General features: G+C 44.0%; 4 protein-coding genes and 7 pseudogenes across 11 annotated transcripts; 6 read left to right on the forward strand and 5 right to left on the reverse strand.

Moving 5' to 3' along the window:
* Positions 1-6,245: 6,245 nt before the first annotated feature.
* Positions 6,246-12,093, reverse strand: LOC112615350 (annotated as a pseudogene).
* A 1,370-nt stretch (positions 12,094-13,463) lies between these two features.
* On the forward strand, positions 13,464-15,770 carry LOC112616316 (annotated as a pseudogene).
* Positions 15,771-29,792: 14,022 nt separating this feature from the next.
* On the forward strand, positions 29,793-30,111 carry LOC112615354 (annotated as a pseudogene).
* A 10,861-nt stretch (positions 30,112-40,972) lies between these two features.
* Positions 40,973-45,628, reverse strand: LOC112616319 (protein SSX5-like). The gene is made up of 6 exons (XM_025373307.1): positions 45,593-45,628; positions 44,574-44,714; positions 44,326-44,440; positions 43,568-43,663; positions 41,659-41,708; positions 40,973-41,023 (listed from the first exon to the last, which is right to left on the reverse strand). The coding sequence occupies exons 1-6, from the start codon at positions 45,626-45,628 to the stop codon at positions 40,973-40,975; spliced, it is 489 nt and encodes a 162-aa protein (XP_025229092.1).
* A 7,172-nt stretch (positions 45,629-52,800) lies between these two features.
* Positions 52,801-55,681, reverse strand: LOC112616321 (annotated as a pseudogene).
* LOC112615346 (protein SSX2) lies at positions 55,545-65,968 on the forward strand. 4 transcript variants are annotated; one of them, XM_025371928.1, is made up of 8 exons: positions 55,545-55,652; positions 57,022-57,110; positions 57,549-57,663; positions 58,230-58,325; positions 60,162-60,211; positions 62,190-62,325; positions 64,981-65,085; positions 65,876-65,968. In XM_025371928.1, exons 2-7 carry the CDS (start codon positions 57,042-57,044, stop codon positions 65,079-65,081), a joined length of 567 nt encoding a protein of 188 aa, XP_025227713.1. In that variant the 5' UTR covers positions 55,545-55,652; positions 57,022-57,041; the 3' UTR covers positions 65,082-65,085; positions 65,876-65,968. The 4 variants fall into 4 exon arrangements, with proteins under 4 accessions (XP_025227713.1, XP_025227712.1, XP_025227714.1 ...); XM_025371927.1 differs by lacking the exons at positions 55,545-55,652; positions 65,876-65,968 and adding an exon at positions 63,824-63,893 and having other exon boundaries at positions 57,028-57,110; positions 64,973-65,081; XM_025371926.1 differs by lacking the exons at positions 55,545-55,652; positions 65,876-65,968 and adding an exon at positions 57,271-57,393 and having other exon boundaries at positions 57,042-57,110; positions 64,981-65,081.
* A 15,456-nt stretch (positions 65,969-81,424) lies between these two features.
* LOC112616322 lies at positions 81,425-83,603 on the reverse strand (annotated as a pseudogene).
* A 1,909-nt stretch (positions 83,604-85,512) lies between these two features.
* Positions 85,513-95,903, forward strand: LOC112615349 (protein SSX3-like). Of its 4 annotated transcripts, none has more exons than XM_025371931.1 (7): positions 85,513-85,581; positions 85,742-85,864; positions 86,023-86,137; positions 86,665-86,760; positions 88,583-88,635; positions 93,285-93,426; positions 95,803-95,903. In XM_025371931.1, the coding sequence occupies exons 1-7, from the start codon at positions 85,513-85,515 to the stop codon at positions 95,901-95,903; spliced, it is 699 nt and encodes a 232-aa protein (XP_025227716.1). The 4 variants fall into 4 exon arrangements, with proteins under 4 accessions (XP_025227716.1, XP_025227717.1, XP_025227718.1 ...); XM_025371932.1 differs by lacking the exon at positions 85,742-85,864 and adding an exon at positions 94,959-95,028 and having other exon boundaries at positions 95,795-95,903; XM_025371933.1 differs by lacking the exon at positions 85,742-85,864.
* A 10,432-nt stretch (positions 95,904-106,335) lies between these two features.
* Positions 106,336-106,634, forward strand: LOC112616323 (annotated as a pseudogene).
* Positions 106,635-116,414: 9,780 nt separating this feature from the next.
* Positions 116,415-127,765, reverse strand: LOC112615351 (protein SSX8). 2 transcript variants are annotated; one of them, XM_025371935.1, is made up of 8 exons: positions 127,522-127,765; positions 125,364-125,452; positions 124,746-124,860; positions 123,946-124,041; positions 122,055-122,104; positions 119,964-120,099; positions 117,478-117,582; positions 116,415-117,015 (listed from the first exon to the last, which is right to left on the reverse strand). In XM_025371935.1, the coding sequence occupies exons 2-7, from the start codon at positions 125,430-125,432 to the stop codon at positions 117,482-117,484; spliced, it is 567 nt and encodes a 188-aa protein (XP_025227720.1). In that variant the 5' UTR covers positions 125,433-125,452; positions 127,522-127,765; the 3' UTR covers positions 116,415-117,015; positions 117,478-117,481. The 2 variants fall into 2 exon arrangements, 1 of the variants encoding a protein (XP_025227720.1); XR_003117331.1 differs by having other exon boundaries at positions 116,421-117,015; positions 117,422-117,582.
* A 12,353-nt stretch (positions 127,766-140,118) lies between these two features.
* The window catches only part of LOC112616324, a 5,915-nt pseudogene continuing 3,500 nt past the window's right edge, over positions 140,119-142,533 (forward strand).

A 142,533-nucleotide genomic window follows, 5' to 3' on the forward strand; every position in this document is an offset into this window, starting at 1 on the left:
TCCAAGCTGTAAGCACCTGCTTGTCATAGAGATATGAGTTTTATTTTTCCTTCAGATAAAGGCAATTAACTAACACAGATGGGTACTCTAATTACTCAGTGAACTTAGGACTTACATGGGAGTTTTCAGTTTTCACTCTTGGCTGGTGCTGTACAACCAGGCCAATTAACTACATACCTACCTGGACTTTCTGAAATCTGCTACCACTGTTGCGTTTGTTTGTTTGTTTTGTTTTGTTTTTGAGAGTGAGTCTCTCTCTGTCGTCCAGGCTGGAGTGTAATGGTGCGATCTCAGCTCAGTACAACCTCTGCCTCTCGGGATTAAGCGATTCTCCTACCTCAGCCTCCTGAGTAGCTGAGATTACAGGTGCACGCCACCATGCCCAGCTAAATTTGTACTTTTAGTAGAGACAGGGTTTCACCATGCTAGCCAGGCTGGTCTCGAACTCCTAACCTCATGATCCGCCTGCCTTGGCCTCCCAAAGCGCTGGAATTACAGGCGTGAGCCACCATGCCTGGCCTTTGCTACCACTTTTGGATTGTATGAAACACTACACTTCAAAGTGTGGGATCTGGCTTCCCAGACAGCTGCCAAGGGGGCAGATGATGCAATCTAGAAGTGTAGTGGAGCTAGTGCCTGTGGGTTGAATTTTGACCATTAAGAAAAGGAACCAGGAGTGAGAGCCAGGTACGTAAATTCCCTCTCCTCTCCTCTCTTCATGTACCATTGCAGGCATGGTTTCTCAGTATGGTCTATTCAGAGGTGTCCTCAATCATCCAAATTCTGTTTCTTTGGGAACCTGGGCTAAAACAATGGGCATTCAAACAGCCGAAGACAGTGTTAAGTGTTGTGGAGGACCTAGATCTGGGCAGAAGAAAATTATCCCAATAAGAAAATGGACAATTTGAGGATTTGGAATAGAGGGAAGGACTAGAAGAACCAGTAGTAGTATGGCATAGGGGAAATAATTTTGGAGAAAAAGGCAGTTCTGGTGATTTTCCCTGTGAACTGCTCAGCTCTGTAAAATATATACTTCTTTCTTTCCATCAGTCTCCCTTATGAAATCTTCCATAAATTATCCTTTTATAACTATCTATTGCCTGTGAAGTGAATTTTCTTTTTTTCTTTTTATTTAGAGATAGAATCTCTGTTGCCCAGGCTGGAGTGGAGTGGTGCCACCTCGGCTCACTGCAATCTCCTCCTCTCGAGTTCAAATGATCCTGCTGTCTCAGCTGCCCTAGTAACTGGGAATACAGGCGTGCACCACCAGGCCCGGCTAATTTTTTTTTTTTTTTTTTTTTTTGTATTTTTAGTAGAGATGGGGTTTCACCATCTTGGCCAGGCTGGTCTCAAACTCCTGACCTCAGATGATCCACACACTGCGGCTTACCAAAGTGCTGGGATTACAGGCATAAGCCACCGCACCCAGGCTGTCAGTTTTTTTGTTTGTTTGTTTTGAATAAAACAGATTGAGTCTTGTCCCAAAATGCAGGGGAAGCTGCACCCAGACAGGTAACAAAACATTATATACAGTAATACATAGGTTGTCTACATACCAATAATAACTATTTAGAAAACCAAATTGAGAAAAATTACACTTATATCCAGTGACAAATATACATAAAATATCTAAAACCAGATGATTGGAGCAAGATGGCAGATAGATCCCGTGCCCTACTCAACATTCCATTGAACTGGGAAGAAAATGTTTTCAAGGATCAATTCTTAACAGTGGAGGAAAATAGGAAAACGGATCGGTGGTCCACCAGAAATATTGAGGCATTCCTGGGAGATAGAATAGATGGGATCAGACTGATAGAGAAACCCAAGGAGACAAGACCAAAGCTCAAATCACTGTAGGAAAGAGATGCTGTTTGTTTTTTGAGACAGAGACTTACTCTGTCGCCCAGTGCAGTGGTGTGATCTCGGCTCACTGCACCCTCCGTCTCCCAGGTTCAAGTGATTCTCCCGCCTCACTCCCCGCAGTAACCGGAATTCACAGAGGCCAGCCACCACTACGGGTAATTTTTGTATTTTTAGTAGAGACGGGGTTTTTGCCATTTTGGCCAGGCTGGTCTCCAACTCCTGACCTCAAGTGATCTGCCTGCCTTGGCCTCCCAAAGTGCTGATATTACAGCGTGGGTCACCGCGCCCGCCCAGGAGATGCTCATTGTAGCAAAGCCTCTGAAAATCTCCAAACCCTGAATCAAACAAACAAACAAACAACAACAACAACAAAAAACAGAGCTGGAAAAGACCTTAGGATAGTCATCAGGTAGGTTAATTTAAAAGTTCATTTGAAATGTCTGAATCAGCCAGATTCCCCTCCAACACCACACTCAGATTGGCTGGCAGTAGCCACTTTTTTCTCTAAGATGAAACTCTGATAATTGTTCATTAAAGAAATGAAGGCCTGGCGAGGTGGCTCACGCTTGTCATCCCAGCACTTTGGGAGGCTGAGGCAGGATGATTGACTGAGGCCAGGAGATACAGACCAGCCTGGACAAAATAGTGGATGCCGTCTCTACCGAAAATACAAAAATTAGCTGGGTGTGGTGGCGTGTGCCTGTAGTCCCAGCTAGAATGGAAGCTGAAGTGGGAGAATCCCTTGAGCCTGGGAGATCGAGGCTGCAGTGAGCTGTAATTGCATCACTGCACTGCAGCCTGGGCGACAGAGTGCTATCCTGTCTCACAAAAACACTAAAAAACTAATGTATCGTTGGGCGAAGTGGCTCAGGCCTGTAATCCCAACACTTTGGGAGGCCCAGGTCAGCGGACCACGAGGTCAGGAGATTGAGATCATCATGGCTAACACAGTGAAACTCCGTCTCTACTAAAAATACAAAAAAATTAGCTGGGTGTGGCGGCACGTGCCTGGATTCCCAGCTAGTCAGGAGACTGAGGTGGGAGAATCACTTGAACCTGGTAGGCAGAGCTTGCAGTGAGCCAAGATCTAGCCACTGTGCTCCAGCCTGGACGACAGAGTGACATTCTGTCTCAAAATAATAATAATAATAATAATAATAATAATAATAATAAAGTAATGTATCAGAACTTGATGGAACTTCAGCCCTTCACAGCAATAGTGAAGGAGAGAAACACATTTGTGGAGAGGGGACCATGTTCACTCTTTACCCTTGATAGACAAATAATCAGGAGCTTTATATCCCCAAGGAACCTAAGGAAAAATGTTCCCTGTCACGACTCACAATCTTCCAGCCACCCTTCCTTGCACCTGTCTTGTAGGCTGGGGGACCCAACTTATGGATCCCATCTTCCCAGGGAGAAAGAAAAATCAAATCATGCTCTCTTCTATTTGCATGGAGGATAAGGCACTCAATATCTAGTATCGGAATGTTATATTTGTGTAATACAGAACCATGTTGGGATAAAATAGAATTTGTTTCCTCTGAGCCACAGGTAGAGGTACGTCCACACTGACCTGGTTGGAAGCCACCTCTTCCTGCAGTGCCAGGCAGGACATGCTCACAGATCTGGGGAACCTCTGCTGCTCCTGGAACTCCACAACCTCCTTCCTGACACCCTCTTCCTCTGGTGGTTGTGACAGCCCACACTTGGCCTTGGGTCACCCCTGCTTCTTTGCCTGACCCTCTTCTGCCCACCCTGCATATTTCTGTCTCCCACTGTCCTCACTATGACCATGATTGCCTCTCCCTCCCTGCACTCTCTCTGTCCGAGTGATCCTTGTCTTGGGAAAATGAACCCACAGCCTCTACCTTGTGACTGGGGACAGAACCCTGGGCTTGTTCAATTCTCCCTCCCTCCATCACACGCACCTGTCCTCCTTAATGTTTCTAGAGTCAGTGAGCTCTAAACTCAGCCCCTCCTGCACCTGCCAGCTGTAGGACCTGTGACAAGATGCCTACCATCTGTCTGGGACTCCATTTCTCATCTATTATATAGGCATAATGATGATAGTGTCCTCCTTCCAGGGCTGGGGAGAACCAGGAGGCCAAAGTGATGGGCCACGGGTGGTCAAACTGCTCCAATCCTGCCTCCACCCAGGTCTGGTGTTTCAAGTCCATTGTGTGTGAATGGAGCTTTGATGTCTCCATTCACACACAATGGTTTGTTCTAAAACAGACTCAGCTCTGCCCTTCCTTTCCCCACAACAGTTTCACCTCTGCACTGTGCAGTGGTACCTGTGAGAAAGAACTGTCCCATTCCCCAATCATCGTCCCCACCCCAGCCCCCAGGCCCTTGGTTGGTAAGACCCTTGATGGGCAGTCTCATGCTTCTGTCCAGGGGACTTTCCCACTGTTGATCCCCTGCATGGAGAGTAAGTGGACTCTTTATTCCCTGTCCATCACAGGGTCTACAGTGCACGCATCTTCCTCATTCCTCCACGTTCCCCAGATGATGATTTCATCTGTGTCTCCTCCCACATACTCCCAAATGGACGGTCCCAGATCTTCAACTTGAAAATTGTTCAGAGAGCGAAGGCCAAGATGCCCAACCACCTGCTGCAGAATCCTGCTCCAGGACTGAAGTGTATAGTCTCTATCAAAATAAAAACTGGAGGCCAGGCGCGGTGACTCACACCTGAATCCTAGCGCTTTAGGAGGCCATGATGGGAGGGTCGCTTGAGCCCAGGAGTTCAAGGCGGCATTGAGCTATGATCATGCCACTGCACTCCAACCTGGACAGAGCAAGACCCCATCTCTAGAAAAAACAAACAAACAACTGGAAACATCCTCCTCTGGAATGGTGGTCAGGAACATCTGTCTGCCTTGTTCCCTGATGTCTCTCCAGCACCTAGAACAGCGCTCAGCACAAGGATGCACTCATTAGGGTTTTGTTGAATAAATGACTCCTTTGACCCAGAAATTCCACTTCTAAAAATCTTTCCTAAAGAAATATTCACACATGTGCAGAGACCTGTGTCCAGAATAATGAGAGGAGCAAACAACTGGGGAACGTTTGCAAAGTTTTATTAACTGTTATTGACTGATACAGGGGAATCAGATGAGGGGAGTGCAAGAAGATGGGAGATGCTTATAGTGTTACTTGGTGTTTGTGTGGGTGTGTGTGTGGTGTGTAAATGCAGAGGAAAATATCTGAAATTAAACACTCAGAACTACCCTCAGTAGTCACATCTGGGGAGAGAGGAGGATAGTGCTGTTCTATGGAGAGAATACCTGACTGTGCTTGGTTTCTAAGGTAGGTGTATGGATACACAGACCGACATATGCATTAAGTATGTCTTGCTCATCAATGAAAATGCTAATATCTAACAGAATGGCACACTGCAAGAAAATACAATGGAAACGCTAACATCGAACTTTTGCCACACTAAAAAAAAATGACGCTCAACTTTTCACTGTTGTGAACACTTGCTTTCACTTGCTATACACCTGATGGCAAGGGGTCCACAGCCATGCCCATGTTCGTGAAGGTCACCGAGGTCTGCTTCTCATCACGGGCATGTGTTATATCCCTGAAGCTGAGGCAAGAAGAGAGAAGGAAAGTAAGTGGCAGTGAGTTCCCACCGCGTGACAACTCAATCTCAAGTCCTCCTGACATGCAGACCCTGCACACTCCGATTCTGCCCTACCTCAGGACCTGCACACGCCTTCCACGGTTCCTTGAAGTGAACCATCTGCTCATGCCACAGTGACTTCCTTGTCTACGTTATCAATTCCTAAGCTAGAGGAAGATGTGTCCCGCATATCAGGGCTGACCTGGCGTTTGGGAACCCACAGCATCCTGGTTAGGGAGCATCGCTGGATATACAGGGTAGGGAGTAGAAAGAGCATGGTAAATCGGCCGGGCGCAGAGGCTCACGCCTGTAAACCCAGCACTTTGGGAGACCAAGGCAGGTGGATCACGAGGTCAGGAGTTCGAGACCAGCCTGACCAACATGGTGAAAGTTCATCTCTACTAAAAATACAAAAATTAGCTGCGTTTGGGGGTGCACACATGTAATCCCACCTACTCAGGTTGCTGAGGCAAGAAAATCACTTGAACCCCGGATGTGGAAGTTGCAGTGAGGCAAAATCGCCCCACCACATCCAGCCTGGGCAACAGAGCAAGAATAATCCCTCCAGAAAAAAAAAAAAAAGAAAGAAAGAAAGAGAAAGGGGAGTTTCATCATTCAGCTTCAATGCTGTATCCTAGAAAAGGGAATGATTTGGGGAACAAGTGACAAGATGGGATACCGGTACCATAACAGAAGAGCACATCTGCAGGGATGTGAGGGATGAGCCGAAGGTTCACTTACGGAGTTACTCGTCATCTTCCTCAGCGTCGCTGATCTCTTCGTAAATCACCAGCTGCTTTCTCTCACGCAGTCTGTGGGTCCAGGCATGTTTCCCCCTTTTGGGTCCTATGATGGAGAAGAGTTGGAAAGTGAGGGTTGGGTAAGTTAGACAGTGTTAGGCTCTGTTTACTCAAAAACAGGAGATGCCTCCTTCCTCCCAAGTGCCCATGGGCCTTCTTTATCCAGTTTTTCACATCCTCTGGCTTAGAGAGGCTGAGACCTTAGACCCACACCAGTACACTGCAAATGCCAGTTAAAGTTTTAGCTTCTGGCTCCTTCCCTTGTTAGGTTTAGATTTCCAACCTCTTCACTTACGGGAACATTCACCCATACCTAGCTTCCATGCTGCACGTATTTGTTAAGGGCCTGCAGTCATACCTTGTTTTATGACACCTCATTTTTATACCGCTTCGCAGATACTGCAATTTTTTTTTGAAATTCTCACCAATTTTACACTTTTCCATTATTATTATATCTGTTATGGTGATCTGTTATCAGTGAGCTTTGATATTATGATTGCAATTGTTTTGTTGTTCTTTGGTGTTTTAAAATAATTTTTGTTTTTTAGTTTTGTGGGTACACAGTAAGTATATATTCTTATGGGGTACATGAGATGCTTTGATACCGGCATGCCATGGGTAATAATCACATGATGGAAAATAGGGTCTCCATCCCCTCAAACATTTATCCTTCTGTTACAAACAATCCGTTTACACTCTTTTAGTTTTTTAAAATGTACAATTAAGTTATTATGACTATAGACACCCCTTTGTGAGTAATTATTTTGGGGGTACCAGGAACTGCACCCATAGACGATGACAAACTTAATCGACCAATGTTGTGTGTGTTCTGACTGCTCCACCAATGAGCTGTTCCCTGTCTCTCCTCCTTTTTTTGGGCCTCCCTATTTCCTGAGACACAGCAACACTGAAATTATGACAGTTAAGAATCCTACAATGGCCACTAAGTGTTCAAATGAAAGGAAGAGTCACATGTCTCTCGCTTTAAATCACAAGCTAGAAATGGCTAAACCTAGTGAGGAAGGCATGCAGAAAGCCAAGATAGGCTGAAAGCTTGGCCTCTTCCACCGAACAGTCAAGCTGTGAATGCAAAGGAAAAGTTCTTGAAGGAAATAATAATACTAATACTCCAGTGAACACACAAATAAGAATGCAAAGCAGCCTTACTGCTGAAATAGAGAAAGATTGTGTGGTGAGGATAGAACATGAAACCAGTCACAACATTCCCTTAAGCCAAAGTCTAATTCAGAGCAAGACCAGAACGCTCTTCAAGTCCATGAAAGCTGAGAGAAGTGAAGGAGCTGCAGGAGAAACGTGTGAAGCTAGTAGAGGTTGGTTCGTGAGGTTTAAGGAAAGAAGCCGTCTCCACAGCATAAAAATGCAAGGTGAAGCAGCAAACCCTGATGGAGAAGCTGCAGCAAGTTATCCGGAAGATCTAGCTAAGATCACTGATGAAGGTGGCTCCACTAAACAACTGATTTTCAATGTAGATAAAATAGCTTTCTATTGGAAGGAGATGCCATCTAGGACTTTCATAGCTAGAGAGGACTGACTCCAACTTTGAGGAAGTTCTACTATGGGTAAAATGCTAACCAATAGCATCACATGCTACAGAGAAATCTTTCATGAAAGGGAGACCTAATCAATGCGGCAAATGTCATAGTTGTGTCCTTTTAAGAAACTTCCACAGCCCCTCCAGCCTTCAGCAACCACCACCTTGATCAGCCAGCAGCCATCAACACCGAGGCAAGACCCTCCACCAGCAAAAAGAGTGTGACTCACTGAAGGCTCAGAAGATTGTTAGCATTTTTTATCAATGAATTATTTTAAAATTAAGGTATGTACATTTTTAGACATAATGCTATTGCACACTTAATGACTACAGTATAGTGTAAACATAAAGTTTTTATGCACTGCAAAACGACAACAACAAAAAAAATGTGTGACTCACTTTATTGCAGTGGCCTGCAATATATCTGAAGTACACATGTATTTGGTATCAGGCATTGAGCTGCGTAAGATATGATCCCAGGTAATTACAGACAGAATTGCTTGAGCACCTTTCATGTCATCAGGCCTTCTAGATTTAATTTAATGCCTCCAAACAGTTTATGAACTCTGACTCTTTATTTCCATCTTATGGACTAGGAATCTGGAATTGAGAAAATTTGGAAGACTTGACCCAAGTCATGTGGTTTTTTTATATGGATGACAACTCCAGTCTGTGTCTCTGGAAGTCATGTCTAACATCTCATCTGGAGCTGGGCGAGCTCCTCAGCCCAGCCTGGACCCAGGCTTGTCTGGGATCCATGCCACACACCCAGTCCACACACCTGAACATAGCCAGGGAAGCCAGAGGGGTTGTTCCCGAATTGTTTCCTCTTACCAGATCTCTTGTTAATCTTCTCAGAGGTATTTGCTTTTCCCGGGGGGCACAGCTATTTCCCATCGTTTTGTGGGCCAGATGCTTCTGGCACTTCCTTCGAATCATTTCCTTCCTCTGCTGGCTTCTTGGGCATGATCTTTATAATGTGAAGGTCACAGATAAACAGTATCAGTGACATTTCTATAGTGCTTTAGAGCTTACAAAGCATCTTCACATGCGTTATCTTAGTCAATGTTCTCAGCAATGCTGGGAGAGTTACCCTCGCCTAAAGTAGGAGAAACCTGGGACATGGGGAGAAAAAGGCAGTGAGGGCATTTTTTTATATTCTCCCACTCTTACCAGTGTTCGCATCCATGGAGGGACAAAGGTTCTCTGGTTCTTTGGATTTGAGAGATACTCACCTTCAGGAAGATTCCCTGGAGCCTGCCGGAAGTCATCTGAGGACATTCAACTGAAAGAATACATCAGCATTTTTCTTTGTTGGTAAAGATTTCCAAACTCTAGAGAGACTTCTGTTGCATGAGTGCATTCTGCAGCAGAGGGTTATGAGTCCACTCATTGTTGAGGAGTTATTTGAGATTTGCTTCTGAATTATGTTTAGTCCTGGTTGATTCATTTATTGGTGGCATCAATTCAGAATTATCCATCTCATGGTGTATCAGATGGGGACTAAACCCCATCACAGTCTCATCTTATTTCATTACATATCTTTTACTTTTTCCCAAATAATTAAATTGATTGGTTGGGAATCTGAACTGTATCCACTCAAGATGTACAACAACTAAAAATCACTGTACACTTGAAATGGGTGAATCTTATAGTATGTCCATTAAGCTGTTAAATGTGTGATGAACCATGGATGATTTAGTCCAGTGGCTCTGAAATATTTTCAGTATAAAGATACTCCTTTAATGTCAAAAACTTGGCAGATACTCAAGCACTGGATTTTCAGACCTCTTATAGTGATTGTGGGAGACTGTAGAATCCGGCCTGTTTAGTTGGGGAGTAATAGGTCTACTGAAGACAGTTTAGACATTCTGACCTTGTTTTACAATTGTGTTGTCAGAGCAGATGAGCTCACATATGTCCCCTTTATATTCCTGAAATGCTCAAATCTCTCTACCTAAGAACCTGTCTTTTTTTCACCCTATGTTATCTCTCGTCACTGACAAGTGGGAAAGTTCTCTGTGTGTTGGATAAGGGATCACTGTTTTAAAATCTCTTCCAAGCTCATCACGGAGATTCAGTGTTGTTTGAAAATGAGAAGGCTATTTGGTTTTGATAAAATACAGAGAAACAGCAATCTTTGTTACATAATGTGTTCATCATCTTCTCTGTTAAGATACTTATGCAATACCTACATGGTGTTAATGAAACATACTCTGGAAGTTTTTTGCGGATCTGTGATTTTAATATTTTCTTTCACTTGTAACATTTTCTTAACTGTCCTTTGATTCATTAGCAGTGCTTAGCAAGAACAACATGTCATTTAAAAAAGAAATATTTCAAACACACAGAAAAGTATGGGGAATAATATTGAGTCCAGTCAGATCTCAACATCACCCCACAGCTATGTTAGATCTGATTTGTTTATTGAGAATATTAGAAATATTACAAACAGGGAGGGAGTGGGAGCTCATGCCTTTAATCCCAGCACTTCAGGAGGCTGAGGCAGGTGGATCACCTGCGGTCAGGAAGGTTGAGACCAGCCTGCCCAACATGGTGAAACCCCATCTCTACCAAAAATACAAAAATTAGCTGGGTGTGGTGGCGGGCGCCTGTACTCCCAGCTACTTGGGAGAATGAGCAAGAAGAATCGCTTGAATCTGGGAGGTGAAGGTTGCCTTGAGCTGAGATTGACCTATAGCACTGCAGACTGGGCGATAAGAGCAAAACTATCCAAAAAAAAAAAAAAAAAAAAAAAAAAAAAAAAAAAAGAAAAGGATCTCTCCCAGGTAGCTGAGCTGAAAAGCAGTTGGGCTAGAGAAGACCACCCTTTCCAGCCCCTTCCCATCTACTCACCCTGATTCCCATGGTTACAGCCATTATCAGAATCATTCCCCTGGAAATCTGCGGCCCGTTTATTACGCATGAAAGGTGGGAGGGTGACCTTGAAACCTAGAAAGAAGCAAAATGTTTATTCTTTAAGAGACAAGCTTAGGCCTGGCATGATGGCTCATGTTTGTAGTACCAGCACTTTGGGAGGCTGAGGATGCAGGAAAAGTTGAGGCCAGGAGCTCGAGACGAGTCTGGGCAACAGAGAGAGACCACCATATCTACAAAATATAAAATAATATAAGTTGGGCATGGTGGCACGTGCCTGTAGCCTCAGCTACTCCAGAAGCTGGGCAGGAGGATTGCTTGAGCCCAGGAGTTCGAGGTTGCAGTGAACTGTGATTGCACTACTACACTCTAGCCTAGGTGACAGAGTGAGACTCTGACTCAAAAAAAAAAAAAAAAAAAAAAAAAAGAGAGAGAGAGACAAGCCGAGGGAAGGAAGGTGCGGTCGGTGGCAGGGTGCCGAGATGCCACAGAGACAGTTGGGCTCATCAGAACAGACGCCTATGGGAGAGAAACGTGCAGGATCCAGGTATAAACTCCACTGTGGCTAGTCCCTGCTCTTAGCCCTGACAGGACACAAAAGAGCAGAACACTCAGAAGCTGCCTTGTGATTTTTCCCTGCACAAAAGGAAAATGTGGGGTACTTTCTGCAGCTAAGAAGTAGCCTAGGCAGGAAAAGGGATGCTCATGTGTCCCCAGACTTGTCTGTACCTAGAACTTTCTGTTACCTAGTTTAGTCATGGCCTCATACTTTCTCTTCATGTACACATAGATGATTTTCTCCGAGGCTTTCATCTTTTCCCACTCTTTCTTAGAGAATTATTTGGTAACATCATCAAAGGTCTAGAAAAAAAAAAAGAAATTTTGGCAGTGACTCAGCTAGGCATGTCTGCCATTCAGCTGGAGCTGCTTCTTGTGTGCTGGATCTGGGAAGTGGGGATGATAATCCATCCTGGTTGATGTCATGGCTAACTGAGACAACATCAGGGACCTACCCTGGCTTCTCCCCTGCCACACAGTAGAGCTTTGATGCTGCTGGCTGGCTCTCTTCCCACCTTCCTGAATGGAGTGAGAGTCACCAAATGTAGTGCACAGTCACAGACTTGTCTCCAGGGATGCTAGGTGATGACAGAGTGAGAGTGGGAGGCTCCCAAGGGTCCAGATCTCCCCGAGACCCTGCTCCTTGTCTCCAGCACCTCTGTCCTCCCCTCCTCAGAAACCTAGTCACCCCACACTGTCCCCTGGTCCACTACTCTGCCCCCTCCAGGTCACCTCACCTTTTGTATCTTTTCTGGCATTTTAGAAGCAACCCTGGGTCTCCTTGCAAAGGCGTCATCTCCATTCATGGCACCGGGACCAGTCTGACCTGCAAGAGAAACTGCCTGAGTCTTTGCAGCCGTAGGACCTTTGGTCCTGTGGAGGGAGAAATCAGTGAAGGCCGGCCACACTCAGTCACCTGGAATCAGGTGCTGCATTTCTCCATCCGGGGCTCATCTGTCCCTGAGTAAGGACATGGGGAGAAGTCAGATGTAAACAGGGAGCCAGGGGTCTCTGGGAGAAGTATTGATTGGGGATGACAGGTTTCCTATGGGCAACGCAACCTTGAGTCTTTGGGAGGGGGTTGGCTACTGTTGTTAGTAGTTTCCCTGTGGCTAGGCTTACCCTGAAAGATGTACAGACCCTTGTTGGGGAGGCAGGGACGTGACTTTGTAATTTTATTCGGTGGGGGCATTCTGACACCCCCACTCAATAAATAAAGGAAGGGAAGTGAGTTCCAGAGATAACATGGTCTCCCTGGTAATGGATCTGATCAGGCAGTGGGATAGGGGGTTCTGTTCTGTTGAAGAGAAATGAGCATCGCTAATATTAACAGATTTAGAGGCTATTACTGGGTGATTTGTAAATTATCAGGAGGAAGAAAGCTAGAATTTCTGAGACTACAAGAGCCTGCCATCACTTAGAGAGAACGTGGGGTTTTTCAAGATGCAGCAATCAGCCAGGCGCAATGGCTCACGCCTGTAATCCCAGTAGTTTGACAGGCCAAGGCGTGCAGATTGCTTGAGCCCAGGAGGTCGAGACGAGCTTGGGAAACACAGCAAACTCCCGTGTCTACAAAAAATACAAAAAATTAGCTGGGAGTGGTGGCACAGGCCTGTGATATTGCAGCACTTTGGGAGGCCAAGGTGGGCGGATCACTTGAGCCCAGGAGGTAGGAAGTTGAAACCAGCTTGGTCAATATAGCAAAACCGTGTCTACTAAACAAACAAAGAAACAAACAAACGAAAATTAGCAGGGGCCAGGTGGTGAGCACCTGTAGTCTCAAGGCTGAAGCGAGAGGATTGCTTGAGCCCAGGAGGAAGGATTTGAGTGAGCTTTATTTTTTTTTCCTTTTGAGACAGGGTCTCACTCTGTTGCCCAGGTTGGGGTGCAGTGACCTGATCTTGGCTCACTGCAACCTCTGCCTCCCGGGTTCAAGCGATCCACCACCTGTGGCGTCCAAAAGTGCAGGAATTACCCGCGTGAGCCACCTCTCCCGCCCCAAATTTCTTAAGTTACTACAGAGTTCCTAGGAAAAATCCCATACCTGAAAATGTTGGAAACTGACAGGAAGGATTTGAGATGGCGACCTGCCTCATATACACTCTTTATTAAAACTAGATAACAAATGCACCACTGGTGGAGGGGTGGGGGAGAGTTTCGGGGAGGGGTAGGAAGAATGGAAAGACAAAATCAGTGCATCCTTACTCTGATTTTGGAAGTATCGAAAAAGACAGAAAGTCAGAACATGCGTACTCTGAACTTAAAGTAGCTAATCCCAGGGGATGCTTTAGGTGGGAAAATCAGAGTCCCTGCCCTGGCTCCCCCCCCGCCCCGCCCCTTCCCGTTTGGGAAGGTTCTGTCCCTGGAGGCTGGACTGATAGACGCCACATCAGCTTCGCTTAGCCTGCCTACTGTTCTGACTTCTGATTGGCCCGATGGAGTTCACTAACTGCCTTGATTGGTCCATCATCCTTGGGCAGTGACATTGCAGAATATTGTCGCCACCTCAGCCACATTTTGTCATGGCGTTCATTCTTTAGTGGCTTCTACATGTTGCAACTGAAAAAACAGTCCAAGGCCCTCCAACCTCTGATTACATTTTTGAAAGGGAATCTAAGTATGGTGTGCACAATTACCATCCTTTACCTGGAGCCCTGGAGACAGGAAAATGTATTTACTTATGGGATGTGATTGTGGTGTTGGTTACATCCGCCTTGTCCAATCCTCCCGCCTCGATCCCCAAACTACATCCATGCACCACCCCGCTCCAACTAATTTTTTTTTTTTTTTTTTTTTTTTAGTAGAGCCTTCTTTGCTATGTTGGCCAGGCTGGTCTAGACCTCCTGTGCTCAAGCGACCCTCCCGCCTCAGCCTCAGGACTACAGGCATGCACCACCCTGCCCAGATTTTATTTATTTATTTATTTATTTATTTATTTAGTGGAAACTGGGTTTCACTATGTTAGCCAGGCTGGCCTTAACCTCTTAGGCTCAAGCAATCCTCCCGCCTTGGCCTCGGGACTACAGGCTCACACCACCCCGCTCCCACTGAAATTTTAAGTTTTCTAGTAGAGACAGTTTCGTTATGTTGTCAAGGCTGGTCTCGACCTCCTGGGCTCAAGCCATCCTCTTGCCTTGCCCTCTGGACTATAGGCCTGCACCACCCTGCCTATTGCTATGTTTCCCAGGCTGGTCTCAACCTCCTGGGCTCACTCAATGATTTGAACCCGGGAAGCAGAGTTTGCACTGAGCTGAGATCACACCACTGCACTCCAATCTGGGTGACAGAGCCAGACTGTCTCAAAAAAAAAAAAAAAAAAAAAAAAAGAAAAAAGAAAAAAGAGAAAGGAAAGAAAGAAGAGAAAAGAAAAGAAGAAAGAAAGATGGAAAGAAGAAAGGGAGGGAGGGAAGAAAGAAAGAAAGAAAAAGAACAAAAGAAAGAGAGAAGGTAGGAAGGGAAAGAAGGAAGGAAGGAAAGAAAGAAAAAGAAAGAAAGAAAAAAGGAAAGAAAGAAAGAGAAAAAACGAGCTGAATCTCTGTAAGAACAGTAAGCTTTGTGGCATTTTAACTTACACTCATCCCAGCTCATGCTCCCATCTTGGTTCCGTTCATTGCTGATGAAATACAGACAGGATTGGCCAGAACTGGTAGATGGCTGGTTGTTGATTATGAAAATGTCAGACCTGATACAGTCCTCCTTGGAAAGGCCCTTTCTGGGGGCTGATAATCTGTGTCTGCCATGCTGAGGAACAATGACATAATGCTGACCATTAAGGCAGGGGAACATGGGTCCACATACTGTGGCAATCCACTAGGCTGCGAAGTGGCCATTTCAGCCCTTGAGGTTTTAGAAGAAGAAAACCTTGCTGAAAATGCAGAAAAAATGGGTATTATCTTGAGAAATGAACCCATGAAGTTACCTTCTGATGTTGTAACTGCCATCAGAGGAAAATATTTATTTATTTATTTATTTATTTATTTATTTATTTATTTATTTCGAGTCAGAGGTTCACTCTGGTTGCCCAGGCTGGAGTGCAATGGCGCGATCTTGGCTCACCACAACCTCCATCTCTTCGGTTCAAGCAATTCTCCTGCCTCAGCCTCATGAGCAGCTGGGTTTACGGGCATGAGCCAGTATTCCTGGCTATTTTTGTACTTTTAGTAGAGATGGGGTTTCACCATGTTAGCCAGGCTGGTCTTGAACTCCTGACCTCAGGCTATCCACCCGCCTAGGCCTCCCAAAGTTTTGGGATTACAGGTGTGAGTCACCATGTCCGGTGAGGAAAAGAATTATTAGTCTCTAATGTTATTAAAGGAACCAAAGATTGTGCTGCTTGGAAGGTGTGTCTAAGACTTCGAGATAATGGATTTCTGGCCAAGCACACCCATGGTGACATCATCAGGTTTCTCCTCCACTGGTAGTCAAGGAGGATGAGAGTCGAGAATCCATAGAAATCATTAACAAGACCATCTTGTCTTTCTGAGGGTAGCAGCTATTTTCAGTGGACGCTGGGAGCCAGCTGGAGACAGGTGGTCCTGTAAAAGCTTGGCTCTTAATGAGGGCATATTCCACTTCCATGTGTCTTCAAAATCTTTTTGTGGAATATATGTTTTTTTTCAGTTGATACATAATAGAACAATGTTTATGAAGCTGCTGTTTGCTTTGCAATGTAAGAAAGGGAAAGTAATGGCATACTTTCTAAGGTGAAACGCATCTACGTATACAGACAGCCTTTAAATCATGTCCTTTAGTATACTTTATATATGTTTTTATAATTTCTTTGCTGGTATATATGTTTTGTATTTGAAAAAGTTATCTCTGGGGTATTAAATAAAAGGCTTCACCTTGTAAAGTCAAATCACTGTTAGCATTGAATTTCAGGAAGGATGAATGGTTAGTCATATGTAAAACACCAATATTAAGTAAACTTCATATTGGGCCAATGCCAGAATGTATTCTATGGATGTCATTACTTTGAATTAAGAATTAGTGTTTAAAATTCCTAAATTGTTTTGAGTGTTTGATTGTAATTTGTGAAAAAAATGTTTATTTTAAATATTTCTTTAAATTTAAAATAAAGCATGTATTTCAGAAGAAAAAAGATACAGAACATGGCAAGGTGCAGTGGTTCACGCCTGTAATCTCAGCACATTGGTAGGACAAGGTAGGCAGATCACTTGAGGTCAGGAGTTTGAGACCAGCCTGGCCAACATGGTGAAACCCTATCTCTACTAAAAATACAAAAATTAGCCAGGCGTGGTGGCACATGCCTGTAGTCCCAGCTACACGGGAGTCTGAGACAGGTGAATGGCTCAAACCTGGGAGGCAGAGGTTGCAGTGAGCTGAGATCCTGCCATTGCACTCCAGCCTGGGTGACAAAGTGAGACACCATCTTGGAATGAAAAAAAAAAAAAAAAGGTACAGACATTTCCGTCACCACAATGCTATCCCTTGTGCTACTTATTTTTAGTAATACCGACTCTCCTCCCATCCACCATCCCTAACCCGTGGCAACCACTAATCTGTTTTTCATTTCTACAATTTTATCTTTTCTAGAATGCTGTACAAATGAAATCTCATAGTACATAACATTTTAGAGGCTTATTTCACTCAGCATAATTCCCTAGAGATTCATCCAAGATATTAATATTTGTGTATCAATAGTTCATATTTTTGTTGCTGTTGTTGAGACAGAGTCTCACTATGTCGCCCAGGCTGGAGTGCAGTGGTGCGATCTTGCCTCACTGCAACCTCTGCCTCCCGGATTCAAGCGATTCAGGTGCCTCAGCCTCCTGAGTAGCTGGGACTACAGGTACACACCACCGGGCCCAGCTAATTTTTGTATTGTTAGTAGAGATGGGGTTTCACCATGTTGGCTATACTGGCCTTGAACTCCTGACCTCATGATCTGCCTGTCTTGGCCTCCCAAAGTACTGGGATTACAGGCGTGAGCCACCGTGCATGACCAATACTTCATTTTTATTACTGAGTAGTATTCCATGGGATGGATGTACCACAGCTTGACCATTCACTTATTGTAGGACATATGGATTATTTCCAGCTATTGGCTATTACAAGTAAAGCTACTATGAACAATTATGTACAAATTTCTGGATGGGGATAAATTTTAACTTCTCTGAAGTGTAATTGTTGAATTGTAAAGTCATTGCATGTTTAGTTGTATAAGAAACTACCAAACTGCTTTCCAGAGTGGCTGTAAGATTTTACCTTCCCAGCCGCATTTTACAAAATGTCCAGTTTCTCTGCATCCTTGTCACCATTTGGTGTTGTCAGTACATCTTTTATTTGAGCTGTTGTAATAAGGGTGTAGTGATACCTCATCGTGGTCTTAATTTGCATCTAGTGAAGCAAATGAATGTTGAACATCTTTTCATATACTTCTTTGCTTATTTCCTCTTCAGTGAAATGTATGTTCACATCTTTTCATAATTTTCTAATTGGATTATTTGTTTGTTTGCTTTTATCCATGTTTTGTTTTGTTTTTGAAACAGAGTCTCGTTGTGTTACCCAGGCTGGAATGCAATGGCATGATCTTGGCTCATTCCAACCTCTGCTTCCCAGGTTCAAGCGATTCTCATGCCTCAGCCTCCCGCATAGCTGGGATCACAGGCGCGACCCATCATGCCTGTTTAATTTTTGTGTTTTCAGTAGAGATGGGTTTTGCCATGTTGCCTGGGCTGGTCTCGAACTCCTGGCCTCAAGGGATCTACGCTTTGTCCACCTCGAACTCTAAAGTGCTGGGATTGCAAGCGTGAGCCACCACGCGCAGCCTACTGGTGAGTTTTGAGAGTACTATACATACCCGTTATATATTCTGGATGTGAGTCCTCTGTTGGATATGTGGTTTGCAAGCATTTTCTCCCAGTTTATACCCTGTTTTTTCATCCTTTTAACACAGTTTCTACAGAGCCAAAGTTTTAAATTGGATGAAATCTAATTTATTTTTTTTCCTTATGGATTATGTTGTTTGAACCGTTCGCTGTGCCCTAGATCTTAGACATTTCTCCTATGTTTTCTTGTGAAAGTTTTTTCAGTTTCATATTTTACATTTAAATCTATGATTCACTGGGTGTTGGGTTTTTTTTTTTTTTTCTGTATAAAGGTTTTTTCTTTCTTTCTTTCTTTCTTTTTTGCCTATGGATATGCAACTGCTCCAGCGCCACTTGTTAAGCAGGCGATCCTTCCTTCTTTTTGTCTCTTCGTAAAAAATCAGTGTGGGGCTATTTCTACGTTCTTTTCTAGGTTCTCTATTTTGTTCCAGTGATCTACGTGTCTATTCTTCTCACAATACTACAGTCTTGATTCCTGTAGCTGTATAAGAAGTATTCAAATATGGTAGAGCCATTCCTCCCACCTTATTCTTCTTTTTCAAAACTTGTCTTAGCTACATACATATATTTTGAGATGGAGTCTCACTGTAGTCGTCCAAGTTGGAGCTCAGTGGGGTGATCCCAGCTCACTTCTATCTCCGCCTCCTGTGTTCAAGGGATCCTCCTGTCTCAGCCTCCTGAGTAGCTGGGATTACAGGCGTGTGCCATCACACCCGGCTAATTTTTGTATTTTTAGTAGACACGGGGTTTCACCATGTTAGCCATGCTGGTCTCAAACTCCTGACCTCAAGCGGTCCGCCCATCTCAGCCTTCCAAAGCGGTGGGATTACAGGCATGAGCCACCGTGTCCAGCATTGTCTTAGCTATTGCCAATTTGTTACAGCAACAATACAAAACGAATACACATAGAAACAGATTAGTGAAACAAAATAGAAAATCAAGAAAGAGACTAATTTATGTGCAGACTTCAGCATGCATTTCCAAACAGTGGGCAAAAGGTGGGTTGTATAATAAATTATTGCTTGACAAGTGTCTATCCATTTGAAAAAATAAAGATTAAATCCTCACTTTAAACCACATAAAATAGTAAATTCTAAAAATTCAGTGTGGAAACATGAAATCATAAAGAACTAGATGAAAATTTAGGAAAATATTATAGTGTAAGACATCTTGAGTTGGCATAGGCACTTCCTGACATTACACCAAGGCTATAAACAATGAATCTGACATAAAGATGTAAAAGTTAAACTATCATCTGAGTCAAAAGACACCATAAACAACTGTTTAAAAAGGCAAATTTGGGGGAAAATGGTAAAGGATCCGCAATAAATTAAAAGTAACCATCTCTAATATACAACAGAGCTTTTGCATATCAGTAAGAGAAACTGGAACAACCCAGTGAAAAAAATGTGTTCAGACATGGCACTTCTTCACCGTATAGCAGAAAAGGACTATGCAAAAAAAGTACGAAAGAAAAATAATAAAGGAAATGGAGAATAGATCCCAGAAGTTTCAATGTTCATCCAATAGAAGTTCCAGAGATAGAGAATAGAAAGACCGGGCCAGGGGCAGTGGCTCACGCCTGTAATCCCAGCACTTTGGGAGGCAGGCACATCACCTGAGGTGAGGATTAGAGACCAGCCTGGCCAACATGGTGAAACCCCATCTCTACTGAAAATACAAAAATTGGCCCGGTGGGGTGGTAGGCGCCTGAAATCCCAGCTACTAGGGACACTGAGGCAGGAGAATCACATGAACTCCTGAGGCGGAGATTGCAGTGAGCTGAGGTTGTCCCACTGCACTCCAGCCTGGGTGACAGAGCAAAACTCCGTCAAAAAAAAAAAAAAAAAAAAAAAAAAAGAAAAGAAAAGAATAGAAAGACTGGAGAGAAGGCAGTACTTGAAGAAATAATGTTCTAGAATTTTCTCAACTAAACAAAGACATGAATCTTCACCTGAAAAGAGCCACCTAGTTCTGAGTGTGATTAACACACATGTGCACACACATACATGGGTGCACCCCCGCCCCCCCCACCCCCACACACCGTAGGAGTAAAATTTCTAGGAGAAAGATAAAATCCTGAAAGGTCCCGGAGAAAAAGAGAAGAGAAAATGCAATGGAGAAGTTTTTCAAGGAGCTGATTAAAGATAACTTTGGGCTGGGCGCAGTGGCTCATGCCTGTAGTACCAGCATTTGGGAGGCCGAGACGGGAGGATTGCTTGAGCTTAGGAGTTCGAGACCAGCCTGGCCAACAAGGCGAAACCCATCTCTACAAAAAATACAAGTAGCCAGATGTGGTGCCACATGCCTGTAGTCCCAGCTAATTGAGAGGTTCAGGCAGGAGAATCGCTTGAGTCCAGGAGGTGGAGATTGCAGTGAGCTGAGATGGTGCCACTGCATTCCAGCCTGGGTGACAGAGCCAGACACTGTCTCAAAACAAAACAAAACAAAAACAAACAAACACAAAAAGGTGAACCTAGATATCTGTATACAGCCAGGATAATCCAGAATGAGGGAAAAAATATTCAGAAAATTCACGACACATATACCCTTCAGAAATCATTATTGGTATACAGTTCTATCAGAAGGAAAAACTAAATTTAGGAGAAAGGAGGTGATTTCAATAAGCAATGGTGAGGAGAAAAATAGTAAAATGTATCGAAAAGTGTAAACTTTAGACTGTAAATTTAAAAAATTGCAGTCTTGAACTAAAATTCCCAGTATTATAAGCTTGGAAGATGGGAGGAGGGACAGGAAAGAAAAGAGAAGTTCTTTTGGTGTTCAAGGAACACCAACATGGCAAAACCCCATCTCTACTAAAAATATAAAATTAGTTGGGCGTGGTGGTGCACACCTGTAACCCCAGCTACTCAAGAGGCTGGGGCAGGAGAATCACATGAACCTGGGAGGCGGAGGTTGCAATAAGCTGAGATCACACCATTGCACTCCAGCCTGGGCAACAACAGTGAAACTCCGTCTAAAAATAAATAAATAAAAAAAGGCCGGAGGTTGGGGCTTATGCCTGTAATCCCAGCACTTTGGAAGGTCAAGGCAGGAGGATCACCTGAGGTCAGGAGTTCAAGAACAGCCTGGCCAATAAGAGTGAAATTCTGTCAAAAAAAAAAAAAAAAAAAAAAAAAAAAAAAAAAAAGGAAGGACAGGCACCGTGGCTCACGCCTATAATCCCAGCACTTTGGGAGTCTTAGGCGAGTGGATCACCTGAGGTCAGGAGTTCGAGACCAGCCTGCCAACATGGTGAAACCCTGTCTCTACTAAAAATACAAAAATTAGCCTGGCATAATGTCACAGGCCTGTGGTTCCAGCTATTCAAGGGGCTGAGGTAGGAGAATTGCTTGGACTTGGGAGACAGAGGTTCAGTAAGCCAAGATCATGCCACTGCACTCCAGCCTGGGCAACAGAGGAAGACTCTGTCTCAAATAAACGAATAAATGAATAAATAAATAAAAAGAAAACCTATTGGATATGAAAACATTAACTGCTCAAATAAATAATTCAGTGGAATAGTTGGATGTTAAAATTGATATAGTTGAAAAAGCAATTACTGAGCTAAGGAAATGCATCTAAAGAATTCATACAAGTAATCAGTAATGGATAAAGAAGAAGTAAATGAAGGAAAAGTTAATTAATAGGGAGGATAGAAGAACAAATGTCAGAACACATCTAATAGTAGCCTTATAACAAGAAAATATAGTCATTAAAAAGGAGAGTATATTTAAGTAATGAATGAAAATTTCTCAGATTTAGAAAAATGACTTAAGAATTAAAGGTGTTATAGTACACACACACAGGAACAGTGAAATGTAAAATTGTGAAAGACAAGGAAAAAATATTTTAAAAATGATCAGTGAGAAATAGCAGGTTACTTACAGAGGAAAAATAATTAAACTGACATTGGATCTCTCGAACACCACACTGGAGGCAAGGATACAATGGTGTAATAACTCCAAACTGTTGAAAGAAAGGATTTTTTTTTTTTTTTTTTTTTTTTCTGAGACAGAGTTTCGCTTTGTCACCAAGGCTGGAGTGCAGTGGCATGATCTTGGCTCACTGCAACCTATGCCTCCTGGGTTCAAGCAAATCTCCTGCCTCAGCCTCCTGAGTAGCTGGGGCTACAGGCACACACCACCACACCTGGCTAATTTTTATACTTTTAGTAGAGATGAGGTTTCGCCATGTTGGCCAGGCTGGTCTAGAATTCCTGACCTCAGGTGATCTGCCCACCTCGGCCTCCCAAAGTGCTGGGATTACATGCGTAAGCCACTGAACCAGACGACAGAAAGGAATTTTGATATCGGGTGGAGTAAAGACAGTATCAGGCATGTAAGACTTCAGGAGATTGAAGACACAGGGAAACGTTAAAGCAAACAAGTATTTATTGCCCTTATTAAAGACTGTAAGGAAGGGTCAACTGCAGGGCTAATGCCTATAATCCTAGCACATTGGGAGCCCGAAGCAAGAGGATTGGTTGAGCCCAGGAGTTCATGACCAGCGTGGGCAACATGGCGGAACCCCGTCTCTAGAAATAATACAAAAATTAGCCGGGCACATCAAGTTCCTGGGTCTGTAGAGAATTAAACAACAACAACAACAACAACAACAACAACAAAAATAGCTGGATTTGGTGGTGGGTACCTGTAGTCCCAGCTAGTCGGGAGGCTGTGGCAGGAAGTTTGCTTGGGCCTGGAGTTTGAGGCTGCAGTGAGCTAGGACTGGGTCACTGCACTCCAGCCTGAGTGACAGAGTGAGACTTTGTCTCTGAAAATAGAGAAAAGATCATAAGGACGATTTTACTCAGAGCGGGGACTACTGTGATAGGTACAGGGACCACTGCAATGGGGTCTTGTGCTGGGAGAGTGATATTGGGATCGACTTCAACTCCACCAAGGACAAGTGGGGATTTGTAGTCAGGGAGTAGGAGCGGGGGGTCAGAAGATGGGAAATTACTTGGAGGAAACCTCAGGGGCAGGGGGATTCTGGCTAAACTGACTTGACAGGATTTTTGCTGAAACAGGTTAAATGGGCAGAGTCCCTGGATGAAGGACGGAGCCTGAGGTTGGGACCTAGTCAGAAACAGGACTCAGAGGAGCCTGACTCAAGTTTGGTCAAAGGATAGTGTCTGTCTGAAAGCATAAGCAATAAAGTCAACAGCAGTAAAATGAGTGGATCACAAAGGATAATTTTTGTGTATTGCTAAGCAGGACTCTGCTTTAACCATTGTGAAAGTTTATTATGTGAATTGAGTCGTTCTTTTTTTTTTTTTTTTTTTTTTTTTTTTTTTTTAGATGAAGTCTCACTGTGTCATCCAGACTGAAGTGCAGTGCGTGATCTTGGCTCACTGAAACCTCAGCTTTCTGGGTTGAAGCGATTCTCCTGCCTCAGCCTCCTGAGTAGCTGGGACTATAGTCACGCGCCACCACACCCCACTAATTTTGTTTTTTTGCTAGAGACAGGGTTTTTGCCATGTTTACCAGGCTGAATTCCTGACCTCAAGCCATCTGCCCCCCTTGGCCTCCCAAAGTGTTGGGATTACAGGCGTGCTCCACTACAACCCACCTGAATTGACTCAATTCTTGACATACACAACTATGTCAGAGTTGGGTGGCCAGGGGAAAAAGCACTCAGGGCACATTGCACCTGCTCCAAGAAGTGAATTTTCCACAAGGCTGGTGGCTGAAATGGCCTACTGCCATCCTAAGACCACTTTTACTGTGTAAATGCTGAAACAACCTGCAATGACTCTAAGGCTTGTTTTACCTATTGTCCGCACTCACCAATCACAGCTTGCCAGCTCCCGAAAGCTTCTCTGGTGCCAATGGACTTGCTTTAAAAAATATAGGTAACATTTCTGTTTCTAATAAAACTCTCAACTTTCTCTTTGTTCTTTGGACGTACCAAAGACCAGCCAGTTTGTGTGTATGCCTCAGATTACAATTTTATGATTCTGAAAGAAAATGTTTAGAGATTCATGGCTGGGCATGGTGGCTCACGCCTGTAATCCCAGCCCTTTGGGAGGTTGAGGCTGGCGGATCGCTTGAGCCCAGGGGGTCGTGACCAGCCTGGACAACGTGGTGAAACCCTGTCTCTACAAAAAATACAAAAAATTAGCTGGATGTGGTGTTGCATGTCTGTAATCCCAGCTATTCCAGAGGCTGAGTAGGGGAGGTAGAGATTGCTGTGAGGCGAGATTGTGCCCCTGCACGTCAGGGTGGGTGACAGAGCGAGACCCTGTCTTAAAACAAAAGAACCCCATAATATAACATCCTTGATATTGTAGTTATGAAAAGAGATTCATCTCCATAGTCTTTGACTTTGATATTTGTGGTGTCAGAAATGGGATCTGAAGCTGACTCACCTTGGAGACATCAATGACCTCTGGAACTATGGCATGAGGTCTGCACGCTTGGGCCCCTTGAGCTTTTGCTTTTCTGGTTGCTTCTTTCCCCCGTGGTGAGTGTTTCTTGGATCAAACTGCCATTTTCTGGGTGGTTGAGTTCAGTTTTATTTGGGAATTTATTAGGAAGGGTCTTTCTCTTCCTCCTGGTTATGAAACCTCCTCTTTTCTTTTCCTTTCTTTTCTTTTCTTGTCTCTTTTTCTCTTTTCTTTTCTTATCTCTTTTCTTCTTTTTTTTTTGAGACAGTGTTTCACTCCGTTGCCCAGGCTGCAGTGTAGTGGTGTGATCTGGGCTCACTGCAACCTTCACCTCCCAGGCTCAACTGATTCTCGTGCATCGTCCTCCTGAGTAACTGGAATTACGGGCATGCACCACTACGCCTGGATAATTTTTGTAGTTTTTAGTAGAGATATGGTTTCACCCAGTGAGCCAGGCTGGTCTTGAACTCCTGACCTCAAGTGATCTGCCCACCTCGGCCTCCCAAAGTGCTGGAATTATAGTCGTGAGCCAACACGCCCAGCCAACTGGCTTTGCTTAATATGTTAGTTTTCATAAGTAATCTATGTATGATTGTTAAAATGAATAAATGAGGTAAATGTGAGATACATGTTTATAAAGTGAACTTTTCATGTAATTTGAAATGTTTTTTCTCTTGCTCTTACCATATGAAGATGAAATATTAAAGTTATGTTATGTCAGATTAAGTAATAGGTACTCACTAAATGCCAGGATCATTTCCAACTAAGAAAATAACAGATACAAATCGCTGAACATAAGTACAGGTTTGTTCTTGGCCCTTAAGTTTTATAAAAGACAAAACGTATTTGGATCTGTTAATAAAATACCCTGTTCCACATTGAAATTGTTCTATAAAAATATTTTTAAAGATTATAAAATATATATTCATGAGATGTTAATATGTAACAATTCCCAACTACTTCCTAGGTTTTTACTAAAAATTAAGGTTACTAAAAATTAAAAGTTCTTTGTATATATAATTCTATATACAAAATGTAAAAAAATAATTTTTATATGACAAAATTTTGTGTGGTCTGGGTGACAATACACTTTTATCCTAAAATAAAATGATTGGTTGTTTTAATATAAAAAATAGTCTATGGCCATACCACCCAGAATGTGCCAAATCTTGTCTAATCTCAGAAGTTAAATAGGGTTGGCTTGGTTAGTACTTGGAATGGAGTCCAATATAAAAATGAAAATTTATACAGCTAAGACTGGGGGTAAAAAAATGACAGAATGTCGACTGGGCGCGGTGGCTCACGCCTGTTATCCCAGCACTTTGGGAGGCCGAGGCGGGCGGAACACAAGGTCAGGAGATGGAGACCATCCTGGCTAACACAGTGAAACCCCGTCTCTACTAAAAATACAAAAAATTAGCCGGGTGTGGTGGCGGGCGCCTGTGGTTCCAGCTACTCGGGAGGCTGAGGCAGGAGAATGGCGTGGGTCCGGGAGGTGGAGCTTGCAGTGAACCGAGATCGAGCCACTGCACTCCAGCCTGGGCGACAGAGTGAGACTTCGTCTCAAAAAAAAAAAAAAAAAAAATGACAGAATGTCTAAGCAAGTTGCTGAGGGTTTATGAAGGATGAGCCTTGGGAAGGGAGTCTTATATATGATGAGATAGGTTGGGATGGAAAAGAAATTGTTTATCAGTTTTTCTAAAAATTGAACATTAGTGTCAAGGGTGCACTGAAGCAGGGTGAGTCTGCTCCTCTCTGTTTGAGATAGGTTTTCTTAACATGTTGATCTGTTTTTCTTTACCTTTTAAATAATCAGTCTATAACAACAGAGATTTCGCATTTTAAGAAAGGTTCTTAACTGTGTTTATTAAGTTTTTGTTTTTGTTTTCTAAGATGGAGTCTCGTTCTGCCGCCCAGGCTGGAGTGCAGTGGTGCGATCCAGCCAGTGCAGTGAGCTAGGTTGCTCACTGCAACCTCCACCTCCTGGGTTCAAGCGATTCTCCTATCTCAGCCTCCCAAGTAGCTGGGATTACAGGAGCCCACCACCATGACTGGCTTACTTTTGTATTTTCAGTAGAGACAGGGTTTCACCATGTTGGCCAGGCTGGTGTCCAACTCATGACCTCAAGTGATCTGCCTGCCTTGGCATCCCAAAGTGCTGGGATTACAGGCGTAAGCCAATGCACCCAGCTGTAATTAGCAATAGTATAATAAATTTAGTTTGTACAAGAGTTTTGATCCAAGATCCGAAGCCTAAGGGCCGTCAGCTGAACAAATCAAAAGACTGTGGGGAAAGTGAATGAGACCTCTTATAGTCTTTGAGTAGCATTTTAGGACTGGGTTGAATTAAAGCAGAGTGCCAACTCTATAAAAGGGAGCACTAGGTGAAGTAAAGGATTTGGGGATCAGGTTCTGTCAAGTGAAAAATGTAGACATTAAGCAGGTAAGAGTCTCATTATGATATGAAGACTTATTCTGGTGTCTTGGGAAAAGCTGTCTACAGTGTGGACACATCAACTTCTCATCCTGATTTGTTGTTGGAATGTCTCTGCTTATGGCATTGGACAGTTTGGTGAACTTTTTGTGTGGTGCATACGTCAGGCATGAGACTTGTTCCTTAAAATTTATACAGTTTTATCTTATAGGACTTGTAAAGCAAAAATAAAATCCTAAACCCCTGCGTCCCTGCAACCATCTGAGTGGACTTCTTCCTCAGCCAGGGCTCTTTTAAAATTTAGTCTGAGAGATGGTTTCAGGCCATGACAGGAAGTGGGGGTCAGACATGCCTCATTATACCTCTCTGGCATCAACATCAACACAGACTTGAAGTCTGATAAGAAACATATTATGGCTGGGTGTGGTGGCTCACAACTAATCCTAGCACTTTGGGAGGCTGAGGCAGGGGGATCACCTGAGGTCAGGAGTTTCAGACCAGCCTGACCAATATGGTGACACCCTATCTCTACTAAAAATACAAAAATTAGCTGGATGCAGTGGAAGGCGCCTGTAATCCCAGCTACTCAGGAGGCTGAGACAGGAGAATCACTTGAACCTGGGAGGCAGAGGCTGCAGTGAGCTGAGATCACACCACTGCATTCTGGCTTGGGCAACAGAGCGAGACACCATCTGAAGAAAAAAAAAAAGGAAACATGTTAACAACCTGTTCTCTCTGTAGCCTAGTACCTGAAGGCTTCCTCTGCAAGGAAGAACTTGGGGCTCTGCAATCCTTTATCTTAACCCTGGCATTCCTTTCTGTTGATCCTAGGGTTTTGTTTTGTTTTGTTTTGAGACGGAGTCTGTCTCTTTTGCCCAGGCTGGAGTGCAATGGCGTGATCTCCACTCACTGCAACCTCCGTCTTCCAGGTTCAAGCAATTCTCATGCCTCGGAGTAGCTGCAACCACAGGCACAGGCCACCGCACACAGTTAATTTTTTGTCCTTTTAATTGAGATGGGGTTTTACCATGTTGCTCAGGCTGTTCTTGAACTCCTGGCCTCAAGTGATCTCCCTGCCTCAGCCTCCCAAAGTGCTGGGATTCCAGGTGTGAGCCACACGCCAGGCCTATAATTAGGTTTCTGATTGCTTAGGAAACTGAGCTTTGGAAGGGTTATGTTTTTAAGTCCATGTAACTTTCTGTATTGTTGTTGAAGTCTGTTGACTATCAATCTGGTTAAATGAGTGACTATTTTCTTTTTTCCCTTTTTCTTTTCTTTCTTTTAGAATTTATTTTTGGCCTGTGACACAGCCCTCAAGAGGTCCTGAGAACATGTGCCCCTAAACGAGTGACTATTATTTCACAGTGACCCGTGATCCTGTTTTGAACAAATGTTTTGAGCCTTTAAACATCTTTGACAAACTTCCCCCAAATCAAATTCTGTTTTAATTTATCTGTTGCTGTTGAACAAACTAATCAAATTCTAATTTAAGTCTTTTTAACCTGAAATTGACTTTGAGATTTACCAGTGAGGCCCGTGGAGAGCCTCAAAGAATGTGTCTCTCATTAGGCTTATTTGATATGCTAGATTATATGAAAAGCAATGTCAAATAATAAAATAATACTAATTGCTGTTTACACTTATGTAGATATGATATTGATGTTAATGTTATATATTTACACTTACATAGATATGTTATTGATGTTAATGTTTATATGATCTGAAGATCATATAAAATTTACAGAGGTCTGATGATCCTGATGTGATGCTATCAGTCATGATTCTGGTTGTTATCTTAAAATGCTCTATATAATAGAAATATCTGAACTTTCATGTCAAATATTGAACTTTCATCAGATTTTAATCATCACTATTCTAAGTTTTTTCATCTACAGTGCTGATTCTTCTCTAAAAGCATCTAGAATCAGATTCATTAAAAAGATTCTAACAAGTACTGTTGAATATAGATTTCTAATATCTTTCAGATCAATGAACTAAATAATTTTTTTTCAAAACTCTAACAGAAACTGATGGGTTCATCAAGATCAAGCAGAACAAAAATTAATTACATGAAGCTAAATAACTGATAAAGTTAATGTATTTTTGACCTTTATTTAAAACTTTATTTGTTTGTTGGCTGGGTGCGGTGGCTCATAGCTGTAATCCCAGCACTTTGGGAGGCTGAGACAGGAGAATCCCATGAGTGCAGGAGTTCAAGACCGACCTGGGAAACATAGGAGACCCAGTTTCTAAAAAAAAAATTAAGACAATAAAAACTTTCTTTTTAATTAAATGTTTTGTTTTCCACATATAAGAAAATTTTCTGGTGGGGTGGGGTTGCTCACTTTGGAAAGCCAAGGAGGGAGGATCGCTTGAGCCTAGGAGTTCAAGACCACTCTGGGCAACATGGCAAAACCCTGCCTCTACAAAAAATACAAAAAAAATTAACTGGGCAAGGTGGCACACGCCTGTGGTCCCAGCAACTTGGGAGGCCGAGGTGGGAGGATCAGTTGAGCTGAAAGGCAGAGGTTGCAGGGAGCTGTGTTTGCACCACTGCACTCCAGCCTGTGCAACAGGGCACAAACCTTTCTCAAAAAAAAAAAAAAAAAAAAAAAAAAAAAAAAGGAGAAAATGTTCTCTGTTAAAGTATCTATAGTTTATAACAATTTGGTTAAGTATACTTTTGTAAACTAAGATGGAAATGTTTGCTTTTTCTTTCTACTGGATTCCTCCAGAATTCAAAAACCATTTGTAAATATTCTTATGGCAATATGGTTATTTACACAGGTCCAGTAAAAACCTGCTCTTGGTGCCTCATTCAATTCCAACATGGCAAAAATCTCCAGCCCTACAGAGACACAGCAGTGCATCGATTCCCCAATTTCTGTTTTCCAGAAATAGGCTGGAAAGGATGGTTACAACAGCATTCACCCCAAGATGGAGTTCCCAAGCTTCATGAATACGGAACTAGCTGCCTTCACAAAGAACCAGAAGTGCCCCCAGTGTCCTTGAACACATGGTGAAGAAACTGGATCTCACTAGTGATGGGCAGTTAGATTTCCAAGAATTTCTGCATCTGATGGATGGCATGACTGTGGCTTACCGTGACTCTTTTCTCAAGGCTGTCCATTTCAAGAAGCGGATCTGAGGATCCCTTGGGCCTGGTTTCCAAGCCACCCTCTTTCCTTCCAGCCTTGCCATCACCATCTCCTCACAGCCCACACGTCCCCTGGGCCCAGCACACCCACCACCTCATGCAGGCCCTGCCTGCAGGTAGTAATAAAACCATACTTCTCTTCTCTTTTCCTTTATTTCTTTATTTTTTTGAGATGGGGGTCTCATTATGTTGGCCAGGTTGGTTTTGAACTCCTGGGCTCAAGTGGCCTCCCAAAGTTCTGGGAATACAGGTGTGAGGCATTGAACCTGGCCCCCCCCTTTTTTTTAGGCACACACACACACACACACACACAACCACCAAAAAAGCAACAACAACAACAAAACACCTCTGCTCTCTCTTTATAGAGGGATACAACTGAAAACATTGGTTATAGGGCTGGGCAAAGTGGCTTGCGCCTGTAATCCCAGCACTTTGGGAGGCTGAGGCAAGTGGATCACCTGCAGTTGGGAGTTTGAGACCAACCTGGGCAACATGGTGAAACCACATGTCTACTAAAAATACAAAGTTAGCCAGGCTTGGTGGCACACGCCTGTAATCCTGGCTACTCAGGAAGCTGAGGCAGGAGAATTGGTTGAATCCAAGAGGCGGAGGCTGCAGGGAGCTGAGATCTCACCACTGCACATCAGCCTGGGCGACAGATCAAGACCCTGTCTCAAAAAGAAAAAAAAAATGAATCATTGGTTATATTACCAAGGCTTTCATCAAAATGCAAGGAATGGCTAACTTCAAGTATTTTTAGCTTTACAGTGAGTAAATAAAAATGGTCACTTTCTAGCAGGCCCAGGAACCTTGAGAATGTAGGTGAAATCTAAAGTCTGCCTTGGTTTCACTTTCTGTCCTCAAGAGGTTTTTAAATCTGAGATTCCTAAGTGATCAATATATAGAGAAAAATTATGTTGCTAAAGAAAAGTTCTAATAGACCAGTTATTAGATTGTGGCTGTCTGCATTGTTTCAAGGTCTTGGTTTTTTGTTTGTTTGTATTTGAGACGGAATCTCTCTGTCGCCCAGGCTGGAGTGCAGTGGTGCGATCTTGGCTCACTGCAAGCTCCGCCTCCCGGGTTCACGCCATTCTCCTGCCTCAGCCTCCAGAGTAGCTGGGACTACAGGTGCCCGCCACCATGCCCAGTTAATTTTTGTATTTTTAGTAGAAATGGGCTTTCACCATGTTGGCCAGGATGGTCTTGATCTCTTGACCTCATGATCCACTCACCTCAGCCTCCGAAAGTACTGGGATTACAGGCATGAGCCACTGCGCCCAGTCGAGTTCTTGTTATCTACATATAGAATGGACTAATTCCAACCTTTCCCCATAAAATTACTAAAAACAGATTCTGCTCCATTCCTGAAGTCTGCTGATGAAAAGAGTTAAACTCTGGAAAACATTTGAAGAGATTTATTCTGAGCCAAATAGGAGTGACCATGGCCCATGACGCGGCCTCAGGAGGTCCTGAGTTGCCCAAGGAGGTTGGGGTGCAGCTTGGTTTTATACATTTTATGGAGACTCAATCAAATACATTTAAGAAATACATTGGTTTGGTCCAGAAAGGCAGGACAACTCAAAGCAGGGGCTTCCAGCTTGTGGGTAGATTTAAACATTTTCTGCTTGACAATTGGTTAGATTTATCTAAAAACTTGGGATGAGCCAGGCATGGTGGCTCACGCCTATAATCCCAGCACTTTGGGAGGCCAAGGTAGGCAGATCACCTGAGGTCAGGAGTTTGAGCCCAGCCTGCCCAACATGGTGAAACCTGCTCTCTATGAAAAATACAAAAAAATTAGCCAGATGTGGTGGCAGGTGCCTGTAATCGCAGCTACTCTGGAAGCAGAGGCATTAGAATTGCTTGAACCCAGGAAGTGGACGTTGCAGTGAGCAAGGATCGTGGCACTGCACTCCAGCCTGGGTGACAGAGCAAGATTCCATATCAATAAAATAAAATAAAATAAAACGATTGCTAAGTAGTTTTGTATTATGATATTAGATTGTCAGTCTAATATTTGTTAAGCCAGTTCTCCAAACAGGATTATGTTGGCCTAGTACTTCAAGATGATTGCCAATACAGATGGGACTAATAAGATGGAACATGTTGCTGAACTGCAGACAAAACTGCCTGATTTTTTTTTCTTCTGACCTCTTTGTTGCTCAAATGTGGCCCATGTCCCTGATATCGACTCCCTTACCTTTCCCTTGACATGGGACAAAGACAACCGGCCCAGATCCATCCTGGCATGGAGTGACAATGAAGCCTTACTTTAAGATGGCTGATCAGTGAGGTTTTGAAAGAAAGATGTTGATCAAAAGAGGGAATGTGAAAGCTGATTGTGCCAATGAACCAGCTTCTCCAGGGCCAATGAGCCTCATTCCAAAACAATATGTAACATTTTTCTTTCTTTTTTTTTTTTTTTGAGACGGAGTCTCGCTCTGTCGCCCAGGCTGGAGTGCAGTGGCCTGATCTCAGCTCACCGCAAGCTCCGCCTCCCGGGTTCAGGCCATTCTCCTGCCTCAGCCTCCCGAGTAACTGGGACTACAGGCGCCCGCCACCTCGCCCGGCTAGTTTTTTGTATTTTTTAGTAGAGACGGGTTTCACCGGGTTAGCCAGGATGGTCTCGATCTCCTGACCTCGTGATCCGCCCGTCTTGGCCTCCCAAAGTGCTGGGATTACAGGCTTGAGCCACCGCGCCCGGCCACTTCCAACTTCCCTTTGTTTGTTGGACATACTGAAGACCACCCCAGTCCGTGTGTATGTCCTGAATTGCAATTTTGTGATTCCCGAATAGAGCATTTGATTTAGGGATTTGTCTCTATAATTTATTTTGACTTTGACACAATTAACCAGTATGATTTGTTTAAAGGTCGCCCCTCACCCTGACAGGGTGAGTATTATACTGAATTTAAAAACTCATTCCAGGCTGGGCATGGTGGCTCATGCCTGTAATCCCAGCTACTCCGGGTGCTGAGACAGGAGAACAGCTTGAACTCGGGAGACAGAGGTTGCAGTGAGCCGACATTGCACCACTGCACCCCAGCCTGGGCAAGAAGAGCGAAACTCCATCTCAAAAAAAAAAAAAAAAAAAAAAATTTTCATCCTATTGTAATTCTGATAATTGCTTTGCTTTGCATCTTACTATGGACTTGTGGGACATCTAGGTGGCTGTAAACTACCCAGAGAAAGATAGAAACAGCAGTGGAGATAATTAGAAAATTGTAGGCCGGGCGCGGTGGCTCAAGCCTGTAATCCCAGCGCTTTGGGAGGCCGAGATGGGCGGATCATGAGGTCAGGAGATCGAGACTATCCTGGCTAACACAGTGAAATCCCGTCTCTAGTAAAAAATACAAAAAACTAGCCGGGCGAGGTGGCGGGCGCCTGTAGTCCCAGCTACTCGGGAGGCTGAGGCAGGAGAATGGCGCAAACCCGGGAGGCAGAGCTTGCAGTGAGCTGAGATCCGACCACTGCACTCCAGCCCGGGCGACAGCGCGAGACTCCGTCTCAAAAAAAAAAAAAAAAAAGAAAAAAAAAAAAGAAAGAAAATTGTAGTGTTACTATAAAAGAATAACAAACGGGGGAAATTGTAAGGGTAACTAAATATAAATTGAGTTTTTCCTCTTGCCAAAAGGGAAAAAGAGACCTTCCCCCATTTCACTTTCCTTAGAGTATTTCCTTGAGAAAATTTGTATTTGTAAATTCTTCCTTTGATATGTAAGCCTCTGGCCATCCTATAACCCAGGAATGTCTTGAACTTGAACTCCAGGCCTCAAATGATCCTCCAGCCTCAGCCTACCAAAGTGTTGGGATTACAGGCCTGAGCCACCACGCCCAGCCCCTGGAAATGTCTTTCTTTTCTTGGAGCCATCTTTGAAATGTGAACGTTGAGGAAGATGATGTCCCTGTCTCCCTGTCACCCGGGGAGTTTAGCCTAGGTGCCTAGCTCCAACTTGTAAGCACCTGCTTGTCATAGAGATATGAGTTTTATTTTTCCTCAGATAAAGGCAATTAACTAACACAGATGGGTACTCCAGTTACTTGGTGAATTTAGGACTTGCCTTGGAGCATTAGTTTTCACCCTTGGCTGCTGCTGTACAACCAGGCAAAGTAGCTACATGCCTGGACTTTCTGACTTCTGCTACCACTTTTGTTTGTTTGTTTGTTCGTTTTTTAGATGGAGTCTTGCTCTGTCACTCAGGCTGAAGTGCAGTGGTGTGATCTCAGCTCACTGCAACCTCTGCCTCCCAGGGTCAAGTGATTCTCCTATCTTAGTCTCCCAAGTAGCTGGGATTACAGGCGTGCACCACCATGCCCAGCTAATTTTTGTACTGTTGGTAGAGAAGGGGTTTCACCATGCTGCCCAGGCTGGTCTCAAATTTCTAACCTCATTCTCCACCTGCTTCGGCCTCCCAAAGTTTTGGGATTACAGGTGTGAGCCACCATGCCTGGCCTCTGCTACCACTTTTGGATTGTATGAAACACTACACTTCCAAGTGTGGGATCTGGCTTCCCAGACAGTTGCGAAAGGGGCAGGTGATGCAATCTAGAAGCGTGGGGGAGTTCGTGCCTGTGGGGTAAATTTTGATCAATAAGAAAAGGAACCAGGAATGAGAGCCAGGTATGTAAATTCCCTCTCCTCTCCTCTCCCCATGCACCGTTTCAAGCACGGTTTCTCAGTATAGTCTGTCTAGAGTGTCCTGTATGGCCCAAAGCCTATTTCCTTGGGAACCTGAGCTAAAGTAATGGGAATTCAAATATTGAAGACAGTGTTACATGTGTGGAGGACCCAGACTTGGGCAGAGGAAAATTATCGCAATAAGGAAATGGACAATTTAAGGATTTGGAATAGAGGGAAGGACTAGAAGAACCAGTAGTAGAATAGCTTATGGGTAAAATTTTTGGAGAAAAAGGCAGTTCTGTTGACTTTTGCAGTGAACTGCTCAGCAATGTAAAATATATATCTATATCTATATCTATATCTATATCTATATCTATATCTATATATCTCCTTTCTTTCCATCAGTCTCCCCTATGAAATCTTCCCTACAGTATCCTTTTATAACTATCTATTGCCTGTGAGGTGAATTTTCTTTTTTTCTTTTTCTTTTTTATTTAGACATAGAGTCTCTGTCTCCCGGGCTGGAGTGCAGCGGCATGATCTCGGCTCACTGTAATCTCTGCCTCCTGAGTTCAAGTGATCCTCCTGCCTCAGTTGCCCTAGTAGGTGGGAATACAGGCGCCCACCACCAATGCCCAGCTATATATACATATATATACACATATATATATATATATACACGCACATATATATACATATATACATACACACACATATATATATATATATTTTGTATTTTTAGTAGAGATGGGGTTTCACTATCTTGGCCATGCTGGTCTCGAACTCTTGTCCTCAAGTGATCCACCCGCCTTGGACTACCAAAGTGCTGGGATTGTAGGCGTAAACTACTGCGCTCAGCTTGCCACTTTCCTTTTGGAGAATAAAACAGATTGAGTCTTGTGCCAAAATGCAGGGGAAGCTGCACCCAGACAGGTAATAAAATATTATATACACTCATAGGTAGGTTTTCTACATACCACTAATAACCATTTAGAAAACCAAATTGAGAAAAATTACACTTATATAGTGACAAAAGTAAATAAAATATCTAAAACCAGATGATTGGAGCAAGATAGAAGATAGATCCCGTGCCCCACTCAACATTGCATTGAACTGGGAAGAAAATGTTTTCAAGGATCAATTCTTAACAGTAGAGGAAAATAGGAAAACAGGTCAGTGGTCCACCAGAAATATTGAGGCATTCCTGGGAGATAGAGTAGATGGGATCAGACTGATAGAGAAACCCAGGTAGAAAAGACCACAGCTCAAATGACTGTAGGAATGAGATGCTGTTTGTTTTTTGAGATAGAGACTTACTCTGTCACCCAGACAGTGGCGTGATCTCGGCTCCCTGCACTCTCTGTCTCCCGGATTCAAGGGAGTCTCCTGCCTCAGCTCCTGCAGTAACTGGGATTCACAGGGGCCTGCCACCACGGCCGGCTAATAATTTTTGTATTTTCAGTAGAGACAGGGCTTTCGCCATTTTGGCCAGGCTGGCCTCGAGCTCCTGACCTCAAGTGATCTGCCTGCCTCAGCCTCCAAAAGTGCTGGCATCACGGTGTGAGTCACCGCGCCCGGCCAGGAGAGGCTCTTTGTAATAAAGCCTCTGAAAAACTCCACACTCTGAATCAAAAAAACACGGAGCTGGAAAGGGCCTTAGGATAGTCATCAGGTAGGTTAATTTAAAAGTTCATTGGAAACATCTGAATCAGCCAGATTCCCCTCCAACACCACAGACAGATTGGCTGGCAGTAGCCACTTTTGCCTCTAAGATGAAACTCTGCTAATTGTTCATTAAAGAAAGTGAAGGCCTGGCGAGGTGTCTCACACTTGTCATCCCAGCACATTGAAAGGCTGAAGCAGGAGGATTGCTGAGGCCAGGAGATTGAGACCAGCCTGGGAAACATAGTGGACACTCTCTCTAGAAAAAATACAAAAACTAGCTGGGTGTGGTGGCGTGTGCCTGTACTTCCAGCTAGTTTGGAAGCAGAAGTGGGAGAATCCCTTGAGCCTGGGAGATCGAGGCTGCAGTGAGCTGGACTTGCATCACTGCACTCCAGCCTGGGAGACAGAGTGAGATCCTGTCTCAAAAAACCACAAAAGTAGTGTATCATGACTTGCTGTAAATTCAGCCCTTCACAGTAATAATGAAGGAGAGAAACACATTTGTGGAGAGGGGACCATGTTCACTCTTTATCTACACATGATAGACAGATAGTCAGAAGCTTTATACACCCAAGGAACCTAGGGAAAAATGTTCCCTGTCATGACTCACAATCTTCCAGCCACCCTTCCTTGCACCTGTCTGGAGGGCTGGGGGACCCAACTTATGGATCCCATCTTCCCAGGGAGAAAGAAAAATCAAAACCTTCAGTATCTCTCTTGGGGCATCCTCTCCTCTATTTGCATGGAGGATAAGGCACTCAATATCTAGTAGCCGAATGTCACATTTGTGTAATACAGAACTATATTGGGATAAAATAGAATTTGTTTCCTCTGAGACAGGAAGAGGTACGTCCACACTGACCTGGGTGGCAGCCACCTCTTCCTACAGTGCCAGGCAGGACATGCTCACAGATCTGGGGAACCTCTGCTGCTCCTGGAGCCCCACAACCTCCTTCCTGGCACCCTGTCCCTCTGGTGGTTGTGACAGCCCACACTTGGCCTTGGGTCTCCCAGCTTCTTTGCTTGCCCCTCTTCTGCCCACCCTGCATATCTCTGTCTCCCACTGTCCCTGCTGTGACTACGACTGCCTCTCCATCCTTGCACTCTCTCTCTCCTAGCGCTCCTTGTCTTGGGTAAATGATCCCACAGCCTCTACATTGTGACTGGGGGAAGAACCTGGCACTTGTTCAATTCTCCCTCCATCCATCATACACACCTGTCCTCCTTAATGTTTCTAGAGTCAGTGAGCTCCAAACTCAGCTTCTCCTGCCCCTGTCAGCTGTAGGACCTGTGACAAGACACCTACCATCTTGTCTGGGACTCCGTCTCTCATCTATCATAGAGGCATAATGACGATAGTGTCTTCCTTCAAAGGCTGGGGAGAACCAGGAGGCCAAGGTGATGGGCTACGGATGGTCAAAACAGCTCTGATCCTGCCTCCACCTGGGGCTGGTGTTTCAAGTCTGTTGTGTGTGAATGGAGCCTTAATGTCTTCATTCACACACAATGATTTGTTCTAAAACAGACTCCCCTCTGCCCTTCCCTGCCCCACAACAGTTTCACCTCTGCACCGTGCAGTGGTACCTGTGAGAAAGAGCTGTCCCATTTCAAATCATTGTCCCCACCCCATCCCCGAGGCCCTTGGTTGGTAAGACCCTTGATGGGCAGTCTCATGCTTCTGTCCAGGGGAATTTTCACTGTTGCTCCCCTGCACGGAGACTAAGTAGACTCTTCTATTCCCTGTCTATCACAGGGTCTACCGTGCACGCATCTTCTTCATTCCTCCACGTTCCCCAGATGACGATTTCATCTGTGTCTCCTCCCACATACTCCCAAATGGACCGTCCCAGCCCTAGAACTTGAAAATCGTTCAGAGAGTGAAGGCCAAGATGCCCAACCACTTGCTGCAGAATCCTGCTCCAGGACTGAAGTGTATGGTCTCTATCAAAATAAAAACTGGAGGCCAGGCAAGGAGGTTCATGCTTGTAATCCCAGCACTTTAGGAGGCCAAGGTGGGAGGATCGCTTGAGTCCAGGAGTTCAAGACTAGCCTGGGTAACATAGCGAGACTCTCTAGGCAAAACCTAAAAAAATTTAGTAGATCATGATGGTACGTGCCTGCAGTCACAGGTACTCTGGAGGCTGAGGTGGGAGGATTGCTTGAGCCCAGGAGTTCAAGGCTGCATTGAGCTATGTTCATTCTCCTGCACTCCAGCCTGGACAGAGCAAGATCCTGTCTCTAGAACCAACAAATAAACAAACAAACCCAACAACTGGAAACATCCTCCTCTAGAATGGTGGTCAGGAACATCTGTCTGCCTTGTTCCCTGATGTCTCTCCAGCACCTAGAACAGCGCTCAGCACCAGTTCGCATTCATTAGGTTTTTGTTGAATAAATGACTCTTTTGACGCAACAATTGCACTTCTAAGAATCTATCCTAAAGAAATATTTACACACGTGCACAGAACTGTGTGCACAATAATGAGAGGAACAAACAATTGGGAAACATTTGCAAATGCTTATTAACTGTCAATGACTGATAGAGGGGAATCGGATGAGGGGAGTGCATGCTGAACAGGAAACAGAGTGAGGGAGGCTTGACCAGGACGCATAGCAATGGAGAAAAGCAGATGGGAGATGCTTATAGTGGTACTTGGTGTGTGTGTGTGTGTGTGTATGGGTGTAAATGCAGAGGAGAAAATCTGACATTAAACACTCAGAACTGCCCTCAGTAGTCACATCTGGGGAGAGAGGAGGGTAGTGCTATGCTATGGAGAGAATACCTGAAAATACTTGTTTTCCAAGGTAGGTGCATGGATACACAAATTGAAATATGCGTTAAGTATGTCTTGTTCATCAATGAAAACACTAATATCTAACAGAATGGCATACTGTAGGAAAAGACAACGGAAAGGCTAACATTGAACTCTTGGCACACTAGAAAAATGATGCTAAACTTTTCACTGTTGTGAACACTGGCTTTCGCTTGCTATGCACCTGATGATGAGGGGTCCGCAGCCATGCCTATGTTCGTGAAAGGTCACCACGTTCTGCTTCTCATCATGGGCATGTGTCACATCCCTGAGGGTGAGGCAAGAAGAGAGAAGGTAAGTAAGTGGCAGTGAGTTCCCACTGCCTGATAACTCAATCTCAACTCCTCCTGACCTGCAGACCCTGCACACTCCGATTCTGCCCTACCTCAGGACTCACACAGGCCTTCCACGGTTCCTTGAAATGAACCATCTGCACATGCCACAGTGAATTCCTCGCCTGGTCTATCCATTCCTAGGCTAGTGGAAGGTGTGGCCCGCATATCAGGGCTGACCTGGGGTTTGGGATTCCACAGCATCCTGGGTAGGGAGGATCCCTGCATATACAGACAAGGGAGTAGAAAGAGCATGGGAGATCTCATCATTCAGCCTCAATGCTGTACCCTAGAAAATTATGAGAAGGGAATGATTTGGGGAACAAGTGACAAGATGGGATACCGGTACTGTAACAGAATAGCACATCTGCAGGGATGTGGGGGATGAGCCAAAGGTTCACTTATAGAGTTACTCTTCATCTTCCTCAGGGTCGCTGATCTCTTCATAAATCACCAGCTGCTTTCTCTCACGCAGTCTGTGGGTCCAGGTATGTTTCCCCCTTTTGGGTCCTATGATGGGGAAGATTGGAAAATGAGGGTTGGGTAGGCTGGAGAGTGTTAGTCTCTGTTTACTCAAAAAAAGGAGATGCCTCGCTGCTCCCAAGTGCCCATGGGCCTTCTTTATCCAGTTTCTCATTCTCTGGCTTAGAGAGGCTGAAATCTTAGACCCATTATTACTATATCTGTTAGAGTAGTCTGTGAAAAATCTCAATGTAATAGAGAGTTTGGTATACAGAAGATTTGGAGAATAGCATTCTAAGAATTCACAAGGTCTATAAAAGGAAGAGCTTCTATAAAATACAAGGGATCCCATATAAGCTTGTAGACAGCTGCTGAGAGAGTAATGTAAAAACATAGAGAGGGGACAAAACACAGCTGGGAAAGATGGTGTGTGGAGATGAATACAGGGAAGGGAGAGGGAAAGAAATGGTTTGCTGAAATTAATCTAGGCAGCAAAGAAAGCAGTACTAGATACGGCATACCACCCTACCGAGGAACGAACACTGAATGTGGAATTAAGTGAGGTGGTACCCATACCAATTCTGGCTACACTGGGATGTGTCACTGACCAACATTGTTAAGCTACATTTACCCAGCTTCTTCACTTATGAAATAGTGAAAAATACATGTAAAACAGGCTAAGGGAAAGTCCTCTCTGAGCTTGCAAACACTTTAAATGTAGTAGTAACAAAAGCTAATACTTTTCATGATCCTTCTTTGAATTTGTTCTCCACACTGGCAACCCAACTCACAGATACCTTTACCCTCTAAACCAGAGTTGAATCTGTGCTTGTGGAATCACTCATTCAAGGGCCTCTGAGGGATACCCTGGGCAGGGACTGAGGCTTCCGGGGTGCCCCAGGTGTAGACAAGGCCCTCAAGGGTTTCACAGTAGAAAGGGACCAACAGTCAAGCGATTCCTAAGCGATGCGAGTGGCCCCAGTTACAGAGCAGAGGCCAGCTGGTCCTTCCTGTTGCAAGAGTGGGTGTCTCAATGGAAGCACCAGCAGGCCCTATGAGGTAAAGCCCTAGTGAGCAGTATCTGAACTTCTTAAACAAATGCAAACATGAATGAGCTTTAAACGGCTTGGAGCTCTGGATTAGACTACCACTGCCACTGCGCCTCAGGAAAATTTTTTAACATCTCTGTACCACGACAGCCTCATGTCATTATTATGTTGCTAATAACTAGGATCTATAACATGAACTATGATTCTTCACTTCCATTTCATGGACCAGGAGTCTGGAGCTCACAGAACTTAGAAGATTTGCACTAAGTCACATGGCTTTTGTGTGGATGACAACCGAAATGTATGAGACGTTATTATTTGGAGATAATAATAGAAACATCATCATAGAGGTCTTCTTAAAGATTAAATTTATCCATGTAAACTGTTTAGAATATCTGGCATCTCTATGAAAACAAAGAGGTATTAGGATCACAACTGTTAGTATTATCAAGCCGTTGATGCTACATCAGGTGTTGTGATAGACATGGGGAGAAGGAGGCAGTGAGGGCATTTTTGATATTCCCCCACTCTTACCAGTGTTTGCATCCGTGGAGGAACAAAGGTTCTCTGGCCCTTAAAATTTGAGAGATACTCACCTTTGGGAGGATTCTCTGGAGCTTGCTGAAAGTCATCTGAGGACATTCAACTGAAAGAGAATACATCAGCATTTTTCTTTGTTGGTAAAGATTTCCAAACTCTAGAGAGACTTCTGTTGCATGAGTGCATTCTGTAGCAGAGGGTTATGAGTCCACTCATTGTTGAGGAGTTATGTGAGATTTGCTTCTGAATTATGTTTAGTCATGGTTGGTGCATTTATCTGTGGCATCAATTCAGAATTTTCCATCTCATGGTTTATCAAATGGGGGTTAAACCCCATCACAGTCTCATCTTATTCCATTACGTATCTTTTAATTTTTCTCAAATAATTAAATTATTTGGTTGGGAATCTGAACTGTATCCACTCAAGATGTACAACAACTAAAAATCATTTTACACTTGAAATGGGTGAATCTTATGATATGTCAATTAAGCTGTTAAATGTGTGATGAACCATGGATGATTTAGTCCAGTGGCTCTGAAATATTTTCAGTATAAAGACACTCCTTTAATGTCAAAAATTTGGCAGATACTCAAGCACTGGATTTTCAGACCTCTTATAATGATTGTGGGAGATCGTAGAATCTGGCCTGTTTAGTTGGGGAGTAATAGGTCTATTGGAGACATTTTGGACATTCTGACCTTGTCTTATAACTGTGTTTTCAGAGCAGAAGAGCAAGTAAACATATATGTCCCCTTAATAGTCCTGAAATCCACAAAGATCTCTATGCAAGAACCTGTCTTTTTTTCACCCTATGTTATCTCTGCTCACTGAAAAGTGGGAAAGCTTTCTGTGTTGGATGAGGGATCACTCTTTCAAACTCTCTTCCAAGCTCATCATGGAGATTCAGGGTTGTTTGGGAGTGAGAAGGGTATTTGGTTTTTGTAAAATAGAGATCAACAGCGATCTTTATTACATAATATTTTCATTATCCTCTCTCATAAGATACTTATCCAATACCTACATGTTGTTAATCAAACAAACTCTGGAAGTTTTTTGCAGATCTGCACTTTTAATACATTCTTTTAAAATTTTTTTCACTTGTAACGCTTTCTTAACTGTCCTTTCATTCATTAACAGTGCTTAGCAAGAACAACATGTCCTTTAAAAAATAAATATTTCAAAAACACAGAAAAGTATGTGGAATACTATTGAGTCCAGTCGCATCTCAACGGTACCCCACAACTATGTTAGACCTGATTTATTTATTCAGAATGTTAGAAATACTATAAACAGGCAGGGAGTGGTAGCTCATACCTGTAATCCCAGCACTTTGGGAGGCTGAGACAGGTGGATCACCTGAGATCAGGAAGTTTGAGACCAGCCTGGCAAACATGCTGAAATCCCGTCTCTACCAAACATACCGAAATTAGCTGGGTATGGGGGTGGGCGCCTGTAATCCCAGCTACTCAGGAGGCGGGGGCAGGAGAATCACTTGAACCCAGGAGGTGAAGGTTGCAGTGAGCTGAGATTACACTATAGCACTCCAGTCTGGGTGATAAGAGTGAAACTCCGTGAAAACAAACAAACCACAAAACAAAACAAACAAAAAAACCCCTACTATCAACAAGTCACGGCTGAAGCTGTCTGTGCAGCACTCACCAATCCCTGCCCTCCCTCCTTCTCCACTTACAGTCATTGTTCTCAATTTGATGGCTTTTTATTCGCATTCATGTTTTTATACATTTACCATTTACTTATTATCCATAAAATATATATTCTTGTTTTGCATGTTTTAGCATTTTATGTGAATGGCCTCTGTAGTTAACTTTCTGCAAGCAATTTTTTTTTTCACTCAGTCCTGATGTGTATGAGGGAACAAATGCCTGAGGATCTTTCCCAGGTAGCTGAGCTGAAAAGTAGTTGGGCTTGAGGAGACCCTTTCTATCCCCTTCCCATCTACTCACCCTGATTCCCGCCATTATGGTCATTATCAAAATCATTCCCCTGGAAGTCTGTGGCCCGTTTATTATGCATGAAAGGTGGGAGGGTGACCTTGAAACCTAGAAAGAAGCCAAATGTTTATTCCTTAAGAGACAAGCTTAGGCCTGGCACGGTGGCTCATGTCTGTAGTACCAGCACTTTGGGAGGCTGAGGTGGGAGGATAGCTTGAGGCGAGGAGCTCAAGACAAGCCTGGGCAACATAGAGAGATTCCCTTATCTACAAAATATAAAATAAAACTAGTTTGGCATGGTGGCATGTGCCTGTAGCCTCAGCTACTCCATAGGCTGAGCAGGAGGATCGTTTGAGCCCAGGAGTTTGAGGCTGCATTGAGCTATGATTGCACTACTGCACTCTAGCCTAGGTGACAGAGTGAGACTCAGACTCAAAAAAATAAAAGAGAGACAAGCCGAGAGAAGGAAGGTAGGGTGGGTGGTGGTGGGGGTAGGCGGTGCCGGAATGCCACAGAGACAGTTGGACTCATCCGAACAGACGCCTAAGGGAGAGGAATGTGCAGGATCCAGGTATGAGCTCCACTGTGGCCAGTCCCTGCCCTCAGCCCTGCAGGATACAGAAGAGCAGAACATCCAGAAGCTGCCTTGCGATTTTTCCCTGCACAAAAGGAAAATGTGGCGTACTTTCTGTAGCCTAAGAAGTAGCCAAAGCAGAAAAAGGGATGCTCATGTGTCCCCAGACTTGCCTGTACCTAGAACTTTCTGTTACCTAGTTTAGTCATGGCCTCATAGTTTATCTTCATATACACATAGATGATTTTCTCTGAGGCTTTCATCTTTTCCCATTCTTTCTTAGAGAAGTATTGGGCAATATCATTGAAGGCCTGGAAAATAAAAAGGAATTCTTGCAGTGTCTCAGCTAGGCATGTCTGCCATTCAGCTGGAGCCGCTTCCTGTGTGCTGGATCTAGGAAGTGGGGATGATAATCCGTCCTGGCTGATGCCATGGCTAACTGACAGAACATGGGGGATCTTCCCTAGCTTCTCCCCTGCCACACAGTAGGGCTTTAATGCTGCTGGCTGACTCCCTTCCCACCTTCCAGAATGGACTGAGAGTCACCAAATGTAGTGCACGGTCACAGACTTGTCTCCAGGGATGCTAGGTGATGACAGAGTGAGGGTGGGAGGCTCCCAAGGGTCCAGATCTCCCCCGAGACCCTGCTCCCTGCCCTCAGTATCTCTGTCCTCCCCTCCTCAGAAACCTGGTCACCCCACACTGTCCCCTGGGCTACTACTCTGCAAAGGCGGGCAGATCGCTTGAGTCTGGGATGTCCGGACCAGCCTGGCCAACACAGAGAAACCGTCTCTACTAAAAAAACCAATAATAATAATAATAAGCAGGGGTGAGGTGGCACACGCCTGTAGTAATGAGGCGGAGGTGACAGGATCGATTGAGCCCAGGAGGAATGATTTGAGTGAGCTTTTCTTTGGAGACAGGGTCTTGCTCCATTGCCCAGGGTGGGGTGCAGTAGTGTGATCGTAGTTCACTGCAACCTCTGCCTCCCGGGTTCATGCGATCCACTAGCTGTGTCCTCCAAAATGCTGGGATTACAAGCCTGAGCTACAGCGCCTGGCCCAAATTTCTTAAGTTAATAGAGAGTTCCTAGGAAAAATCCCATACCTGAAAAAGTTAGAAACTGACAGGAAGGATTTGAGATGGCGACCTGCCTTATTAAAAGTAGATAACAAATGCACCACGGTGGGGGGAGGGGTAGGAAGAATGGAAAGAGAAAATCAGCACATGCTTACTCTGATTTTGGAAGAATGGAAAGAGCGGGCCTACTCTGAACTTAAAGTAGCCAATCCCAGGGGATGCTTTATTCGGGAAAATCAGTCTCCATCCCCTCTTCTCCCTCTCCCTGCCATCACTGCTTGGGAAGGTTGTCTCACTGGAGCCTGTACTGATAGACACTGCATCAGCTTCGCTTGTCACGCCTACTGTTCTGACTTCCGATTGGCCAGATCGAGTTCACTAACTGCCCTGATTGGTCCATCATCCTCGGGCAGTGACATTGCAGAATATTGTCTCCTCCTGCCACTGCGACAAAGTGGGAGGTCCTCAGGCACCATCAGGAGATTTTGATCTCTCTGAAGACCCTCCCTGGATCTTGGGTTAAACATCTATATTCTAGTCTGAACTGTGGGAAGAAATAAATGGTCAATCTGTCGTTTTTCTACTTGAAAGACACAATGTTTTCCGAACTAGCACACTTGCACAGCTTTGCTGGACTTAGTCACAGAGTTCATTCTTCAGTGGCTTCTACATCTGTTGCAACTAAAACAAACAGTCCAAGGCCCTCTAACCTATGATTACATTTTTGAAAGGGAATCTAAGTATGGTGTGCACAATTACCATTCTTTACCTGTAGTCCTGGAGAGAGGAAAAGATATTTACTTATGGGATGTGATTGTGGTGTTGGTAAAATCCGCCGTGGCCAATCCTCCTGCCTCGTTCTCGGGACTACAGGCATGCACCACCTCGCCCCCACTAATATTTTTATTTTTGTTTTTTCAGTAGAGATGGTTTACTATGTTGACCAGGTTGGTCTTGACCTCCTGGTCTCAAGCCATCCCCCCGGCAGGAAAGGATTTGGGGGTCAGGTTCTGTCAAGTGAAAAATGTAGATATTAAGGGCGTAAGAGTCTCATTATGATATGAAGACTTATTCTGACGTCTTGGGAAAAGCTGTCTACAGTGTGGAAACATCAACTTCTCATCCTGATTTGTCATTCGAATGTCTCTGGTTATAGCATTGGACAGTTTGGTGAACTTTTTGTGTGATCCATACATCGGGCATGACACTTGTTCTTTAAAATTTGTGCAGTTTTATCTTATAGGACTTGTACATCAAAAATAAAATCCTAAGCCCTCTGCCCCCACCCATCTGAATGAACGTTCTCCTAAGCCAGGACTGTTTTTTTTTTTTTTTTTTTGAGACTGAGTCTGGCTCTGTCGCCCAGGCTGGAGTGCAGTGGCCGGATTTCAGCTCACTGCAAGCTCTGCCTCCCGGGTTTACGCCATTCTCCTGCCTCAGCCTCCGGAGTAGCTGGGACCACAGGCGCCCGCCACCTCGCCCGGCTAGTTTTTTGTATTTTTTAGTAGAGACGGGGTTTCACCGTGTTAGCCAGGATGGTCTCGATCTCCTGACCTTGTGATCCGCCCGTCTCGGCCTCCCAAAGTGCTGGGATTACAGGCTTGAGCCACCGCGCCCGGCAAGCCAGGACTGTTTTAAAATGTAACCAGAGAGACGGTTTCAGGCCATGACAGGAAGTGGGGGTCAGACATGCTTCATTATACCTCTCTGGCATCAACATCAACAAAGACTTGAAGTCTGATAAGAAACATGTTGGCCGGGCACGGTGGCTCATGACTATAATCTCGGTACTTAAGGGGGCCGAGGAGGGTGGATCATGAGGTCAGGAGATCAACACCATCCTGGCTAACACAGTGAAACCCCGTCTCTACCAAAAATACAAAAAATTAGCTGGGCATGGTGGCACACACCTGTAGTCTCAGCTACTCAGGAGGCTCAGGCAGGAAAATCGCTTGAACTGGGGAGCCGGAGGTTTTAGTGAGCAGAGAAGGAGCCACTGCACTGTAGCCTGGTGACATAGTGAGACTCCGTCTCAAAAAAAAAAAAAAAAAAAAAAGGTTACAATCTGTTCTGTATGAAGCGTAGTAGCTGAAGGCTTCCTCTGCAAATAAGAACTTAAAAAAAACTAAGAACGACACACTTCACATAATCAACTTTTACAATGATTAAAGCAGAGTCCTGCTTAGCATTGCACAAAAATTCTCCTTTGTGATCCATTCGTTTTACTGCTGTTGACTTTATTGCTTATGCTTTCAGACAGAGACACTCTCCTTTGACCAAACTTGAGTGGGGCTCCTCTGAGTCCTGTTAATGACTAGGTCCCAACCTCAGGCTCTGTCCTTCATCTAGGTACTCTGCCCATTTAGCCTGTTTCAGCAAAAATCCTGTCAAGTCAGTTTAGCCAGAATCTCTTGCACCTGAGATTTCCTTCAAGTAATTTCCCATCTTTTGACCGCCCCCCCTGCCCCGCCCCTGCTCCTACTCCTTGACTGCAAATCCCCACTTGTCTTTGGTGGAGTCGAAGTCGATCCTAATATAACTCTCCTACCGCAAGACCCCATTGCAGTGGTCCTTGTACCTATCACAGTAGTCCCGCCTCTGAGTAAATTCGTCCTTACGATCTTTTTTTTTTTTTGCTTTCAGAGACAAAGTCTCACTCTGTCACTCAGGCTGGAGTGCAGTGACCTAATCCTAGCTCACTGCAGCCTCAAACTCCAGAGCCCAAGCAATCTTCCTGCCCCAGCCTCCCGAGTAGCTGGAACTACAGGTACGCACCACCACACCCAGGTTTTTTTTTTTTGGTTTTTGTTTTATTTTCAGTTCTCTACAGACTCAGGAACTTGATATGCCCATCTAATTTTTGTATAATTTGTAGAGACGGGGTTCCGCCATGTTGCCCAGGTTGGTCTTCAATTCCTGGGCTCAACAAATCCTCTTGCCTCGGGCTCCCAATGTGCTGGGATTACAGGCATGAGCTACTGCAGACTGGCCCTTCCTTACAGTCTTTAATAAGTGCAATAAATAGTTGTTTACTTAAACATTTTCCTGTGTCTTCAATCTCCTGAAGTGTTATATGCCTGACATTGCCTTACTCCACCAAATATAAAAATTCCTTTCTTTTGCTGGGTGCAGTGGCTTACTCCTATAATCCCAGGACGTTGGGAGGCCAAGGCGGGCAGATCACCTCAGGTCAGGAGTTCGAGATCAGCCTGGCCAACATGGAAAAACCCCATCTCTACTAAAACTACAAAAATTAGCTGAGTGTGGTAGTGTGCATCTGTAGCTCCAGTTACTCAAGAGGCTGAGGAGGAGAATTGCTAGAAACTGGGAGGCAGATCATGCCACTGCACCCCAGCCTGAGTGACAAAGCAGACTCTGTCTCAAACACACACACACACACACACACACACAAAACCTTTCGTTAAACACTTTGGAGTTATTACACCATTGTATCCTTGCCTCCAGTGTGGAAGAAATAACTTCTCTTTTCTTTCCTGTCCCTCCTCCCATCTTCCATGTTTATAATACCTGCAGTTTTAGTTCAAGGCTATAACTTTTAAAATTTACAATCTAAACTTTACACCTTTCAATAAATTGTACTATTTTTCTCCTCACCATTGCTTATTGAAATCACCTCCTTCCTTTTAAATTTACAACCTCTGCCTCCCATGTTCAAGCGATTCTACTGCCTCAGGTTCCCGAGTAGCTGAGTCTACAGGTGCGTGCTAACACGCCTGGCTACTTGTTTGTGTTTTTATTAGAGATGGGGTTTCATCATGGTAGCCAGGATGGTGTTGATCTCCTGACCTCGTGATCCGCCCTCCTCAGCTCCCTAAAGTGCTGGGATTACAGATGTGAGTCACTGCGCCTGGCCTAAAATTTGCCTTTTTAAAAGGTTGTTTATGGTGTCTTTTGACTTAGATGACACTTTAATTTTTATATCTTTAACTATGTCTGATTCATTGTTTATAGCCTTGCTGTAATGTCAGGAAGTGCCTATGCCAACTCAAGATGTCTTACACTGTAATATTTTCCTAAATTTTCATCTAGTTCTTTATGACTTCACATTTTCACATTTACATCTCTGAATTTTTAGAATTTATTATTTTATGTGGTTCAGAGTAAGGATTTATCTTATGTTTTCAAATGGTTATACACTTGTCAACAATCCTTTATTATACAACCCATCTTTTGCCCACTGTTTGGAAATGCATGCTGAAGTTGGTATAAAAATTAGTCTGTTTCTTGACTTTCTATTTTGTTTCACTAATCTGTTTCTATGTATATTAATTTTTGATTGTTGTTGTAACAAATTGTCAATAGCTAAGACAATGCTGGGAGTGGTGGCTCATGTCTGTAATCCCAGCACTTTGGAAGGCCAAGATGGGTGGATCGCTTGAGGTCAGGAGTTTGAGACCAGCCTGGCAAACATGACAAAACGTCATCTCTACTAAAAATACAAAAAGTAGCTGGGTGTTGTGGCGTGTGCCTGAAATCCCAGCTACTCGGGAAGCTGAGGCAGGAGAATCACTTAAACCTGGGAAGTGGAGGTTGCAGTGAGCTGGGATCACCCCACTGATCTCCAGTTTGGGCGACCCAAGTGAGACTCCATCTCAAAAAATATTTATATAGCTAAGACAATTTTTGAAAAAGAAGAATAAGGTGGGAGGAATGGCTCTATCATATTTCAATACTTTTTATATAGCTACAGGAATCAAGACTGTGTAGTATTGGGAGAAGAATAGGCACATAGATCACTGGAACAAAACAAAGAACCTAGAAATAACCCCACACTGATTTTTTAGAAAGAGACAAAAAGAAGGAAGGATCGTCTGCTTAACAAATGGTGCTGGAGCTGTTGTAGAGCCATAGGCAAAAAAATAAAAAATAAAAAGTCCTAATCTTCATACCTTTATACAAAAAAGTAACTCAAGTGGATCGTAGGTTTAAATCTAAAATATAAAACTAAAAGAAAACTTTTACAAGAAAATATAGAAGAAACGTCTGAGATCTAGGGCATAGTGAACGGTTCAAAAAGCATAAACCATAAGGAAAAAAATAAATGAGATTTCATCCAGTTTAAAACTTGTGCTCTGCAAGAAATCTTGTTAAAAGGATGAAAAAATAGGGTATGACCTGGGAGAAAATGTTTGCAAACCACATATCCAAGAAAGGACTCACATCCAGAATATATAATGGATATGTAAACTACTATCAAAACTCAATAGTAGGCTGAGTGTGGTGGCTCACACTTGTAATCCCAGCACTTTGAAAGGTCGAGGTGGACGGAGGGCAGATCCCTTGAGGCCAGGAGTTCAAGACCTGCCTGGGCAACATGGCAAAAAACCCATCTCTACTGAACTACAAAAATTAGACAGGCATGATGATGCCTTCCCATAATACCAGCTACTCGGGAGGCTGAGGCACAAGAATCGCTTGAACTTGGAAGGCAGAGGTTGGAGTGAGCCAAGATCATGCCATTGCACTCCAGCCTGGGTAACACAGCAAGACTCTGTCTCAAGAAAAATAATAATAATAAAAAAACCTCAATGGTAAAAAATACAAACAAATAATCCAATTAGAAAATCATGAAAAGATATGAACATACATTTCACTGAAGAGGAAATAAGCAAATAAGCACATGAAAAGATGTTCAACACTAATTTGCTTCACTAGATGCAAATTAAGACCACGATGTGGTATCACTACACACTTATTACCATAGCTAAAATAAAAGACATAGTGACAACACCAAATGGTGACAAGGATGCAGAGAAACTGGACGTCTGATTAAGCGCTGCTGGGAAGGTAAAATCTTACAGCCACTCTGGAAAGCAGTTTGGTAGTTTCTGATAAAACTAAACATGCAATGACCATACAATTCAACAATTACATTTCAGATAAATTAAAATGTATGCCCATTCAGAAACTTGTACGTAATTGTTCATAGCAGTTTTACTTGTAATAGTCGGTAGCTGGAAATAATCAATATGTCCTACAATAAGTGAATGGTCAAACTCTGGTACATCCATCCTATGGAATACTACTCAGTAGTAAAAATGAACTGTTGGCCGGGCACAGTGGCTCACCATGTTATCCCAGCATTTTGGGAGGCCGAGGCGGGCGGATCATGACGTCAGGAGTTCAAGACCAGCATTGCCAATATGTTGAAATCCTATCTCTACTACTAATACAAACATTACCCGGGCATGGTGGCATGCGCCTGTAGTCACAGCTACTTGGGAGGCTGAAGCTGGAAAATCGTTTGAACCTGGGAAGCAGAAGATGCAGTGAGCCGAGACACTGCACTCCAGCCTGGGCGACAGAGTGAGACTCCATCTCAACAACAACAACAACAACAACAACAACAATGAACTATTGATACACAAATATCAATATTTTGGAGGAATCTCCATGGAATTATGCTGAGTGAAATAAGCCCCTAAAACATTATATACTATAAGATTTCATTTGTATGGCATTGTAGAAAAGACAAAATTGTAGAAATGAAAAAGAGATTAGTGGTTGCCAGAGGTTAGGAATGGTGGATGGGAGGAGAGTGACTATTACTAAAAATGAGTAGCACAAGGGATAGCATTGTGGTGGTGGTGATGAAAAAATGTTCTTTACCTTTTTTTTTTTTCTGAGAGGGATTCTCACTCTGTCACCTAGGCTGTAGTGCAGTGACATGATCTCGGCTCAGTGCAACCTCTGCCTCCCGGGTTCAAGCGATTCTCCTGTCTCAGCCTCCCATGTAGCTGGGAATACAGGTGCATACCACCATGCCCAGCTAATTTTTGTATTTTTAGTAGATACGGAGTTTCTCCATGTTGGCCAAGCTGGTCTCGAACTCCTGACCTCAAGCAATTTGCCAACCTCGCCCTCCCAAAGTGCTAGGATTACAAGCGTGAACCACTGCACCTGGCCATGTTCTGTATCTTTTTTTTTCCTGAAATATAAGCTTTATTTTAAATTTAAAGAAATATTAAAAATGAACTTTTTTTTTTTTTTTTTTACAATTATAATCAAGCACTCAAAACAATTTAGGAATGTTAAACACTAATTCTTAATTGAAAATAATGACATCCATAGAATACATCCTGGTGTTGGCCAACATGAAGTTTACTTAATATTAGTATTTCTTATATGCTTAACCATTCATCCTTCCTAAAATTCAATGACAACAATGATTTGACTTTATAAGGTGAAGTCTTTTATGTAATTCCCTAGAGATAACCTTTTCAAATACAAAACATTTATACCACCAAGGAAATTATAAAAACATATATAAAGTATACTGAAGGATGTGATTTAAAGGCTATCTGTATATGTAGATGCGTTTAACCTTAGAAAGCACATATACACATCAAAACACTTTCACCATTCAGATGCCATTACATTCTCTTACATTACAAAGCAAACAGCAGCTGCACAAACGTTGTTCTATTATGTGTTAACTGAAAAAAATAGATACTCCACAAAAAGATTTTGAAGACACATGGAGTGGAATGTGCCCGCATTAAGAGCAGAGCTTTTACAGGACCGCCTGATCCAGCCGGCTCCCAGCGACCACTGAAAACAGCTACTACCCTCAGAACGACAAGATGGTCTTGTTAATTATTTCACTGGACTCTCGAATCTCATTCTCTTTGACCACCAGCAGAGGCGAAACCTGATGATGTCACCATGGGTTGGCTTGGCCAGAAGTGGATAATCTTGAAGTCGTAGACACACCTTCGAAGCATAGCAATCTTTGGTTTCTTTAATAACAATAGCAATTAATAATTCTTTTCCTCCCAGGCACAGTGGCTCACGCCTGTAATCCCAACATTTTGGGAGGCTGAGGTGGGTGCATCACCTGAGGTCAGGAGTTCGAGACCAGCCTGGCCAACATGGTGAAACCCTGTCTCTACTAAAAATACAAAAATTAGCCGGGCATAGTGTTGTGCACCTGTAATCCCAGCTACTCAGGAGGCTGAGGCAGGAGAATTGCTACAACCCAGGAGGCAGAGGTTGCAGTGAGCCAAGATCACACCATTGCATCCAGGGCAACCAGAGTGAACCTCTGACTAAATACATACATATATGCATACATACATACACACATACATACAATAATTCTTCTCCTCTTACAGCAGTTACAGCATCAGAAGGTAGCTTCATGGGTTAATTTCTCAAGAGAATACCCATTTTTTTCCTGCATTTTCAGCAAGGTTTTCTTCTTCTAAAACCTCAAGGGCTGTGATGCCCACTCAGCAGCCTAGTGGATTGCCACTGTATGTAGGCCCATGTTCGCCTGGCTTAATGGTCAGCATTATGCCATTGTCCCACAGTACTACAGGCACGGAGTATCAGCCTCCAGAAAGGGCCTTTCCAAGGAGGCTATATCAGGTCTGACATTTTCATGATCAACAGCTAGTCATCTACCAGTTCTGGCCAATCCTATCTGTATTTCATCAGCAATGAACAGAACCAAGCTGGGAGCACGAGATGGGATGAGGGTAAGTTAATATACTACAAAGTTTACTGTTTTTATGGAGATTCAGCTGGTCTGTCCTTCCTTCCTTCCTTCCTTCCTTCCTTCCTTCCTTCCTTCCTTCCTTCCTTCCTCCCTCCCTCCCTCCCTCCCTCCCTCTCTCTTTCTTTTTCTCTTTCTTTTCCTTTCATGTATGTATGTATTTATTTATTTGACAGTCTTGCTCTGTCGCCCAAGCTGGAGTGCAGTGGTGTGATCTCAGCACAATGCAACCTCTGCATTCCTGGTTCAAATCATTAAGTGAGCCTAGGAGGTGAAGACCAGCCTGGGAAACATAGTAAAAGGCAGGGTGGTGCATGCCTGTAGTCCCAAGGCCGAGGCAGGAGGATCTCTTGAGCCCAGGAGGTAGAGACAAGCCTGGACAACATAGCAAAACTGTCTCTACTAGAAAAATTAAAAATATTAGTGGGGGCAGAATGGTGTGAGCCTGTAGTCAGGAGGCTGAGGTGGGAGGATTGCTTGAGCCTGGGAGGTTGAAGCCAGCCTGGTCAACATAGTGAAACCCCATTTCTACTAACAACAAGAACAACAAAAAAATTGCGTGGGTGGGATGGCTCACCCCTGTCGTTGGGAGGCCAAGGTGGGAGGATGGCTTGAGCCCAGGAGGTCAATACCACCCTGGCCAACATAGCAAAAGCCTGTCTCTCCTAAATAAATAAATAAATAAATAAATAAATAAATAAACAAATAAATAAAATAAAAAAGAGCAGAGCAGAATGGCACATGCCTGTAGTCCTGAGGCTGAGGGGAAAGCATTACTTGAGCCCAGGAGATTGAGGCCAGCCTGGGCAACATAGTGAAACCAGTTTCCACTAAAGAAACAAACAAACAAAGAAACAAACAAAAAAATAGTGTAGGCAGGGTGGTGCATGCCTATAGTCCCGAGGCTGTGGTGGAAGGATCCCTTGAGCCCAGGAGATTGAGGCCAGCCTGGTCAACATAGTGAAACCTGGCTTCTACCAAAAAAAAAAAAAAAAAAAAAAAAAAAGCATGGGCAGGGTGGTGCATGCCTGTAGTCTCAAGGCTGCGGTGGGAGGATCCCTTGAGCCCAGGACGTTGAGGCCAGCCTGGCCAACATAGGGAAACGGTCTCTATTAAAAAATAAAAAAACAAAAAATATTAGTGGGGGTGGGGTGGTTCACGCCTGTAGTCCTGAGAACGAAGAAGGAGGATTGGCCAAGGCGGATGTAACCAATACCACAATCACATCACATAAGTAAGTACATTTTCCTCTCTCCAGGGCTACAGGTAAAGGATGGTAATTTTGCACACCACACTTAGATTCCCTTTCAAAAATGTAATCAGAGGTTGGAGGGCCTCGGACTGTTTTTTTCAGTTGCAACAGATGTAGAAGCCACTGAAGAATGAACGCCACGACTAAGTACAGCAAAGTTCTGCAAATGTGCTAGTTTGGTAAACATTGTGTCTTTCAAGTAGAAAAATCACAGATCTGACTATTTTTTTCTTCCCACAGTTCAGACTAGAATACAGATTTTTAACCCAAGATCCAGGGACAGTCTTCAGAGAGATCAATTTCCCCTGATGGTGCCTGAGGACCACCCACTTTGTCGCAGTGGCAACAAAATGTGGCTGGAAGAGGAGACAATATTCTGCAATGTCACTGCCCAAGGATGATGGACCAATCAGGGCAGTTAGTGAACTCCATCTGGCCAATCAGAAGTCAGAACAGTAGGCGGGATAAGTGAAGCGCATGTGGCAACTATCAGTCCAGCCTCCAGGGACAGAACCTTCTCAAAGTGGGGGCGGAGACTCTGATTTTCCCGCCTAAAGCATCCCCAGGGATTGGCTACTTTAAGTTCAGAGTACGCATGCTCTGGCTTTCTCTCTCGATGCTTCCACGGAGTACGCACCCTCTGATTTTCTCTTTCGATTCTTCCAAAATCAGAGTAAGTATGCGTTGATTTTCTTTTTCCATTCTTCCTACCCCTCCCCTCCTCCGCGGTGCATTTGTTACCTAGTTTTAATAAGGAATGTATATGAGGTAGGTCGCCATCTCAAATCCTTCCTGTCAGTTTCTAACTTTTTCAGGTACAGGATTTTTCCTAAGAACTCCACAGTAACTTAAGAAATTTGGGCAAGGCATGGTGGCTCACGCTTGTAATCCCAGCAGTTTTGGAGGCCACAGCTGGTGCTGGTGGATCACTTGAACCCATGAGGCGGAGGTTGCAGTGAGCCATGATCACACCACTGCATCCCAGCCTGGGCAACAGAGAGAGACTGTGTCTCAAAAAAAAAAAAAAAAAAAAAAAAAAAGCTCACTAAAATCTTTCCTCCTGGGATCAAGTGATCCTCTCGCTTAGGCCTTGGGACTACAGGCACACACCACTCTGCTTCTGCTAAGTTTTTTTTTTTTTTTTTTTTTGGTGTTTTAGTAGAGATGGTTTCGGTATGTTGGCCAGGCTGGTCTCAAGCTCCTGGGCTCAAGCGATCCGCCCACCTTGGCCTCCCAAAGTGCTGGGGTGGTACAGGCCTGCTCCACCACCCCCAGCTAATTTTTTGTGTTTGTTGTAAACACGAGGGTTTTGCTATTTTTCCCAGCCTGGTCTCGACCACCTGGGCTCAAGCCATCTGCGTGTCTCAGCCTGCCAAAGTGCTGGGATTACAGGTGTGTGCCATGGCGTCTGGCTGATTGCTGCATCTTAAAACTCCCCACATTCTCTCTTAGTGTTGGTGGGCTCTTGTAGTCTGAGATATTCTACCTCTCTTCTTCTAATAATGTACAGATCACCCAGTAATACCCTCTAAATCCGTTCATATTAGCCATGCTCATTTCTCTTCAACAGAACAGAACCCCCCATCCCTCTGCCTGATTGGATCCATCACCAGAGAGACCATGTTATCTCTGGGACTCACTTCCCTTCCTTTATTTATTGAGTGGGGGTGTTTGAATGCCCCCACTGAATACAATTACACAGTCACATTCCTGCCTCCGGAACAAGGGTCTGTACATCTTTCAGGGTAAGCCTAGCCCCAGGGAAACTACTAACAACAGTAGCCAACCCCCTCCCAAAGACTCAAGGCGGCTTTGCCCATAGGAAACCTGTCATCCCCAATCAATACTTCTTCCAGAGACCCCCCAGCTCCCTGTTTCCATCTGACTTCTCCCCATGTCCTTACTTAGGGAGAGATAAGCCCCGGATGGAGAAATGCAGCACCTGATTCCAGGTGACAGAGTGTGGCCGGCCTTCACTGATTTCTCCCTCCACAGGACCAAAGGTCCTGTGGCTGGAAAGTCTCAGGCTGTTTCTCTTGCAGGTCAGACTGCTCCTGGTGCCATGAATGGAGACGACGCCTTTGCAAGGAGACCTAGGGTTGGTGCTCAAATACCAGAGAAGATACAAAAGGTGAGGTGACCTGGAGAGGGTATAATAGTGACCCAGGAGACAGTGTGGAGTGAGCAGGTTTCTGAGGAGAGGAGGATAGAGATACTGGGGACAAGGAGCAGGGTCTTGGGGGAGATCTGGACCCTTGGGAGCCTCCCACCCTTGCTCTGTCATCACCTAGCATCCCTGGAGACAAGTCTGTGACAGTGCACTATATTTAGTGACTCTTATTCCATTCAGGAAGGTGGGACGAGAGCCAGCCAGCAGCATTAAAGCCCTACTGTGTGGCAGGGGAGAAGCTAGGGTAGGTCCCTGATGTTGTCTCAGTTAGCCATGACATCAACCAGGACGAATTATCATCTCCACTTCCCAGATCCAGCACACAGGAAGCGGCTCCAGCTGAATGGCAGACATGCCTAGCTGAGTCACTGCCAGAATTCCTTTTCTTTTCTTCTGTAGGCCTTCGATGATATTGCCAAATACTTCCCTAAGAAAGAGTGGGAAAAGATGAAAACCTCAGAGAAAATCATCTATGTGTATAAGAAGAGAAAGTATGAGGCCATGAATAAACTAGGTAACAGAAAGTTCTAGGTAGAGACAAGTCTGGGGACACATGAGCATCCCTTTTCCTGCTTTGGCTACTTCTTAGACTGCAGAAGGTACCTCACGTTTTCCTTTTGTGCAGGGAAAAATTGCAAGGCAGCTTCTGGGTGTTTTGCTCTTTTGTATCCCGTCAGGGCTGAGGGCAAGGGCTGGCAACAGTGGAGCTCAGACCAGGATCCTGCACGTTTCTCTCCCTTAGGCGTCTGTTCGGATAAGTCCAAGTGTCTCTGTGGCATCCCGGCACCCCCACACTGTCCCTACCTTCCTTCTCTCGGCTTGCATCTTTCCTTCTTTCTTTCTTTCTTTCTTTCTTTCTTTCTTTCTTTCTTTCTTTCTTTCTTTCTTTCTTTCTTTGAGTCTCACTCTGTCACCTAGGTTAGAGTGCCGTAGTGCAATCATAGCTCACTGCAGCCTTGAACTCCTGGCCTCAAGCAATACTCCAACCTTAGCCTCCCAAAGTACTGGTACTACAGACATAAGCCACCGTGGCAGGCCTAAGCTTGCCTCTTAAGGAATAAACATTTTGCTTCTTTCTAGGTTTCAAGGCCACCCTCCCACCTTTCATGCGTAATACAGTGGCCGAAGACTTCCAGGGGAATGATTCTGATAATGACTGTAATCGCGGGGATCAAGGTGAGTAGATGGGAAGGGGCCGGAAAGAGTCTCCTCAAACCCAACTGCTTTTCAGCTCAGCTACCTGGGAAAGATCCTCAGGCATTTGTTCCCTCACACACATCAGGGCTGAGTGAAAAAAAAATTGCGTGCAGAAACTTAACTACAGAGGCCATTCATATAAAATTTTAAAACATGCAAAACAAGAATATATTTTTATAGATAATAAGTAAATGGTAAAGGTATACAAACATGAATGTGAATAAAAAGCCATCAAATTAAGGTGACTGCCTGTAAGTGGAGGAGGGAAGGCAGGGATTGGTGAGTGCTGCACAGACAGCTTCAGCCGTGACTTGTTGATAGTGTGTTTTCTTTGTTTTTGAGGTGGAGGTTCACTCTTGTGGCCCAGGCTGGAGTGCAATAAGGCAATCTCAGCTCACTCCAACTTTCACCTCCTGGGTTCAAGTGATTCTCTTGCCTCAGCCTCCCGAGTAGCTGGGGTTACAGGTGCCCACCCCCACACCCAGCTAATTTTTTTATTTTTGGTAAAGAAGGGGTTTCACCATGTTGGCCAGGCTGGTCTCAAACTTGCTGACCTCCGGTGATCCACCCATCTCAGACTCCCAAAGTGCTGGGATTACAAATGTGAACTACCACACCTGGCCTGTTTGTAGTTTTTCTAATATTCTGAATAAATAAATCAGACCTAACATAGCTGTGGGGTGATGTTGAGATCTGACTGGACTCAGTATTATTCCCTATGCTTTTCTTTGTGTTTGAAATATTTCTTTTTTAAAGGACATGTTGTTCTTCCTAAGCACTGTTAATGAATCAAAGGACAGTTAAGAAAATGTTACAAGAAAAAAGAAAGAAAGAAAGAAAATGTTACAACTGTAGATCCGCCAAAAACTTCCAGAGTTTGTTTCATTAACAGCATGTAGGTATTGGATAGGTATCTTAGGAGTGAGGGTGATGAACACATTATGTAATAAAGATCGCTGTTATTCTGTATTTTATCAAAACCAAATAGCCTTCTCATTCCCAAAGAACTGATTCTCTGCGGTGAGCTGGGAGGTGAGTTTGAAAGAGTGATCCCTCATCCAACACACAGAGAGTTTTCCCACTTGTCAGTGAGGAGAGATAATATAGGGTGAAAAAGCGACAGGTTACTGGGTAGAAATCTTTGTATATTTCGGGAATATAAAGGGGACATATGTATTTGCTTGCTCTTCTGCTCTAACCACACAATTATAAGACAAGGTCAGAATGTCCAAACTGTCTCCAATTACTGTCTCTATTACTCCCCAACTAAACAGGCCAGATTCTACCATCTCGCACAATCACTATAAGAGGTCTGAAAATCCAGTGCTTGTGTATCTGCCAAGTTTTTGACATTAAAGGAGTGTCTTTATACTGAAAATATTTCAGAGCCACTGGACTAAATCATCCATGGTTCATCACACATTTAACAGCTTAATTGACATACCATAAGATTCACCCATTTGAAGTGTACAGTGATTTTCAGTTGTTGCACATCTTGAGAGAATACAGTTCAGATCCCCAAACAATCAATTTAGTTATTTGGGAAAATGTGAAAGATATGTAATGGAAGAAGATGAGACTGTGATGGGGTTTAACCCCCATTTGATAAACCATGAGATGGAAAATTCTGAATTGATGCCACAGATAAATGCACCAACCATGACTAAACATAATTCAGAAGCAAATCTCAAATAATTCCTCAACAATGAGTGAACTCATAACCCTCTGCTGCAGAATGCCCTCATGTGACAGAAGTCTCTCTAGAGTTTGGAAATCTTTACCAACAAAGAAAAATGCTGATGTATTCTCTTTCAGTTGAACGTCCTCAGATGACTTCCGGCAGGCTCCAGGGAATCTTCCCAAAGGTGAGTATCTCTCAAATCTAAAGGACCAGAGAACCTTTGTCTCTTCAAGGATGTGAACACTGGTAAGAGCGGGAGAATATAAAAAATGCCCTCACTGCCTCCTTCCCCCCATGTCTATCACAACACCTGATGTAGCATCGACGGCTTGATAATACTAAGAGTTGTGATCCTTAATACTTCTTTTGTTTTCATAGTGATACCAGATACTATTTTAAGCAGTTCACATGGCTTAATTTATTTAATCCTTAAGAAGACCTCTATGACGTTGTTTCTGTTGTTATCTCCAAATAATAAAGAGTCACACACTTCGGTTGTCATCCATACAAAAGCCATGTGACTTGGTGCAAATCTTCTAAGTTCTCTGAGCTCCAGATTCCTGGTCCATGAAATGGAAGTAAAGAATTGTAGTTCATGTTATAGATCATAGTTATCAGGAACATAATAAAATGAGGCTATCGGGGTACAGAGATGTTAAAGAATGTTCCTGGGGCACAGTGGCAGTGGTAGTCTAATCCAGAGCTCCAAGCCATTTAAAGCTCATTCACGTTTGCATTTGTTTATGAAGTTCAGATGTTGCTCACTAGGGCTTTACCCCATAGGGCCTGCTGGTGCTTCTGTTGAGACACCCACTCTCGGAACAGGAAGGAGCAGCTGACCTTTGCTCTGTAACTGGGGCCACTCACATGGCCTAAGTGTCCCTTTGACAGTTGACCCCTCCCTACTGTGAGCTCCTTGAGGGCCTTGTCTGCACCTGGGGCATCTGGGAAACCCCAGTCCCAGTCCAGGGGATCCCTCGGAGGCCCCTGAGTGAGTGATCCCACAAGTGCAGATTCAACTCTGGTTCAGAGGGTAAAGGGATCTGGGAGTTGGGTTGCCAGTGTGGAGACCGAATTCAAAGAAGGATCCAGAAAGGTATTGATTGTTATTATCACTATATTTAAACAGTGTTTACAAGCTCAGAGATGACTTTCCCTTAGCCTATCGTATATGTATTGTTCACTATTTCATAAGCGAGGAAGCTGAATAAAAAGTAGATTAAGAGCGGGGCACGGTGGCTTGCGACTGCAATCCCAGCACTTTGGGAGGCCAAGGCGGGTGGATCACGAGGTCAACAGATCAAGACCATCCTGGCCAACATGGTGAAACCTTGTCTCTACCTAAAATTCAAAGCTTAGCGGGGCGTGGTAGTGCCTGCTTGCAGTCCCAGATACTCCAGAGGCTGTCACGGGAGAATCGCTTTAGCGCGGGAGTTGGATGTTGCAGTGAGCCGAGATTGTGCCACTGCACTGCAGCCTGGCAACAGAGCGAGATTCCGTCTCAAAAAAAAAAAAAGGTAGCTTAAAGTTGTTGGTCAGTGACACATCCCAATATCCCAATGCAACCAGAATTGGTATGGGCACCACCTCACTTAATTCCACATTCAGTGGTGGTGCCTTGGTAGGGTGGTATGCCATATCTGATAACTGCTTTCTTTGCTGCCTAGATTAATTTAAGCAAACCATTTCTTTACCTCTCCATTCACTGTATTCATCTCCCAATACCATCTTTTTCAGCAGTGTTTTGTCTCCCTTCTATGTTTTTACATTTACTCTCCAGCAGCTGTCTAAGAGCTTATATGAGATCCCTTGTATTTTATAGAAGCTCTTCCTTTTGTAGACCTTGTGAATTCTTAGAATGCTGTCCTTCTTCCAATCTTCTGTATACCACACTCTCAGTTACATGGAGATTTTTGCTGTTTGCAAGAATGTCAGTCTTAAAAGAGTGTGAAGATAAGCATTCTAGCTCTGGAAACCATATTCACATAGGCCATTCCTTTCCCGTCTAACCTTCCAGGTTTCTCCTCATTTACGCCTGTGTAACTCTTCCAGTGTTGTTGAGAACATTGATTGAGGTAATGCATGCGAAGACGCTTTGTAAGTTCTAAAGCACTATAGAAATGTGACTGATACTATTTATCTGTGACCTCCACATTATAAAGATCATGCCTGAGAAGCCAGCAGAGGAAGGAAATGATTCGAAGGAAGTGCCAGGAGCATCTGGCCCACAGAACGATGGGAAACAGCCGTGCCCACCGGGAAAACCAAGTACCTCTAAGAAGATTAACAAGAGATCTGGTAAGAGGAAATAATTTGGGAACGACCCCTCTGGCTTCCCTGGCTATGTTCAGGTGTGGGGACTGGGTGTGTGGCATGGATCCCAGACAAGCCTGGGTCCAGGCTGGGCTGAGGAGCTCGCCCAACTCCAGATGAGATGCTAGACATGACTTCCAGAGACACAGACTGGAGTTGTCATCCATATAAAAAGCCACGTGACTTGGGGCAAGTCTTCCAAATTTTCTCAGCTCCAGATTCCTAGTCCATAAGATGGAAATAAAGAATCATAGTTCATAAATTGTTTGGAGGCATTAAATTTAATCTAGAAGGCCAGATGACATGAAAGGTGCTCAAGCAATTCTATCTGTGATAACCCGGGATCATATCTTACTCAGCTCAATGCCTGATACCCAATACAGGTGTACTTCAGAGATATTGTAGATCCGGTTCCAGACCACTGCAATCAAGTGAGTCACACACTTTTTTTTTTGTTTGGCAGTGCATAAAAACATTATGTTTTCACTATACTATACTGTAGTCTACTAACTGTGTAATAACATTATATCTAAAAATGTACATACCTTAATTTTAAAATAATTGTTTAAAACGCTAACAATCTTCTGAGTCTTCAGTGACTACCTCTTTTTTCTGGTGGAGGGTCTTGCCTCGGTGTTGATGGCTGCTGGCTGATCAAGATGGTGGTTGCTGAAGGGTGGAGTGGCTGTGGCAGTTTCTTAAAAGAAGACAACAAAGAAATTTGCCACATCGATTAGCTCTCTCTTTCATGAAGGATTTCTCTGTAGTATGTGGTGCTATTGGATAGCATTTTACCCACAGTGGAACTTCTTTAAAGTTGGAGTCAATTCTCTCTAGCTATGAAAGTCCTAGAAGGCATCTCATCCAATAGAAGGCTATTTTATCTACAATGAAAATCTGTTGTTTAGTGTAGCCAACTTCAACAGTGATCTCGGCTTGATCTTCCGGATAAGTTGCTGCAGCTTCTCCGTCAGTGTTTGCTGCTTCACCTTGCACTTTTATGTTATAGAGATGGCTTCTTTCCTTAAACCTCATGAACCACCCTCTGCTAGCTTCACACATTTCTCCTGCAGCTTCTTCACCTCTCTCAGCTTTCATGGACTTGAAGAGAGTTCGGGTGTTGCTCTGAATTAGACTTTGGCATAAGGGAATGTTGTGGCTGGTTTCGTCAAATATCCTGACCCCTCAAACTTTCCCTATTTCAGCAGTAAGTCTGTTTTGCTTTCTTATTCCTGTGCTCACTGGAGTATTAGTATTATTATTTCCTTCAAGAACTTTTCCTTTGCATTCACAGCTTGCCTGTTTGATGCAAGAGGCAGAGCTTTCAGCCTGTCTTGGCTTTCCACATGCCTTCCTCACTAAGCTTAGCCATTTCTAGCTTCTGATTTAAAGTGAGAGACATGCGACTCTTCCTTTCATTTGAATAATTAGCGGCCATTGTAGGGTTGTTCACTGTCCTAATTTCAGTGTTGCTGTGTCTCAGGAAATAGGGAGGCCCGAGAGAAGGAGGAGAGATGGGGAACAGCTCATCGGTGGAGCAGTCAGACCACACAACATTGGTCGATTAAGTTTGTCATCTTCTATGGGTGCAGTTCCTGGTACCCCCGAAACAATTACACAAAACAGGGTGATTATAGTCAATAATAACTTAATTGTACATTTTATAAAAACTATAAGAGTAATTGGATTGTTTGTAACAGAAGGATAAATGGTTGAGGGCATGGAGACCCTATTTTCCATCATGTGATTATTATGCATGGCATGCCGGTATCAAAGCATCTTACGTACCCCTTAAGAATATACACCTACTGTGGACCCCAAAAATAAAAAATACGGACAGGCTCTGTGGCTTACGCCTGTAATCCCAGCACTTTGGGAGGCTGAGGCAGGCCGATCATGAGGTCAGGAGATTGAGACCATCCTGGCTAATACAGTGAAACCCTGTCTCTACTAAAAATACAAAAAGTTAGCTGGGTGTGGTGATGGGCGCCTGTAGTCCCAACTACTTGGGAGTCTGAGGCTGCAGAATCGCTTGAACCCAGCAGGCAGAGGTTGCAGTGAGCCGAGATTGCTCCATTGCACTCCAGTCTGGGTGACAGAGCCAGACTTTGTCTCAAAAAAAAAAAAAAAAAAAAAAAAAAGCAAAAAGTAAAATTATTTTAAAAGATTAAAAAACAACAAAAACAATGGCAGTAATAATATCAAAACTCACTGATGACAGATCACTATAACAGATATAATAATAATGGAAAAGTGTAAAATTGATGAGAGTTTCCAAAAAAAAAAATTGCAGCATCTGTGAAACACTATGAAAATGTGGTGCAATTAAAAAATGTATGCCTGTGTGCCCTTAATAAACACATGCTGAATGAAAGGAGGTATGGCTGGATGTCCCCATAAGTGAAGAAGTTGAGACTCTAAGCTCGACAACCGAAGGAGCCAGAAGCTAAAACTTTAACTGGCATTTGGCGTGTGTTGTTGTGGGTCTAAGGTCTCAGACTCTAAGCCACAGAATGAAAAACTGGATAAAGAAGGCCCATGGCACTGGGGAGGGCGGAGGCATCTACTTTTTTGGAGAAAACAGAGACTAACACTCTCCACCCTACCCAACCCTCATCTTCCAACTCTTCCCCATCATAGGACCCAAAAGAGGGAAACATGCCTGGACCCACAGACTGCGTGAGAGAAAGCAGCTGGTGATTTATGAAGAGATCAGCGACCCTGAGGAAGATGACGAGTAACTCTGTAAGTGAACCTTCGGCTCATCCCCCACATCCCTGCAGATGTGCTATTCTGTTGTGGTACTGGTATCCCATCTTACCACTTGTTTCCCAAATCATTCCCTTCTCATAATTTTCTAGGGTACAGCATTGAGGCTGAATGATGAGATTTCCCATGTTTTTGTTTTGTTTTGTTTTGTTTTGTTTTGTGTTTTTCTCGGAGTATCCCTTTGTGGCCCAGGCTACAGTGCAGTGGCACGATCTCGGCTCACTGCAAGCTCCGACTCCTGGGTTCACGCCATTCTCCTGCCTCAGCCTGCCCAGTAGCTGGGACTACAAGCACCCACCACTATGCCTGGGTAATTTTTTTTGTATTTTTAGTAGAGAAGGGGTTTCACCGTGTTAGCCAGGATGGTCTCGGTCTCCTGATCTTGTGATCTGCCTGCCTCGGCCTCCCAAAGTGCTGGGATTACAGGCGTGAGCCACCATGCCCGGCCTTTGCAAGCTCTTTCTACTTCCTGCCCTGTATATCCAGGGATCCTCCCTACCCAGGAAGCTGTGGGATCCCAAACCCCAGGTGAGCCCTGATACGCGGGCCACACCTTCCTCTAGCCTAGGAATGGATAAACCAGGCGAGGAAGTCACTGTGGCATGTGCAGATGGTTCACTTCGCGGAACAGTGGAACGCCTGTACAGGTCCTGAGGTAGGGCAGAATCGGAGCGTGCAGGATCTGCAGGTCAGGAGGAGATGAGATTAAGTTGTGACGCGGAGGGAACTCACTGCCACTTACTTTCCTTCTCTGTTCTCGCCTCAGCCTTGGAGAAATGACACATGCCGATGATGAGAAGCAGAACTTGGTGACCTTTCACGAACATGGGCATGGCTGCGGACCCCTCATCATCAGGTGTATAGGAAGTGAAAGCAAGTGTTCACAACAGTGAAAAGTTGAGTGTTATTTTCCTTAGTGTGCCAAGACTTCGATGTTAGCATTTCCGTTGTATATTCTTACAGTGTGCCATTCTGTTAGATATTAGCGTTTTCATTGATAAGCAAGATATACTTAACGCATATTTCGGTTTGTGTATCCACGCACATACCTTAGAAAACAAGTATAGTCAGGTAATCTCCGCATAGAACAACACTGCTCTCCTCTCCCCCGAGATGTGACTACTGAGGACAAGTCTGAGTGTTTCATGTCAGATTTTCTCCTCTGCATTTACAAACCCCACACACACACAGACACTAAGTACCACTATAAGCATCTCCCATCTGCTTTTCCCCATTGTCATGCGTCCTGGTCAAGCCCCCTCACTCTGTTTCCTGTTTAGCATGCACTCCCCTCATCTGATTCCCTGTATCAGTCACTAACAGTTAATAAAACTTTGCAAAATTCCCCAGTTGTTTGCTCCTCTCATTATTGTGCATACAGAGCTGTGCACAATGTGTATTTCTTTAGAAAAGATTCTTAGAAGTGGAATTGCTGCGTCAAAGGAGTCATTTATTCAACAGAAACTTAATGAGTGCATCCTCATGCTGAGCGCTGTTCTAGGTGCTGGAGAGACATCAGGGAACAAGGCAGACAGATGTTCCTGACCACCATTCTAGAGGAGGATGTTTCCAGTTGTTGGGTTTGTTTGTTTGATTGTTTTTTCTAGAGAAAGAGTCTTGCTCTGTCCAGGCTAGAGTGCAGGAGCATGATCATAGCTCAATGCAGCCTTAAACTCGTGGGCTCAAGCGATCCTCCCACCTCAGCCTCCAGAGAAGCTGTGACTACAGGCATGCAACATCATGACCCACTGATTTTTTTTAAGGTTTTGTCAAGAAAATCTCTCTATGTTACTCAGGCTGGTCTTGAACTCCTGGGCCAAAGCGATCCTCCCACCTTGGTCTCCTAAAGTGTTGGGATTATCGGCATGTGCCACCGCGCCTGGCCTCCAGTTTTTATTTTGATAGAGACCATACACTTCAGTCCTGGAGCAGGATTCTGCAGCAGGTGGTTGGGCATCTTGGCCTTTGCTCTCTGAATGATTTTCGGGTTCAAGGTCCGGGATGGTCCACTGGGGAGTATGTGGGAGGAGACACAGATGAAATCGTCATCTGGGGAACGTGGAGGAATGAGGAAGATGTGTGCACGGTAGACCCTGTGATGGAAGGGAATAGAAGAGTACACCTAGTCTCCATGCAGGGGAGCAACGGTGGGAAAGTCCCCTGGACAGAAGCATGAGACTGCCCATCAAGGGTCTCACCAACCAAGGGCCTGGGGGCTGGGGTGGGGACGATGATTTGGGAATGGGACAGTTCTTTCTCACAGGTACCATGGCACAGTGCAGAGGGGAAACAGTTGTGGGGAAGGGAAGGGCAGAGGGGAGTCTATTTTAGAACAAATCATTGTGTGTGAATGGAGGCATCAAAGCTCCATTCACACACAACGGACTTGAAACACCAGACCTGAGTGGAGGCAGGATTGGAGCTGTTTTGGCAGTCCATAGCCCATCACCTTGGCCTCCTGGTTCTCCCCAGCCTTGGAAGGAGGACACTATCGTCATTATGCCTCTATGATAGATGAGAGACGGAGTCCCAGACAGATGGTAGGTGTCTTGTCACAGGTCCCACAGCTGGCAGGGGCAGGAGGAGCTGAGTTTGGAGCTCACTGACTCTAGAAACATTAAGGAGGACAGGTGTGTGTGATGGAGGGAGGGAGAATTGAACAAGTCCCGGGTTCTGCCCCCAGTCACAATGTAGAGGCTGTGGGTTCATTTTCCCAAGACAAGGAGCACTCAGAGAGGGAGAGTGCAGGGAGGGAGAGGCAAACGTGGTCATAGTGGGGACAGTGGGAGACAGAGATATGCAGGGTGGGCAGAAGAGGGGCAGGCAAAGAAGCAGGGGAGACCCAAGGCCAACTGTGGGCTGTCAGAGCCACCAGAGGGAGAGGGTGCCAGGAAGGAGGTTGTGGGGCTCCAGGAGCAGCAGAGGTTCCCCAGATCTGTGAGCATGTCCTGCCTGGCACTGCAGGAAGACGTGGCTGCCACCCAGGTCAGTGTGGATGTACCTCTACCTGTGTCTCAGAGGAAACAAATTCTATTTTATCCCAACATAGTTCTGTATTACACAAATGTGACATTCGGCTACTACATATTGAGTATCTTAACCTCCATGCAAATAGAGGAGAGGGTACCCCAAAAGAGATACTGAAGGATTTGATTTTTCTTTCCCCCTGGGATGATGGGATCCATAAGTTGGGTCCCCCAGCCCACAAGGCAGGTGCAAGGAAGCGTGGCTGGAAGATTATGAGTTATGACAGGGAACATTTTTCCTTAGGTTCTTTGGGTATATAAAGCTCCCGACTATCTGTCTGTCGTGGATAAAGAGTGAACATGGTCTCCTCTCCACAAATGTGGTTCTGTCCTTGTTACTGTAAAGGGCTGAAGTTACACCAAGTTCTGATACGTTACTTTTTTTTTTTTTTTTTTTTTTTTGAGACGGGATCTCACTCTGTCTCCCAGGCTGGAGTGCAGTGATGCAAGTCCAGCTCACTGCAGCCTCGATCTCCCAGGCTCAAGGGATTCTCTCATTTCAGCTTCCAATCTAGCTGGGACTACAGGCACATGCCACCACTCCCAGCTAGTTTTTGTATTTTTTTGTAGAGATGACATCCACTATTTTGCCCAGGCTAATCTGGATCAATCCTCCTGCCTCAGCATCCCAAAGTGCTGGGATGACAAGTGTGAGCCACCTCGCCCGGCCTTCAGTTTCTTTAATGAACAATTATCAGAGTTTCATCTTAGAGGCAAAAGTGGCTACTGCCAGTCAATCTGTCTGTGGTGTTGGAGGGGAATCTGGCTGATTCAGATGTTTCCAATGAACTTTTAAATTAACCTACCTGATGATTATCCTAAGGCCCTTTCCAGCTCTGTGTTTTTTTGTTTCAGGGTTTGGAGTTTTTCAGAGGGTTTGTTACAAGGAGCATCTCCTGGGCTGGCGTGGTGTCCCATGATGTAATGTCAGCTCTTTGGGAGGCCGAGGCAGGCAGATCACTTGAGGTCAGGAGTTGGAGACTAGCCTGGCCAATTGGGTGAAACCCCTGTCTCTACTAAAAATACAAAAATTAGCTTGCCGTGGTGGTAGGCCTCTGTGAATTCCAGTTACAATGGGGAGTGAAGCAGGAAAATCACTTGAACCTGGGAGACAGAGGGTGCAGTCAGCCGAGATCAGGCCACTGAACTCCAGCCTGGGCGACAGAGTAAGTCTCTGTCTCAAAAAACAAACAGCATCTCTTTCCTATGGTGATTTGAGCTGTGGTCTTGTCTTCTTGGGTTTCTCTATCAGTCTGATCCCATCTACTCTGTCTCCCAGGAATGCTTCAATATTTCTGGTGGACCACTGACCTGTTTTCCTATTTTCCTCTACTGTTAAAAATTGACCGTTGATAACATTTTCTTACCAGTTCAATGGAATGTTGAGTGGGGCACGGGATCTATCCACCATCTTGCTCCAATCATTTAGGTTTAGATATTTTATGTATATTTGTCACTATATAAGTGTAATTTTTCTCAATTTGGTTTTCTAAATGGTTAATATTGGTATGTAGAAAACCAATCTATTATTGTGTATAATATTTTGTTTTATCCCCTGCATTTTGGCACAAGACTCAATCTGTTTTATTCTCCAAAAAGAAGTGACAGGCTGGGTGCAGTGGCTCACGCCTGTAATCCCAGCACTTTGGGAGACTGAGGTAGGTGGATCACCTGAGGTCAGGAGTTGGAGACCAGCCTGGCCAAGATCGTGAACTCCCTTCTCCACTAAAAATACAATAAAATAAAAAAATTAGCCAAGCATTTGTGGTGTGCGCCTGTAGTGCCAGCTACTAGGGCAGCTGAGGTAGGAGGATCACTTGAACTCAGGAGGCAGAGATTGCAGTGAGCTGAGATTGCGCCACTGAACTCTAGCCGAGGCGACAGAGACTCTATCTCTACATAAAAAAGAAAAAGATAAAAAGAAAACTCACTTCACAGGCAATAGATAGTTATAAAAGGATACTTTATGGACGATTTCATAGGGGAGAGTGATGGAAAGAAAGGATATATATATTTTATATATATATACACAGAGCTGAGCAGTTCACTGCAAAAATCACCAGAACTGCCTTTTTCTCCAAAAATATTACCCGTATGCTATACTACTACTGGTTCTTCTAATCCTTCCCTCTATTCCGCATCCTCAGATTGTCCATTTTTTTATTGGGATAATTTTCCTCTGCCCAGATCTGGGTCCTCAACAACACGTAACACTGTCTTCAGGTGTTTGAATGTCCATTGTTTTAGCTCAGGTTCCCAAGGCAACAGAATTTGGGCCACACAGGACACCTCTAGACAAACTATACTGAGAAACAATGCCTGGAATGGTGCAGTGGGGAGAGGAGAGGAGAGGCAATTTACGTATCTGGCTCTCACTCTTGGTTCTTTTTCTTACTGGTCAAAATTTACCCCACAGGCATGGCCGCCCCCACACTTCTAGACTGCATCAGCTACCCCTCTGACAGCTGTCTGGGCAGCCAGATCCCACACTTTGAAGTGTAGTGTTTCATACAATCCAAAAGTGGTAGCAGAGGCCAGGCATGATGGCTCATGCCTGTAATCCCAGCACTTTGAGAGGCCAAGGCAGGCGGATCATGAGGTTAAGAGTTCAAGACCATCCTGGCCAGCATGGTGAAACCCTGTCTCTACTAAAAATACAGAAAGTAGTTGGGCATGGTGGTGCACGCCTGTAATCCCAGCTACTTGGGAGGCTGTGGAAGGAGAATCACTGGATCCTGGGTGGCAGAGGTTGCAATGAACAGAGATCGCACCACTGCACTCCAGCCTGGGCAACAGAGGGTGATTCCACCTCAAAAACAAACAAACAAAAAAGCAAAACAAACAATAAAAAGTGGTAGCAGAAACCAGAAAGTCCAGATATGTAGCTAATTGGCCTGCTTGTACAGCAGCAGCCAAGGGTGAAAACTAAATGCCCCCAGGCAAGTCCTAAGTTCACCGAGTAACTGGAGTACCCATCTGTGTTAGTTAATTGCCTTTATCTGAAGGAAAAATAAAACTCATATCTCTATGACAAGCGGGTGCTTACAGGTTGGAGCAAGGCACCTAGGCTAAACTCCCCTGGTGACAGGGAGACAGGGACATCATCTTCCTCAGCGTTCACATTTCAAAGGGATGGCTCCAATGCCCTGAAGAAAGACATTCCTAGGGGATGGCTGTAGTGGTTCACGCCTGTAATCCCAACACTTTGGGAGGCTGAGGCTGCAGGATCACTTGAGGTCTGGAGTTCCAGTTCAAGACATTCCTGGGTTATAGGGTGACCAGAAGCTTACATATCAATGAAAGAATTTACAAATACAAATTTTCTCAAGGAAATGCTGTAAGGAAAGTGAAATGGGGAAAGGTTTCCTCTTGCGGTTTTGGCAACAGGAAAAATTCAATTTTATGTTTCATTACTCTTACAATTTCCCCCTTTTGTTATTGTTTTATAATAACACTACAATTTTCTAATGATCTTCACTGCTGTTTCTATCTTTCTCTGTGTAGTTTACAGCCACCTAGATATCCAACAAGTCCATAGTAAAATGCACAACAAAGCAATTATCAAGATTATAAAAGAAAGATTTTTTTTTTTTTTTTCGGGACAGAGTTTTGCTCCCGTTGCCCAGGCTGGAGTGCAATGGCGCAACCTTGGCTCACTGCAACTTCTGTCTCCTGAGTTCAAGCAATTCTCCTGCCTCAGCCTCCCAAGTAGCTGGGATTACAGGCATGTACCACCAGGCCCAGCTAATTTTGTATTTTTTGTAGAGATGGGGTTTCACCATTTTAGCCGGGCTGGTCTTGAACTCCTCACCCCAGGTGATCCACCTACCTAGGCCTCCCAGAGTGTTAGGATTACAGACATGAGCCACCATGCTCAGTCTAGAATGACTTTTTAAATTCAGTATAATACTCACCTTGTCAGGGTGCGAGGTGACCTTTAAAGACATACTGGTTAATTGTGTCAAAATCAAAATAAATTATAGAGACAAATGCCTAAATCAAATGCTCTATTTGGGAATCACGAAATTGCAATTTAGGGCATACACACAGATTGGGGTGGTCTTCAGTATGTGCAATGAACAAAGAGAAGTTGGAAGTTTTATTAGAAAGAAAAATGTTACATATTGTTTTGAAATGAGTCGCATTGGCACTGGAGAAGCTGATTCATTCCCACAGTCAGCTTTCATATTCCCTTTTCTGATCAACATCTTTCCTTCAAAACCTCACTGATCAACCATCTTAAAGTGAGGCTTCATTGTCACTCCATGCCAGGTTTGTCTGGAGTTCAGCATCAAGTTCCATGTTATTAGTCCCATCTGTATTAGCAATCATCTTGACGCACTGGGCTAACATTATCCTGTTAGGAGAACTGGCTTAACAAATAGTAGACAGACAACAAGAACGGAGCTCAAAGATCATAATACCAACATAAGCAGCAATTGTTTTATTTTATTTTAATTTTATTTTATTTCAATGGATTCTTGCTCTGTCTCCCAGGCTGAAGTGCGGTGGCGTGATCCTGGCTCAAAGCAACCTCCATCTCCCAGGTTAAAGTGATTCTCCTGCCTCAGCCTCCCGTGTATCTGGGATTACAGTTGCTCACCACCATGCCTGGCTAATTTTTGTATTTTCAGTAGAGATGAGGTTTCACCATGTTGGCCAGGCTGGTCTCCCACTCCTGACCTCAAGTGATCCGCCCTCCTTGGCATCCCAAAGTGCTGGGATTACAGGCGTGAGCCACCACACCCAGCTATAATTAGCAATAGTATAACAAATTTAGTTTGTACAATGGTTTTGAACCAAGATCCCAAGCCTAGGGGCCACCAGCTAAACAAATCAAAAGACTGTGGGGGAAGTGAATGAGACCTCTTGTAGTCTTTGAGTAGCATTTTAGGACTCAGTTGAATTAAAGTAGAGTGCCAACTCTGTAAAAAGGACCACTAGCTGAAGTAAAGGATTTGGGGGTCGGGTTCTGTCAAGTGAAAAATACAGACATTCGGGGGTAAGAGTCTCATTATGATATGAAGACTTATTCTGATGTCTTTGGAAAAGCTGTCTACAGTGTGGAAATATCATCTTCTCACCCTGATTTGTCATTCGAATGTCTCTGGTTTGGCACTGGACAGTTTGGTGAACTTTTTGTGTGGTCCATACATCAGGCACAAGACTTGTGCCTTAAAATTTACGCACTTTTATCTTATAGGACTTGTAAATCAAATATAAAATCCTAAGTCCCTTGCCCCCAACCATCTGAATGGACTTCCTCCTAAGCCAGGGCTCTTTTAAAATTTAACCCGAGAGATGGTTTCAGGCCATGACAGGAAGTGTGGGTCAGGCATGTCTCATTATACCTCTCTGGCATCAGCATCAACACAGATTTGTTGGATCACCAGGACTTGCGGATCTTGAGGTCAGGAGATGGAGACCATCCTGGCTGACACAGTGAAACCCGGTCTCTACTAAAAATACAAAAAATTAGCTGAGCGTGGTGGCACGCGCCTGTAGTCTCAGCTACTCAGGAGGCTCAGGCAAGAGAATTGCTTGAACCCGGGAGCCAGAGGCTGCACTGAGCGGAGGAGCCACTGCACTGTAGCCTGGCGACATAGCGAGACGAGACTCCGTCTCAAAAAACACGAAACAAACAAACAAAAAAGTTACAAACTATTCTCTCTGAAGCATAGTACCTGAAGGCTTCATCTGCAAATAAGAACTTAAAAAAAGAAAACTAAGAACGACTCACTTCACATAATCAACTTTCACAGTGGTTAAAGCAGAGTCCTGCTTAGCAATACACAAAAATTATCCTTTGTGATCCACTCATTTTACTGCTGTTGACTTTATTGCTTATGCTTTCAGACAGAGACACTCTCCTTTGACCAAACTTGAGTCAGGCTCCTGAGTCCTGCTTCTGACTAGGTCCCAACCTCAGGTTCTGTCCTTCATCTAGGGACTCTGCCCATTTAGTCCGTTTCAGCAAAAATCCTGTCAAGTCAGTTTAGCCAGAATCCCCCTGCCCCTGAGGTTTCCTCCAAGTAATTTCCCATCTTCTGACCCCCCGCTCCTACTCCCTGACTACAAATCCCCACTTGTCCTTGGTGGAGTTGAAGTCGATCCTAATATCACTCTCCCACCACAAGACCCCATTGCAGTGGTCCCTATACATATCACAGTAGTCCCCCTCTGTGTAAAATCGTCCTTATGATCTTTTTTTATTTTCAGAGACAAAGTCTCACTGTGTCACTCAGGCTGGAGTGCAGTGACCCAGTCCTAGCTCACTGCAGCCTCAAACTCCAGAGCCCAAGCAATCTTCCTGCCCCAGCCTCCTGACTAGCTGGGACTACAGGTAGACACCACCACACTCAGGTTTTTTTTTTGTTTTTTTTTTTTTGTTTGTTTGTTTTTTTAATTCTCTACAGACACAGGAACTTGATATGCTGGCCTAATTTTTGTATTTTTTGTAGAGATGGGGTTTCGCCACGTTGCCCAGGTTGGTCTTGAATTCCTGGGCTCAACCAATCCTCTTGCCTCGGGCTCCCAAAGTGCTGGGATTACAGGCATGAGCCACTGCAGCCGGCCCTTCCTTATCGTCTTTAATAAGTGCAATAAATACTTGTTTGCTTTAACATTTCCCTGTGTCTTCAGTCTCCTGAAGTTTTATATGCCTGACATTTCCTTACTCCACCAAATATAAAAATTCCTTTCTTTTGCTGGGTGCAGTGGCTTACCCCTATAATCCCAGCACGTTGGGTCGCCAAGGCAGGCAGATCACTTCAGGTCAGGAGTTTGAGATCAGCCTGGCCAACATGGCAAAACTCCATCTCTACTAATTTTGTACTAGAAGTACAAAAATTAGCCTGGTGTGGTGGTATGCGCCTGCAGCCCCAGCTACTCAGGAAGCTGAGGAGGAGAATTGCTTGAAACTGGGGGGCAGAGGTTACAGTGAGCCGAGATCATGCCAGTGCACTCCAGCCTGGGTGACAAAGCGAGACTGTCTCAAAAAAAAAGAAAAAAAAATCCTTTCATTCAACACTTTGGAGTTATTACACCATTGTATCCTTGCCTCCAGTGTGGTGTTTGAGAGATCCGATAAAGTTTTAAATATTTTTCCTTTGTAAGTAACCTGCTATTTCTCTCAGATCATTTAAAAAATATTTTTCTTTGTCTTTCACAGTTTTTCATTTCACTGTTCCTGTGTGTGTGTATGATGATCCCTTTAAATCTTAAGACATTTGTCTAAATCTGAGAAATTCTCACTCATTACCTGTTTAAGCACACTCTCCTTTTTAGTGACTATATTCTCTTCTTATAAGGCTACTATTAGATATGTTTTGATATTTATTCTTCGATCCTCCCTATTAATTTTCTTTTATTTACTTCTTCTCTATCCATTACCAATTACTTTAATGAATTCTTTAGACTCATTTCCTCAGCTCAGTAATTGCTTTTTCAACTATATCAGTTTTAATATCCAACCTACTCCAATGAGTTATGTATTTGAGCAGTTAATATTTTCATATCCAATCTATCCAATAGGTTTTCTTTTTATTTATGTATTTGAGACAGAGTCTTGCTCTTTCGCCCAGGCTGGAGTGCAGTGACTCGATCTTGGCTCACTGCACCTCTGCCTCCTCCAGAGTCCAAGCAATTTTCCTGCCTCAGTCCCTTGAGTAGCTGGGACCACAGGTATGTGACACTATGTCAGGTGAATTTTTGTATTTTTAGTAGAGACGGAGTTTCACCATGTTGGCCAGGCTGGTCTCAAACTCCTGATCTCAGGCGAGCTGCCTGCCTCAACCTGTCAAAGTGCTGGGATTACAGGAGTGAGCCACTGTGCCCAGCCTTTTATTTATTTATTTATTTATTTATTTTTAGACAGCTTCACTGTTGTTGCCCAGGCTGAGGTGTAATGGTGTGATCTCACCTCACTGCAACCTCTACCTCCCAGGTTCAAGTGGTTCTCCTGCTCCAGCCTCCTGAGTAGCTGGGGTTACAGGCGTGCACCATGACAGCCAGGTAATTTTGTATTTTTAGTAGAGATGGGGTTTCACCATGTTGGCCAGGCTGGTCTCAAACTCCTGACTTCAGGGGATCCTCCCGCCTCGGTCTTCCAAAGTACTGGGATTACAGGTGTGAGCCACGGCGCCTGGCCTGTGCGATTGTTTTTCTATATAACTCTTTGTGCCTGGGAAGATGTGTCAGCCCAGACACCCCGCTTGAGTTTCAGGGTTTCTGGATTGATAGGTCGTAGGATATGAAGCCTCTAGAGCTGAGCTGAGCCAATTCTTTTTTCCAGCCCCTAGCCTATGAGCTTCTACAGAAGCTTACAGAATTTCTGCCTTACAGTGTGGAGGGAGTCTATGGGTGAGGGATACTGGTTGTAATTGCGTAGCTCATAGGGTAGAGGGAGAGGTAGGAAAGGAATGCTCAGTTACTGGCCAGCTTTGATGAGTCTGCACTTTTTCTAGGAGCTTTCCAAGCCCACTATTCCATAATGTTATCACGCCACTTTGGGCTAGCACTGGGCCAGCCCTGCCAAGTGTTTGCTCTATACGTTTACAGAACAGGTAATAGCCTTCCAGAAAAGAAGGAGAAAACAAGAATGCAACTTAGAAAGCTCCCCCTGGGCTGATCCTCTGTCTGTGGCCTCTGACCTTTTCCCACTTGAAGACATGTCATCCCCCAGTGGGGCCAAACCATCAAGGGTTTTGTTACTGGTAACTGTTCTGAACTCCCAAATAGCTGGGATTTCAGGCACCCACTACCAACCCCTAGTAGAGACGGGGTTTCACTCTGTTGGCCAGGCTGGTCTCGAACTCCTGACCTCAGGTGATCCACCTGTCTCAGCCTCTCAAAGTGCTCAGATTACAGGTGTGAGCCACAGTGCCTGGCCTTTTTTTTTTTTTTCTTTAAAGACAGTTTCAGTATTGTTGCTCAGGCTGAAGTGCAACGGTGTGATCTTACGTCACTGCAACCTCTGCCTCCCAGGTTCAAGTGATTCTCCTGCCCCAACCTCCTGAGTAGCTGGGGTTACAGTTGTGCACCACCACACTGCGCTAATTTTTGTATTTTCAGTAGAGATGAGATTTCACCATTCTGGCCAGGCCGGTCTCAAACTCCTGACGTCAGGTGATCTGCCTGCCTCGGCTTCCCAAAGTGCTGGGATTACAGGTGCAAGCTATGACGACCGGCCCAGTCTTTCTATTTTCTATCTCTGGAATTTCTTCTTCTTCTTCTTCTTCTTCTTCTTCTTCTTCTTCTTCTTCTTCCTCTTCTTCCTCTTCTTCCTCTTCTTCCTCTTCTTCCTCTTCTTCCTCTTCTTCTTCTTCTTCTTCTTCTTCTTCTTCTTCTTCTTCTTTTTTTGAGATGGAGTGTCGCTCTGTTGCCCAGGTTGGAGTGCAGTGGCACGATCTTGGCTCACTGCAACCTCCACCTCCCAGGTCCAAGTGATTCTCCTGCTTCAGCACTGCTAGTAGCTAGGATTACAGGCATGTGCGACCATGCCTGGCTAATTTTTGTATTTTTAGTAGAGACATTGTTTCACCACGTTGGCCAGGCTGGTCTCAAACTTGTGACCTCAGGTGATCCACTCACCTCGGCCTCCCAAAGTACTGGGATTACAGGCATGAGCCAACGCGACTGGCCTATCCCTGGAACTTCTATTGGATGAACGTTGAAACTTCTGGGATCTATTCTCCATTTCCCTTATTATTTTCATTTCATACTTTCTATTTCGTAATGCTTTTCTGCTATACAGTGAAGTAGTGACATGCCTGAACACATTTTTTCATTGGGTTGTTCCAGTTTCTCTTATTGATATGCAAAAGCTTTGTTGTATGTTAGAGATGGTTACTATTAATTTATTGCGGATCCTTCACCATTTTCCCCAAAATTTGCTTTTTAAACAGTTGTTTATGGTGTCTTTTGAATTAGATGATAGTTTAACTTTTACATCTTTAACTATGTCAGATTCATTGTTTGTAGCGTTGGTGTAATGTCAGGAAGTGCCTATGCCAACTCAAGATGTCTTACATGGTAGTATTTTCCTAAATTTTCATCTAGTTCTTTATGACTTCACGTTTTCACATTTACGTCACTGAATTTTTAGAATTTATTATTTTATGTGGTTCAAAGTAAGGATTTAATCTTCATTTTTTCAAATGGATAGACACTTGTCAAGCAATCATTTATTATACAACCCATCATCTTTTGCCCCTATTTGGAAATGCATGCTGAAGTTTGCATATAGATTAGTCTGCTTCTTAACCTTTTATTTTGTTTCACTAATAAATGTTTCTGTGTGTATTCATTTTTGATTGCTGCTGTAACGAATTTTCAATAGCTTAGACAACGCTGGGCACGGTTGCTCACGCCTGTAATCCCAGCACTTTGGGAGGCTGAGACCGGCAGATCGCTTGAGGTCAAGAGTTCAAGATCAGCCTGGCCAACATGGCGAAACTCCCCCTCTACCAAAAATACAAAAATTTGCCGGGTGTGGTGGCACGCAACTGAAATCTCAGCTACTCAGGAGGCAGAGACAGGAGAATCACTTGAACCCGGGAGGTGGAGGTTGCAGTGAGCTGAGATCACCCCACTGCACTCCAGCTTGGGCAACACAAGTCAGACTGCATCTCAAAATGCATATATATATGTGTGTGTGTGTGTGTGTGTGTATATATATATATATATATATGACAATCTTTGGAAAAGAAGAATAAGGTGGGAGGAATGGCTCTACCATATTTCAATACTTCTTATATAGCTACGGGAATCAAGACTGTGTAGTATTGGGAGAAGAATAGACACATAGATCACTGGAACAAAATAGAGAACCTAGAAATAGCCCCATACTGATTTTTTACAGAGAGACAAAAAGAAGGAAGGATCGTCTGCTTAACAAATGGTGCTGGAGCAGTTTCATATCCATAGGCCAAAAAAAAAAAAAAAAAAAAAAAGAAGAAGAAAAACAAACAAAAAAAGACCTAATCTTCAACCCTTTATACAAACAAACAAACAAACAAAAACAAAAAAAACTCGTGTATCATAGACTTAAATCTAAAATATAAAACTAAAAAAAAGCTTTACAAGAAAGCATAGGAGAAACGTCTGAGATCTAGGGCATAGTGAACAGTTCAAAAAGCATAATCCATAAGGAAAAAAATAAATGAGATTTCATCCAATTTAAAACTTTAGCTCTGCAAGAAATATTGTTTAAAATGATGAATAAAAGGGTATGACCTGGGGGAAATGTTTGCAAGCCACATATCCAAGAAAGGACTCACATCCAGAATATATAATGAATATGTAAACTACTCTGAAAACTCAACGGTAGACTGAACGTGGTGGCTCAGGCTTGTAATCCCAGCACCTTGAAAGGTTGAAGTGAACAGAGGGCAGATCCCTTGAGGCCAGGAGTTTGAGACCAGCCTGGGCAACATGGCGAAAAAACCGTCTCTACTGAAAATACAAAAGTTAGATAGGCGTGATGATGCCTGCCTGTAATCCCAGCTACTTGGGAGGCTGAGGCATGAGAATCGCCTGAACCTGGGAGGCAGAGGTTGAAGTGAGCCAAGATCATGCCACTGCACTCCAGCCTGGGTAACAGAGTGAGACTCTGTCTCAAGAAAAATAATAATAATAAAAAAAACCTCAATGGTAAAAAATATAAACAAATAATCCAACTAGAAAATCATGAAAAGATGTGAACATACATTTCACTGAAGAGGAAAGAAACAAATAAGCACATGAAAAGATATTCAACACTCATTTGCTTCATTAGATACAAATTAAGACCATGATGAGGTATCACTACACACTTATTACAATAGCTAAAATAAAAGACATAGTGACAACACCAAATGGTGACAAGGATGCAGAGAAACTGGACATCTCATTAAGTGCTGCTGGGAAGGTAAAATCTTACAGCCACTCTGGAAGGCAGTTTAGTAGTTTCTTATAAAGCTAAACATGCAATGACCACACAATTCAACAATTACACTTCAGAGAAATTAAAATTTATGCCCACCCAGAAACTTGTACATAATTGTTTATAGCAGCTTTACTTGTAATAGCCAGTAGCTGGAAATAATCAATATGTCCTATAATAAGCAAATGGTAGAACTGTGGTACTTCCATACCATGTAATACCACTCAATAATAAAAATGAACTATTGACTGGGCCCAGTGGCTTACACATGAAATGCCAGCACTTTGGGAAGTCGAGGTGGGCAGACTACAATGTCAGGGTTTGAGACCAGCCTTGCCAATATGTTGAAATCCCGTCTCTACTACTAATACAAAAATTACCAGGGTGTGGTGGTGCACGCCTGTAGTCTCAGCTACTTGGGAGGCTGAGGCACGAAAGTCACTTGATCCTGGCAGGTGGAGGTTGCAGTGAGCCGAGATCGTGCCACTGCACTACAGCCTGGGTGACAGAGCAAGAATCTGTCTCAACAACAAGAACAGCAACAATGAACTATTGATACACAAATATTAATATCTTGGAGGAATCTCCATGGAATTATGCTGAGTGGCATAAGCCCCGAAAACGTTACATACTATAAGATTTCATTTGTACAGCATTGTAGAAAAGACAAAATTGTGGAAATGAAAAAGTGTTTAGTGGTTGCCAGGGGTTAGGAATGGTGGATGGGAGGAGAGTGAGTATTACTAAAAATGAGTAGCACAGGGGATAGCATTGTGGTGATGTAAATGTTCTGTACCTCTTCTTCTTTTTTTTTTTTTCTGAGAGGGATTCTCACTCTGTCACCTAGGCTGGAGTGCAGTGGCAGAATCTTGGCTCACTGCGACATCTGCCTCCCAGGTTCAAGTGATTCTCCTGTCTCAGTCTCCCATGTAGCTAGGACTACAGGCACCCACCACCTCACCTAGTTAATTTTTGTATTTTTAGTAGAGATGGGTTTTCTCAGTGTTGGCCAGGCTGTTCTCAAACTCCTGACCTCAAGTGATCCGCCCACCTTGCCCTCCCAAAATGCTGGGATTACAAGCGTGAACCACTGCACTCGGCCATGTTCTGCACATCAAAACATTTTCACTGAATATAGATGCCATTACATTCTCTTACTTATGTTACAAAGCAAAAGGCAGGTTCAAAAACGTTGTTCTATCATGTATCAAGTGAAAAAAACATATATTTTTGTATCAACTGAAAAACACATATATTCCACAAAAAGATTTTGAAGACACATGGGAGTGGAATGTGCCTGCATTAAGAGCAGAGGACCACCTGTCTCCAGCTGGCTCCCAGGGACCACCGAAAACAGCTGCTACCCTCAGAATGACAAGATGGCCTTCTGAATGATTTCACTGGACTCTCGAATCTCATCCTCCTTGACCACCAGCAGAGGCGAAACCTGATGATGTCACCATGGGTTGGCTTGGCCAGAAGTCCATAATCTCGAAGTCGTAGACATACCTTCCAAGCATCACAATCTTTGTTTTCTTGAATAACAATAGCATTTAATAATTCTTTTCCTCCCCGGCACAGTGGCTCACGCCTCTAATCCCAAAATTTTGGGAGGCCGAGGCAGGTGCATCACCCGAGTTCTGGAGTTCGAATCAACTGACCAACATGGCGAAACCCCGTTTCTACTAAAAATGCAAAAATTAGCTGGGAATAGGGGCACGTGACTGTAATCCCAGCTACTCAGGAGGCTGAGGCAGGAGAATCGCTTCAACCCAGGAAGCAGAAGTTGCAGTGAGCCAAGATCGCGCCATTGCACTCCAGCCTGGGCAACCAGAGTGAACCTCTCACTCAAAATAAATAAATAAATAAATGAATAAACAACATAATCATTTTCCTTTTACGGCAGTCACAACATCAGAAGGTAGCTTCACGGGTTCGTTTCTTAAGATAATACCCTTGAGATAAAAACCTTGCATTTTCAGCAAGGTTTTCTTCTTCTAAAACCTCAGGGGCTGCAATGGCCACTCAGCAACCTAGTGGATTGCCACCATATGTGGACCCATGTTCCCCTGGCTTAATGGTGAGCATTATGTCATCATCCCACAGCATCACAGACACAGAGTGTCAGCCCCCGGAAAGGGCCTTTCTGATCAACAGCCAGCCATCTACCAGTTCTGGCCAATCCTATCTGAATTTCATCAGCAATGAACAGAACTAAGCTGGGAGCACGAGATGGGATGAGAGTAAGTTAAAAATACCACAAAGCTTACTGTTCTTATGGAGATTCAGCTGGTCCTCTCCTTTCCTCTCCTTTTCTTTTCTCTCTTTCCTGTATTCATTTATTTGACAGTCTTGCTCTGTCGCCCAAGCTGGAGTGCAGTGGTGTGATCTCAGCTCAATGCAACCTCCGCTTCCCGGGTTCAAATCATTGAGTGAGCCCAGGAGGTCAAGACCAGCCTGGGAAACATAGCAAAAGGCAGGGTGGTGCATGCCTGTAGTCCCAAGGCCGAGGCGGGAGGATCGCTTGAGCCCAGGAGGTAGAGACCAGCCTGGACAACATAGCAAAACTATCTCTACTAGAAAAATTAAAAATATTAGTGGGGGCGGGATGGTGTGAGCCTGTAGTCCCGAGGCCAAGGCGGGAGGATTGCTTGAGCCCAGGAGGTCGAGGCCAGCTTGGACAACATAGCAAAATCCCACTTCTACTAACAACAAGAACAACAACAACAAAAAATAGCGTGAGCAGGGTGGCTCACCCCTGTAGGTCCGAGGCCAAAGTGGGAGTATTGCTTGAGCCCAGGAGGTCGATACCAGCCTGACCAACATAGCGAAAGCCTGTCTCTCCTAAAATAAATAAATAAATAATAATTAAAATGAACAGGGCCAAATGGCACACGCCTGTAGTCCTGAGGTCAAGGGGAAATATCACTTGAGTCCAGGAGATTGAGGCCAGCCAGGGCAACTTGTCGAAAGTCGGTATCTACTAAAAATAAATAAATAAATAAATTTTAAAAAGCGTGGGCAGGGTGGCGCATACCTGTAGTCCCGAGGCCGTGGTGGAAGGATCTCTTGAGCCCAGGAGGGGTTGAGGCCAGCCTGGTCAACATAGAGAAACTCGGTTTCTACTAAAAAAAAAAAAAGGAAAAAAAAAAAAAAAAAAAACATGGGCAGGGTGGTGCAAGCCTGTAGTCTCAAGGCTGCAGTGGGAGGATCCCTTGAGCCCAGGACGTTGAGGCCAGCCTGGCCAACATAGGGAAACGGTCTCTATTAAAAAATAAAAAAACAAAAAATATTAGTGGGGGTGGGGTGGTTCACGCCTGTAGTCCTGAGAACGAAGAAGGAGGATTGGCCAAGGCGGATGTAACCAATACCACAATCACATCACATAAGTAAGTACATTTTCCTCTCTCCAGGGCTACAGGTAAAGGATGGTAATTTTGCACACCACACTTAGATTCCCTTTCAAAAATGTAATCAGAGGTTGGAGGGCTTTGGACTGACTTTTTCCGTTGCAACAGATATAGAAGCCACTGAAGAATGAACATCACGACTAAGTACAGCAAAGCTCTCTGCAAATGTGCTAGTTTGGAAAACATTGTGTCTTACAAGTAGAAAAATCACAGATCCGACAATTTTTTTCTTCTCTCTGTTCAAACAAGAATACAGATGTTTAACCCAAGATCCAGGGACAGTCTTCAGAGAGATCAAAATCTCCTGACGGCACCTGAGGACCACCCACTTTGTCTCAGTGGCAACAAAGTGTGGCTGGAAGAGGAGACAATATTCTGCAATGTCACTGCCCAAGGATGATGAACGAATCAGGGCAGTTAGTGAACTCCATCTGGCCAATCAGAAGTCAGAAGTGTAGGTGGAACAAGGAAAGCTGATGTGGCTTCTATTAGTCCAGCCTCCAGGGACAGAATCTTCTCAAAGTTAGGGTGGAGACTCTGATTTTCCCACCTAAAGCATCCCCAGGGATTGGCTACTAAGTTCAGAGTGTGCGTGCTCTGTCTTTCTGTTTCTGTTCTTCCGCAGAGTACGCATGCTCTGATATTCTCTTTCGATTCTTCCAAAATTTGAGTAAGCATTCGCTGATTTTCTTTTTCCATTCTTCCTACCCCTCCCCTCCTCCAAGATGCATTTGTTATCTAGTTTTAATAAGGAGTGTGTATGAGGCAGGTCGCCATCTCAAATCCTTTCTGTCAGTTTCTAACTTTTTCAGGTATGGGATTTTTCCTGGAAACCCTGTAATAACTTAAGAAAGTTGGGCCGGGCGTGGTGGCTCACGCTTGTAATCCCTGCACTTTTGGAGGCCACAGCTGGTGGATCACTTGAACCCACGAGGCAGCGGTTGCAGTGAACCAAGATCACGCCACTGCACTCCAGCCTGGGCAACAGAGCAAGACCTTGTCTCCTTGTCTAAAAAAAAAAAAAAAAAAAAAAAAAAAGAAACCTCACTGAAATCTTTCCTGCCGGGCTCAAGTGATCGTCTCACCTAGGCCTTGAGACTACAGGTGCACACCACCTGGCTTCTGTTAAGGTTTTTTTTTGTTTGGGTTTTTTAGTAGACATGGTTTCGCCATGTTGACTAGGCTAGTCTCAAGCTCCTGGGCTCAAGCAATTTGCCCATCTTGGCCTCCCAAAGTGCTGGGATGGTACAGGCCTGCTCCACCACCCCCAGCTAATTTTTTGTATTTTTTGTAGACACGGGGTTTTGCTATTTTTCCCAGCCTGGCCTCGACCCCCGGGCTGAAGCGATCTGCATGCCTCGGTCTCCCAATGAGATGGGATTACAGGCGTGAGCCACTGCCCCTGGCTGAGTGCTGCATCTTGAAACGCCCCACATTCTCTCTAAGTGTTGGTGGGCTCTTGTAGTCTCAGAAGTTCTAGCTCTCTTCCTTTTTATAATTTACAAATCACCCAGTAATAACCTCTGGACCAGTTCATATCAGTGATGCTCATTTCTCTTCAACAGAACAGAACCCCCTATCCCTCTGCCTGATCAGATCCATCACCAGAGAGACCATGTTATCTCTGGGACTTACTTCCCTTCCTTTATTTATTCAGTGGGGGTGTCAGAACGCCCCCACTCGATACAATTACACAGTCACATCCCTGCCTCCCCAAGAAGGGTCTAGGTAAGCCTAGCCCCAGGGAAAGTACTGACAACATTAGCTAAACCCCTCTCAAAGACTCAAGGCTGCTTTGCCCTAAGGAAACCTGCTATCCCCAATCAATACTTCTCCCAGAGATCGCTGGTTCCCTGTTGTCATCTGATTTCTCCCCATGTCCTTACTCAGGGACAGATAAGCCCCTGATGGAGAAATGCAGCACCTGATTCCAGGTGACTGAGTGTGGCCAGCCGTCACTGATTTCTCCCTCCACAGGACCAAAGGTCTTGCACCTGGAAAGTCTCAGGCAGTTTCTCTTGCAGGTCAGACTACTCCCAGTGCCATGAACAGCGATGACGCCTTTGCAAGGAGACCTAATGTTGGTGCTCAAATACCAGAGAAGATACAAAAGGTGAGGTGACCTGGAGAGGGTACAGTAGTGGCCCAGGGGACAGTGTGGGGTGAGCAGGTTTCTGAGGAGGGAAGGACAGAGATACTGGGGACCAGGAGCAGGGTCTTGGGGGAGATCTGGACCCTTGGGAGCCTCCCACCCTTGCTCTGTCATCACCTAGCATCCCTGGAGACAAGTCTGTGACCTTGCACTTCATTTGGTGACTCTCAGTCCATTCTGGAAGGTGGGAAGAGAGCCAGCCAGCAGTATTAAAGCCCTACTGTGTGGCAGGGGAGAAGCTAGGGTAGGTCTCCGATGTTGTCTCAGTTAGCCATGGCATCAACCAAGGACGGATTATCATCCCCACTTCCCAGATCCAGCACACAGGAAGCAGCTCCAGCTGAATGGCAGACATGCCTAGCTGAGTCACTGCCAAAATTTCTTTTTCTTTTTTTTTTCTAGGCTTTTGATGATATTGCCAAATGCTTCTCTAAGAAAGAGTGGGAAAAGATGAAATACTCGGAGAAAATAGTCTATGTGTATATGAAGAGAAAGTATGAGGCCATGACTAAACTAGGTAACAGAAAGTTCTAGGTACAGATAAGACTAGGGACACATGAGCATCCCTTTTCCTGTTTCGGCTACTTCTTAGGCTGCAGAAAGTACTCCACATCTTCCTTTTGTGCAGGGAAAAATCACAAGGCAGCTTCTAGGTGTTCTGCTCTTCCATATCCTGTCAGGGCTGAGGGCAGGAACTGGCCACAGTGGAGCTCATATCTGGATCCTGCATGTTTCTCTCCCATAGGCATCTTTTCTGATGAGCCCAACTGTCTCTGTGGCATCCTGGAAATCCCCAACCCCCACCCCAGACACACCCAGCCTACCTTCTCTCAGCTTGTCTCTCTCTCTCTTTTTGAGTCAGAGTCTCAGTCTGTCACCTAGGCTAGAGTGCAGTAGTGCTATCATAGCTCACTGCAGCCTTGAATTCCTGGCCTCAAGCAATCCTCCCGCCTCAGCCTCCCAAAGTGCTGGTACTACAGACATGAACCACCATACCAGGCCTAAGCTTGTCCCTTAAGTAATAAACATTTTGCTTCTTTCTAGGTTTCAGGGTTACCCTCCCACCTTTCATGCATAATAAACGGGCCACAGACTTCCAGAGGAATGATTTTGATAATGACCGTAACCGCGGGAATCAGGGTGAGTAGATGGGAAGGGGCTGGAAAGGGTCTTCTGAAGCCCAACTGCTTTTCAGCTCAGCGACCTGGGAAAGATCCTCAGGCATTTGTTCCCTCACACACACAAGTGCTGAGTGAAAAAAAAATCGCATGCAGAAAGTTAACTATAGAGGCCATTCATATAAAATTTTAAAACATGTAAAACAAGAATATATATTTTTGTGGATAATAAGTAAATGGTAAATGTATACAAACATGAATGTGAATAAAAAGCCATCAAATTAAGGTGACTGACTGTAAGTGGAGGAGGGAGGGAGGGCAGGGATTGGTGAGTGCTGCACAGACAGCTTCAGTCGTGACTTGTTGATAGTGTGTTTTGTTTGTTTTTGAGATGGAGTTTCGCTCTTGTCGCCCAGGCTGGAGTGCAATAAAGCAATCTCAGCTCACTCCAAATTTCACCTCCCAGATTCAAGTGATTCTCCTGCCTCGGCCTCCCGAGTAGCTTGGGTTGCAGGCACCCGCCCCCATACCCAGCTAATTTTTTTATTTTTGGTAGAGATGGGGTTTCACCTTGTTGGCCAGGCTGGTCTAACTTCCTGACCTCAGGTGATCCACCCGCCTCAGCCTCCCAAAGTGCTGGGATTACAAGTATGAGCTACCACGCCTGGCCTGTTTGTAGTATTTCTAATATTTTGAATAAATAAATCAGACCTAATATATCTGTGGGATAATGTTGAGATCTGACTGGACTCAATATTATTTCCTATACTTTTCTGTGTGTTTGAAATATTTCCTTTTTAAAGGACATGTTGTTCTTCCTAAGCACTGTTAATGAATGAAAGGGCAGTTAAGAAAATGTTACAAGTGAAAAAAAAAAAAAAAAGAAAGAAAATGTTAAAACTGTAGATCTGCCAAAAACTTCCAGAGTTTGTTTCATTAACAGCATGTAGATTGGATAGGTATCTTAGGAGTGAGGGTGATGAACACACTATGTAATAAAGATCGCTGTTTTTCTGTATTTTATCAAAACCAAACAGTCTTCTCATTCCCAAACAACCCTAATTCTCCATGGTGAGCTTGGAAGAGAGTTTGAAAGAGTGATCCCTCATCCAACACACAGAGAGCTTTCCCACTTCTCAGTGAGCAGAGATAACATAGGGTGAAAAAAGACAGGTTCTTGCATAGAGATCTTTGTGCATTTCAGGACTATTAAGGGGACATATGTGTTTACTTGCTACAATTATAAGACAAGGTCAGAATGTCCAAACTGCCTCCAATAGACCTATTACTCCCCATCTACACAGGCAGATTCTACAATCCCCCACAATCACTATAAGAGATCTGAAAATCCAGTGCTTGAGTATCTGCCAAGTTTTTGACATTAAAGGAGTGTCTTTATACTGAAAATATTTCAGAGCCACTGGACTAAATCATCCATGGTTCATCACACATTTAACAGCTTAACTGACATACCATAAGATTCACCCATTTGAAGTGTACAGTGATTTTTAGTTGTTGTACATCTTAAGTGGATACAGTTCAAGTTCCCAACCAATCAATTTAATTGTTTGGGAAAAAGTAAAATATATATAATGGAATAAGATGAGACTGTGGTGGGGTTTAGTTCCCACGTGATAAAAAATGAGATGGATAATTCTGAACTGATGCCACAGATAAATGCACCAACCATGACTAAACAAAATTCAGAAGCAAATCTCACATAACTCCTCAGTAATGAGTGGACTCATAACCCTCCGCTGCAAAATACCCTGATGTGACAGAAGTCTCTGTAGAGTTTGGAAATCTTTCCCAACAAAGAAAAATTCTGATGTATTCTCTTTCAGTTGAACGTCCTCAGCTTTCAACTTTCAGCATGCTCCAGGGAATCTTCCCGAAGGTGAGTATCTCTCAAATCTAAAGGACCAGAGAACCTTTGTCCCTTCACGGATGTGAACACCGGTAACAGTGGGAGAATTTAAAATATGCCCTCACTGCCTCCTCCTCCCCATGTCTATCACAACACCTGATGTAGCATCGACAGCTTGATAATACTAAGAGTTGTGATCCTTAATACTTCTTTTGTTTTCATAGTGATGCCAGATACTATTTTAAGCAGTTCACATAGATTAATTTATTTAATCTTTAAGGAGACCTCTATGACATTGTTTCTATTATTATCTCCAAATAATAAAGAGTCACGCACTTCGATTGTCATCCATATAATAGCCATGTGAATTGGCGCAAATCTTCTAAGTTCTCTGAGCTCCAGATTCCTGGTCCATGCATTGGAAGTAAAGAATCATAGTTCATGTTACAGATCATAGTTATCAGCAACATAATAATAAAATGAGGCTATCGGGGTACAGAGATGTTAAAGAATGTTCCTGAGGCGCAGTGGCAGTGGTAGTCTAATTCAGTGCTCCAAGCCATTTAAAGCTCATTCACGTTTGCATTTGTTTATGAGATTTAGATGTTGCTCACTAGGGCTTTACCCCATAGGGCCTGCTGGTGCTTCTGTTTAGACACTCACTCTCACAACAGGAAGGACCAGCTGACCTCTGCTCTGTAACTGGGGCCACTCACATGGCCTAAGAGTCCCTTTGACTGTTGACCCTTCCCTATGTGAGCTCTTTGAGGGCCCTGTCTGCACCTGGGGCATCCAGGAAGCCCCAGTCCCAGCCCAGGGGATCCCTCAGAGGCCCTTGAATGAGTGATCCCACAAGTGCAGATTCAACTCTGGTTTAGAGGGTAAAGGAATGTGGAGGATCACATTCCTCCAGAAAGGTGTTAATTGCTATTATTACTACATTTAAACAGTGTGTACATCTCAGAGAGGACTTTCCCTTAGCCTATTTTATATGTATTGTTCTCTATTTCATAAGTGAGGGAGCTGAATAACAAGTAGCTTAAGGACTGGGCGCGGTGGCTCACGAATGTAATCCCAGCACTTTAGGAGGCCGAGGCGGGCAGTTCACGAGGTCAAGTGATCGAGACCATCCTGGCCAACATGGTGAAACCTCATCTCTAGTAAAAACACAAAATGTAGCAGGGCGTGGTAGCGCCTGTCTGTAGTCCCAGATATTCTGGAGGCTGAGGGAGGATAATTGCTTGAATGCAGGGTTGGATGTTTCAGTGAGCCCAAGATGGCGCTAGTGCACTCCAGCCTGGCAAGAGAGTAAGACTGTGTCTCAAAAAAAAAAAAAAAAAAATTATTAATAGCCTACCAACCAAAAAAAGTCCAGGACCAGATGGATTCACAGCTGAATTCTACCAGAGGTACAAGGAGGAGCTGGTACCATTCCTTCTGAAACTATTCCAATCAATAGAAAAAGAGGGAATCCTCCCTAACTCATTTTATGAGGCCAACATCATCCTGATACCAAAGCCTGGCAGAGACACAACAAAAAAAGAGAATTTTAGACCAATATCCCTGATGAACATCGATGCAAAAATCCTCAATAAAATACTGGCAAACCGGATTCAGCAGCACATCAAAAAGCTTATCCACCATGATCAAGTGGGCTTCATCCCTGGGATGCAAGGCTGGTTCAACATTCGCAAATCAATAAACATAATCCAGCATATAAACAGAACCAAAGACAAGAACCATATGATTATCTCAATAGACGCAGAAAAGGCTTTTGACAAAATTCAACAGCCCTTCATGCTAAAAACGCTCCATAAATTCGGTATTGATGGAACGTACCTCAAAATAATAAGAGCTATTTATGACAAACCCACAGCCAATATCATACTGAATGGGCAAAAACTGGAAAAATTCCCTTTGAAAACTGGCACAAGACAGGGATACCCTCTCTCACCACTCCTATTCAACATAGTGTTGGAAGTTCTGGCTAGGGCAATCAGGCAAGAGAAAGAAATCAAGGGTATTCAGTTAGGAAAAGAAGAAGTCAAATTGTCCCTGTTTGCAGATGACATGATTGTATATTTAGAAAACCCCATTGTCTCAGCCCAAAATCTCCTTAAGCTGATAAGCAACTTCAGCAAAGTCTCAGGATACAAAATTAATGTGCAAAAATCACAAGCATTCTTATACACCAGTAACAGACAGAGAGCCAAATCATGAATGAACTTCCATTCACAATTGCTTCAAAGAGAATAAAATACCTAGGAATCCAACTTATGAGGGATGTAAAGGACCTCTTCAAGGAGAACTACAAACCACTGCTCAGTGAAATAAAAGAGGACACAAACAAATGGAAGAACATACCATGCTCATGGATAGGAAGAATCAATATCGTGAAAATGGCCATACTGCCCAAGGTTATTTATAGATTCAATGCCATCCACATCAAGCTACCAATGAGTTTCTTCACAGAATTGGAAAAAACTGCTTTAAAGTTCATATGGAACCAAAAAAGAGCCCGCATCTCCCAGACAATCCTAAGTCAAAAGAACAAAGCTGGAGGCATCACGCTACCTGACTTCAAACTATACTACAAGGCTACAGTAACCAAAACAGCATGGTACTGGTACCAAAACAGAGATATAGACCAATGGAACAGAACAGAGTCCTCAGAAATAATACCACACATCTACAGCCATCTGATCTTTGACAAACCTGAGAGAAACAAGAAATGGGGAAAGGATCCCCTATTTAATAAATGGTGCTGGGAAAATTGGCTAGCCATAAGTAGAAAGCTGAAACTGGATCCTTTCCTTACTCCTTATACGAAAATTAATTCAAGATGGATTAGAGACTTAAATGTTAGACCTAATACCATAAAAATCCTAGAAGAAAACCTAGGTAGTACCATTCAGGACATAGGCATGGGCAAAGACTTCATGTCTAAAACACCAAAAGCAACGGCAGCAAAAGCCAAAATTGACAAATGGGATCTAATTCAACTAAAGAGCTTCTGCACAGCAAAAGAAACTACCATCAGAGTGAACAGGCAACCTACAGAATGGGAGAAAATTTTTGCAATCTACTCATCTGACAAAGGGCTAATATCCAGAACCTACAAAGAACTCCAACAAATTTACAAGAAAAAAACAAACAACCCCATCAAAAACTGGGCAAAGGATATGAACAGACATTTCTCAAAAGAAGACATTCATAAAGCCAACAGACACATGAAAAAATGCTCATCATCACTGGCCATCAGAGAAATGCAAATCAAAACCACAATGAGATACCATCTCACACCAGTTAGAATGGCAATCATTAAAAAGTCAGGAAACAACAGGTGCTGGAGAGGATGTGGAGAAATAGGAACACTTTTACACTGTTGGTGGGATTGTAAACTAGTTCAACCATTATGGAAAACAGTATGGCGATCCCTCAAGGATCTAGAACTAGATGTACCATATGACCCAGCCATCCCATTACTGGGGATATACCCAAAGGATTATAAATCATGCTGCTATAAAGACACATGCACACGTATGTTTATTGTGGCACTATTCACAATAGCAAAGACTTGGAATCAACCCAAATGTCCATCAGTGACAGACTGGATTAAGAAAATGTGGCACATATACACCATGGAATACTATGCAGCCATAAAAAAGGATGAGTTTGTGTCCTTTGTAGGGCCATGGATGCAGCTGGAAACCATCATTCTTAGCAAACTATCACAAGAACAGAAAACCAAACACCGCATGTTCTCACCATAGGTGGGAACTGAACAATGAGATCACTTGGACTTGGGAAGGGGAACATCACACACCGGGGCCTATCATGGGGAGGGGGGAGGGGTGAGGGATTGCATTGGGAGTTATACTTGATGTAAATGACGAGTTGATGGGTGCTGACGAGTTGATGGGTGCAGCACACCAACATGGCACAAGTATACATATGTAACAAACCTACACTTATGCACATGTACCCTAGAACTTAAAGTATAATAATAATAAATAAATAAATTAATTAATTAATTTAAAAAAAAAAGGTAGTTTAACATTGTTGGTCAGTGACACATCCCAATGCAACCAGAATTGTTATGAGTACCACCTCACTTAATTCCACATTCAATGTTGGTGCCTTTGTAGGGTGGTATGTCATATCTGCTTTCTTTGCTGCCTGCATTAATTTCAACAAACCATTTCTTTACCTCTCCCTTCCCTGTACTCATCTCTCTACTCCATCTTTCCCAGCAGTGTTTTGTAGCCTCCCTATGTTTTTACATTTACTCTCCCAGGAGCTGTCTACAAGCTTATATGGGATGCCTTGTACTTTATAGAAGCTCTTCCTTTTGTAGACCTTGTGAATTCTAAGAATGCCATTTTTCTCCAGATCTTTTGTATACCAAACTCTCAATTACATGGAGATTTTTACTGTTCGCAAGAGTATCAGTCTTAAAAGAGTGTGAGGATAACCATTCTAGCCCGGGCGACCCCATCCATTCAGGCCAATCCTTTTGCTTCTAACTTGCCAAGTTTCTCCTAATTTAGGCATGTGTAACTCTCCCAGCGTTTTTGAGAACATTGATTAAGATAATGCATGTGAAGACGCTGTGTAAGCTCAAAAGCACTATAGAAATGTGACTGATACTGTTTATCTGTGACCTTCATATTATAAAGATCATGCCCAAGAAGCCAGCACCAGCAGAAGAAGGAAATTATTTGAAGGGAGTGTCAGAAACATCGGGTCCAAAAAATGATGGGAAACAGCTGTGCCCCCCGGGGAAAGCAAATACCTCTGAGAAGACTAACAAGAGATCTGGTAAGAGGAAACAGTTCGGGAACAACCCCTCTGGCTTCCCTGGCTATGTTCAGGTGTGTGGACTGGGTGTGTGGCATGGATCCCAGACAAGCCTGGGTCCAGGCTGGGCTGAGGAGCTCACCCAGCTCCAGATGAGATGCTAGACATGACTTCCAGAGACACAGACTGGAGTTGTCATCCATATAAAAAACCACGTGACTTGGGGCAAGTCTTCCAAATTTTCTCAATTCCAGATTCCTAGTCCATAAGATGGAAATAAAGAATCGTAGTTCATAAATTGTTTGGAGGCATTACATTTAATCTAGAAGCCTGATGACATGAAATGTGCTCAAGCAATTCTGTCTGTGATAACCCGGAATCATATCTTACTCAGCTCAATGCCTGATACCCAATACAGGTGTACTTCAGAGATATTGCAAGTTCGGTTCCGGACCACTGCAACAAAGAGAGTCACACACATTTTTTTTTTGTTTGGTTTCGCAGTGCATAAAAACATTATGTTTACACTACACTGTAGTGTACTAAGTGTGCAAGCGTTATGTGTAAAAAGGTACATACCTTAATTTAAAAATAATTCATTATTAAAAATGCTAACAATCTTCTGAGCTTTCAGGGAGTCATGCTCTTTTTGCTGGTGGAGGGTCTTGTCTCAGTGTTGATGGCTGCTGGCTGATCAAGGTGGTGGTTGCTGAAGGGTGGAGTGGCTGTGGCAGGTTCTTGAACACAACAATGAAATTTGCCACATCGATTAGCTCTCCCTTTCATGAAGCATATCTCTGTAGTATGTGATGCTATTGGATAGCTTTTACCCACATTAGAACTTCCTTCAAAGTTGGAGTGAATCCTCTCTAGCTGTGAAAGTTTTAGATGTCATCTTCTTCCAATAAAAAGGCTATTTTATCTATATTGAAAATCTGTTGTTTAGTGTAGCCACCTTCAACAGTGATCTTAGCTAGATCTTCTGGATAAGTTGCTGCAGCTTCTCCATCAGGGTTTGCTGCTACACCTTGCACTTTTATGTTATGGAGACAGCTTCTTTCCTTAAACCTCATGAACCAACCTCTGCTAGCTTCACACGTTTCTTCTGCAGCTTCTTCACCTCTCTCAGCTTTCATGGACTGGAAGAGAGTTTGGGTGTTGCTCTGAATTAGACTTTGGCTTAAGGGAATGTTGTGGCTGATTTCATGTTCTATCCTGACCACTCAAACTTCCTCTATTTCAGCAGTAAGGCAGTTTTGCTTTCTTATTCGTGTGTTTACTGGAGTATTAGTTATAATACTAATACTTTTCCTTTGCATTATATACTATTATTTCCTTCAAGAACTTTTCATTTGCACTCACAGCTTGTCTGTTTGGTACAAGAGGCCGAGTTTTCAGCCTGTCTTGGCTTTCTGCATGCCTTCCTCACTCAGCTTAGCCATTTCTAGCTTCTGATTTAAAGTGAGAGACATGTGACTCTTCCTTTCATTTGAACACTGAGCAGCCACTGTAGGGTTGTTAATTGTCCTAATTTCAGTGTTGCTGTGTCTCAGGAAATAGGGAGGCCCGAGAGAAGGAGGAGAGATGGGGAACAGCTCATCGGTGGAGCAGTCAGACCACACAACATTGGTCGATTAAGTTTGTCATCTTCTGTGGGTGCAGTTCCTGGTACCCCCAAAGCAATTACATAGAACAGGGTGATTATAGTCAATGATAACTTAATGGTACATTTAAAAAAAAACTAAAAGAGTGTAAATGGATTGTTCGTAACACAAGGATAAATGTTTGAGGGGATGGAGACCCTATTTTCCATGATGTGATTATTACGCATGGCATGCCTGTGTCAAAGCATCTTACATACCCCATAAGTATATACACCTACTGTGGACCCACAAAATAAAAAACAAAAATTATTTAAAAACACTAAAAAGCAACAAAAATCTTTGCAATAATAACCTCAAAACTCACTGATGACAGATCACCATAACAGATATAATGGTAATGGAAAAGTATAAAATTGGTGAGAATCTCCAAAAAAATATTGTGGTATCTGTGAAGCAGTATGAAAATGAAGTGCCATAAAACAAGGTCTGCCTGTGTGCCCTTAACAAATATGTGCAGCATGAAAGGAGGTATCCATGAATGTTCCTGTAAGTGAAGAGGTTGGGAATCTAAACCTGACAACAGAAGGAACCAGAAGCTGAAACTTTAATTGGCATTTGGCCTATATTGGTGTGGGTCTAAGATTTCAGATTCTAAGCCAGATGATGTGAAAAACTGGATGAAGGAGGCCCATGGGCAGTTGGTGCGGAGGGTGGCATCTCCTTTTTTTAGAAAACAGAGCCTAACACTCTCCAATCTACCCAACCCTCATCTTCCAACTGTTCCCTATCATAGGACCCAAAAGGGGGAAACATGCCTGGACCCACAGACTGTGTGAGAGAAAGCAGCTGGTGATTTATGAAGAGATCAGCGACCCTGAGGAAGATGACGAGTAACTCCGTAAGTGAACCTTCAGCTCATCCCCCACATCCTTGCAGATGTGCTGTTCTGTTACGGTACCGGTATCCCATCTTGTCACTTGTTCCCCAAATCATTCCCTTCTCGTAATTTTCTAGGGTACAGCTTTGAGGCTGAATGATGAGATTTCCCATGCTCGCTCTTTCTTTCCCTTTCTTTCTTTTTCTTTCTTTCTTTCTTTCTTTCTTTCTTTCTTTTTCTTTCTTTCTTTCTTTCTCTTTCTCTTTTGTTTTGAGAGGGAGTCTTGCTCTGTCACCTAGGCTGGAGTGTACTGGCGTGATCTTGGCTCACTGCAACCTCTACCTCCCTCCTTCTTCAGCCTCCTGAGTAGCTGGGATTATAGATGTGCAACACCACACTTGGCAAATTTTTGTGTTTTTAGTAGAGACGGGGTTTCACCATGTTAGTAAGGCTGTTCTTGAACTCCTGACCTCGTGATCCGCATGCCTCAGCCTCTCAAAATGCTGGGTTTACAAGCGTGAGCCACTGTGCCCGGCCTTCCCATGCTCTTTCTACTCCCTGCCCTGTATATCCAGGGATCCTTCCTACGTAGGATGCTGTGGGTTCCCAAACCCCAGGTCAGCCCTGATATGTGGGCCACACCTTCCTCTAGCCTAGGAATTGATAACCCAGGCGAGGAAGGTACTGTGGCATGAGCAGATAGTTCACTTCGAGGAACCATGGAAGGCATGTGTAAGTCCTGAGGTAGGGCAGAATCGGAGTGTGCAGGGTCTGCAGGTCAGGAGGAGTTGAGATTGAGTTATTGAGCAGTGGGAACTCACTGCCAGTTACCTTCCTTCTCTCTTTTTGCCTCAGCCTCAGGGATATGACACATGCCCATGATGAGAAGCAGAACGTGGTGACCTTTCACGATCATGGGCATGGCTGCGGACCCCTCGTCATCAGGTGTATAGGAAGTGAAAGCAAGTGTTCACAACAGTGAAAAGTTGACCGTCGTTTTTCTTAGTGTGCCAAGACTTCGATGTTAGCGTTTCTGTTGTATTTTCTTACAGTGTGTCATTCTGTTAGACATTAGTAATTTTATTGATGAGGAAGACTTACTAAATGCGTATTTCGGTTTGTGTATCCATGCACCTACCTCAGAAAACAAGTATAGTCAGGTATTCTCTGCATAGAACAGCACTACCCTCTTCTCTCTCCAGATGTGACTACTGAGGGCAGGTGTGAGTGTTTAACTTCAAATTTTTTCATCTGCATTTACACACCACACACACACACACCCACACACCAAGAACCACTATAAGCATCTCCCATCTGCTTTTCCCCGTTGCCATGCATCCTGGTCAAGCCCCCCTCATTCTGTTTCCTGTTCAGCATGTACTCCCCTCATCCGATTCCCTTGTATCGGTCACTGACAGTTAATAAAACTTTGCAAACGTTCCCCAGTTGTTTGCTCCTCTCATTATTGTGCACGCAGCTCTGTGCACGTGTGTGAATATTTCTTTAGGAAAGACTCTTAGAAGTGCAATTGCTGCGTCAAAGGAGTCATTTAATCAACAAAAACCTAATGAGTGCTTACTCGTGCTGAGCGCTGTTCTAGGTGATGGAGAGACATCAGGGAACAAGGCAGACAGATGTTCCTGACCACCATTCTAGAGGAGGATGTTTCCAGTTGTTGGTTTTGTCTGTTGGTTTTGTTTGTTTGTTTGTTTCTAGAGACGGGGTCTTTCTCTGTCCAGGCTGGAGTGCAGTGGCATGGTCATAGCTCAATGCCCCCTTGAACTCCTGGGCTCAAGCGATCCTCCCACCTCAGCCTCCTAAAGTGCTAGGATTCAGGTGTGAGCCTCTGCGCCTGGCCTCCAGTTTTTATTTTGATAGAGACCATACACTTCAGTCCTGGAGCAGGATTCTGCAGCAGGGGGTTGGGCATCTTGGCCTTTGCTCTCTGAACGATTTTCAAGTTCTAGGTCTGGGACAGTCCATTTGGGAGTATGTGGGAGGAGACACAGATGAAATCATCGTCTGGGGAACGTGGAGGAATGAGGAAGATGCGTGCACGGTAGACCCTGTGATGGACAGGGAATAGAAGAGTCCACTTAGTCTCCATGCAGGGGAGCAACAGTGGGAAAGTCCCCTGGACAGAAGCAGGAGACTGCCCATCAAGGGTCTCACCAACCAAGGGCCTGGGAGCTGGGGTGGGGACGATGATTTGGAATGGGACAGTTCTTTCTCACAGTTACCGTTATATGGTGCAGAGGGGAAACAGATGTGGGGAAGGGAAGGGCAGAGGGGAGTCTATTTTAGAACAAATCGTTGTGTGTGAATGGAGGCATCAAAGCTCCATTCACACACAACAGACTTGAAACACCAGCCCCAGGTGGAGGCAGAATTGGAACTGCTTTTACTGCTTGTGGCCCATCACCTTGGCCTCCTGGTCCTCCCCAGCCTTGGAAGGAGGACACTATCATCATTATGCCTATATGATAGATGAGAGACAGAGTCCCAGGCAGATGGTAGGTGTCTTATCACAGGTCCTAGAGCTGGCAGGTGCAGGAGGAGCTGAGTTTGGAGCTCACCGACGTCAGAAACATTAAGGAGGACAGGTGTGTGTGGTGGAGGGAGGGAGAATTGAACAGGTCCTGGGTTCTGTTTCCAATCACCATGTAAAGGCTGTGGGTTCATTTACCCCAGACAAGGAGCCCTAGGAGAGACAGAGTGCAGGGAGAGGGAGGTAATCATGGTCATAGTTGGGACAGTGGGAGACAGATATGCAGTGTGGGCAGAAGGGCAGGCAAAGAAGCAGGGGAGACCCAAGGCCAAGTGTGAGCTGTCACAACCACCAGAGGGAGAGGGTGTCAGGAAGGAGGTTGTGGGGCTCCAGGAGCAGCAGAAGTTCCCCAGATCTGTGAGCATGCCCTGCCTGGCACTGCAGGAGGAGGTGGCTGCCACCCAGGTCAGTGTGGACATACCTCTACCTGTGTCTCAGAGGAAACAAATTCTATTTTATCCCAGATAGTTCTGTATTACACAAATGCAACATTCGGCTACTAGATATTGAGTGCCTTATCCTCCATGGAGACAGAGGAGAGTGTACCCCAAAAGAGATACTGAAGGATTTGATATTTCCTTCTCCTTGAGATGATGAGATCCATAAGTTGTGTCCCCCAGCCCTCCAGACAGGTGCAAGGAAGGGTGGCTGGAAGATTGTGAGTCGTGACAGGGAACATTTTTCCTTAGGCTAGTTGGGTATATAAAGCTCCCGACTATCTGTCTATCATGTGTAGATAATGAGTGAACATAGTCCCCTCTCCACAAATGTGTTTCTCTCCTTCATTGTTACTGTGAAGTGCTGAAGATACACCAAGTCCTGATACCTTACTTTTTTGTGTTTTTTAAAGACAAGATCGCACTCTGTCACCCAGGCTGGAGTACAGTGATGCAAGTACAGCTCACTGCAGCCTCAATCTCCCAGGCTCAAGGGATTCTCCCACTTTAGCTTCCCAACTAGCTGGAACTACAGAGAAACGCCACCACACCTAGCTAATTTTTTTATTTTTTTGTAGAGATGGGATCCACTATATTTCCCAGGCTGGTCTGGATCTCCTGGCCTCAGGCAATCCTCCTGCCTCAGCCTCCCAAAGTGCTGGGATGACAAGTGTGAGCCACCTGGCCAGGTCTTCACTTTCTTTAATGAACAATTAGCAGAGTTTCATCTTAGAGGCAAAAGTGGCTACTGCCAGCCAATCTGAGTGTGGTGTTGGAGGGGAATCTAGTGATTCAGTTGTTTTAAATGAACTTTTAAATTCACCTACCTGATGATTATCCTAAGGTCCTTTCCTGCACCGTGCAATTTTGATTCTGGGTTTAGAGTTTTTCATAGGCTTTGTTACAAAGAGCATCTCCTGGCTGGGCACAGTGACTGACACTGTAATCCCAGCACTTTGCGAGGCCAAGGCAAGCAGATCACTTGTGGTCAGGAGTTCGATATCAGCCTGGCCTACATGGCGAAACCCTATCTCTACTAAAAATACAAAAATTAGCCAACCTTGGTGGTGGGCACCTGTGAATCCCAGTTACTGCAGGGTCTGAGGCAGGAGAATCCCTTGAACCCAGGAGACAGAGGGTGCAATGAGCCGAGATCACACCACTGCACTCCAGCCTGGGTGACAGAGTAAGTCTGTCTCAAAAAACAAACAGCATCTCTTGCCTACAGTGATTTGAGCTGTGGTCTTGTCTTCTTGGGTTTCTCTATCAGTCTGATCCCATCTACTCTATCTCCCAGGAATGCCTCAATATTTCTGGTGGACCACTGACCTGTTTTCCTATTTTCCTCTACTGTTAAGAATTGACCCTTGAAAACGTTTTCTTCCCAGTGCAATGGAATGTTGAGTGGGGCATGGGATCTACCTGCCGTCTTGCTCCAATCATCTGGTTTTAGATATTTTATGTATTTTTGTCACTATATAAGTGTAATTTTTTTCAATTTGGTTTTCTAAATGGTTATTATTGGTATGTACAAAACCTATCTATTATTGTATATAATATATTGTTACCTCTCTGAATGTGGCGTCCCTGCATTTTGGCACAAGACTTAATCTGTTTTATTCTCCAAAAGAAAACTGACAGGCTGGGTGTGGTGGCTCACAGCTCTAATTCCAGCACTTTGGTAGGCCGTGGTGCATGGACCACCTGAGATCAGGAGTTCAAGACCAGCCTGGCCCAGATGGTGAAACCCCATCTCTACTAAAAATACAAAATAAAAAAAAAATAAACGAATAAAATAAAATTAATTAGACAGGCATTGGTGGTGCGGGCCTGTAGTCCCATCTACTAGGGCAGCAGAGGTGGCAGGATTACTTGAACTTGGGAGGCAGAGACTGCAGTGAGTCGAGATTGCGCCGCTGCACTCCAGCCCGGGTGACAGCTCTATCTCTAAATAAAAAAGAAAAAGAAAAAAGGAAAATTCACTTCACAGGCAATAGATAGTGATAAAAGGATAATTTATGGAAGATTTCATAGGGGAGACTGATGGAAAGAAAGGAAGTATATATTTTATCGAGCTGGGCAGTTCACTGCAAAAATCACCAGAACTGCCTTTTTCTCCAAAAATATTACCCATAAGCTATTCTACGACTGTTTTTTTCTAGTCCTTCCCTCTGTTCCAGATCCTCAAATTGTCCTTTTCCTTATTGGGGTAATTTTCCTCTGCCCGTATCTGGGTCCTTCGCAACACTTAACACTGTCTTCGAGTGCGTGGATTCCCATTACTTTAGCTCAGGTTCCCAAAGAAACAGGCTTTGGGCCATACAGGACACCTCTAGACAGACTATACTGAGAAATTATGCTTGGACCAGTGCATGGGGAGAGGAGAAGAGAGGGAATTTACGTACCTGGCTCTCACTCCTGGTTCTTTTTCCAATTGGTCAAAATTTACCCCACAGGCATGAACTCCCCCACACTTCTAGACTGCATCACCTTCCCCTTTGGCAGCTGTCTTGGAAGCCAGATCTGGAAGCCAGATCACACAGTTTGGAGTGTAGTGTTTCCTACAATCCAAAAGTGGTTGTAGAGGCCAGGTGTGGTGGGTCAAGCCTGTAATCCTAGCACTTTGGGAGGCCAAGGAAGGTGGATCATGAGGTCAGGAGTTCAAGACTAGCCTGGTGAGCATGGTAAAACCCCATCTCTACTAAAAATCCTAATTTAGCCTAGCATGGTGCCCCATGCATGTAATTCTAGCTACTCAGGAGACTGAGGAAGGAGAATCGCTGGACCCTGGGCGGCAGAGGTTGCAATGAGCCGAGATCGCACCACTGCACTCCAGCCTGGGCAGCAGAGGGAGACTCCCTCTCAAAAACAAACAAACAAACAAACAAAGAAAAGTTGCAGCAGAAACCAGAAATTTCAGGTATGTGGCTCACTGGCCTGATTATACAGCAGCAGCCAAGGATGAAAACTAAGTACTCCCAGGCAAGTCCTAAGTTCACCAAGTAATTGGAGTACGAATCTATGCTAGTTAACTGCCCTTATCTGAAAGAAAAATAAAACTCATATCTCTCTGACAAGCAGGTGCTTACAGCTTGGAGCAAGTCACTAAGGCTAAACTCCCCTAGTGACAGGGAGACAATGACATCATCTTCCTCAATGTTCACATTTCAAAGAGATGGCTCCAAGGCCCTCAAGAAAGACCTTCTTGGGGGCCGGGTGAGGAGGCTGAGGCTGGAGGATCACTTGAGGCCTGGAGTTCAAGTTCAAGACATTCCTGGGTTATAGGGTGAACAGAGGCTTACAAATAGAAATTTTCTCAAGGAAATGCTCTAAGGAAAGTGAAAAGGGGAAAGGTCTCTTCTTACCCTTTTGACGACGGGAAAAAAATCAATTTTGTGTTTAGTTACCCTTACAATTTCCCCCTTTTGTTATTCTTTTACAGTAACATTTTAATTTTCTAATTATCTCCACTGCTGTTTATATCTTTCTCTGGGTACTTTATAGCCACCTAGATATCCAACAAGTCCATAGTAAGATGCACAGCAAAGCAATTATCAAGATTATAATAGAGTGATTTTATTTTCCGAGACAGAGTTTCATTCTTGTTGCCCAGGCTGGAGTGCAATGGTGTGATCTTGGCTCACTGCAACCTCTGTCTCCTGAGTTCAAGCAATTTCTCCTGCCTCAGCCTCCCAAGTAGCTGGGATTACAGGCTTGCACCACCAGGCCCAGCTAATTTTGTATTTTTTGTGGAGATGGGGTTTCACCATGTTAGCCAGGCTGGACTTGAACTCCTCACCCCAGGTGATCCGCCCACCTCGGCCTCCCAAAGTGTTAGGATTACAGACATGAGCCACCGTGCCTGGTCTAGAATGAGTTTTTAAATTCAGTATAATACTTACCTTGTCAGGGGGCCGGGTGACCATTCAACACATCATACTGGTTAATTGTGTCAAAGTCAAAATAAATTATAGAGACAAATCCCTAAATCAAATGCTCTATTCGGGAATCACAAAATTGCAATTCAGGACATACACACGGACTAGGCTGGTCTTCAGCATGTACAACGAACAAAGAGATGTTGGAAGTTTTATTAGAAAGAAAAATGTTGCATATTGTTTTGAAATGAGGCTCATTGGCCCTGGAGAAGCTGGTTCATTCTCACAATCAGCTTTCACATTCCCTCTTTTGATCAACATCTTTCTTTGAAAACCTCACTGATCAGCCATCTTAAAGTGAGGCTTCATTGTCACTCCATGCCAGGATGGACCTGGGCCGGTTGTCTTTGTCCTATGTCAAGGGAAAGGTAATGGAGTCGATATCAGGGACATGGGCCACATTTGAGCCACAAAAAGGCCAGAAGGAAAAAAAAAATTCAGGCAGCTTTGTCTGGAGTTCAGCATCAAGTTTCATTGTGTTAGTACCATCTGTATTAGCAATCATCTTGAAGCACTAGGCCAACATTATCCTGTTGGGAGAACTGGCTTAACAAATATTAGACAGGCAACAAGAACAGAGCTCAGAGATCATAATCCAAAAATAATTAGCAATTGTTTTATTATTTTATTTTATTTTGTTTTATTTTATTTTATTTTATTTTATTGCAATGGATTCTTGCTCTGTTGCCCAGGATGAAGTACAGTGGCCTGATCCTGACTCACTGCAACCTACATGTCTCTGATTCAAGCAATTCTCCTGCCTCAGCCTCCTGAGTACCTGGGATTACAGGTGCTCACCACCACGCCGAGCTAATTTTTGTATTTTCAGTAGAGACGAGGTTTCACCATGTTGGCCAGGCTGGTCTAGAACTCATGACCACAAGTGATCTGCCCTCCTTGGCATCCCAAAGTGCTGGGATTACAGGCGTGAGCCACCACACCCAGCTATAATTAGCAATAGTATAATAAATTTAGTTTGTACAGTGGTTTTGAACCAAGATCTCAAGCCTAAGGGCCACCAGCTAAACAAATCAAAAACCTGTGGGGGAATTGAATGAGACCTCTTGTAGTCTTTGAGTAGCATTTTAGGACTGAATTGAATTAAAGCAGAGTGTCAACTCTATAAAATGGACCACTAGGGGAATCAAAGGATTTGGGGATCAGGTTCTGTCAAGTGAAACGTATAGACATTTAGGGGGTAAGAGTCTCATTATGATGTGAAGACTTATTCTGACGTCTTGGGAAAAGCTGTCTACAGTGTGGAAACATCAACTTCTCATCCTGATTTGTCGTTCAAATGTCTCTGGTTATGGCATTGGACAGTTTGGAGAACTCTTTTTGGGGTCCATACATCAGGCCCGACACTTGTTCCTTAAAATTTATGCACTTTCATAGGACTTGTAAATCAAAAATAAAATCCTAACCCCCGCCACCCCCCAACCATCTGAATTGACTTCTTCCTCAGCCACGGCTCTTTTAAAATTTAACCTGAGAGACTGTTTCAGGCCATGACAGGAAGTGGGGGTTGGACTTGCCTCATTATACCTCTGTCATCAACATCAACACAGACTTTCAGTCTAGTAAGAAACATGTTACAACCTATTCTCTCTGAAGCCTAGTACCAGAAGGCTTTCTCTGCAAATATGAACTTGGGTCAACACAATCCTTTATCTTATCCCAGGCATTCCTTTCTGTTGATCCTAGGGTTTTGTTTTGTTTTTGTTGGAGTTTTGCCTACGTTAGAGTGCAAGGGGCGGGATCTCAGCTCACTGCAACCTCTGTCTCCCGGGTTCAAGCAATTCTTGTGCCTCCAATAGCTAGGACCACAGGCGCGGGCCACCACGCCCAGCTAATGTTTTGTCCTTTTAGTAGAGAAGGGGTTTTGCCATGTTGCTCAGCTTGGTCTTGAACTTCTGGCCTGGTGATCCGTCTGCCTCGGCCTCCCAAAGTGCTGGGATTCCAGGCATGAGCCAACGCGCCTGGCCTACTAATTAGGTTTCTTTTTGCTTAGGAAAACTGAGCTTTGAAAGGGTTAAGTTTTTAAGTCCATGATAACTTTCTGTATTGCATGTGAAGTCTGTTGACTATCATTCTGGTTAAATGAGTGACTTATTTCCACAGTGACCCGTGATCCTGTTTTGAACAAGTGTTTTGAGCCTTTTAACATCTTTGACAAACTTCCCCAAAATCCAATTCTTTTTTAATTTATCTATTGCTGTTGAACAGACTAATCATATTCTAATTTAAATCTTTTTAACCTGAAATTGACTTTGAGTTTTACCTGTGAGGCCCCTGGAGAGCCTCAAAGAATGTGTCTCTCATTAGGCTTATTTGATATGTTAGATTATATGAAAAGCAATGTCAAATTAAAAAAAACACTAATTGCTATCTACATTTATATAGATATGTTATTGATATTAATGTTCTGAAGATCATATAAATTTTACAGAGTTCTGATGGCCCTGGTGTGACGCTATCAGTCATGATTCTGGTTGTTATCTTAAAATGTTCTATATAATAGAAATAACTGAATTTTTTTCTCAGTTGTGGACCTTTCATCAGATCTTAATCATTACTATTCTAAGCTTTATCATCTACAGTGCTGATTCTTCTCTAAAGGCATCCAGAATCAGATTCATAAAAAAAGATTTTAACAAGAATATAGATTTGTAATAATTTTCAGATCAATGAACTAAATAAATTATTTTTCAAAACTCTAATGAAAACTGATGGTTTCATGCAACTGATCATCAAGTTCAAGCAGAACAAAATTACATGAGGCTAAATAACTGATAATGTTTTTATGACCTCTATTTAAAACTTTATTTATTCTTGGGCTTGGCACAGTGGCTCACACCTGTAATCCCAGTGCTCTCGGGCTGAGACAGGAGGATCCATTGAGCGCAGGACTTCAAGACAAACCTGGGCAACATAGGAGACCTGGTTTCTAAAAGAAATTAAGGGGGAAAAAAAAGCTTTGTTTTTTACTTAAATGTTTGGTTCTCCGCATTTAATAAAATTTTCTGGTGGGGTGTGGCGGCTCACTTTGGAAGCCAAGGCAGGAGGATTGCTTGAGCCCAGGAGTTCAAGACCAGTCTGGGCAACATGGCAAAAGCCTGTCTAAAAAAAACCAAAAAAACAAAAAAACAAAAAAACAATTAGCTGGGCATGGTGGTGTGCGCCTGTGGTCCCAGCTACTTGGGAGGCCGAGGTGAGAGGATCACTTCAGCCAGGAGGCAGAGGTTGCAGGGAGCCGTGTTTGCACCACTGCACTCTAGCCTGTGCAACAGGGCACAACACTTTCTCAAAAAAATGAAACAAAGAGAAAATTTTCTCTGTTAAACTATCTATAGTTTATAACAATTTGGTAAAGTATAGCTTTGTAAACTAAGATGGAAACGTTTGCTTTTTCTTTCTGCTCCATTCTTCCAGAATTCCAAAACTATTTGTAAATATTCTTATGGCAATATGGTTATTTACACAGGTCCAGTAAAAACCTGCTCTTGGTGACTCATTCAACTCCAACATGGCAAAAATCTCCAGGCCTACAGAGTCCCTGATTGCTGTTTTCCAGAAAAAGACTGGAAAGGATGGTTATAATAGCATGCACTCCAAGATGGAGTTCCCAAACTTCATGAATAGAGAACTGGACGCCTTCACGAAGAACCAGAGGGCCCCAGTGTCCTTGACCACATGATGAAGAAACTGGACCTCGCTAGTGATGGGCAGCTAGATTTCCAAGAATTTCTGCATCTGATGGATGGCATGACTGTGGCTTACCGTGACTCTTTTCTCAAGGCTGCCCATTCCAAGAAGCAGATCTGAGGATCCCTTGAGCCTGGTTTCCAAGCCACCCCCTTTTCTTCCAGCCTCACCATCACCGTCTCCTCACAACCCACACATCCCCTGGGCCCAGCACACCCACCACCTCATGCAGGCCCTGCCTGCAGGTAGTAATAAGACTATTCCCTCCTGCCTGCAGCTCCCCACTCTCTCTTTGCCCTGCCCCTCCTCCCCCTCCCCTCTCCTGCCTCCCCTGCCCTCCCCTCTCCTCCCCTCCTTTCCTCTCTTCTCTTCTCTCAAGCACACCTACCACCTTATGCAAGCAGTAATAAAACCATAGTTTACTTTTCTCTTTTCTTTTTCTTTCTTTCTTTCTTTCTTTCTTTCTTTCTTTCTTTCTGTCTTTCTTTCTTTCTTTCTTTCTTTCTTTCTTTCTTTCTTTCTTTCTTTCTGTCTGTCTGTCTCTCTCTCTCTCTCTCTCTCTCTCTCTCTCTGAGATGGAGGTCTAGTTATGTTGCCCAGGCTGATCTTGCACTCTTGGTCTCAAGTGCTCTCCCAACCTTCTGGGATTATAGGTGTGAGTCATTGCACCGGCCCACTTTTTTTTAAACACGAAAAAAAAAAGTCTGCTCTCTCTTTATAGTCGGATACAATTAAACACATTGGTTATAGGGCCGATTACAGTGGCTCACACCTATAATCCCAGCACTTTGGGAGGCTGAGGCGCATGGATCATCTGAGGTCAGGAGTCTGAGACCAGCCTGGCCAACGTGATGAAACCACATCTCTACTAAAAATACAAAAATACGTAGCAGTGAGTGGCGGCACACATTTGTAATCCTGGCTACTCAGGAGGCTGAGGCAGGAGAATTGCTTGAACCCAGGAGGTGGAGGCTGCAGTGAGCTGAGATCTCACCACTGCATACCAGCCTGGGTGACAGAGTAAGACCTTGTCTCAAAAAGAAAAAAAAAAAATGGTTATATTACCAAGGCTTTCATCAAAATGCATGGAATGCTTGACTTCAAGTGTTTTTAGCTTTACAGTGGGTAAATAAAAACGGTCACTTTCTGGCGGCCCAGGAACCTTAAGAATGTAGGTGAAATCTAAAGTCGGCCTTGGTTTCACTTTCTATCCTCAAGAGGTTTTTAAATCTGAGATTCCCAAGTGATCAATATATAGAGAAAAATTATGTTGCTGAAGAAAAGCTCTAATAGACTAGGTATGAGATTGTAGCTGTGTGCATTGTTTGAGTTATTGTTTTAGTTGTTGTTGTTTTGTTTTGTTGTTGTTTGTTTGTTTGAGACAGAGTCTCGCTCTGTCACCAGGCAGGAGTGCAGTGTCGGGATCTTGGCTCACTGCAACCTCCGCCTCCCGCGTTCAAGCAATTCTCCTGCCTCAGCCGTCCGAGTAGCTGGGACTACAGACTCATGCCACCATGTCCAGCTAATTTTTGTGTTTTTTGTAGAGATGGTGTTTCACCATGTTGGCCAAGATGGTCTCGATCTCTTGACCTCATGATCCACCTGCCTCAGCCACCCAAAATGGTGGGATAACAGGCGTGAGCCACTGCGCCCAGCCAAGTTCTTGTTATCTACCTATAGACTAGACTAGATCCAACTTTTTCCCATAAAATTACTAAAAACAGAAACTGCTCTGTTCCTGATGTCTCCTGATGAAAAAAGTCAAACTCTGGAAAACATTTGAAGAGATTTATTCTGAGCCAAATAGGAGTGACCAGGACTGATGACACGGCCTCAGGAGGTCCTGAGTTGCCCAAGGTGGTTGGGGTGCAGCTTGGTTTTATAGATTTTATGGAGACTCAGTCAAATACATTTAAGTAATACTTTGGTTTGGTCCAGAAAGGCAGGACAACTCGAAGCAGGGGCTTCCAGTTATAGGCAGATATAAAAATTTTGTGGTTGACAATTGGTTGGGTTTATCTAAAAACCAAGGATGGGCTGGGCATTGTGGCTCACGCCTGTAATCCCAGCACTTTGGGAGGCTGAGGTGGTGAATCACCTGAGGTCAGGAGTTCGAGACCAGCCTGGCCAACATGGTGAAACCCTGTCTCTACTAAAGACACACACACAAAAATAGCTGGGTGTGGTGGCGGGCACCTGTAATTGCAGCTACTTGGGAGGCTGAGACAGGAGAATTCCTTGAATCTGGAAAATGGAGGTTACAGTGAGCTGAGAACACGCCATTGCATTAAACAGATCCAGACTCTGCCTCAAAACAAAAACAAACAAACAAAAATGCCCTGGATCAACAGAAAAGAATGTCTGGGTTAAGACAGAGGATTGTGGTGACCCAAGTTCTTATTTGCAGAGGAAGCCTTCAGGGAGTAGGCTTCAGAGAGACTAAGTTGTAACATGTTTCTTATGAGATTTAAGTCTGTGTTAATGTTGATGCCAGAGTGGTATAATGAGGCATGTCTGACCCACACATCCTGTCATGGCCTAAAACAGTCTCTCAGGTTAATTTTAAAAGAGCCCTGGCTGAAGAGGAAGTCCATTCAGATGGTTAAGGGGAGGAGAGGTGCTTGGGATGCTATTTTTGGTTTATAAATACAATAAGATAAAACTGCATTTTTTTTTTTTTGAGACATAGTCTCACTCTGTCGCCAAGGTTGGAGTGCAGTGGCAAGATCTCAGCTCACTGCAACCTCCGCTTCCCGGGTTCAAGTGATTCTCCTGCCTCAACCTCACGAGTAGCTGGGACTACAGGCATGTGACACCATCCCCAGCTAATTTGTGGCATTTTAGTAGAAGTGGGATTTCACTGTGTTACCCAGGATGGTCCCGATCTCCTGACCTCATGATCTGCCAGCCTCGGCCTCCCAAAATGCTGGGATTACAGGCACTTGACAGAACCTAACTCACAAATACTTTGATTCATCTAGTGGTCTCTTTTATAGAGTTGGCACTCTGCTTTAATTCAACACAGTCCTAAAATGCTACTCAAAGACAGCAAGAGGTCTCATTCAATTCCCCCATAGTGTTTTGACTTCTCTTGGGATCTTGGTTCAAAACCATTGTACAAACTAAATTTATTATACTATTGCTAATTATAGCTGGGTGCAGTAGCTCACGCCTGTAATCCCAGCACTTTGGGATGCCAAGGCAGGTGAGTCACTTGAGGTCAGGAGTGTAAGACCAGCCTGGCCAACATGGTGAAACCCCATCTCCACTGAAAATACAAAAATCAGCTCGGCATGGTGGTGAGCACCTGTAATCCCAGCTACTCCAGAGGTGGAGGCAGGAGATTCTCTTGAACCCAGGAGGTGGAGGTTGCAGTGAACCGGGATCACGCCACTGCACTTCATCCTGGGCAACAGAGCAAGAATCCATCACAATAAAATAAAACAAAATAAAATAAAATAAAATAAAACGATGGCTAATTATTTTTGGATTATGAGCTCTGAGCTCTGTTCTTGTTGCCTGTCTAATATTTGTTAAGCCAGTTCTCCCAACAGGATAATGTTGGCATAGTGCTTTAGGATGAATGCTAATATAGATGGGACTAACACGATGGAACTTGATGCTGAACTCCAGACAAAGCTGCCTGAATTTTTTTTTTCCTTCTGGCCTCTTTGTGGCTCAAATGTGGCCCATGTCCCTGACATTGACTCCCTTACCTTTCCCTTGACATGGGACCAAGACAACTGGCCCAGGTCCATCCTGGCATGGAGTGACAATGAAGCCTCACTTTAAGATGGCTGATCAGTGAGGTTTTCAAAGAAAGATGTTGATCAAAAGAGGGAATGTGAAGGCTGATTGTGCGAATGAACCAGCTTCTCCAGGGCCAATGAGCCTCATTTCAAAACAATATGTAACATTTTTCCTTCTAATAAAACTTCCAACTTCTCTTTGTTTGTGGCACATACTGAAGACCACCCTAGCCCGTGTGTATGCCCTGAATTGCAATTTTGTGATTCCCGAATAGAGCATTTGATTTAGGGATTTGTCTCTATAATTTATTTTGACTTTGACACAATCAACCAGTATGATGTGTTTAAAGGTTGCCCCGCCCCCTGACAAGGTGAGTAGTACACTGAATTTAAAAATTCATTCTAAACTGGGCATGGTGGCTCATGTCTGTAATCCTAACACTTTGGGAGGCCGAGGTGGGTGGACCACCTGGGGTGAGGAGTTCAAGTCCAGCCTGGCTAACATGGTGAAACTCCATCTCTACAAAAACTACAAAATTAGTTGGGCCTCGTGGTGGATGCCTGTAATCCCAGCTACTTGGGAGGCTGAGGAAGGAAAATCGCTTTAACTCAGGAGACAGAGGTTGCAGTGAGCCGAGATCACACCATTGCACTCCAGCCTGGGCAACAAGAGAGAAACTCTGTCCCGAAAAAAAAAATTATCCTATTATAATCTTGATAATTGCTTTGCTGTGCATCTTACTATGGACTTGTTGGATATCTAGGTGGCTATAAAGTACCCAGAGAAAGATATAAACAGCAGTGGAGATAATTAGAAAATTAAAATGTTACTGTAAAAGAATAACAAAAAGGGGAAATTGTAGGGTAACTACACATAAAATTGAGATTTTCCTGTGGCCAAAAGGGAAGAAGAGACCTTTCCCCATTTCCCTTTCCCTAGAGCATTTCCTTCAGAAAACTTGTATTTGTAAATTCTTCCTCTGATCTGTAAGCCTCTGGCCGCCCTAGAACCCAGGAATGTCTCGAACTTGAACTCCAGGCCGCAAGTGATCCTCCAGCCTCAGCCTCCCAAAATGTTGGGATTACAGGCGTAAGCCACCACACCCATCCCCTAGGAATGTCTTTTTTGAGGGCCTTGGAACCATCTCTTTGAAATGTGAATGTCGAGGAAGATGATGTCCCTGTCTCCCTGTCAGCAGGGGAGTCTAGCCTAGGTGCCTTGCTCCAAGCTGTAAGACTTGCTTATCATTGAGATATGAATTTTATTTTTCCTTCAGATAAGGGCAATTAACTAGCACAGATGGGTACTCCAATTACTTGGTGAACTTAGGACTTGCCTGGGAGTATTTAGTTTTCACTCTTGCCTGCTGCTGTACAATCAGGCCAATTAGCTACATGCCTGGACTTTCTGGTTTTGGCTACCACTCTTTTGATAGCTTGTTTTGCTTTGTTTCGTTTTGTTTTTCAGATGGAGTCTTGCTCTGTTGCCCAGGCTGAAGTGTGGTGGTGGAATCTCAGCTCACTGCAACCTCTGCCTTCCAGGGCCAAGCAATTCTCCTGCCTCAGCCTCCCGAGTAGCTGAGATTACAGGAACATGCCACCATGCTGGGCTAATTTTTGTATTTTTAGTAGAGATGGGGTTTCACCATGCTCACCAGGCTAGTCTCGAACTCCTGACTTCATGATCTTCCTGCCTTGGCCTCCAAAAGTGATGGGATTACAGGCATGAGCCACCACACCTGGCCTCTACGACCACTTTTGGATTGTATGAAACACTACACTTCAAAGTGTGGGATCCGGCTTTCCAGACAGCTGCCAAAGGGGCAGATGATGCAATCTAGAAGTGTAGGGGAGCTTGTGCCTGTGGGGTAAATTTTGACCAATAATAAAAAAAAAGCCATGAGTGAGAGCCAGGTACCTAAATTCCCTCTCCTCTCCTCTCCCCATGCACCATTCCAAGTATGGTTTCTCAGTATAGTCTGTCTAGAGGTGTCCTGTGTGGCCCATAGCCTGTTTCCTTGGGAACCTGAGCTAAAACAATGGGAATTCACACACTTGAAGACAGTGTTAAGCGTTGTGGAGGACCCAGATCTGGGCAGAGGAAAATTATTCCAGTAAGGAAAAGGACAATTTGAGGAATTGGAATAGAGAAAAGGACTAGAAGAACCAGTAGTAGAATAGCTTATGGGTAGTACTTTTGGAGAAAAAGGCAGTTCTGGTGATTTTTGCAGTGACCTACTCAGCTCTGTAAAATGTATACTTCCTTTATTTCCATCAGTCTCCCCTATGAAATCTTCCATAAATTATCCTTTTATTACTATCCACTGCCTGTGCAGTGAATTTTCTTTTTTTCTTTTTCTTTTCATTTAGAGATAGAATTTCTGTCCACCAGACTGAAATGCAATGGTGCCACTTTGGCTCACTGCAATCTCCACCTCCCGAGTTCAAGTGATCCTGCCGCCTCTGCTGCCCTAGTAGCTGGGACCACAGGCATGCACCACCAATGCCTGGCTATTTTTTTTTTTTTTTGTATTTTTATTAGAGATGGGGTTTCACCATCTTGGCCAGGCTGGTCTCAAAATCCTGACCTCAGGTTATCCACACGCCTCGGCCTCCCTAAGTGCTGAGTTTACAGGTGTGAGCCACCACACCCAGCCTGTCAGTTTTCTTTTGAAGAATAAAACAGATTGAGTCTTGTGCCAAAATTCAGGGGAAGCTGCACCCAGACAGGTAGCAAAATATTATATACATAAAATAATAGATAGGGCTTCTACATAACAATCTTATCCATTTAGAAACCAAATTGAGAAAAATTACACTCATATTGTGACAAAAATACATACAATATCTAAAACAGATGATTGGAGTAAGATAGCAGATAGATCCTGTGCCCCACTCAACATTCCATCTAACTGGGAAGAAAATGTTTTCAAGGGTCAATTCTTAACAGTAGAGGAAAATAAGAAAACATGTCAGTGGTCCACCAGATATATGGAGGTATTCTTGGGAGATAGAGTAGGTGGGATCAGACTGATAGAGAAAGCCAAGGAGACAAGACCATAGCTTAAATCAATGTAGGCAAGAGATGCTGTTTGTTTTTTGAGACAGAGACTTACTCTGTCGCCCAGGCTGGAGTGCAGTGGCATGATCTCGGCTCACTGCATGCTCTGTCTCCTGGGTTCAAGTGATTCTCCTGCCTCAGCCCCTGCAGTAACTGAAATTCACAGGTGCCCACCACCACGGCCGGCTAATTTTTGTATTTTTAGTAGAGACAGGAGTTTTGCAATGTAGGCCAGGCTGGTCTCGAATTCCTGACCTCAAGTGATCTGCCTTCCTTGGCCTCCCAAAGTGCTGGGATTACAGCGTGAGTCACTGCGTCCGGCCAGGAGATGTTCTTTGTAACAAAGCTTCTGAAAACTCCAAACCCAGAATCAGAAAAACATGGAGTGAGAAAGGGCCTTAGGATAGTCATCAGGTAGGTTAATTTAAAAGTTCATTTGAAACATCTGAATCAGCCAGATTCCCCTCCAACACCACACTCAGATTGGCTGGCAGTAGCCACTTTTGCCTCTAAGATGATACTCTGATAATTGTACATTAAAGAAAGTGAAGGCCTGGTGAGGTGGCTTATACTTGTCATCCCAGCACTTTGGGAGGCTGAGGCAGGAGGATTGCCTGAAGCCAGTACATAGAGACCAGCCTGGGCAACATAGTGGGATCCCGTCTCTATAGAAAATACAAATACTAGCTGGGTATGGTGGTGTGTGCCTGTAGTCCCAGCTAGTTCGGAAGCTGAACTGGGAGAATCTGTTGAGCCTGGGAGATCGAAGCTGCAGTGTGCTGAAACTGCAGAACTGTGCTCCAGCCTGGGAGACAGAGTGTTATCTTGTCTCAAAACAAACAAACAAACAAACAAAAACACAAAAAAACAAAAAAGTAATGCATCACTGGGTGCGTTGGCTCACGCCTGTAATCCCAACACTGGGATGCTGAGGCCAGCAGATCGTCAGGTCAGGAGATCATCCTGGCCGACACAGTGAAACCCCGTTTCTACTAAAAATACAAAAAATTAGCTGGGCATGGTGGCAGGCGCCTGTATTCCCGGCCATTCGGGAGGCTGAGGCAGGAGAATCGCTTGAACTTGGTAGGAAGAGGTTGCAGTGAGCTGAGATATCGCCACTGCACTCCAGCCTGGGTGACAGAGCAAGACTCTGTCTCAAAGGTAATGTATCAGGACTTGTGTATCTTCAGCCCTTCACAGTAATAATGAAGGAGAGAAACACATTTGTGGAGAGGGGACCACATTCACTCTTTATCTGTCCATGACAGACAGATAGTCGGGAGCTTTATATACCCAAGGAACCTAAGGAAAAATGTTCCCTGTCATGACTCACAATCTTCCAGCCACCCTTCCTTGCACCTGTCTTGTGGGCTGGGGGACCCAATTTATGGATCCCATCTTCCCAGGGGGAAAGAAAAATCAAATCCTTCAGTATCTCTTTTAGGGTATCCTCTCTGCTATTTGCATGGAGGATAAGGCACTCAAAATCTAGTAGCCAAATGTTACATTTGTGTAATACAGAGCCATGTTGGGATAAAATAGAATTTGTTTCCTCTGAGACACAGGTAGAGGTACATCCACACTGACCTGGGTGGCAGCCACGTCTTCCTGCAGTGCCAGGCAGGGCATGCTCACAGATCTGGGGAACCTCTGCTGCTCCTGGAGCCCCACAACCTCCTTCCTGGCACCCTGTCCCTCTGGTGGCTGTGACAGCTCACACTTTGCCTTGGATCTCCCCTGCTTCTTTGCCTGCGCCTCTCCTGCCCACCTTGCATATCTCTGTCTCCCACTGTCCCCACTATGACCACGATTGCCTCTCCCTCCCTGCACTCTCCCTCTCTGAGGACTCGTTGTCTTGGGTAAATTAACCCACAGCCTCTACCTTAAGATTAGGGACAGAACCCTGGGCTTGTTCAATTCTCCCTCCCTCCATCACACACACTTGTCCTCCTTAATGTTTCTGACGTCGGTGAGCTCCAAACTCAGCCCCTCCTGCACCTGCCAGCTGTAGAACCTGTGACAAGACACCTACCATCTGTCTAGGACTCCGTTTCTCATCTGTCGTATAGGCATAATGATGATAGTGTCCTCCTTCCAAGGCTGGGGAGAACCAGGAGGCCAAGGTGATGGGCTATGGACAGTCAAAACAGCTCTGATCCTGCCTCCACCTGGGGCTGGTGTTTCAAGTCCGCTGTGTGTAAATGGAACCTTAATGCCTCCATTCACACACAATGGTTTGTTCAAAAATGGACTCCCCTCTGCCCTTCCCTTCCCCACAACTGTTTCCCCTCTGCACCGTGCAGTGGTACCTGTGAGAAAGAACTGTCCCATTCCCCAATCATCGTCCCCACTCCAGCCTCCAGGCCCTTGGTTGGTGAGACCCATGATGGGCAGTCTCATGCTTCTGTCCAGGGGAATTTCCCACCGTTGCTCCCCTGCATGGAGACTAAGCGGACTCTTCTATTCCCTGCCCATTACAGGGTCTACCGTGCAAATATCTTCCTCATTCCTCCACATTCCCCAGATGATGATTTCATCTGTGTCTCCTCCCACATACTCCCAAATGGGCCGTCCCAGGCTTTGAACCTGAAAATCGTTCAGAGCGCAAAGGCCAAGATGCCCAATCATCTGCTGCAGAATCCTGCTCCAGGACTGAAGTGTATAGTCTCTATCAAAATAAAAACTAGAGGCCAGGCACGGTGGCTCATGCCTGAATTCTAGCACTTTAGGAGGCCAAGGTGGGAGGATCGCTTGAGCCCAGGAGTTCAAGGGGGCATTGAGCTATGATCATGCCACTGCACTCCAGCCTAGAGAGAGCAAGACCCCATCCCTAGAAAAAACAAACAAACCAGCCAACAACTGGAAACATCCTCCTCTTGAATGGTGGTCAGGAACATCTGTCTGCCTTGTTCCCTGATGTCTCTCCAGCACCTAGAACAGCGCTCAGCATGAGTAAGTACTCATTAGGTTTTTGTTGAATAAATGACTCCTTTGACGCAGCAATTCCACTTCTAAGAATCTTTTCTAAAGAAATATTCACACACGTGCATAGAGCTGTGTGCACAGTAATGAGAGGAGCAAACAACTGGGGAACGTTTGCAAATGTTTATCAACTGTCAGCGACTGATACAGGAAAATCGGATGAGGGAAGTACATGATGAACAGGAAACACAGTGAGGGGGGCTTGACCAGGACGCATGGCAATGGGAAAAGCAGATGGGAGATGCTTTCACTGGTACTTGGTGTGTGTGGGGGTGTGTGTGTGTGTGTGTGTGTGTGTGATGTGTAAATGCAGAGGAAAAAATCTGAAATTAAACACTCAGAACTGCCCTCAGTAGTCATATCTGGGGAGAAAGGAGGGTAGTGCTGTTCTATGCAGAGAATACCTGACAATACTTGCTTTCTGAGATAGGTGCATGGATACACAAACCGAAATATGCATTTAATATGTCTTGCTCAGCAATGAAAATGCTAGTATCTAACAGAATGGCATACTGTAAGAAAATACAATGGAAATGCTAACATCGAAGTCTTGGAACACTAAGAAAAATGACACTCAACTTTTCACTGTTGTGAACACTTGCTTTCACTTGCTATACAGCTGATGACAAGGGGTCCGCCGCCATGCCCATGTTCGTGAAAGGTCACCAAGGTCTGCTTCTCATCACGGGCATGTGTCATATCCCCGAGGCTAAGGTGAGAAGAGAGAAGGAAGGTAAGTGACAGTGAGTTCCCAATTCCCAGTAACTCAATCTCAACTCCTCCTGACCTGTAGAACCTGCACACTTCGATTCTGCCCTACCTCAGGACCTGCACACGCCTTCCATGGTTCCTCGAAGTGAACTATCTGCTCATTCCACAGTGACTTCCTCACCTGGTTTATCCATTCCTAGGCTAGAGGAAGATGTGGCCCGCATATCAGGGCTGACGTGGGGTTTGGGAGTCCACAGCATCCTGCGTAGGAAGGACCACTGGATATACAGGATAGGGAGTAGAAAGAGCATGGGAAATCTCAGCATTCAGCCTCAATGATGTACCCCAGAAAATTATGAGAAGGGAATGATATGGGGACAAATGACAAGATGGGATACCGGTACCGTAACAGAACAGCACATCTGCAGGGATGTGGGGGATGAGCCGAAGGTTCACTTACGGAGTTACTCGTCATCTTCCTCAGGGTCGCTGATCTCTTCATAAATCACCAGCTGCTTTCTCTCACGCAGTCTGTGGGTCCAAGCATGTTTCCCTCTTTTGGGTCCTATGATGGAGAAGAGTTGGAAGATGAGGGTTGGGTAGGTTGGAGAGTGTTAGGCTCTTTTTTCTCAAAAACAGGAGATGCCTCCCCGCTCCCAAGTGCCCATGGGCCTTCTTTATCCAGTTTTTCACATTCTCTGGCTTAGAGAGGCTGAGACCTTAGACCCACACCAATACACACCAAATGCCAATTACAGTTTTAGCTTCTGGCTCCTTCCGTTGTGAGATTTAGATTCCCAACATCTTCACTTACGGGAACATTCACCCATACCTCCTTTCATGCTGCATGTATTTGCTAAGGGCACACAGGCATACCTTGTTTTATGGCACATCGTTTTTATAGTGCTTCGCAGATACTTCAATTTTCTGGCGGGAATTCTCACCAATTTTACACTTTTCCATTATTATTCTATCTGTTATGGTGATCTGTCATCAGTGAGCTTTGATGTTATTACTGCAGTTATTTTTTTGTTTCTTAGTCTTTTAAAATAATTTTTGTTTTTTATTCTTGTGGGTACACAGTAGGTGTTTATACTTATGGGGTATGTGAGATGTTTTGATACACGCATGCAATGCGTAATAATCACATCATGGAAAATAGGGTCTCCATCCTGTCAAGCAGTCATCCTTGTGTTACAAACAATCCAGTTACACCCTTTTAGTTATTTTAAAATGTACAATTAAGTTATTATTGACTATAGTCACGATGTTGTGTATAAATGTTTTGGGGGTACTAGGAACTGTGCCCACGGAAGATGACGAACGTAATCGATCAATGTTGTGTGTTCTGACTGCTCCAGCGATGAGCTGTTCCCCATCTCTCTTCCTTTTCTCGGGCCTACCTATTCCCTGAGACACAGCAATACTGATATTAGGACAATTAGCAACCTTACAATGGCTGCTAAGTGTTCCAAAGAAAGGAAGAGTTGCATGTCTCTCACATTAAATCAGAAGCCAGAAATGGCTAAGCTGAGTGGGGAAGGCATGCTGAAAGCCAAGACAGGCTGAAAGCTAGGCCTCTTGCACCAAATAGCCAAGCTGTGTATGCAAATGAAAAGTTCTTGAAGGAAATAATAGTATACACTGCAAAGGAAAAGTTCTTGAAGGAAATAATAATACGAACACTCCAGTGAATAGAAGAATAAGAAAGCAAAACAGCCTTACTGCTGAAATAGAGAAATTTGAGTGATCAGGATACAAGATGAAACCAGCCACAACATTCCCTTAAGCCAAAGTCTAATTCAGAGCAACACCCAAACTCTCTTCCAATCCATGAAAGCTGAGAGAGGTGAAGAAGCTGCAGAAGAAACGTGTGAAGCTAGCAGAGGTTGGTTCATGAGGTTTAAGGAAAGAAGTCGTCTCCATAACATAAAAGTGCAAGGAGAAGCAGCAAACCCTGATGGAGAGGCTGCAGCAAGTTATACAGAAGATCTAGCTAAGATCACTGTTGAAGGTGGCTCCACTAAACAACAGATTTTCAATATAGATAAAATAGCCTTTTTATTGGAAGAAGATGCCATCTAAAACTTTTACGGCTAGAGAGGATTCACTCCAACTTTGAAGGAAGTTCTACTGTGGGTAAATGCTATCCAGTAGCATCACATACTACAGAGAAATCTTTCATGAAAGGGAGAGCTAATCGATGTGGCAAATTTCATTGTGTTCAAGAAACTGCCACAGCCACTCCATCCTCCAGCAACCACCACCTTGATCAGCCAGCAGCCATCAACACCGAGGCAAAACTCTCCACCAGCAAAAAGTTGTGACTCAATGAAGGCTCAGAAGATTGTTAGCACTTTTTAACAATGAATTATTTTAAAATTAAGGTATGTACATTTTTACACATAACGCTATTGCACATAGTAGAGTACACTATAGTGTAAACATAATGTTCTTAATGCACTGCGAAACAAACGGAAAACAATGTGTGTGACTCTCTTTATTGCAGTGGTCTGGAACCGAACCTGCAATATCTCTGAAGTACACCTGTATTGGGTATCAGGCATTGAGCTGAGTAAGATATGATCCCAGGTAATCACAGATAGAATTGCCTGAGCACCTTTCACATCATCAGGCCTTCTAGATTTAATTTAACGCCTCCAAACAATTTATGAACTATGATTCTTTATTTCTATCTTACGGACTAGGAATCTGGAACTGAGAAAATTTGGAAGACTTGCCCCAAGTCACGTGGTTTTTTTAATATGGATGACAACTCCAGTCTGTGTCTCTGGAAGTCATGTCTAACGTCTCATTTGGAGCTGGGCGAGCTCCTCAGCCCAGCCTGGACCAGGTTTGTCTGGGATCCATGTCACATACTCAGTCTACACACCTGAACATAGCCAGGGAAGCCAGAGGGCTTGTTCCCGAATTGATTCCTCTTACCAGATCTCTTGTTAATCTTCTCAGAGGTATTTGCTTTTCCCGGGGGGCACAGCTGTTTCCCATCGTTTTGTGGGTCAGATGCTTCTGGCACTCCCTTTGAATCATTTCCTTCCTCTGCTGGCTTCTTGGGTATGATCTTTATAATGTGAAGGTCACAGATAAACAGTATCAGTCACATTTCTATAGTGCTTTTGAGCTTACAAAGCGTCTTCACATGCATTACCTTAATCAATGTTCTCAACAATGGTGCCAGAGTTACACTTACCTAAATAAGAGAAACCTGGGAGATCAGAAGCAAAAGGAATGGCCTAAATGAATGGGGTTTCCAGGGCTAGAATGCTTATCTTCACACTCTTTTAAGACTGACACTGGTGCAAACATCAGAAATCTCCATGTCATTGAGAATGTGGTACACAGAAGCTTTGGAGAAAAATAGCATTCTAAGAATTCTCAAGGTCTACGAAAGGAAGAGCTTTTATAAGATATAAGGGATCCCATGTAAGCTTGTAGACAGCTGCTGGGAGAGTAAATGTAAAAACATAAGAGAGGGGACAAAACACTGCTGGGAAAGGTATTGTGGGGAGATGAATACAGGGAAGGGAGAGGGAAAGAAATGATTTGCTGAAATTAATCTAGGCAGCAAACAAAGCAGTACCAGATATGGCATAACACCCTACCGAGCCACCAACACTGAATGTGGAATTCAGTGAGGTGGTGCCCATACCAGTTCTGGTTACATTGGGATGTGTTACTGACTAACAATATTAAGCTGCTTTCTTCTTTTTTTGGAGGGGGACAAAGTCTCGCTGCGTCACCAGGCTAGAGTGCAGTAGTGCGATCTCGGCTCACTGCAATCTCCCCCTCCCTGTTCAAGCGATTCCCCTGCCTCAGCCTCCCGAGTAGCTGGGACTATAGGCAGATGCTACCACGCCCCACTAAGTTTCATATTTTTAGTAGAGACGAGGTTTCACCATGTTGGCCAGGATGGTCTCAATCTCTTGACCTCAGCCTCCTAAAGTGTTGGGATTACAGTCGTGAGCCACCACGCCTGGCCCTTAAGCTACCTTTTACTCAGCTTCCTCACTTATGAAATAGTAAATAATACATGTAAAACAGACTAAGGGAAAGTCCTCTCTGAGCTTGTAAAGATTGTTCAAATGTAATAATAATAACAATGAATACCTTTCTGGATCCTTCTTTGAATTCGTTCTCCACACTGGCAACCCAACTCCCAGATGCCTTTACCATCTAAACCAGAGTTGAATCTGCACTTCTGGAATCACTCATTCAGGGGCCTCTGAGGGATCCCCTGGGCTGGGACTGGGGCTTCCCAGATGCCCCAGGTACAGACAAGGCCCTCAAGGAGTTCAAGGAGGGGCCAACAGTCAAAGCGATTCCTAAGCCATGTGAGTGAGTGGCCTCGGTAATAGAGGAGGGGCCAGCTGCTCCTTCCCATTGCGAGAGTGGGTGTCTCAATGGAAGCACCAGCAGGCCTTATGGGGTAAAGCCCTAGTGAGCAACATCTGAACTTCATAAACAAATACAAATGTGAATGAGCTTTAAATGGCTTGGAGCTCTAGATTAGACTACCACTGCCACTGCACCTCAGGAAAATTCTTTAACATCTCTGTACCCTGATAGCCTCATTTTATTATTAATTTGCTGATAATTATGATCTATAACACGAACTACGATTCTTTACTTCCATTTCATGGACCAGGAATCTGGAGCTCAGAGAACTTAGAAGATTTGTGCCAACAACATGGATTTTATATGGACGACAACTGAGGTGTGTGATTCATTACTATTTGGAGATAATAACAGAAACGTCATAGAGGTCTTCTTATGGATTAAATTAATTAATCCACGTGAACTGCTTAAAAAAGTATCTGGCGACAGTATGAAAACAAAAGAAGTATTAAGGATCACAACTCTTAGTATTATCAAGCCGTTGATGCTACATCAGGTGTTGTGTAGACATGGGGAGAAGGAGGCAATGAGGGCATTTTTTATATGCTCCCACTGTTACCAGTGTTCACATCAGTGAAGGGACAAAGGTTCTCTAGTCCTTTAGATTTGAGAGATACTCACCTTCGGGATGATTCTCTGGAGCTTGCCAAAAGTCATCTGAGGACGTTCAACTGAAAGAGAATACATCAGCATTTTTCTTTGTTGGTAAAGATTTCCAAACTCTAGAGAGACTTCTGTCACATGAGGGCATTCTGCAGCAGAGGGTTATGAGTTCACTCATTGTTGAGGAGTTATTTCAGATTTGTTTCTGAATTATGTTTAGTCATGGTTGGTGCATTTATCTGTGGCATCAATTCAGAATTTTCCATCTCATGGTTTATCAAATGGGGGTTAAACCCCATCACAGTCTCATCTTATGTCATTACGTATCTTTTACTTTTTCCCAAATAATTAAATTGATTGGGAATCTGAACTGTATCCACTCAAGATGTGCAACAACTAAAAATCACTGTACACTTCAAATGGGTGAAGTGCACATACCATAAGTATGTCAATTAAGCTGTTAAATTTGTAATGAACCATGGATGATTTAGTCCTGTGGTTCTGAAATATTTTCAGTATAAAGACACTCCTTTAATGTCAAAAACTTGGCAGATGCTCAAGCACTGGATTTTCAGATCTCTTATAGTGATGAGGGAGATGGTAGATTCTGGCCTGTTTACTTGGGCAGTAATAGGTCTATTGGAGACAGTTTGGACATTCTGACCTTGTCTTATGATTGTATTGTCAGAGCAGAAGACCAAGTAAACACATATGTTCCCCTAATAGTCCTGAAGTGTACAAAGATCTCTACCCAAGAACCTATCTTTTTTTCACCCTATGTTATCTTTGCTCACTGACAATTGGGAAAGCTCTCTGTGTTGGATGAGGGATCACTCTTTCAAACTCACTTCCAAGCTCATCACGGAGAATTAGGGTTGTTTGGGAATGAGAAGACTATTTGGTTTTAATAAAGTACAGAGAAACAGTGTTCTTTATTACACAATGTGTTCATCACCCTCTCTCTTAAGATATTTATCCAGTATCTACATGCTGTTAATGAAACAATCTCTGGAAGTTTTTGGCGGATCTACACTTTTAACATTTTCTGTTTTTTTCACTTTTAAAATTTTCTTAACTGTCCTTTGATTCATTAACAATGTTTAGCAAGAACAGCATGTCCTTTAAAAAGGAAATATTTCAAACACACAGAAAAGTATGGGGAATAATGTTGAGTTCAGTCCCATCTCAACATTACCCCATGACTATGTTAGATCTGATTTATTTATTCAGAATGTTAGAAACACTATAAACGGGCCGGGTGCAGAAGTTCACGGCTGTAATCCCAGCACTTTGGAGGCTGAGGCGGGTGGATCACCTGAGGTCAGGAGTTTGAGACCAGCCTGGCCAACATGGTGAAACCCCGTCTCTACTAAAAATACAAAAATTAGGTGGGCATGGTGGCGGGCGCCTGTAATCCCAGCTACTCAGGAGGTTGAGGCAGGAGAATCGCTTGAACCTGGGAGGCAGAGGTTGTAGTGGGTTGAGACTATGCCGCTGCACTCCAGCCTGGGCGACAAGAGAGAATCTCCAGTCCAAAACAAAAACAAAAACAAAACAAAACACACTATCAACAAGTCACGGCTGAAGCTGTCTGTGCAGCACTCACCAATCCCTGCCCCCCTCCTTCTCCATTTACAGCCAGTCTCCTCAATTTGATGGCTTTTTATTCACATTTATGTTTTTATGCATTTACCATTAACTTATTATCCATGAAAATACATATTACTGTTTTGCATGTTTAAGAATTTTATGAATGGCCTCTGTAGTTAACTTTCTGTATTCAATTTTTTTTTTTCACTCAACTCAGATGTGTATGAGGGAACAAATGCCAGAGGATCTTTCCCAAGTAGCTGAGTTGAAAAGCAATTGGGCTTCAGGAGACCTTTCCAGCCACTTCCCATCTACTCACCCTGATTCCTGTGGTTACGGTCATTATCAGAATCATTCCCCTGGAAGTCTGTGGCCTGTTTATTATGCATGAAAGGTGGGAGAGTGACATTGAAACCTAGAAAGAAGCAAAATGTTTATTCCTTAAGACACAAACTTAGGCCTGACATGGTGGCTCATGTCTGTAGTACCAGCACTTTGGGAGGCTGAGGTGGGAAGATTGCTTGAGGCCAGGAGTTCAAGATGAGCCTGGGTAACATAGAGAGACTCCCATATCTACAAAATATAAAATGAAATTAGTTGGGCATGGTGACATGTGCCTGTAGGCTCAGCTAATCCATAGGCTGGGCAGAAGGATTGCTTAAGCCCAGGAGTTCGAGGCTGCATTGAGCTATGATTGCACTACTACACTCTAGCCTAGGTGACAGAGTGAGAGTCTGGCTAAAAAAAAAAAAAAAAAAAAAAAAAAAAAAAAAAAAAAAAATTAAAAGAGAAAGAGAGAGAGAGAGAGAGCGCCAAGCCGAGAGGAGGAAGGTAGGGTGGGAGATGTGCTGTGATGCCACAGAGACAGGTGGGTTCATCAGAACAGACGCCTAAGGGAGAGAAAAGTGCAGGGTCCAGGTACAAGCTCCACCATGGTCAGTCCCTGCCCTCAGCCCTGACAGGATACAGAAGAGCAGAACACCCAGAAGCTGCCTTGCGATTTTTTCCTTCACAAAAGGAAAATGTGGGGTGCTTTCTGCAGCCTAAGAAGTAGCCTAGGCAGAAAAAGTGATGCTCATGTATCCCCCAGACTTGTCTGTTCCTAGAACTTTCTGTTACCTAGTTTAGTCATGGCCTCATAGTTTCTCTTCATGTACACATAGCTGATTTTCTCCGAGTATTTCATCTTTTCCCACTCTTTCTTAGAGAAGTACTTGGCAATATCATCGAAGGCCTACAAAAAAAAAAAAAAAAGAAAGAAAGAAAGAAAGAAAGAAAGAAAGAAAGAAAGAAAGAAAGAAAGAAAGAAAGAAAGAAAGGAATTTTGGCAGTGACTCAGCTAGGCATGTCTGCCATTCAGTTGGAGCTGCTTCCTTGTGCTGGATCTGGGAAGTGGGGATGATAAGCTATCCTGGTTGATGCCATGGCTAACTCAGAGACCATGGGGGACCTACCCTAGCTTCTCCCATGGCACACAGTAGGGCTTTAATGCTGCTGGCTGGCTCTCTTCCCACCTTCTAGAATGGACTGAGAGTCGCCAAATGTAGTGCAGGGTCACAGACTTGTCTCCAGGGATTCTAGGTGATGACAGAGTGAGGGTGGGAGGCTCCCAAGGGTCCAGATCTCCCCAGAGACCCTGCTCCTTGTTCCCAGTACCTCTGTCCTCCCCTCCTCAGAAATTTGGTCACCCTACTCTGTTCCCTGGACCACTGCTATGCCCCCTCCAGATCACCTCACCTTGCTTCTCTTCTTTGATGTTTTAGCATTATCCCTGGGTCTCTTTGCAAAGGCGTTGTCTCCATTCATGGCACCAGGAGCAGTCTGACCTGCAAGAGAAACAGTCTGAGACCTTTGGTCCTGTGGAGGGAGAAATCAGTGAAGGCCGGCCACACTCAGTCACCTGGAATCAGTTGTTCCTTTTCTCCATTGGGAGCTTATCTGTCCCTGAGTAAGGACATGGGGAGTAGTCAGATGAAAACAGGGAGCCAGGAGTTTCTGGGAGAAGTATTGATTGGGATGACAGGTTTCCTATGGGCAAAGCAGTCTTGAGTCTTTGGGAGGGGGTTAGCCAATGTCGTTAGTAGTTTCCCTGGAGCTAGGCTTACCCTGAAAGATGTACAGACCCTTCTTGGGGAGGCAGGGACGTGACTGTGTAATTTTATTGAGTGTGGGCATTCTGATGCCTCCACTCATTCAATAAAGGAAGGGAAGTGACTCCCAGAGATAACATGGTCTCTTTGGTAATGGATCTGATCAGGCAGAGGGATGGGGGTGTTCTGTTCCGTTGAAGAGAAATGACCTTCGCTAACATGAACAGATTTAGAGGCTATTACTGGGTTACCTGTAAATTTTCAGAAGGAAGAGAGCTAGAATCTCCGAGACTACAAGAGCCCGCCATCCCTTAGAGAGAATGTGTGGCGTTTCAAGTTGCAGCAAGCGGCCAGGCGCAGTGGCTCATGGCTATAATCCCAGCATTTTGAGAGGCCGAGGCATGCAGATCGCTTGAGCCCAGGAGGTTGAGATCAGCCTGGGAAACATAGCAAAATCCCTATCTCTACAAAAAAAAAAAAAAAAGAAAAGAAAAGAAAAAAAAAACGCAAAAAAATTAGCTGGGGGTGGTGGCACAGGCCTGTAACATCTCAGCACCTTGGCTGGCCAAGGGGGGCAGATCGCTTGAGCCCACAAGGTCGATACCAGCCTAGCCAACCTAGCAAAACCCTCTAGTAAAAAAATAAAATAAAATAAAAAGTATTGGTGGGGGCAGGGTAGTGCTCACCTGTAGTCCCTAGGCTGAGGCAAGAGATCTCTTGAGCCCAGGAAGCTGAGGCCAGCCTCGCTAACATAGCAAAACCCCACTTCTACTAATAACAATAACAACAACAAAAAAAACAGCATGGGCGAGGTGGTTCCTGCCTGTAGTTCTGAGGCCGAGGTGGGAGGATGGCTTGAGGCCAGGAGGTCAAGCTCAGCCTGGCCAACATAGCGAAACCCCGTCTCTACTAAAAAGAACAACAACAATAACAACAACAAACTAGCAGGGGCGGAATGGCACACATCTGTAGTCCTGAGGCCAAGGTGCAAGGATTGCCTGAGCCCAGGAGGTTGAGGCCAGCCTGGCCAACATAGTGAAATCCGGGTTCTACTAAAACCAAACAAACAAACAAACAAAAGGGTGGGAAGGGTCGTGTACTTCTGTAGTCCTAGGGCCGAGGTGGAAGGACTGCTTAAGCCCAGGTGGTCGAGGCCAGCCTGGCAAACATAGCGAAACCATCCGTACTAAAAAATGAAAAATAGAAAATATTAGTGGGAGCAGGTTGCTGCCTGCCTGTAGTCCCGAGGCCGAGGCGGGAGGACTGCTTGAGCCCTGGCGGTTGAGGCCAGCCTGGCCAACATGGCGAAACTATCTCTACTAAAAAAAAATTTAAAAATAAAAAATATTAGTGAGGGCAGGGTGGTGCGTGCCTGTAGTTCCGAGGCAGAGACAGGAGGACTGCTTGAGCCCTGGCGGTTGAGGCCAGCCTGGCCAACATGGCGAAACTGTCTCTACTTAAAAAAATGAAAAATAAAAAATATTACTGAGGGCGGGGTGGTGCGTGCCTGTAGTCCCGAGGCCGAGGTGGGAGGATTACTTGAGCCCAGGCAGTCGACATAACGAATCCCCGTCTCTACTAAAATACAAAAATGAAAAAATGTTTCCAGAGGTGGGACGGCACAGGCCTGTAGGCGCGAGGCCGAGGCGGGAGGCTCCTCCATGATGATCGCCCTGAAAGGCATTAGTTGTCTTTCAGTCTTCAAGATTTTCGGAAGCCCAAGCACTTGAGGCCCCTACGGAGGCTTCCTCCTTTTCTATCTGCCCCCGTTGGCCCATCTAGGGTGTCCCTTCAAGAGAACCTACCTCAGAGACAAAGCAGTGGTGGCGAGGTCGGCAGCAGTTGGTGACAAAGTGTGGCTGGAGGAGGAGAAAATATTCTGTGATGTCACTGCCCCAGGATGATGGACCAATCAGGGCAGTCAGTGAACTCCATCTGGCCAATTAGAAGTCAGAACAGTAGGCGGGACAAGCCAAGCTGACGTGGGGTCTCTCAGTCCAGGCTCCAGGGACAGAACCTCCTCAAAGCGAGGGCAGAGACTCTGATTTTCCCGCCTAAAGTATTCCCTGGGATTGGCTACTCCAAGTTCAGAGTACGCATGCTCTGATTTTCTCTTTAAATCCTTTCAAAATCAGAGTACGCATGGGCTGATTTTACCTTTCCATTCTTCCTATCCCCCCCACCACCCCCCACGGTGCATTTGTTATCCAGTTTTAATAAGCAGTGTATACGAAGCAGGTCGCCATCTCAAATCCTTCCTGTCAGTTTCTAACTTTTTCATGTATGGGATTTTTCCTAGGAACTCTTTACTAACGTAAGAAATTTGGGCCGGGCACGGTGGCTCACTCTTGTAATCCCAGCACTTTGGGAGGCCACAGCTGGTGGATCGCTTGAACCGGGGAGGCAGAGGTTGCAGTGAGCCACGATCACGCCAGTGCACCCTAGCCTGGGCAACAGAGCGATACCCTGTCTCTTTTCTCTACACACACACAAAATAAAATTAGCGAGGTGGGGTGGTGTGCCTGTAGTCCATTACTCAGGAGGCTGGGTTAGGAAGATTGCTTGAGCCCAGGAGTACGAGGTTGCAGTGAGCCATGATTCGGCAACTGCTGCCTACCTGGGCCACAGAGCAAGATATTGTCCAAAAAAGAGAGAGAGAGATAGAGAGAAAGAAAGAAAGAAAAATTTCAATGAGTCAGTCCCAGTGGCTTATGCCTGTAATCCCAACACTTTGAGAGGGTGAGGCAGGAGGTGGAAGGATCACTTGAGGCCAGGAGTTCCAGAACAATCTGGGATACATAGTGATATCCCCATCTCTATAAAAAAATTTTTTAAAAAGAAATTTAAACTAAAAAAACTCACTTCTATATATGTTTTTTTCTAAAAGACCAAAAAACCAGAAATATATTTTACCCATTGATATTAATAATATTTATAATAATAGTATTAAAAAGAGTATGTAATTAGGGCCCACTGTGTTCATCAGGGAGCTCATAAGTCAATTTGTCTAAGAAGTCGCCCTTACCCCCATCCCTAGCACCTCCAACAAGTCCCCATTCCTCTCTAGGCTTTCCATGTACAGCCCTGATCTCTCTAAGATCCCCCCAGGATGACAGGGAGCTCTCTTAGGGCAGGGACAGGGCAATGGCCCTTGAGCCCAGCACAAAGCCCTTTATGTGCATCTTCCCATTGATTTTCACAACCTTCTCTTGAGTTAAATACTATTATCATCCCCAGTGTGCAGATGTTGAGACTGAGGCTCAGAGAATTAAGCAGTCTGCTCAAGGTCAGTGGGTGACACAGCTGGGATTCACCCAGAAGTTGAACTGAGTCCAAAATCTGTGCTTTTATTTATGTATTTATTTATTTTTAATGAAAATAATTTCCATAATCTTATCTCAAATTGTAATCCCCACGGATTAAAAATCCCAGTGGGGGAGGTTTTCCCCTTGCTCCTCTTGTGACAGTGAGTTCTCACGAGATCTGATGGTTTTATAAGCGTCTGGCATTTCCCCTGCTGGCACTTCTGTCTCCTGCCACTATGTGAAGAAAGTATCTGCTTCCTCTTCACCTTTGGCCATGATTGTTTCCTGAGGCCTCCCCAGCCATGTGGAACTGTGAGTCAGTTAAATCTCTTTCATTTATAAATTACCCAGTCTCGGGCAGTTCTTTATAGCAGCGTGAGAATGGACTAATGCATGGCTGCATCACTCTAATCTCTATCTCCATGGTCATTGCCTTTGTTTGTTTTCTGTTACTATAACGGAATACCACAAATTAGGTAATTTATAAAGGATAGAAGTTTATTTAGTGTACAGTTCTAGAGGCTAGGAGTCCAAGAGCATGGCGTTGGCATCTGGTAAGGGTTGTGCCATGATGGAAGGATGAAAGACAAAAGCAAGTGCAGGAGACAGACAGAGAAAATGTGGCTAAACTCCCTTTTATAACAAGCCCAGTCTCGTGATAACTAATCCAATCTTTTGATAATGGCCTTAATCACTTCCTCACAGCCCCACCTCTTAATATTGTTACAATGGCAATTACATTTCAACACAAGTTTTGGTGGGGACATTCAAATCATGGCAGTCATACTGCCTTCTTCTCTTCTTGCTGTGTCAGATCTCCCTACCTCAATCTGATAGGGACATTCAATGTTACATTTAGGGCCTACCCAGATAATCCAGGAGAATCTCCCCATCTCAGGATCTTTAACACAATTACGTTTTTCTTTCTTTTTTTTTTTTTTGAGACGGGGTCTCACTATGTCACCCAGGCTGGCGTGCAGAGGTGTGATCTCAGCTCACTCAACTTCTGCCTCCTGGGTTCAAGCAATTCTCTGCCTCAGCCTCCCGAGTAGCTGGGATTACAGGTGCTTGCCACCATGCTCAGCTAATTTTTGTATTTTTAGTAGAGACAGGGTTTCACCATCTTGGCCAGGCTGGTCTTGAACTCCTGACCTCGTGACCCACCGGTCTCAGCCTCCCAAAATGCTGGGATTGCAGGTGCGAGCCACCACACTTGACCAACATAATCACTTTTTTTGTTGTAAGTTAACACTCACAGGTTCCAGGGGTTACTATGTGGCTATCTTTTGGAGGGGCATTGTTCAGTCTACCACAGCCTGCCCTCTGGCTCCCGAGGATTCACATCTCTTCCACGTGCAAAATACATGCACCAAATCCTCAAATGTCTCAAACCATGCAACATTCGCAGAAGTCTGACATCTTATCCAAATAAGATCAGTTCAGAAGTACCAAGTCTCCTCATCTAAAACAGATATGGATGAAACACCGGTTATGAAACATCCTGGGGCAAAATTCTCCTGCTGTGAATTCGTGACACTAGAAAACAAGTTATCTGTTCCAAAAATACAGTGGCAGGACAGGTGTAGGATAATAGTTACAGATGTTTCCATTTCAAATGGGAGAAAATGGAAGAAAGGAAGGAGTCGCTGCTTCCAACCATTTTGAAATCTAGCAGGACAAATTCCATTTGGTTTCAAGGACTCAGAAAAATCCTCTGTAGCTTGAAGCTCTCCCCTCTGGTCCCATAGCCCTCCTCTCAGAATGTATGTCATAGTGATTCACACCTTTAGACCAGCAGGTCCTTTGTGGATCTTTCCCAGATAATATCATTTCTATTACCGGCTATGGCTGAGCATAGTGGAAGAGCTCCTTGAGTCACGTGCCTAGTCTCTTCAGCACTAGCAAACATGGCCACATTCTTGACTTTCTCTCCAGAGCATACCTTCCTGATAGAGCATACCTTCCTGACAGTGCCTCTCCTAATTTTAGTGTCTTTTGAAATCTTGATAGGCTGAGAATTTCCCTGGATCCTTTTTGCTTAAGAGTCCTTTCCTCCGTTTATCCCTTTCCTCTAACATTTTACTAGTACTTGGATTGGAGTCCAATATAAAAATGAAAAATTATGGGACTAAGACTGGGGATAAAAAATGATGGAATCTCTAGGCAAGTTGTTGAGGGTTTATGAAGGAAGAGCCTTGGAAAAGGAGTCTTACATATGATCAGATTAGTTGGGATTGAAAATAAATTGTTTATCAGTTTTTCTAAAAATTGAACATTAGTGTCAAGGGTGCACTGAAGCAGGGTGAGTCTGCTCCTCTAGGTTTGAAATAGGTTTTCTTAACATGTTGATCTGTTTTTCTTTTAAACAATCAGTCAAAAAAAATGGGGATTTTGTGTTTTAAGATAGTTTCCTGACCGCGTTTATTAAGTTTTCATTTTTGCTTTTGTTTTTCTGAGATGGAGTGTTCCTCTGTAGCCCAGGGTGGTGTGCAGTGGTGCGATCCAGCCACTGCAGTGAGCAAAGTTGCTCACTGCAACTTCCACCTCCCAGGTTCAAGTGATTCTTGTGCCTCAGCCTCCCGAGTAGCTGGGATTACAGGTGCCCACCACCACGCCCAGCTAATTTTTGTGTTTTTAGTAGAGACAGGGTTTCACCATGTTGGCCAGGCTTGTCTTGAACTCCTGTCCTCAAGTGATCTGCCCTCCTTGGCATCCCAAAATGCTGGGATTACCGACGTGAGCCACTGCACCCAGCTATAATTAGCAATAGTATAATAAATTTGGTTTGTACAATGGTTTTGAACGAAGATCCCAAGCCTAGAGGCCACCAACTAAACAAATCAAAAGGTAGTGGGGGAAGTGAATGAGGCCTCTTATAGTCTTTGGGTAGCATTTTAGGACTGGGTTGAATTAAAGCAGTGTGCCAACTCTATAAAAGGGACCACCAGTTGAAGTAAAGGATTTAGGGATCAGGGTCTGTCAAGTGAAAAATGTAGACATTAAAGGGTAAGAGTCTCCTTATGATATGAAGACTTATTCTGACATCTTGGGAAAAGCTGTCTACAGTGTGGAAACATCAACTTCTCATCCTGATTTGTCATTTCAATATCTCTGGTTATGGCATTGGACAGTTTGGTGAACTTTTTGTGTGGTCCATACATCAGGTAAGAAACTTGTTCTTTAAAATTTATGCAGTTTTATCTTATAGGACTTGTAAATAAAAAATAAAATCCTAAGCCCCCTGCCCCCAAGCATCTGAATGGACTTCCTCCTCAGCCATGGCTCTTTTAAAATTTAACCTGAGAGATGGTTTCAGGCCATGACAGGAAGTGGGGGTCAGACATGCCTCATTATACCTCTCTGGCATCAACATCAACAAAGACTTGAAGTCTGATAAGAAACATGTTGGCCGGGCGCAGTGGCTCACCCTTGTAATCCCAGCACTTTAGGGGGGTGAGGAGGGTGGATCATGAGGTCAGGAGATGAACACCATCCTGGCTAACACAGTGAAACCCTGTCTCTACTAAAAATACAAAAAAATTAGCCAGGCATGGTGGCACATACCTGTAGTCTCAGCTACTCAGGAGGCTCAGGCAAGAGAATCATTTGACCTGGGAGCTGGAGGTTGCAGTGAGCCGAGAAGGAGCCACTGCACTCTAGCCTGGCAACATAGCGAGACTCTATCTCAAAAAGAAAAAAAAAAAAAAAAAAAAAAAAAACAGAACTTGTTACAACCTGTTCTCTCTGAAGCATAGTACCTGAAGTCTTCCTCTGCAAATAAGAACTTAAAAAAAAAAAAACTAAGAACGACTCACTTCACATAATAAACTTTCACAGTGGTTAAAGCAGAGTCCTGCTTAGCAATGAACAAAAATTCTCCTTTGTGATCCACTCATTTTACTGCTGTTGACTTTATTGCTCATGCTTTCGGACAGAGACACTCTCCTTTGACCAAACTTAAGTGGGGCTCCTCTGAGTTCGGTTTCTGACTAGGTCCCAACCTCGGGCTCTGTCCTTCATCCAGGGACTCTGTCCATTTAGCCTGTTTCAGCAAAAATCCTGTCAAGTCAGTTTTACCTGAGTCTCCCTGCCCCTGAGGTTTCCTCCAAGTAATTTCCCATCTTCTGACCCCCCGCTCCTACTCCTTGACTACAAATCCCCACTTGTCCTCGGTGGAGTTGAAGTCAATCCTAATATCCTAATATCACTCTCCCACAGCAGGACCCCATTGCAGTGGTCCCTGTACTTATCATAGTAGTAAAATCGTCCTTACGATCTTTTTTTTTTTTTTTTTTATTTTCAGAGACAAAGTCTCACTCTGTCACTCAGGCTGGAGTGCAGTGACCCAATTCTAGCTCACTGCAGCCTCAAACTCCAGGGCCCAAGCAATCTTCCTGCCCTAGTCTCCCGAGTAGCTGGGACTACAGGTATGCACTGCCACACCCAGGTATTTTTTTTTTAATTCTCTACAGACTCAGGAACTTGAAATGCCCATCTAATTTTGTATGTTTTGTAGAGACAGGGTTTCGCCATGTTGCCCAGGCTGGTCTTGAATTCCTGGTGTCAACCACTCCTCTTGCCTCGGGCTCCCAAAGTGCTGGGATTACAGGCATGAGCCACTGCAGCTGGCCCTTTCTTACAGCCTTTAATAAGTGCAATAAATAGTTGTTTGCTTTAACATTTCCCTCTGTCTTCAATCTCCTGAAGTGTTATATGTCTGACTTTGCCTTACTCCACCAAATACAAAAATTCCTTTCTTTTGCTGGGAGCAGTGGCTTACCCCTATAATCCTAGCACATTGGGAGGCCAAGGTGGGTAGATCATCCCAGGTCAGGAGTTCGAGATCAGCCTGGCCAACATGGCGAGACCCCATCTCTACTAAAAGTACAAAAATTAGCTGGGTGTGGTGGTGTGCACCTGTAGCTACTCAGGAGGCTAAGGAGGAGCATCACTTGAAACTGGGAGGCAGAGGTTACAGTGATTCGAGATCATGCCACAGCATGCCAGCATGAGTGACAAAGCAAGACTCTGTTTCAAAAAAAAAAAAATTCCTTTCGTTCAACACTGGAGTTATTACACCATTGTATCCTTGCCTCCAGTGTGGTGTTTGAGAGATCCAATGAAGGTTTAAATATTTTTCCTTTGTAAGTAACCTGCTATTTCTCTCTGATCATTAAAAAAAATTTTTTTTGTCTTTCATAATTTTTCGTTTCACCGTTCTTGTGTGTGTGTGTATGATGATCCCTTTAAATCTTAAGACATTTGTCTAAATCTGAGAACTTCTCATTCATTACTTGTTTAAGTACACTCTCCTTTTTAATGACTATATTCTCTTCTTATAAGGCTACTATTGGATGTATTTCAACATTTGTTCTTCTATCCTCCCTACTAATTAACTTTTCTTTCATTTACTTCATCTCTATCCATTACCGATTACTTTTATGAATTCTTTAGACTCATTTCCTCAACTCAGTAATTGCTTTTTCAACTATATCAGTTTTAATATCCAACCTATTCCACTGAATTATGTATTTGAGCAGTTAATATTTTCATATCCAATCTATGCAATAGGTTTTCTTTTTATTTATGTATTTGAGACAGAGTCTTGCTCTTTCACCCAGGCTGGAGTGCAGTGACTCGATCTTGGCTCACTGCACCTCTGCCTCCGGAGTCCAAGCAATTCTCCTTCCTCAGCTCCTTGAGTAACTGGGACCACAGTCGTGTGACCCTATGCCAGGCTAATTTTTGTATTTTTAGTACAGATGGGGTTTCACCATGTTGGTCAGGCTGGTCTCGAACTCCTGATCTCAGGCGAGCCGCCTGCCTCAGCCTCTCAAAGTGCTGGGATTACAGGCGTGAGCCACCATGCCCAGCCTTTTGTTGTTGTTGTTGTTAAGATGGTTTCACTATTGCCCAGGCTGAAGTGCAATGGTGTGATCTCACCTCACTGCAACCTCCGCCTCCCAGGTTCAAGTGATTCTCCTGCCCCAGCCTCCTGAGTAGCTGGGGTTACAGGCATGCACCACCACCTCCAGCTAATTTTGTATTTTTAGTAGAGATGGTGTTTCGCCATGTTGGTCAGGCTGGTCTCAAACTCTTGACTTCAGGTGATCATCCCACCTCGGCCTTCCAAAGTACTGGGATTACAGGCGTGAGCCACCACACCTGGCCTATCAGATAGTTTTTCTGTATAACTCTTTCTTCCTGGGAAGATGTGTCAGCCCAGACACTCCACATGAGTTTCAGGGTTTCTGGATTGATAGGTCTTAGGGTACAGAGCCTCTAGAGCTGAGCTGAGTCAATTTTTCTTTCCGGCCCCTAGCCTATGAGTCCCCAGAGACGCTTACAGGATTTCTGCCTTACAGTGTGAAGGGAGTCTATGGGTGAGTGATATTGGTTGTAATTGCCTAGCTCAGAGGTCAGAGGGAGAGGTAGGAAAGGAATGCTCAGTTACTGGCCAGCTTTGATGAGTCTGCACTTTTTCTAGGAACTTTCCAAGCCCCCATTCCTTAATGTTATCACACCACTTTGGGTTAGCACTGGGTCTGCCCTGCCAAGTGTCTGCTCTGCATGTTCACAGAACAGGTAATAAGCCTTCCAGAAAACAAGGACAAAAAAAAAAAAAAAAAAAAAGGATGCAACTTAGAAAGCTCCACCTGGGCTGATCCTCCATCTGTGGCCTCTGACCTTTTCCCACTCGAAGACATGTCATCCCCGAGTTGGGCCAAACCATCAAGGGTTTTGTTACTGGGAGCTGTTCTGAACTCCCAAATAGCTGGGATTTCAGGCGCCCTCCACCAACTCCTAGTAGAGATGGGGTTTCACCATGTTGGCCAGGTTGATCTCAAACTCCTGACCTTAGGTGATCTGCCTGCCTTGGCCTCCCAAAGTACTGGGATTACAGGCGTGAGCCACGGCGCCCGGCCCAGTCTTTCTATTCTCTATCTCTGGAACTTCTTCTTTTTTTTTTTCTTGAAATAGAGTCTCACTCTGTTGCCCAGGTTGGAGTGCAGTGGCACAATCTCGGCTCACTGCAACTTCCGCCTCCCAGGTCCAAGTGATCTTCCTGCCTCAGCACCGCTAGCAGCTAGGATTACAGGCATATGCCACCATGCCTGGCTAATTTTTTTAATTTTTAGTAGAGATGGGGTTTCACCACGTTGGCCAGGCTGGTCTCAAACTCTTGACCTCAGGTGATCCACCCACCTCGGCTTCCCAAAGTGCTGGGATTACAGGCATGAGTCACTGCCCCTGGTGTATCTCTGGAACTTTTATTGGATGAATGTTGAAACTTCTGGGATCTATTCTCCATTTCCTTTATTATTTTCATTTCATACATTCTATTTTGTAATCCTTTTCTGTTATACGGTGAAGTAGTGCCATGCCTGAACACATTTTTTTCATTGGGTTGTTCCAGTTTCTCTTATTGATATGCAAAAGCTCTGTTGTATATTAGAGATGGTTACTTTTAATTTGTTGTGGATGCTCCACCAATTTCCCCAAAATTTGCCTTTTAAAACAGTTGTTTATGGTGTCTTTTGAATTAGATGATACTTTAATTTTTACATTTTTAAATTTGTCAGATTCATTGTTTATAGCCTTGGTGTAATGTCAGGAAGTGCCTATGCCAACTCAAGATGTCTTACATGGTAATATTTTCCTAAATTTTCATCTAGTTCTTTATGACTTCACATTTTCACATTTAAGTCACTGAATTTTTAGAATTTATTATTTTATGTGGTTCAAAGTAAGGATTTAATCTTCATTTTTTCAAATGGATAGACACTTGTCAAGCAATCATTTATTATACAACCCATTATCTTTTGTCCCTGTTTGGAAATGCATGCTGAAGTTTGCATATAGATTAGTCTGTTTCTTGACCTTCTATTTTATTTCACTAATAAATGTTTCCATGTGTTTTCATTTTTGATTGCTGCTGTAACAAATTTTCAATAGCTTAGACAACGCTGGGCATGGTGGCTCACGCCTATAATCCCAGCACTTTGTGAGGCCGAGACCCGTGGATCGCTTGAAGTCAGGAGTTCAAGACCAGCCTGGCCAACATGGTGAAACCCCCTCTCTACTAAAAATACAAAAATCAGCCAGGTGTGGTGGTGCACACCTGAAATTCCAGCTACTCGGGCCGCTGAGAGGAGGCGGAGGTTGCAGTGAGCCAAGATCACCCCACTGATCTCCAGTTTGGGCGACACAAGTGAGATTCCATCTCAAAAAATATTTTTATAGCTAAGACAATTTTTGGAAAAGAAGAATAAAGTGGGAGGAATTGCTCTACCACATTTCAGTACTTCTTATATAGCTACAGGAATCAAGACTGTAGTATTGGGAGAAGAATAGACACATAGATCACTGGAACAAAATAGAGAACCTAGAAATAGCCCCACACTGATTTTTTACAAAGAGACAAAAAGAAGGAAGGATCGTCTGCTTAACAAATGGTGCTGGAGCAGTTGCATATCCATAGGCAAAAAAAAAAAAAAGACCTAATCTTCATATTTTTATACCAAAAAAACCTCAAGTGGATCATAGATTTAAATCTAAAATATAAAACTAAAAAACAAACTTTTGCAGGAAAGCACAGGACAAATGTCTGAGATCTAGGGCATAGTCAATGGTTCAAAAAGCACAATCCATAAGGAAAACAAATAAATTAGATTACATCCAATTTAAAACTTGTGCTCTGCAAGAAACCCTGTTAAAAGGACGAAAAAACAGGGTCTGGACTAGGAGAAAATGTTTGCAAACCACATATCCAAGAAAGGACTCACATCCAGAATATATAATGGATATGTGTAGTACTCTCAAAACTCAACGGTAGGCTGAGCGTGGTGGCTCAAGCTTGTAATCCCAGCATATTGAAAGGTCAAGGTGGATGGAGGGCAGATCCCTTGAGGCCTGGAATTCGAGACCAGCCTGGGAAACATCGCAAAAACCCATCTCTACTAAAAATACAAAAATTAGACTGGCATGATGATGCCCGCCTGTAATCCCAGCTATGTGGGAGGCTGAGACATGAGAATCATTAGAACCTGGGAGGCAGAAATTGGAGTGAGCCAAGATCGTGCCACTGCACTCCAGCCTGGGTAACAGAGCAAGACTCTGTCTCAAGAAAAATAATAATAATAATAAAAAAACCTCAATGGTAAAAAATACAAACAAATAATCCAATTAGAAAATCATGAAAAGATGTGAACATACATTTCACTGAAGAGGAAACAAGCAAATAAGCACATGAAAAGATGCTCAATGCTCATTTGCTTCATTAGATACAAACTAAGACCATGATGTGGTATCACTACACACTTATTACAATAGCTAAAATAAAAGACATAGTGACAACACCAATTGGTGACAAGGATGCGGAGAAACTGGACATCTAGTAAAATGCTTCTGGGAAGGTAAAATCTTACAGCCACTCTGGAAAGCAGTTTGGTAGTTTCTTATAAAATGAAACATGTAATGACCATACAATTCAACAATTACACTTCAGAGAAATTAAAACGTATGCCTATCCAGAAACTTGTACATAATTGTTCATAGCAGCTTTACTGTAATAGCCAAAAGCTGGAAATAATCAATATGTTCTACAATAAACAAATGGTTGAACTGTGGTACATCTGTACCGTGGAATACTACTCAGTAATAAAAATGAACTACTGACTGGGCCCAGTGGCTCACCTGCTTGGGAAACATAGCAAAAGGCAGGGTATTGCATGCCTGTAATCTCAAAGCTGAGGTGGGAGTATTGCTTGAGCCCAGGGGATCGAGACCAACCTGGTCAACATAGCAAAACCGTCTCTACTAAAAAAATCAAAAATAAAAATTTTAGTCGGGGTGGGGTGGTGCATGCCTGTAGTCCTGAGATAGAGGCAGAAGGATTGTTCAGTGTGCTGGGATTACAGGTGTGAGCCACTGCTCCTGGCTGATTGTTGCATCTTGAAATGCCTCACATTCTCTCTAAGTGATGGCGGGCTCTTGTAGTCTCAGAAATTCTAGCTCTCTTCCTTCTAATAATTTACAAGTCACCCATTAATAGCCTCTAAACCCGTTCATATTAGAGATACTCATTTCTCTTCAACAGAACAGAACCCCCCATCCCTCTGCCTGAACAGATCCATCACCAGAGAGACCATGTTATCTCTGGGACTTTATATATTGAGTGGGGGTATCAGAACGCCCCCACTCAATACAATTACACAGTCACATCTCTGCCTCCCCAACAGGGGTCTGTACATCTTTCAGGGTAAGCCTAGTCCCGGGGAAACTACTAACAACAGTAGCCAACCCCCTCCCAAAGACTCAAGGCTGCTATGCCCATAGGAAACCTGTCATCCCCAATCAACACTTCTCCCAGAGACCCCTGGCTCCCTGTTTCCATCTGACTTCTCCCCTTACTCACGGACAGATAAGCCCTGGATGGAGAAATGCAACACCTGATTCCAGGTGACTGAGTGTGACCGGCCTTCACAGATTTCTCCCTAAAGACTCAGGCTGTTTCTCTTGCAGGTCAGACTGGTCTTGGTGCCGTTAATAGAGATGATGCCTGTGCAAAGAGGCCCAGGGATGATGCTCAAATACCAGAGAAGATACAAAAGATGAGGTGACCTGGAGGGGCAAAGCAGTGGCCCAGGGGACAGTGGGAGTGAGCAGGTTTCTGAGGAGGGGAGGACAGAGATACTGGGGATAAGGAGCAGGGTCTCGGGGGAGATCTGGACCCTTGGGAGCCTCCCACCCTCACTCTGTCATCACCTAGCATCCCTAGAGACAAGTCTGTGATCTTGCACTTCATTTGGTGACTCTCAGTCCATTCTGGAAGGTGGGAAGAGAGTCAGCCAGCAGCATTAAAGCCCTACTGTGTGGCAGAGTACAAGCTAGTATAGGTCCCCCATGTTCTGTCAGTTAGCCATGGCATCAACCAGGACGGATTATCATCCCCACTTCCCAGATCCAGCACACAGGAAGCGGCTCCAGCTGAATGGCAGACATCCCTAGTTGAGACACTGCCAGAATTCCTTTTTCTTTTTTACCTAGGCCTTTGATGATATTCCCAAATATTTCTCTAAGAAAAAGTGGGAAAAGATGAAAGCCTTGGAGAAAATCATCTCTGTGTATATGAAGAGAAATTATGAGGCCATGACTAAACTCAGTAACAGAACGTTCTAGGCACACACAAGTCTGGGGACACGTGAGCATCCCTTTTTCTGCTTTGGCTACTTTTAGGCTGCAGAAAGTACCCCACATTTTCCTTTTGTGAAGAGAAAATTTGCAAGACAGCTTCTGGGTGTTCTGCTCTTCTGTATCCTGTCAGGGCCGAGGGCAGGGACTGGCCACAGTGGAGCTCATACCTGTATCCTGCACGTTTCTCTCCCTTAGGCGTCTGTTCTGATGAGCCCAACTGTCTCTGTGGCATCCTGGCACCCTATCCCCAAACCCCCAAACACACACACCTACCCTACCATCTTTCTCTTGGCTTCTCTCTCTCTCTCTCTCTCTTTTTTTTGAGTCAGACTGTCACTCTGTCATCTAGCTTAGAGTGCAGTAGTGCAATCATAGCTCACTGTAGCCTCGAAATCTGGGCTTCAAGCAATCCTCCCGCCTCAGCTACCATACAAGTCACCATACCACCACCATATATTTTTATGGATAATAAGTAAATGGTAAAGGTATACAAACATGAATGTGAATAAAAAGCCATCAAATTAAGGTGACTGCCTGTAAGTGGAGGAGGGAAGGCAGGGATTGGTGAGCGCTGCACAGACAGCTTCAGCCGTGACTTGTTGATAGTGTGTTTTCTTTGTTTTTGAGGTGGAGGTTCGCTCTTGGCGCCCAGGCTTGAGTGCAATAAGGCAATCTCAGCTCACTCTAACATTCACCTCCTAGGTTCAAGTGATTTTCTTGCCTCAGCCTCCCGAGTAGCTGGGGTTACAGGTGCCTACCCCCACACCCAGCTAATTTTTTTATTTTTGGTAAAGAAGGGGTTTCACCATGCTGGCCAGGCTGGTATCAAACTTCCTGACCTCAGGTGATCCACCCGCCTCAGCCTCCCAAAGTGCTGGGATTACCAGTGTGAGCTACCACGCCCGGCCTGTTTGTAGTATTTCTAATATTCTGAATAAATAAATCAGACCTAACATAGCTGTGGGGCAATGTTGAGATCTGACTGGACTCAATATTATTTCCTATACTTTTCTGCGTGTTTGAAATATTTCTTTTTTAAAGAACATGTTGTTCTTCTAAGCACTGTTAATGAATCAAAGGACAATTAAGAAAATGTTACAAGTGAAAAAAAGAAAGAAAATGTTAAAACTGTAGATCCGCCAAAAACTTCCAGTTTGTCTCATTAACAGCATATGGGTATTGGATAGGTATCTTATGAGTGAGGGTGATGGACACATTATGTAATAAAGATCACTGTTTTTCTGTATTTTATCAAAACCAAATACTCTTCTCATTCCCAAACAACCCCAATTCTCCGTGATGAGCTTGGAAGTGAGTCTGCAAGAGTGATCCCTTTGCATAGAGAGCTTTGTGCATTTCAGGACTATTAAGGGGACATATGTGTTTACTTGCTCTTCTGCTCTGACAACATAATTATAAGACAAGGTCAGAATGTCCAAACTGTCTCCAATAGACCTATTACTCCCCAACTAAACAGGTCAGATTCTACATTCTCCCACAATCACTATAAGAGGTCTGAAAATCCAGTGCTTTAGTATCTGCCAAGTTTTTGATATTAAAGGAGTGTCTTTATACTGAAAATATTTCAGAGCCACTGGACTAAATCATCCATGATTCATCACACATTTAACAGCTTAATTGACATACCATAAGATTCACCCATTTGAAGTGTACAGTGATTTTTAGTTGTACTTCTTGAGTGGATACAGTTCAGATTCCCAACCAATCAATTTAATTTAATTATTTGGGAAAAAGTAAAAGATATGTAATGGAATAAGATGAGACTATGATGGGGTTTAGTTCCCATTTGATAAACTATGAAGATGGACAAGTCTGAACTGATCCCACAGATAAATGGACCAACCATGACTAAACATAATTCAGAAGCAAATCTCAAATAACTCCTCAATAATGAGTGCACTCATAACCCTCTGCTGCAGAATGCCCTCATGCGACAGAAGTCTCTCTGAAGTTTGGAAATCTTTACCAACCAAGAAAAATTCTGATGTATTCTCTTTCAGTTGAAAGTCCTCAGATGACTTTCAGCAGGCTACAGAGAATCTTCCTGAAAGTGAGTATCTCTCAAATCTAAAGGACCAGAGAACTTTTGTCCCTTCATGGATGTGAACACTGGTAAGAGTGGGAGAATATCAAAAATGTCCTCACTGCCTCCTTCCCCCCATGTGTATCACAACGCCTAATGTAGCATCGACGGCTTAATAATACTAAGAGTTGTGATCCTTAATACTTCTTTTGTTTTCATAGAGATGCCAGATACTATTTTAAGCAGTTCACATGGATTAATTTATTTAATCC

The sequence above is a fragment of the Theropithecus gelada genome, chromosome X, assembly GCF_003255815.1.
Source record: "Theropithecus gelada isolate Dixy chromosome X, Tgel_1.0, whole genome shotgun sequence".
Taxonomy (NCBI): Eukaryota; Metazoa; Chordata; class Mammalia; order Primates; family Cercopithecidae; genus Theropithecus; species Theropithecus gelada.

Excerpts from the sequence above, each read along its gene's own strand:
- LOC112616319 (XM_025373307.1), bottom strand. The coding sequence starts at position 45,628 with ATGTCACTGCCCGAGGATGATGGACCAATCAGGGCA. Across the intron at positions 44,715-45,592 it reads ATGATGGACCAATCAGGGCA|CATCCCTGGAGACAAGTCTG; the intron begins GTTAGTGAACTC and ends GTCATCACCTAG. Across the intron at positions 41,024-41,658 it reads TCCAGAGAATCCTCCCAAAG|GAAGGACCAGCTGGCCTCTG; the intron begins GTGAGTATCTCT and ends CTCTTGCAACAG.
- LOC112615351 (XM_025371935.1), bottom strand. The coding sequence starts at position 125,432 with ATGAATGGAGACAACGCCTTTGCAAAGAGACCCAGGGATAATGCTAAA. Across the intron at positions 124,042-124,745 it reads TGAGGCCATGACTAAACTAG|GTTTCAATGTCACTCTCCCA; the intron begins GTAACAGAAAGT and ends GCTTCTTTCTAG. Across the intron at positions 117,583-119,963 it reads GAAGATTAACAAGAGATCTG|GACCCAAAAGAGGGAAACAT; the intron begins GTAAGAGGAATC and ends TCTCCATCATAG.
- LOC112615349 (XM_025371931.1), top strand. The coding sequence starts at position 85,513 with ATGAACAGCGATGACGCCTTTGCAAGGAGACCTAATGTTGGTGCTCAA. Across the intron at positions 85,865-86,022 it reads GTGGCAGGGGAGAAGCTAGG|GCTTTTGATGATATTGCCAA; the intron begins GTAGGTCTCCGA and ends TTTTTTTTCTAG. Across the intron at positions 88,636-93,284 it reads TCCAGGGAATCTTCCCGAAG|ATCATGCCCAAGAAGCCAGC; the intron begins GTGAGTATCTCT and ends CATATTATAAAG.
- LOC112615346 (XM_025371926.1), top strand. The coding sequence starts at position 57,042 with ATGAATGGAGACGACGCCTTTGCAAGGAGACCTAGGGTTGGTGCTCAA. Across the intron at positions 57,111-57,270 it reads TACCAGAGAAGATACAAAAG|CATCCCTGGAGACAAGTCTG; the intron begins GTGAGGTGACCT and ends GTCATCACCTAG. Across the intron at positions 62,326-64,980 it reads GAAGATTAACAAGAGATCTG|GACCCAAAAGAGGGAAACAT; the intron begins GTAAGAGGAAAT and ends TCCCCATCATAG.